At 34.4% G+C, this 138554-nt stretch overlaps 3 protein-coding genes across 5 annotated transcripts; 2 read left to right on the top strand and 1 right to left on the bottom strand.

Annotated features, from left to right (window-relative positions):
* Positions 1-20951: 20951 nt before the first annotated feature.
* Positions 20952-33165, bottom strand: LOC106135936 (gustatory and odorant receptor 22). The gene is made up of 9 exons (XM_013336353.2): positions 33063-33165; positions 31947-32096; positions 30929-31027; positions 30348-30520; positions 29796-29995; positions 28639-28784; positions 22834-23030; positions 22294-22455; positions 20952-21110 (listed from the first exon to the last, which is right to left on the bottom strand). Exons 1-9 carry the CDS (start codon positions 33163-33165, stop codon positions 20952-20954), a joined length of 1389 nt encoding a protein of 462 aa, XP_013191807.2.
* A 24976-nt stretch (positions 33166-58141) lies between these two features.
* On the top strand, positions 58142-60054 carry LOC106134513 (piggyBac transposable element-derived protein 4). The gene is made up of 2 exons (XM_060945629.1): positions 58142-58240; positions 58501-60054. Exons 1-2 carry the CDS (start codon positions 58142-58144, stop codon positions 60052-60054), a joined length of 1653 nt encoding a protein of 550 aa, XP_060801612.1.
* Positions 60055-65293: 5239 nt separating this feature from the next.
* Positions 65294-131169, top strand: LOC106135211 (uncharacterized). Of its 3 annotated transcripts, XM_060945484.1 has the most exons (7): positions 65294-65429; positions 84049-84091; positions 123964-124130; positions 124455-124547; positions 128827-128985; positions 129589-129762; positions 130120-131169. In XM_060945484.1, the coding sequence occupies exons 3-7, from the start codon at positions 124056-124058 to the stop codon at positions 130300-130302; spliced, it is 684 nt and encodes a 227-aa protein (XP_060801467.1). In that variant the 5' UTR covers positions 65294-65429; positions 84049-84091; positions 123964-124055; the 3' UTR covers positions 130303-131169. The 3 variants fall into 3 exon arrangements, with proteins under 3 accessions (XP_060801467.1, XP_060801465.1, XP_060801466.1); XM_060945482.1 differs by lacking the exons at positions 65294-65429; positions 84049-84091 and adding an exon at positions 85036-85118; XM_060945483.1 differs by lacking the exons at positions 65294-65429; positions 84049-84091 and adding an exon at positions 123406-123476.
* Positions 131170-138554: the final 7385 nt, after the last annotated feature.

Raw genomic sequence — 138554 nt, 5'->3', positions numbered from 1 at the left:
AAAAGTAATGGCTTTATATCTGGAAACAAGATACAATGTATATATGTATATACTAGCTGTCCCGGCAAACGTTGTTTTGCCATATAAATAATTTTTAACTAATTTGTAGTTTAAGGGTGGGACAACCCTTAACTTTTTTTTAACAGAAAAACAGATGTTGGCCTAAAAATCGACTCACCCAATCCTAAATCGTGATCATAAGTAGACCCCAGTCTTTACCAGAAAGAGTAAGAGTTTTGCTGATATGATAATAAAGTTATAAAATTCAGATTTATATGTGTGGAAATATGGATAGAAATTTGCAATAAAAAGGATATCAATATTTTGGTTTATAGAATATTAAAATTCTCATATTTATTATAATATAAAATCTTCAAATAAAAAAATATTTATTTTAACAGAACATTGTTCAACATGATATGATTTTGAACTGAACTCTGGATCTAACTTAGTGTTTCGCAGTTCGAAAGCCTTTGAAGTAGAATCCCAGACTGCATTAGGTAAAGTTACGCGTTTTCCCTTACACCAGATAAGAGCTACAAAGTCCGGCTTACCGACCACAATTATATGAGAGTTCTATCATTTTTGTGTGATTAGTTGCCGATTTCTCCGCAATGAAAGAATAAATACTCCTTTCTTTACTAAGATTATAGAAAAAAGAAAGTATTATTCTATACAATAGACGTATCGTAAACAATATCTTTAACCAACGGGATTAGGTGAAAATCGGAGAAAGAAAAAAGAAAAATATAGTCTGTTCCACCCCTCCCGTTAAGAGCTTTATTTTTTTATTATTTTATCTAAGTATAAAATTATTAAGATAACTACGTAGTAAGTATACGTACACGTGTTTATGTATGTATGTGTGTAACTAATTATAACCGTATTTGTACGTTGGCTATGGCATTTTATCTTAGTTTAGGAGGATTATGAAATTATTCTTATTACCAAATTTCAAGAGTGGAAACCGTCTGCCATCAGACCTCTACGGCCCTGTTTGCATTAGAACTCAAACCAATATATTGGCATACCTATTCTCAACTCATATGCAAAACGTTTCAAGTACTCGAGTGGAATGCAAGATGTCTGAAATACTCAACTCATGCATAAAAGCTTCAAAGTTTAATATGGCTCAAAGAGATTGCGGTTAAACTCCACTTTTCAAGTGTTGTAGATTTTCTCAAGTGAAAGTAAATTGAAATTACTACAGAATTTATAATAGAGTAGGTGCTACACGAAACATACTTGCAGAATTCAGCACGAATCAATGACAAAGATTATGATTTTTATTTGCTAAATTCACCTAATATCGCTCATTTGGTGGAACATTGACGGAATTGCACTTTTTTTCAAAATTGAGTTAAGTATGACAAACGGCTCGTAAGTGGTAAATACGTTTGCAGAAACAAAGACAGAAATCAGTTTCCGACTATTTTTCGCGAGATGGCGTGATCGTCAATGTTCTTTAGTGAACTTTCGTAAAGATTTCGCGGCAACATCGCCGTAACGGTCAGTTGCGCGGGGGGCTCCGTGAAGTGATGACGTGTTTTGGTGCTACATCGACGGAAAGGTAATTATGACATCTTTTTTTCTTTCCTCTGGGTCAACAATGACGGTATTGATGTAAGTACGTCGATGTTGTCCCAAATTTTGTGTGTGTTTGCGGAAATAAAGACGAAATTTTATAATTTTTGGCAGTAAAGTCGTTATTGCTCCAAAAAATATTTTAATCGAATTACGTAAGTACCTAATGAGTTATTTTAATTGAAAAACATTACTATCTATGTAACTGAGAAAGAAATATTATGATCAACTGAGATTGGATCCTGCGTGTACAAATTCTTACAAAATATATCCGAAAATTATCCTAATTCTGACGTTGTATTTTATACTGACAATTGTGGAGGACAACAAAAAAACAGGTTGGTTAAATACTTTCTACTATTTGTATTATTTATTACTACCTATTCAGAGGTTCAACAATTAAATACCTAATTTTAAACTGAATTTCACTTTTACTTTTCCAGATTCATTTTTTCGATGTATTTATATGCTGTCAAGAGTTTACGAATTAACACAATTACTCATAAATTCTTAATTCGAGGACATACCCAAAATGAGGGAGATACTGCTCACTCAATCATCGAAAAGGCTATTAAAAGGGCAAAGAAGTCTGGACCAATCTATGTGCCCGAACAATACCTTCAGATTATTAGGTCTGCAAAGAAAATAGGAAATCCGTTTAAAGTGAAAGAAATGAATTACGATGATTTCTACGATCTTCAAAACTTGACTGAAGAAATTGGACTGAATACTACAAAAGACATTCAAGGAAATACAATTAAAACGAATGATATAAAATTAATTCAATTTCAAAAGGATGGCGAAATTTACAAATACAAAAATGGATATGATGAAGACTGGATAGAAGTGGAAACAAAAATTGTGAGAGCGAGATCCAAGAGTCCAACAAAAAAAATTCAAAATATAAGTTTAAAACCCGCTTACCGTAGTAAGATACCTATTGCTATAAAAAAAAAAACGATTTACGAGAATTGATTCAAAAAAATATTATACCTGGATACTATTCTTCTTTTTATGAGAGTATTTTCAATGCATAAGTTACCTAGTAGGTATTATAAAAGTGATAAAAATGTTTAACATTACAAGTTATAATAAGCTACTGAGCTGTGATTTAACTACCATTTCTTATTGTTTAGTAAGTACATAAGATTTAATGATTCTCAAAGTTTAATTAGTAAGTAAGTAAAAGCTCAAGTTTAAACTACCTACTACAAAAAGACTGATTAGTGTTTTCTTCTTAAATAAATAAGTTTTCTTCAAGATTTTGATAAAGCGTTGTTTTATTTTGTCATAAATGCATAACAATATTCATGGCCACGCTGCAGAATTTACTAAGCCTTAGGGATACAATGACGGAATTGTAGGTATCTTATGTTATAGTTGACTATATAGACCCTAAAATTATGTTTTTTTGACGAAAAAAATACGGAATATATAAGTATATCAACCTAACTACAGTTTAAGAATAAAATACTTGGCTAAACTTGTATAATCAAGGTGATATGGCTCCACAAACTTTAAACTTGCTTTCCTGTAAAATTTAATAAAATGCAATTCCGTCAATGTTCTACCAAATGAGCGATATAATACATTAAGAGTCAGTTGATCGTTCTTATCCCATTTTACGTACGAATATTTCAACTGAAATAAACCCCAATATTTTTCTTTATAGATAATGGTAGATATGAAGCTGTCTTTATAAAGCTAAAGTATGAATTTGTAATATCTATTAAAATAGATATACGATACATAATCTTTATTATTTTAAAAATCACTAGTGAACTGGCGGAGCTTGAATAGCTACGATACTCAACGCTACGAAGTGCTACAAATAAGTAGCTACGGCGTAGCATATAATTCCTTCGATTCGATAAACGAATAAATAATTCTGGATAAATGATGAAAACGATAAATCAGAATATCCGAATGAATGCACCCCGCGGCAAATGGAATTAAACAATTATTCAAATGTTGAAATGAGAATGATATGCAAATTCCGTTAAAGTGTTCCCTTTTCATTGCGCACCGGTTACGCACTGGTAATTAATATACTGTGAAATATATATTTTTTAATATTGTTTTTGATAAGATATTATGGGTATCGACGATGAATTAATTGAAAGTGAAATTGCTTTTCAGATCAAACAAATTTTATGATGCTTTACAGAAAACACGGATATGAAAGGAGAATGGCAACATTAATAAAATTTTACAATAAATTGTCAGTAGACATAATAACATTTTGTTATTGAAGCATTAAACGATGTATGTCAAGGTCAGATATATAATTAAAATAATATTAATATTTTATGATGAAACACAAAACGATAATCGCTTTTGTTATAAAAATACTAGCTTTTGACAACAGCTCCGCCCCCGTCAAATATCCTATGTCCTTTTCCATACTCTACGCTAAGATTCCAAATTTCATGGATATTGGTTCAGTGGTTTTGACATAAAATACGGACAAACAAACACGGTTTCACCTTTATAATTTTAGTAATAATAGAAGTTTTTCATATAGATAACACAGACAACTATTTCTGAATGTAAAATACTCGAACTAGATTGCTCATTACAAAAACTAATTATATGAAGAAACATAATCAAGTAATGTTAATGAGAAGCCATACTAAGCAATTATTCGAGCTCTCAATATCTCATATTTGGGCGTGTTTGTATTAATTTCGACATCAGTTGACTTAGGACTATTTTCACTTCATTAAATTTGTATATGAGTTCATTACTAAAACTAGCTGTTTTATTTAATTACGATGAAATCCGTGATGGCTCTGTTTGTTAAATTTATATGAATGAAACATTTTGATGTTAATTTATTTGAAGTGTCCTAAACAGTGCTTATAAGTGATTAGAAAACTTATTAGAAAATTAGTGATGTCTTGTGCTGAAAATCATATATAAGCCTTATCGTGTTTGTCTTAGAACTGTGGGAAGAGAGGCCAAAGAGGCAAAATCACTGCCTTTAGTCACCACTTTAGATACCAACGGGATAGAGATAGAGAATTAGTAGTTGATTTATGTTTGTTCACACACTATGTTATTTTTTCAGCATTGGCTAAGCATATAATAAGCAAGCATAAGCTTACATATGGTCAGCGGGGTAGACAGAGCCAACAGTCTTGAAAAGACTGAATGGCCACATTCAGCTATTTGGCTTAATGATAGAATTGAGATTCAAATAGTGACAGGTTGCTAGCCTATCGCCTAAAAAAGAATACCAAGTTTGTAAGCCTATCCTTTAGTCGCCTTTTATGACATCCACGGTAAAGAGATGGAGTGGTCCTATTCTTTTTTATACTGGTGCCGGGAACCACACGGCACATAAGCTTATTAATGATGATTAAGCTTCCATGCTGGAGAAAAAACATAGTGTGTGTAAGCTGTTTCCCTCTCTCGTGCAGGTTGTGCGTACAATCTAGAAAGGCTATAAATTAGGAATTCTTCTTTTAGGTATTAGGCTAGCACCCTGCTCCTATTAAAATATCAATTTTATTATTATGCCATACAGCTTACGTGGCCTTCCAGTCTTTTCAAGATTTTGTCTTCCTCATTAAAGATAAAAACTTGATAAATGTAATGGTAATTGCAGATTTATCTCATGAAGAGAACTGTTCAAGAACGAGAGATTGAATAAGGATAAAAAAGAAACAATAAGATTACTAGCGGACTAACCCCATGAAGAAATCTCATCCAGTCGAAAGAGTGTATTCTATAAATCTGCTATATAGGTGTATTTTATCTTGTTAAACGTATGCAATAATTGCTAAGAATATACCCAGACACCGTGGCTCGGTAAGATGAGATCACGCACGTGAGAATGGTCTGAGAAGCAGTTTGCACGTAGACGCCTGTTGACGTACGAGCCTCTTTATACGGAATAAGGCCGCTATTTCTCGAGAGACTTATTGGAGAGAGGGTGATCTTATACCTCTCTAATGTATTAGAATAACGTATGGCTTAACTATAATAAGGCTACTTCATCTCTTTCAGTATATAATTTGAGTAACGATTAAAATATGAAGGCATTGCTGTGTAAAATTTACTTTTGTATAGTATGTCGCCACATGCATTTAAATATATCTTTGACTTTGGTGTTAGGCAAATTTCACCGATTCAACTTAAGCAAGCATATCGCACCTAAGATATCTTTGGAACATCGCAATTTACTATCTTATTACCTTATACTAGAATTTGATGGAATTTAGTACACAGGTAGAAAATATCAATTACACATAGGGTAATTTCTATCCCAAAATCATTAATTTAGCATAGTTATGTACGGGCATCATTTATTTGAAAAAAAATTTAACACAATGTTTTTCAGTAGGATTTTTGAAGATTCTTTGATATTTGTTCGTGTCGGTACAACGTGTACTGCTATGATGGATGAGACAACATGCCGCGAACCGTTCACAAATTGCTTTAGCCTTATCGGTATATTTAAGATCTAAACGTCTTTTCCCTGGATTACATTATACCTTAGCATAAATAAAACGGGATAATCACACAGATTGAGCTCGTAGTAAATGGCCGTCAAATAACTAAATATGAGTAAATCTAAATCTCAATTCCATTGTTAATCATAAGATTTTAATAAAGATTGGTACGCATATGTCTGATGTTTTATTTTTACAAATTTTTAATTATAAAAAAACATAATTTATTTACTTACAAGTTATAACAGATAGATACCGCGTTTTATCCCAAATGTCAATCTTACCTTTCCATTATGTGACCCTTTGACATTATTTAGTTTGCTAATTTTATTGCAAAACTTATTCCTGTCGGCGAAGACCCTTATTATGCTCTTTGAAGAGTAAGGAACAAACTACCTGAATAAATTGCCAGGAGCATTCGTTAGAATATTATATTCTCTTGACATATAATTGCGCGTCAATAGTGATGTTTTTTTATTAATTTTTCATTTAATTATTTAAGGCGAAGAGCTAGACCTGTCTCTATTTGAATATCAATTCTATCATCTTCAAGCCATACAGCTGAACGTGGCTTTTGAGTCTTATTGAGACTGTTGTCTCTCTTAATCCTAACCTAACACTGTTATGAATTATGAAAAAATTTTGACAAACTTGTAATGTGTTTTTGTCAGTTAGATCCACGACTTAGAGTTAGAGCCCAATGTTTCCAATTTTTTCATTTTATGCACATAAAATGATTAATTGTTAATGAGTGACTAAGCTCTATTAATGAGTATCATCCTTTTATGAATATATTTTTAAAGTTTTAACAATTCCATCTGGTTGTTGACATAATTATTACAAAGGTAAGTAATATTACGAGTACATTATGTTTAATTAAAAAGAAATGTTCATCCTGGGAGACAAAATAACTGGTATCACTAGGTTATATGATTAATTGATAAACTAAATAGTTTTCAGATTAAGAATTAGTAACATGGTTGCCAGGTCAATTCCTTATGAATTCAAAATATTAATAGTTTATTTGTTCAGTTTTGAAAGTATCGGTTGTCGAGTAATTAAAATATCTAACTCAAATAAGTATGCAAATTCAGGCGACTAATAAAATTCACATATAAAAATAAATAAAAAGTAAGCTAGGTATACCGAATATATCATACCAGAGGGAATATAATTAAGCAGATATGTTCCTCCACTAAACTTAACTAGTTCTCTCAATATTTTCTTATAAATACCAAAAATAATTTTAATTACATTTTATGAAAAACAATTCCAGAACGGCAACCAAGAATAAGTAAGCGCAATGTAAGAAAATCAGCTGCCTACTAGACGGGCCGAAGATCATAAGGTTATAAGAAGAGGCTGGCTTTAGACTGATTACAACCAACTAAGGTGAAAATCTTTACGAGGTCTCTGTTATGCAGTAGGACTTAATTTATTTATAAATTGACACTTCTTTCACGAAACAGTAAGCATGGACCACATATCTCTATTAGCTATGATCCCAGCATGCTTTTATCGCTTCATTCACATTCATGCCTATTGCCAGTATTTAATGGTATTTTTTTCTGTTCCAGATGATCGTCGTACTTAAATTCGAAGATACAAAATTCTACTTAAAAAGATAGCACATCAACCTTTTATAAACTGATGAACAGTGGAAAAATCCATTAAGATGGTAATCTACCACTCTTGACGTTTCAATGAAAGTAATTATGAAGAAAAATGTGTTTGCAGTTAACATTCTCCAACAAGCTATTAGGATTATGTCTAGTGATGACTTGATAAGAGTTTATATACATTTATAACCATAAATCTTCATTGTAACTGCGATACATGGCTGTAATCAACTGTTGAAAAGACGAAGGTCTTTTGGGTGTTTCTAAATTATCTTTAAAACTTTAGTTCAATAATAAATTTATAACCTTATGTAATATATAAATAATAAATAACTATTCCCATAAATACATGTTTTACACATTTATTTACACATGCGTATGTTATTCAAACTTACTGGAACTTATAGTTTTAACAAACTTTCATTCCATTATTTTACAGAATCACAATCAAACAATGATAATCCTGAAAGCGCTATGTCGTACAATCTATGTATCTTCAAGAAAATTTATTAAATACATACACAAAAATATACGTGGCCAAACACTTACCAATTACGCGTGGAACGCAATATCGCTTATCACTGACAATTTAATCCCAACTCCTCACCCGTGGCAAAGAGTTATTAGATACACCGTAAGCAAGATAAATAGCATGAACATTTTCGAATTTTGAAAACGGCACTTTCAGAATTACGTGTCGGGAAGTGTACGGCGCGGCGCGGGCGTCCGCCGGGGCCTAGGACTGTACACTGGCGAGCCTTAGGGATGCTGCCCGTTGCTACGATACGCGCCACCCCCTGTGATCGGGCGTTCAGGCCGCCGCCCTAGACGAGTGCGCAACCTAGTTTACGTATACGCTACTGTCTGCGTAATAGCGCTCTTCGGCAATTTCCTGATGAAATGCCGTTGATATGCCATTTGTGCGGGATTTTATTTTTGATTGGGAGCGATTGGGCACACCCTGAATAGAATGAGGCTTTGTTGCCATTGTGAAGTAATAACTTCGATTTATAAAATGAAATAATGATGGACAGTTTTTTGTTGGTACGTGAATTTGTTTACGTATCGCCGCTATCTTTTGCGTTTCCCTTTGCGATATTTATCCTTCTCGTACAACGCGTATACATTTTTCCTTTATCGTCATCGGTAGTATGTTTTTGATGTTTTATTGTTATACAATGAATTAAAAGGTGTCGAAATAATAGAACCACTCCACATCTTTTCTATGGATGTCGTAAAAGGTGACTAAGAGAACTGCTTATAAACTTGGGATTCCTCTTATACGCAAGGAATATAGTGTGACTTAATGTATAAAGTGAAAGTGCAGATTATAATTTATTATCCATTTCTAAGCTAAATTTCACCAATATCAAAACACAACCATGTTCAAAAAATAACCTAAAAATTCTATCAATTACCGAAAGGAAACTATAACAATACCATATAATTAAAAATACAACTAACAGCCAATCAATTAGCGTGAAAATGATTAAGACGCGAGGTCTGCCTCGAAGCAATTTCAAGATTCCCTCGAGGCTGCGGCGACGGTCAGCGGACGAGACAAGATCGATGGAAAAATGTATCAGCCGACCCGCTTACTTCTACGCATGAAGAAAATGTAGGGAACCAACGCGTATTTTCTATTTTTATTTCAGACAGTATGGTAAAAAATATTGATATGTCTTTTTCTTGAAAAATTAATTTCTTAAATAAAGTATGGACCTACAGAAATAGACTATTGCTCGTTTTATTTTTTATTAGATTTTACCTGGCGCTTTATTTTTGTGGGCATTTCCAGAAAAATAAAACATTAAATATTTTGCCTGGGAGTAATCATTTTTTTCGTATAAAATTGATTGTCGAATTAGTGTGTCCATCATAATACAAAATTTTGACATCGAATTTCATTTCCGAGATCATAATTTTTGCTATCGCTCGAATAGATTTATATTTCCGAAAAAAACCACAGAATTACGTTTAAAAATTTACTAGCTTTTGCTCAGGTGTTAATTATCTTGATTCCTCCCCCTTAATACTCTCAAAGATGTAAGCACAATATCTTGATGATCAATGGTTTTAACGTGAAAGACGGACAAACAAACATACTTTCACATATTATATTAGTATGGATTAACTTCTAAACGCTTGTAGGTCGGGTTAAGACAGCCTAAAAGCCAACTAGCAATAAAGTGGCTCGCGTTACAAACTTGAAACTTTAGCGCATTATTCAAATGGGTGACGTCACTAGTCTTGAACTTTGCTCTCGCAAAATTCAGTTTTCCCAACACACTTTAAGTGCCCAAGTTACAATTTTGCTGTAATGAAGAGCAATATTTATACTGTGTTTTTCAAGGCAAAGACTTTCTTGAAGAACTTAAATTGTATACCGCATAAATCCATACTAATTTCAAAAAGAGAAAATATTGGTATTTTTTAATTGTAACGAATAAAGTTAAAAACTACTGGGCCAATTTTTGTGACATTTTCTCTTAGATATATACACAACTTTTAGGAATATAGGCTTTTATTTGAAAATTCCTGTAAATAATGTGGCACTTAACTGAATCATTGCATTGCTATCAAACACAAAAAAAATTGCAATAAAAACTTAAATACTCTTCAGTGTGATTTATTGCAGAGATTAGAGCGTTTTACGCACCGAAGTCACGTCACACACGTTCGTCATGAAATGGCGATGAAAAACCATAATTCCCGGTCACATGTGAGCTGAAATTATTAAGTGCGGTGGATAATAAAAATCAGGAACTATAAAACACAAGACTTTGTGCTTTTTTAATTCCGTGTTGAGAAACAGTTATTTATTGGAAAATTGTTTATTTTTTTGTAAAACATATTAAATACACTTATATATACCTAGATTAAATAAACTTATATTTTATCTGTTTTACAAAAAAATCGATTTTAGAAAAAGTTTCTGTAATGAGTAAAATTTAGAAGCAAATATAGCTCTACCCGTGAGAGTGGTTTGATATTATTTAAGTATGTGTATATATATATATTTGTGCTCAGATTTATTTCACCAATAAAAATATATATTTATTTATTTTATTTTATTTATTTTATTTAACAAGGAAGACCAACAGCTAATTATATGACAATACATAAACACGATACATAACAAGGAAGCCAATTATAGGTCCTCACAAATAGAAATACAATGGTGATATAAAAGTTGAACAAAACTAAACACGCCACTCGCAATCGATTACAACAAGTAAAGTGGCTGACAAGTGCTTAAAGTCTAAGAATTAACAAAATATAAAATATTAATAAAAACTACTAATCCTGTAAGTGCTCATACAAAAGTCGTTTAGCTCTCGCTATGCTCGTAGTGAATAAGTCAATATCCAATTCACGAGAGATATTATTAAAATTATTGCCTGTACGCACAAGAAAAGCATTTCGCCTGTATTTAGTAGACACTATAGGTGTACGTATAAGAGGGTTGAATCTAAATAATCTAGAAGGAGCGTTTAAATTTATTTTTGCCAAGAGATCTGGTGAATTTACTAAACCGGAAGCTATTTTTAACAGGTAAGCTATATCAGCAACATCTCTACGAATTTTTAGTGGAACCAAATGATGTAACTTACAGAGGTTAAAGTAATCTTCAGAATTGTAGTTAATATTAAGACGATAACAAAGAAACTTAACAAACTTTTTTTGAATATTCTCAATTCGGTCAATATAAATATTACAACGAGGGTTCCACACCTGGGATGCGTATTCTAGGTGTGTACGTACGTAGGTACAGTATAGAATTTTGATAGTTTTAATATTCTTAAATGAGGACGAAGTTCTTAAGATAAAACCAAGAGCTTTGTACGCCCTTGATACTATCTTGTCAACATGTGTATCGAATATGTTTTTAGAATCATGATACACTCCCAGATCGCGCACCCTTGAAGAACGCTGCAGAGGCTGACCCTTAAGCGTGTACGTGGTAGGTACTATATTTCGCTTCCTGGTGTAAGTGACAACTTGACATTTAGATGGGTTAAGGTCGAGTTCATTGATATGGCAGTAATGTTCCAGGCGGCTAATATCAGCTTGCAGTGCAGATGCGTCTGCTTGGGATGATATTGTAGTAAATATTTTCATATCATCTGCGAAACATAGCAATCGGGAAGTCAGTAAACTGTTATCAATATCATTGATCATAATATTGAAAAGTAGGGGCCCCAGCAGAGATCCCTGGGGAACGCCGCTGGGAATATTTGTTTATTTAATTAATCTAACCGTGAGCAAAAGCAAGTAAGTAGATTAAATCTCAAGAAACTATGTCATCCTGTAGTTTAACTGGTCGACATCACGCCCTCTTGTCATATACGTCCGCAAACTTGTATATATGTATGTTTGTAAGGAGATGAGACATGCAACCAAGTTACCTGTTAATTGAATTTCTTGGCAACGGAGGGCCGGTGGCTACCTTGTTTACTTTGCCGGTTAAATTTCTACTTCACGATCTAATTTAGCGCCTCCAGGCTAATTTAATGTGAACGAGGTGCATGAGTTGTCGAAATTCGCGTAAGCTTTTAAAGTATCAAAATCGTGTTGTAGTTTTTAAAATATTATTTAACTTTATTTTAAGTGTCTCTAGTGTTATGATGGCGGCCTGCTAGCGCAGTGGGAATTCTTGCTTCTGAATCATAGTTCTTAGATTCAATCCTGGGTCAGGTCATGATAAAAATTACCTTTTCTGATTGGCCTTGGGCTTCATCGAATGTATTTTTAATAAGTATTCATTAACAATAAAGTGTGGATAAGTCAGTGGGTATGTTATTATACAAGAATTGAACTTACTTCGGGTTCTGTGTGTAATTTGTACTGCATATTCATTTGTTGAGGCTTAGCTTTTATGGGATTTTTTTAAATCAAATAAAGGATAAATATTTTTTCCTTTCACATTGTCATAACAATAACTAAGTATACTTAGATATTTTACATAAAAAAGTAATGACCGCGACAGTACTTGATAGTAAAATAGGTAGTAGTTTCTAAAATTTGTAAACATGTTAAAAATTTAAAGTAGGTCTTCGTCTTTTTACTACTTTACATTAAAAAAAGGAAACTTTCTAAGCTGGGGTCCGTTTGGTGATCAATCAAAATCTCATTTGGACGTCACCTCGGCGATCGCGTTATCCATCTTGCCTAATTTTGGCATACATCGCATCCCCGACAAGGTTTTTGATAGCATTCATTACTGGCTTGTAAGATTATACGCAGTAATCGTCTGTTATATTATGGAATAAATGTGCGTGGGAATATCTATATATGTATGCTGTCCTCGTGTCAGTATTGTATCACTTCAGCTACTGAACCCCTACTTATTTAATATAAAACAATTCTTGGCGTTTAGGTATGTTTCCAATTACTACCTTGTTAGTTTTAACCACTACAATATGATGAATTTTATAAGATTCTCCAGATTTATGCCAGATCTTCGGTTGAGAGTACTCCTGCCTTGACTATTCTCACCCCACGACAAGATTTGAAGTTAAATTATTTTACCGGTTGCGATTTACACTCGCCTTGTACATACATACAATCACGTCTGTATCCCTTGAGAGCTAGACAGAGCCAACAGTCACGAAAAGACCACGTTCAGCTGCTTGGCTTAATGATAGAATTGAGACTAAAATAGTGACAGGTCGCTAGCCAATCCTATCAATCCAAACCTTAAAGAAGAATCCCAAGTTTTTAAGCTTATCCTTAGTCGCCTTTTACGAAGTGGAGTGGTCCTATTCTTTTTTTCTATTGGTGCCGGGAACCACATGCCTTGTGCTCTTTCTTATTTTATCTACTTTTATTCATCCTACAAATACGACTAAACAATCTAAGTAGGTACGTTATGTCTTGTACATTCCTGTCAATAGCAAAACCGTTAATAAAACAACGACTACATCAATGATAAAGTAGGCAACTGAGATATAAACGTATAAACAAAAGTTAATCGTCTTGAAAGAACACCTGAGCAACTTTTATTGTTTCTTGCCATTTAATAGCTCTTTCGAATCGTAACAAATTATCAGGCGGCGATACAACGAAGGAAGTTTTAATATTAAGGCGGCTTCGGACTGTAATATTAAAGTAGATTAAAACTTTAGGAGATATCCTGTCTTAAACCTTACTTTTCATGATTGCGGAGGTTGAATGGGCGTTTTGTGTAAAAGCAAGACTCATTCAATCCAGAATCCATGGTCACACCCCGGCCGCCAAGTATCATTTATTTCTTTCGTATATTTCATACGTATATATAATAACGTCTATATGCCTTACGGGGTGGACAGAGCTAGTAGTCCCAAAAACGCCTGAAAGGCCACGTTCAGCTGTATGACTTGATGATGGAATTGAAATTTAAATAAAAAAAGGTTGCTAGCCCATCACTTACAAGATGAATCCCAAGTTAAATAGCCTTAGTCGCCTTTTACGCCATCCACGAGAAAGATATGGAGCAGTGAACAACTATTATCATTACACGTCAAATTTTTAAAAATAATATCTCTCTATACACAGCGTCGCACCTAAATTCACAAATTACTTTATGCACGAAATACTTGTAAAGTCATAAGAGTGAAACTTCAAGAATGAATAACATAATAAACGCGTTAGTTTCTGATGAAATATGAGTTCACTACCTATGTATTTAGAGCATACAAAGTACTTTGTCAACGACGGTACTGACGTAATTACGTCAGATAACCCAGGCAACATAATCATAGGACTTGCAGGAAATTGCTTGTTACACAAAGTTTCAGGCTTCTTGTAATGTCCGCTAACTGTTTGTGCCTAACAGAATCACACTGTTGGAAAAAGCTGAAAGAAAATTAGTAGGTAGGTACTTGCAGTGCCGTGTGGAATGAAGCATTGGTTGTAGAGTAAAAAAATATGTGATGACTCTTTTAAGAGTTACATTCATTAGATTGATTGCTAAACGGTAAGAGAAAACATCATGAGAAACTACGCAATTTGATGTGTAAACATACATATAATAATAAGGGATATGGACATATCCCTTGTGGGGTAGACAGAATCTTGACAAAACTGATAGGCCACGTTTGGCTGTTTGGCTGAATAATAGAATTGAAATTCAAATCGTGACAGGTTGCTAGCTTATCACCTAAAGGAAGAATCCCAAGTTTATAAGCATATCCCTTAGTCGCCTTTTACGAAATGTGACGAAATGTAGTGGTTCTATTCTTATTTTATTGGTGTTGGGCACCACACGGCACTGTGTAACCATGATACTTTTAATAAAGAAAATAATAAAAAAATCTTTTATTTATAGACTGGTACAAATTCCATTCATATAACAGATTTTGAGCGGTTTACGACAATCCTTACAGCTTTTATTTTAAGGAGCAATGCAATTTACTACCAAAAATGACAAAAGACGTATATTAATCAAAATCGGTACACCACACGACCCAAATAGAGTTATGGAGGTACCCGCAAAGTTCTAATTAACCCGGACTGGTTCTAAGAAACTAAAGGGAATGTTCGAGTGTGGAATACTGATTAAGGCACTCCTCAATCAGATGCCTTGAAATACAGCCTAAACCAATTTTCTCGAAACCAAGGCGTGTAATTGAGGACACGAATCACTACAAATTGCCAGCTAATGTTATTTTTAAATACTGCCAAAGAAAATAATGCCAGCAAATACGTGTATAATATATATATATATATATATTACTAGCTTAGCCTGCGCTTATTTGGCGCAAACAACACGCGCGAATTTAGAAGCACCTAAATAAGAATACAGGTTTTTTTCCTAATTCATACATACATACATACATATGGTCACGTCTATATCCCTTGCGGGGTAGACAGAGCCAACAGTCTTGAAAAGACTGAATGGCCACGTTCAGCTATTTGGCTTAATGATAGAATTAAGATTCGAATAGTGACAGGTTGCTAGCCCATCGCCTAAAAAAGAAACCCAAATTTGTAAGCCTATCCCTTAGTCGCCTTTTACGACATCCATGGGAAAGAAATGGAGTGGTCCTATTCTTTTTTGTACTGGTGCCGGGAACCACACGGCACTGCCGGGAACCACACGGCCTAATTCCATTGGAATTATTATTTTCACTAAGATTAAAAGAACCCTGTGTCCTTCTCCAAACTTTTATTTATATATACCTACGCTAAATGTCAAAAAGATTGGTTTAGTAACTTTGTCGAGTGAAGTGTTAACAAACATACTTTCGCATTTATGATATTATTTGGGATTGGAGTTGCTCTCTCAACATACACACATAGTATGTATGGAAACAGGTTTCCCATTGGGGTAGGCAGAGTCTATGGAATTCCACTTGCTACGATCCTTACAGACTTCTCCCGCTTCTACACTCATTACTCACTCAATTATATCATTAACATACAGCTGTACGTGATCTGTCAGTCTTTTCAAGACTAGGCTCTGTCTACCCCATAAGCTATTAAAGACATGATTATATGTATGTATGTATTTTGTTTCTTGTGTCCGTGGAAATCAAAGGATATTTTCTCTAAGTCTCTCATACAATGTTAAAAGTCAGTATTCTACCCCACGTAGGGACGACCACACTCTCACTCAATAAAGCACTTTTGAACATACATATCAATTTATTGATTTCATACATTATTATTGACCACAGTATTGATAAACAAGATACAACATTACTTGGTTCAAAAATTAGAAAATGTAGTGGTAATATGGTTGGCGCAACAAGTTGTACCCCCACTACGGAATTTCTCCGCGAACATTTAGCTTGAAATATTGCTTAGAACGTGAAACACGAGTGGTTATTTCAGTCAGAGGTTAGGGATGTACATTTATATTTCTGCCTGGTAGGATTTATTACATACTAGCTATTACCTGCGGCATCTTTCGAATAGATAACGGGTTATCGCAAAACCTACGAGAAAAGTACTTTTTTCAGATGAGGGATTCCTAGGCATATTGATCTAATACTAGCTTTCATGTTGATCTGGTCACGAAGAAGAAACTTGCACATAGCTTTAAGGAAAATCTAACATATTAGTTTTTCCCTTAATCGACTTTTACATGTATGTGCGGCAAGAAAACCAGCGAACTTCAGATACACTTCTTTGTATAAGCGTTAGTCATATACGACAAAAGTAGGTACAAATTGCTCTTTAGATTTGATTTTTTTTTATATTTAAAACTTTATCTTTATCTCTGCAGGTAGTGACGTCATAACACAGTGCCGAACTGCCGATGCTGATTATTTGTATACGTAACTCACCGCACTGCGGATGTAGCACTGGCCTTTTACATTGAAGGTAACTTTTAGAAATGGCATCAACCTGCATTGTTTTTTTTTGTCGTATTTTTTATGTTTGACAAATAACTTTTCTAAATAAATAATCACAAATAATGATTGATATCTGTTAATCTCACTTACTGGTTACTTTTCTGTTGTCTGAATGCACACTAGTTGCTTCACAATGTATTCGCTCACTGTAAAGTCAGCTTTTTGTAATTAGTTGCTGTGTAGCTATATGTAACTAAGAAAATTGTCATGTCCGAAGTAGGACTCAAATTTATCAGGCTTACGAGATCCCATCCTCGTCAATACTTTACTAAGCAATTGCATGGTTTTTGATCACAAGAAATTTCTAATAGCTTTGTCTAATCTATACTATATCATCTCAATAGAAAACTCTTGTGCAAACAGTATAGCAGTGACGTGACTGGAACACTTTATCGGTTCGTAAGCATGTATCTATTTCATTTAGAGCCACTTTCAGTTTGCTTTGATTGTGAGTAGGAAGTTCAGATTGCCAAACAAATTGAAAAAGAAAGTAAATATTTGAAGAGAAGAGAGTACAAAAGAAGTTTATGAAATTTGTGTCTGTTTAAAGTTGGTTTCTCTGTAACAAATGAAAAATAGATGAACTTAAGAAAAAATAGAGATTCATAGAAACATATGGTCTTTAAATTTACTATACTAAAGACCTAGTGTATCGCGGGCAGAATTTTGGAGGAAAATATTAGTTTTAGCATGATTTCTTAATCACATTTTATATTTCCTTGTTTTTTAAAGCTTTAGTGTCACATTTTTTTTAAATTTATTATACACTATTTTTTTTATCACTATTTAACATAACACTGACTTATACACTTGAGAGAAATGAAAATGGTCATTACATTATATTCTAAAGAGAATATACTTGCACGTCGAACTTGAAAAGCTATTAATTTTCAATATAATGGCACGTAGATCGTTACTGCAGCAAGTTTTAGGCGCAGTATATGAGAGATGGAATCGAATTGTTGACGCTCTACGACATTTTTTAATTATTTAATGTTTTTATGACATGACAAAGTAGGTATATTCATCTTTAAAATTGAGGTTGTAGTAGAAAATGTTACAGTATGTTCCGCTGTTTTTTCTCACTTTGAAAGGGCTGGCTTTAATTATAGGTACTTATTGTTGCACTTTGTTCAGAAAAAAAGAACATTATCCATAAATAAAGTTTAATGTGGTTTTTCATATTCACATAACACAGATAACCCGACTTTATTCAAAACCAACACTCATTTGGATAATTATATTATCATAATAACATTGGCTGAATGTTAAAAGTGAGTATCAAAGAAATAACAACTCATGACTTAAAATAAAAAAACAAAGTTTTCTAACATTTTATTTATGTTCGCTACTAGACCAGCCCGTGTCCGCGTAATAAACTAAACAGCTACTAGCTGTTCAGCCTTTTTTACATGTGAAGCGGGACAGCTGTAGTTTATCGCGCGATAAAAACGGCGTCGCGCGTGCCATGCTACGAGGACAGAACTGAAGCACAAAATACCTAAATAGGAAAGCGATTGAAATTTTACCCGTGTCGTAACTGCATTGAAAGTAGACGGGACCTAAGTATCACTAAGATTTTGATTCACTTTGGGGGTTTACCGCTCGAACAAGTAAATTCACTTTAAAATATTTTAGAATAAAGGAGGTTTCACATTCTAAATCATAAATCAGAATACGGAAATGTTAACTTTTTAACAAATTCTGAAACTTTATTCTTTATATTTAATTGTAAATTTTACTTACATAAATCAAAGTGGTTAGGTTAGGTTAAAATATTTGGGACTTTTTAGTAATTTATAGGTATATTAAAAAGGAAATTCGATTGATTGACTAACTGACATATCAACGCCCATCCCAAGCCGCTGGATGAATATTTGAAGTCTGACATGTATGTATGTTTATCGCAATTCCTGCGAGAACCGAAATTAGTGAGATTTTTCGTTTAACGTAACCAAAACGCGGCTATATATAAATAGTTTTGATATAAAATTTTAATTATAATTGAATCATTAAATTTTACTGCAGTATATCCTAGCCTTATTTGATCGGAGAAAACTCGTTAGCGTGAGCACCTACCTCTAACATGAATAATGTAATTAGAGCAACTAATTAATTCTGATAGATAAGTCGATATTCAATTTGTATGTCATTGTTATCGGTACTTTGTAATAGACTTTATAAATAGTTTGACTTTTACTTAATATTTAATTATATATGTAACTTTATATGCTGATATTCGTTATTTATTTGCTTCAGGGGGTGAAGATCATAATCATTTATATTACTACAAAAATCATGACAAATTAACAGACCTGTTACAATGTGAGAGACGCATATTTGAGATGATGTTAGCAGCATTTTGTGTTTTTAGATGTGATATTTTACTATATGATGATATTATCACATCTGCCTCTAGAAAACAAGATGTTATAAGCTATATATATTGATAAAGGAATACATTGATTAGAGTTGAGCGAGTTCAATCAACCAAGTCAACCTTGAAGGGCATTTGCCTTGTTAATGACATAACTAATGTAGTCTCAGGCCGATTGTTTAATGTTGGAGTTTCGCCAAAGCTACGCTCAAGGCTACGCATGTGAACTTGAACTTCAAGATGCCAAGTACTTGCTTAAGGTTCCCATGTTAACTTGTATAGGCTACAATATCATTTAGTAATTAGCGACAACTGCATCTTCACTTGCGTGTAAATTGTAGTTTTTGATTTTGTTCGATGTTCAAGAAATATGTACTGTTAAGTTTCATCCTAATACTTTGGTAGATTTTAATACAATACTTTATAAATGATCTTTATTGCCCATAATATAATTCATATGTAGTAGAAACATACATTAAGAATACGTTGAGTAAAAGCGGACATATCGCTTAGCAATCACTTCCAGCCAACCTTACGGAATATGGGACCCAAGACTTGGTTTTCTTTTAGGTAATGTTTCATTGTTTTGTGCCAAATTAGAAATTATTGTCAACAAAATTAACTAAATACAAAACTGAATAAAATATATGTTACTTTATACATACATATAATCAAGGTTTATATATACATACATATCCCTTGCAGGTAGACAGAGTCAGCAGTCTTGAAAGACTGACAGACCACATTCAGCCCATCGCCTATTAGAAGAATCCCAAGTTTATCCTATCCAGATATATACCCTTCCGTATCTATCCTATCCCTTAGTTTATCCCTTAGTTCCTTTATTGGTGCGAAATTTCAATGAAAAACGATATTCACACAAGCGGAGGTGCGATAGAATCCTTGTAAATCACATTCAGCAAAATATCAGCCACCAATCAAGAATTTTCGGTGAAAATGTTAAACATTTTCGTGTTCAAAACCAATTCTTAACTCTATCTTTACGACTTTAAAGGTATTCCGAGCGTGCAACACTGTAAACTTCATTCACAGAACTGCTACTGAATTGTTTCTGCAGCTGCCTAACCTGAAACCAACTACTGCGAAAGTTACAAAGTTTGTGCTTTGAGATGTTCCAGAATAGATTTTGAAGATATTTTTATTTACATTGTAAAAGATAGATGAAATTTTGTATACAAGAACGGTCTATTGCTAACCCCTTTGATGTTGCGAACATTTTTTTTATTCATTATTGGATTAGGCATTTGTCTTCAATATCACCTGATAGTAAGTGACGATAAAAACAGATTTTTTATGTCTATCTAAGAGAATCCCCTTTTTTGATTGTGATTCAATACATGTTAAGGTCATGAAAGATAATAATATTTGATTTTTTGGCTTTAACTTAAGTAATGAAACTTTTGGACTCTATATGATTTTTCTTCTATATTTACAATCGATCTAAACTAATTGATTTTAGTGGCTTATCACGCCTTCTTAAGAGGTACGTAGATTATAAATAATAAATTCTCTATTTAGATCAATGTACTATTTTAATGGCTTTATTATGTCATTATTCTTCGTCTTCATCATCATCGTCGTCCAGCATGGTAGTGGTGGTGTTGAACACTACTGACACGATTTTCCTCAAAGCCTTCCTTGCACTTTGTCTTAGGAGCGTCAATTTGAATTGCATAAGCACGATCAGATATGTGGACATGAAGGATATGTTCTGAAAAGTAAAATTGATACATAATTGTATTGTGATTACTACTGATACCGATAGTTGAGTCAGTCTACCGCCAAAATGCAAGAAAAAAACGTTTAATAATGAACGGAACTTTAATTTAGTTTCCCAAATTTTGCCTAGAATTTGGGCTCATATAATAACGACTCTTTTGTATTAAGTAGGTGTATCAGTTTAAAATGCTAACCAAAAGTTATTCAGACTCGGTTATTACCCTTCCAGAATCATAATTAGATATAGGTCATAGGACTCCTTTCCAGGGTGCGATCTAGACTAAACGCCAGGAGGAAATTGCAAAAAGTAAATAAAGGCATAAATTCCTAATTTTGAAATGACATCAATAATCGTAAAATAACCGACTATCGCAAATATTACGCTAATGCCTGAAACATTAACAATTCATTGCACTATGTTAACATGTCTAAATTAATCGTTGTTAGCAATCAGCTGATTCATATCACCATGTTCAATTGTACGTGAATTTCAGATGCGTTCAGATGAAAACATGGCGTTGCAAATTTTTGAGCTATTGTCGCAGTTATTATTTTATTTAAAATAGTGTTGAGCCTTAAACCTAGAATGAACTTAATGCTTATATCAAAATTTAAAATAGGAAAGAAATCAAGTATTAAAAATAAATGTGTAAAACTCTCACTCTTTTGGTTTGTCCCAAAAATTTTTTCACCAGTATATAAACTAAGCTTCGAATCTAACAGTTAAAAGTCTAATGAGACTATGCAAAGATGGCCACTTATGGGTCTAAAACTGAAAATGCCGATAATCAAACAAGAGAGAAAAAGTCGTAAAGCGGAATCGCAAATCCATAGGTGCGGGGGTTGTGACCGGAATCATGTAAGGATAAGAGAACGAGTTATAAACATTACATCATCAATCATTTAACAAGAAAAAGAAGAGGAGACCTGACCTGACCTGACTAGCAGTTTCTCTAAGATTATGTAAGCATATCATTCATTCACACTTAAACTCACGCCTCTTTCCCGGAAAGAGTAGACACGCACACCACTTTTCTCTAGCAAACCATCTCTGCAAACTTCTTTCTGAAAGCTCGTTGGTTTAAGGTTTTCTTTACCTGACCTTTTGCAATCTTAACTTAATAACAATATTGAGCATTACTAACTACATACTAACAGCATAATTATATACTTACAGCAGTAAACAACTCTCGGTTTATATTAGTGAAGCCATCAAGATTCATGATGGGTGGGTTTTTAGCAATGGCCACTAGGAACATCTCCACCTCTCGCTGGGTACTTCGGTCTATCGCTCCTAGGTTCACATTTAGAAGACGTACTTGGAATTCTAAACCAACCTGTAAATAAATTAATATTCATCAATCTAAGAAGTTATGAAGGCCATAAGTTTTTTTTAGCTTCTGAAAGAATTAATACGTGCATACATATAAATAGCACATAATGTATATGTAAAATAAATAATTTGAATCTCAATTCTATCTTAAAGCCAAAAAGCTGAACGTGGCCTATCAGTATTTTCAAGACTGTTGGCTCTGTCTACCCCGCAAGGGATATAGACATGATTATATGTATATATATGTAATGTATAATTAACATTTTCTTTTCGAGTCACGATTGGCTAATTAAGTTCATATAATTAGCTTTTATCCGTCACTTATCAACTGCTCCGTTGTATCCACTACTGATCAAGATGTGAAGTGAATAAAGTCACCAACCTTTCTAGACGCGTGGTAAGCCTCGTTACATATAATGAACAACAGGGTCATACAGTAACCCACAATGACGATCAGCCCCATCTCCTTATAGCTGAGACCGTGTTCCAATATTTCTGAGAGTACGCCGTACAGTGATATGGTGGTGGTGAAGAATATAACCATACAGTATATGCCATACATGTTGGAGTACGCTCGACCTGGTAATGAAGTATATACTGCGTTATGAAGTATATAAGACGTAACATATTTTTATATACATATAAAAATATGTTAGGTCTTTATTCTTTTAAAAGTCTCGCGGGCCACGTACAGCTGGAATTGAGATTAAAATAGTGGTGGTTGCTAGCTCATCGCCTCAAAGAAGAATCTATGGGAGTCATTAACCAGCTTGAGATTATACAGCTTGGGATTCTTCTTTTAGACGATGGTTTGCAAAACCAAAGTTCTAGTTGCTTTTCATTGTTTTTTCTTCGGGTGCAGCGTAAGATCAATATGCATTTAAAACTTCAGGCCAGGTAGTGATCGAAGTGTTGTTCTTAAACTTTGTTAACTTATCGTTACGGTCGTAAACTTGCAAGATTTTATTACAGGTAAACAAACATCAGAACATATGAATCTGGATAAGAGCTTATAATTATGATAAAACTCAAGGTATTAAAAATTATTTGTATTTGTTAGCAAAATAAGCTATTAATAAAAAAAAAGGTAATTATTTTTTTAATAGGTTACTCGTTACATTAAAACAAAACAAAAGAACCTTTCAAATAACCTCCCCATATATTTCAAGGCTTGAAAAACCCTTTGTTACATTTTATGCGTCATAAAAGTAGTTGACACCTTTAAAGAATTTATGGTCACATTGCAAGCAACGAGATTATCTAGCTGATGTAGTATTTATAGTTCAAATATTAAAATAGGGCATTATCTTTTACTGCTGTATTTTATAGCTGCTAACGCGTAATAGCTATAAATGACATTTTGTGAGTAGCTAGAGGAAAGCTAGTATAGATAGGTACCTCTAGAGTAGGATAGTACAGACATGATTTGATAAAAATATTCGTTAAAGAAACGGTATTTGTTATTTTCTAAGGTTAAAGCCCAGTTAGCACATTCTCTTAAATTTATTGTTATTTATTACCGATCTAAATAACATGTCTAGAAGACTTGTTTTTGGGTCGTTCTATGAATAAAATGTGCTTCTGCTTGAAAAAGTATGTAAAACATCAGCATAAAGATCTCAATACAATAAAAAAGAAATTGACAATATATTATAATGTTAATTCAAATGTATGTAAAATTAGGCCTTGAAAGCTTAAATTTATGCTAGGTCTTGAAGGTGATAGTGGCCTTCGAGTTTCCATATACTATTTGTACTGTCTATCCCGTAAGGGCAAAACACGTATATATGTCGTGGCCATATCATAGAATTGATCACTTCATGAAATACTTGGCCATTTCATGATTTGATCACATTTCATGAAATGGCCAACTATCTATTGACCACATCATGATGTGGCTTGACCAGATCATTGATAAGAAACAGTTTGAAGATTTGATCAACGAAACGCGCAACCATTTCATGAAATGGCCGAGCTTGTTTGATCATATCGTGAAATAGTTACCTTAATTACCGACAGAGGCGCTATGATCGCTTTGTTTACTCTTCAAAACGGCGGCCGCAAGTGTTTGTTTGGATGCAAATAATATTGAAATAAACTTATAAAGTGAAAAAAAAAAGGATGTTACGATGAAAAGGTAGTCGCATATTTTGCAAGCCACGTCACGCATAATAAAAATGTCAAGAAACCCTGGAGTTTGGAACGAATTTCGCAGGTTAGTTCTTCACTTTTGATTTTATACAAATTACATTATCTATATCTATATCTATATCTATACATATAATAAATCTGTAGAAAGGTCAATTCTGTACATTGAAAATATTGAAAAAATAAATAGCAGGGGGTGTTACTGGATCGATACCAAACACAAAAATGTGATTAAAAAAATTTTTGTCTGTCTGTCTGTATGTTCAGGCATCACGTGAAAACTAACGGTTCGATTTTGATGAAACTTGGTATAATTATACCTTATTATCCTGGGCGTAAAATAGGATACTTTTTATCCCGAAAAAATACGAAGAAAAAAAAATCTTAATTTTTCAGTTTATATTGTTGCGTTACCCGCAGTGGATTTAGCGCCGTAACCTGTAGCGCCTAAAGTCGGCTTTGGCTTGAACCGTTTGCTGCACAAGCGGGCCGCTACTAATTACTATGAAAAAAATACTACATAGCTACATTAATTCCCATCAAGCTGAAAATGAGTATAATTATTTAAAACACAATCAGAAGCATTATTTCAATATTCCCCATGATTCCGGTTTGAGGAAAAAAATTTACTCACGGTCAAAGGTAAAAAATGGGTGTATCGCAATTTTCTTTAAAACGGTAAGTTTTTCAAATCGGAAAATTACCTCAGACATAAATTGTAGATCATAAAGTTATCTATAAAAAAGGTATCAATAATTTTTTTCAACAAAGCTACCGTTTCTGTGATATATACGATCTGTGACTATAACGATGCAAAAAGTTGCAAGCGTCATAATATGCATCCGTTTCCTTGCCACCTCTGAGGTAGTGTACTATTAGCGCGTTTTTTTTTTACATTTTTATTATTAAACTTGAAAAAGTCTGAAATAGGTTAGAATAAACACGTGTTTTCACTACGCAGTGGCACTCAAGACTAACTTTCGTATTTATTATTTAAAAAAAAATAGAATAACCCTAAGTGAAGAAAATCATCTTAGGACAATAATAGAGGTTACAATTATCAAATTCAATGCAATAATCAAATTAAAACTAAAGCTACTTATAAAAAGAAAGAAAAAAGATGACTACAAACTAAAATTTAATTTATAAATTGTACAGTCCTTGCATAGCATCAACATGCGGGAATGTGCCCAGAAGGCTGGCAGCATTGCCAATTCGAATGGCAATGCTGATTCTCTGAGCCAGATAATTTCCAGCCCTCTGGTCAAGAGATACCTCAATTAGCTTTTTCGACAATTGTCGGAAAAGCTGATGGGCAGATAGGCCCCCCGGTCCCAGAGTTTCTACCCCAAAAGGTTCAAAAGTATAGATATTACTGATAACTACATACATACATACATACATAAAATCACGCCTCTTTCCCGGAGGGGTAGGCAGAGACTACCTCTTTCCACTTGCCACGATCCCTGCATACTTCCTTTGCTTCATCTACATTCATAACTCTCTTCATGCAAGCTCGGCGGTTTCGGGTACTTTTGACCTGACCCTTTACCAGGACGTCCTTAATTTGATCAAGATATGTTCGTCTAGGTCTTCCCACCCCGACCTTTCCCTCCACACTCTCCATGTATATCTGCTTAGTCAACCTGTTTTCATTCATCCTCTCCACATGACCGAACCATCTCAACATACCCTTTTCTATTCCTGTAACTACATCTTCTTTCACATCACAACATTTCCTTATCACACTGTTCCTTATCCGGTCACTCAATTTCACACCCAACATACTCCTTAACGCTCTCATTTCCACTGCATTTATTCTGCTTTCGTGCTTCTTTTGCCATACCCAACTTTCACTCCCATACATTAATGTCGGGACCAATACGCCCCTATGCACAGCCAGTCGAGCCTTTTTGGATAGTTTCTGACTGCTCATAAAGGCATGCAAAGCTCCATTCACCATGTTCCCCGCGTTCACTCTCCTTTCAATATCACTATCACACTTGCCATCTGATGTAAACTTTGATCCCGATAACTACATATTTGCGCCTTTTGAGGTTTTTTGCCTCATTTGAAGCAGAACGGCCTTAGATTTAGTAACCTGAAGATGAGACGGCGCAAGTGTGTCGACACAAGTAGCATCCCACACCAAAGGCCGCCCCAATCTCCAGGGTACCAAAGTCATACCATCCGGTCTCTTGGCATCATCCCGAGCCAGACCGTTTGGTTCTAGAACGGCTGGAACATGGATGGTGGCAAGAGCATGGAGGATTATATCACTTAGGGCGGCATGGCGCCCTAAACGGCCGGCACTCCTAGGGCATGAGAGGCCGTGGTGTCCATAGCCGACAACGGTATCCCCGCAAGGACAACTATTATTAAAGACTAACGGTATTTCATGTGTTGAGCATTCTGAGATAAAGCAGCTATACGACCCTAGCCACGTACACAATTAAACAGAGAGACAGATGTTGTCTCAAGGTTTCACTGCAGTATAAAAGAAGGGACTGGGTTTCATTATACTTATGTATATTTTATATTTTGAATTCAAGTTAAAATTACCGACAGAACAATATTTTTACTTATATTACTGCTACATAGAGTATATACGAGACGTGCTTATGCATATTATGACGCTTGCAACTTTTTGCATCGTAATGTCTCAGAAACGGTAGCTTTATTGAAAAAAAATATTGATTCCTTTTTATAGATATCTTTATGATCTACAATCTATGTCTGAGGTAAAACTTACCGTTTTGAAGAAAATCGTGAAAATCCCATTTTCTTACCTTTGACCTTGGGTAATTTTTTTCCTTAAACCGGAATCATGGGGAATTTTGAAATAATGCTTTTGATTGTGTTTTAAACAATTATACTCATTTTCCGCTTGATGGGAATTAATGTAGCTTCATTCCTATTTTTTGGTCTAAATTGACCGGACTGAAAATAAAATGGAGAAATAAACCATATATGCGAAGACCGACATCCGCGCGGACGGAGTCGCGGGGGAAAGCTAGTTATTGATAAAATTAAAATTTAATAATTAATTATAATTCTTAACTATAGTGTTTGTCTTTTAATTTGACATTGTTTTAAACTTGTCTCTCAGAATATTCAAATATTTTTTGTTTTTGTTTTTAGGAACCAAATAAAGGAGAGTAGGGTGACCACGTGAAAAAAGTCTATGGACTATTATTGACTCTCCAAATACGATATTTTGGAAACTGTGGAGGAAGAGTATCTTATATTCAAGAAAAAAAGTATTGACGATCCTACTGTTCGGATAATTACCAAGTTTCTTTTTCATTCTTGTTTATTTTTTAACATACAAAGTTAATGATAATTCGTGATACAATTTTTGATAAAATATAGTGTCATCTTAGTGTTAAGGGTCTTAATGTAAAAATTCTTGTCTTGCCAAAGTTTTCTAGGACAATAAACAATTTTTCATACTAAAATTTTTGTATATATTTTTATTCTTACAGTATCCACAAGTTCCCAGAATTTTCATAATATCTGTCCCTTGGTAAACATATAAACAAATAGTTTATTTTTTAATGTTAAAAAACCATAAGTTAAATAAATAGTTTTCATTCTAAAAATATTCTGAATATTTACTAAACATCGTATCAATCAATCGTGCATGACCAAATCATTAAACGTATAAGTTTTAACGATATGATCATCATTAGTTGGCCATTTCATGAAGTGTGAACAGATCATGAAATGCTCAAATATTTCATAAAATGATCAATTCTATGATATGGCCACGACATATATATGAAAATTGAAAAGTGGCGTGTGGTTTCCGACATTTTGGAATAGAACCACTATCTTCCAATGGATGTCGTAAAAGACGACTACAGGCTATCTTAAGCCTATGCTTATAAACTTCGGATTACTATTCTAGGCTAGCAATCTGTCACTATTTGAATCTCATTCCCATCATACCATACAGCTCAACGTGTCCTTTATATACGTATCTTGAAAATTTAGAAGAAAAGGCATAATCTGAAGTTATATTTAAAGTAATGCCTACCCAATTGCTGCATCATATGAGACAGATCAACCCACAGATGCCTGTACTGGGCTAACTTCAGCGCTGGGTGGTCAGCTTCCAAAGCCTTGTGGAGGTTCATCGCCAGACCTCGGGAGGCAGTACCGAAGGCGTTACAGTTTATGTACCTAAAAGTATAGTGTTGTAAGACATTACATACTCGTATTCTTAACATATTGAAAGTTACTCGTTTTTTATTGTAATATGATTATAGTTTATTTCAGGTCAGACTGTGCCGTGTGGCTCCCAGAACCAATAAAAAAAGGAATAGGACCACTCCTTCTCTTTCCCATGGATGTCGTAAAAGGCGATTAAGGGATAAGCTTATAAACTTGGGATTCTTCTTTTAGTCGATGGGCTGGCAACCTGTCCCTTTTTGAATCTCAATTCTATCATCAAGCCAAAAAGCTGAACATGGCCTATCAGTCTTTTCAAGACTATTGGCTATGTCTACCTCGCAAGGGATATAGACGTGATTATATGTATGTATGCAGACTGGAGATTTTTTGTGTAAAAACCTAAGAAATCTAATCCAAGATCGTCAAATCGAACAACTGAGACTAACGACAGGGAAATAGTGTACCTATTAGGTACTTCTGCTTATCAAATGTTGGCCTGGAATTCTGGAGCCTGCAAATACATTTCACGTATTGAAAAAAGCATTGCTAAAAAATTTTACTTGTCTTGCGAATATTAATGCACTTGTTAAAACTTCTAAAGTGCGCTTCTGCGCACAGTTGCCTACTAGGGTAGAATTGGGGTACATTTTTAAGTATTTTTAAAAACATTATTTACAATGCAGATTTTATAGAGTGCTGTGTGGTTCCCGGCACGAATCGAAAAAAGAATATGACCACTCCATCTCTTTCCTCGTGGATGTCGTAAAAGACGACTTAGGGATGTAGGCTTATAAATTTGGGATTCTTCTTTTAAGCGACAGGCTAGGAACGTATCACTATTATAATCTCAATTCTATCATTAAGCCAAACAGCTGAACCTGGCCTATAAGTTTTTCTAGATTGTGGCTCTGTCTACCCCACAAGGGATAAAGACGTGATTTATGTATGTATGTAGGTATATATGCAGATTTTACAGATTAAACACTAAATAGGGATAAAAATATGACCGAAAAAACATACCATAGTGAACAAAATCCGTCCAACATCGCAATGATGTGATAGTATGCGAATGAATGCCACAGTTCGAAGTCATCCTGCAGGTAATGCTGTGACAGGATCACGGCGATGCTGAGGCCCCACGAGAAGAAGCACAGGCCCCAAGTCAAGGAATATAAGTTGGGGAACACAATGGGAGTTCCGGTTATTTTTAAATATTTCAACTGAAAATTATAAAATTGGTCGAGTATGTAGGAGAGGTGAGTGCTTTTAATAGGATACTAATTGAAAGCCCGCTATAGTGATAAAGAGCTGACTGTAGGACAATAGAAATAGCGTAATTTAAAGTGTAGCCTGAATGGTAGAGACAATTGTCATCTTTGCTTTGCATAAAAGATAGAAGGTAAATTTAAAAACACCATGAAATTTTGTATTTTAAGAAAAGGTATGGTTCCATTGTCTACTACCTATACCACATTAATATTTTCTTTTATAGATGCAAACATTATATCTTGAATTTTCTATGGGCACACTGTTGTAATTACTAGTTAATTTTACACGAAAATAAAAATTTACCTGATAGTGCGTCCACATATTTTTAAATATAGCAACTTGCGGCCCGTGTCGCCATGATGCGATAGGCAGCAGAAAATGAGGGATGAGTATGCTCAAGAATATAATATTGTAGATTACCTCGTCGAACCGCTTGTTTGAGCTCTGCTGGAAATTTGTTAGGCGCTCTCTACCCACTGAAGATAAAAATCAATATATTAGACTCTTCTATGTTTATCAGTACTAAATACATACATACATATAGTCACGTTTATACCCCTTACGGGGTAGGCAGAGCCAATAGTCTTTAAAAGACTTGGTCACGTTCAGCTGTAAGTATCTATACTGAATTAAATTGAAGTAAAGCAGGAAATGGTCCTAAATATACTTAGCTAAACTGAGGTTATCAATGTAAAAGTAATATGCTACAATACGATAGAGTAGAGAGTAAAATAACATTTTTTAATAACAAAAATCTTGTGACAATTTGGTATCTCTGCCTGCTTTGTATAATGGGAGAATGATACCTATTTGTGTGTTTATTTATAAAAAAAATTTCTTAATTTTTGTCTTAACTTCCTATAGGATGTACAGATTTTTTATACCTTTTACAACTATGATACACTCGAGACCCCATACTATGTATGCCCACAATGTAGCCTTTGATATCCAATTAAATGTAGTTCGTTGAGTTGTTTTCGCCTCTGAAAAGTTTAAATACCAGTAAACATATTTGCTTTTACATATACATACATAAAATCACGCCTCTTTCCCGGAGGGGTAGGCAGAGACTACCTCTTTCCACTTGCCACGATCATTGCATACTTCCCTTGCCTCATCCACATTCATAACTCTCTTCATGCAAGCTCGGCGGTTTCGGGTACTACATTTGCTTTTATCATGATTAATCTATAAAAATAGAAATTAAAGAGTATTTTATATTGCTTCATTTATTTTAATTGCAAAATAAAAATGTTTTTATTCTAACTAAAGCAGAGTCTCGGGTCAGTGTAAGTATTTTACACAATTACATAATAAGCCATACATAATTGATAATTCATCAAGTTTACAAGTAATTCCTGCTACCCTAAGTCAGAATGTATACAAACATTTTATGTACGTGCGTATTTAACCCGCATTGCTTACATTATGTGTGTTTATAACATTTTATAGCGTAACTTCGGTGTTCGCTATATTGTACTTTAATGGCACCGCATTTCACGAGAAGTATGAAAGTTAAACTTGGACAATTTCGAGTTTGAGAACTTATCGAATCTCGAATTTTTTTTCTTTGTTGGCGAAGTATATTCAGTTCAAGGCCAAAATGTCTCTTTTTATTGGTCTTTAGAGAGTATAATAAGATGGAAAGTTTTTGTCTTGTGTCAATATGACTCTTTATTTAGGATAATAAGGGCAGGAAGAAGGGACTGGCCAAAGAAATACTAGGCATCCGTGGATGTGGAAGTCCCAAAAATTATATGCGAACCAATCAAGGGCCCAATAGGTCATTGAAACCGAAGAGATAAATGTCGGAAACGGGATCCCGTTCCTCTAAAATCACATAGTAACTAAATATTTTATTTACAACTACGCATGTAGGTAAGTATATAACATTTTTCATACCTCTTGGCACTCGCATTATAGGCATGACTCCCATTATTTGGAAAAGTACAAGTAAACTCTTAGTAGTCAAATAAAAACTGTCGTGTTCATCCAGAAGAGCTCCATCTTCGTCTGTTATTTTTGGTCCATACAAGTCCTTTATATCCGGTTCTAAAACAAGTTATAGTATAAATTCTGGATTTTTTGTAATGTTAAACGTTGGCTACCATAAAGTAGTGTTTCTTCCTTACTGTAGCTTTTATGAAATTTGCATAGATATATGTATATTTCTTTTATTTTTTCCAGAAAATTCCCACAGGAGTTAAACTCTGGAAAAAAGCTCGCAAATGATAAATAGCAGCATCTTTCCGAGACTATGAACCACGACTGTAACCGCAAGAACAAACTTTTACAATACAGCGTTATATTGTCTCAACCAAATCTAATACTTACTCATGCTGGATTACGACTCAGTTATTCTATGTAGTTTCACATGATAGCTTTGCATGCACTTTGCATGCTAAACGGCTTATACGTGAGCAATTGTTCGGTTTCTACGAAGACGTGTTATATATGGTTAGCATATAAAGCTTACTTGCTGAGCCCGCGACTTCATCCGCGTGGAAAAGTTATTTTGGGCATCATTGAAGCCCTCAAGGATGAATAATTTTCCCTGTTTTTTGACGTATTCCATTATTTCTTTGCTCCTTATAGTTGCAGCGTGATGTTATATAGTCTAAAGCCTTCCTCGATAAATGGTCTATTTAACGCAAAAAGGATTTTTCAATTCGAACCAGTAGTTCCTGATATTAGCGCGTTCAAACATACTAGTCATTTTACAAAAATTTTATAAGCGTACAGAATAACACTTTAGGCATTAAAAAAATATTATATTTAGCAAACTCATATCGAAAACTTAATTGAAACGTTGGGTTAAATATAGCTCCCATATGGGATGAAAAGACATGAGCAAAAGTCGCAAAGGCTCAACTCAAAGAATGCAAATTTCATTTCAGGACAAGAGATAAGACGAATTCGCCCCTTAATCTTGTCCCATAAGAGGCAGAATTTGGTCGCATTATTCAAAATTTTATTTCTCCGTCGTAAAACGCGAACAATAAAAAAATTGAGAATTACCTTTCGTATCTTTCGCGTCGGTTTTACCAAACATGTCACGCTTCCGTATTTCATCATTTTGGTTCGGGTTGAACATTCGAAACCTTTCATTGTCCCGGTTCATAGTTTTGTTTTCGATATTCCAGATTGGCGAGGCGATCCCCCGGCTCTGAATGAACTCTGAAAGCTGGTGTAACAAAATACGACATAATCAATCATAACCCACCCGTCTCAGCTTACTTGGTTATGCGCCTTTGCCGGTGGAAAACTATGGAGTTACTATAATTATTGTTTTATTTGACCTAGTTATTTTTTTTGTCTATTTATCAGTTGAAGAAACAATTAGTTGTACTCATTGTGTAAAATTAAACTTGAAATAATATTTTGTTGCTGATTGCCTGTGAAAACTCTTCAAGAAATCGTTGCTATTCTAGGTATATTGCTATACTAAAAAATTTTGAGTCTTCTCATGAGCACTTAGACGAAATGCAATAACCACGTACCAAGCTGAGTTGGGTTCCCTTGAACTCCCTTAAAGGAGTTACTTCGTGTTTAATTACCTTCTCACTGGACAAAACAAGTAATTCCACAATGCGACTAACTCCTAGAGTTAGTAAGAAATTCCTGGTTTCGTCCTCACAGAAGTACATATGTAACTGTTACGTTACGCTATAAGGATGACGATATACGAAAGTAAAAGAAGAAATGAGCGACTCCATAAGGAACTTTAGTCCTCAGACACCTCTTGTGACGCCGTATACCGATGACGCCGCAGCGTCGCTCGGCGGCCATTAATTCATATTTCACACTAATGGCGACTTTCAAAAACACTTAACCACCCCCTAAGTGAGATGTTAGCGGCCTTGTGGACCTAAGCATTAAGTATTCATAACCAAGCTAAGGGATTACAAAGGAAGTTGTACTTTTTTCTTGTACATATTTTACAGGGAGATGGAATCGAATAATTAATTAGTGCTCTTAAGTTTTTTAATTAAACGTTGATGGAAATGCTAATTTGTTCTTTATCTTGAGTCCCTTTGTGTCAATGGCCATAGTTTAATTAATGTATTTTTTTTATTATTTTAGAGGTCATTCACTGGAATTAACAATAAGTAAGGCCTATAGCATGATTACATTAATGATTATTTCGGCACTGGATTTTATTGGGATTGATTTTAATTTTGAGACTTTTTATTTAAAGCGAATACAAAATCCGTTTAGTAATTGTAAAATAACAGCAAAGGTACAACATAATTAGTTATATACAAAAATGCGCGTAGGCACGCTTTTGTAGCTAATTCGGCTGCCCGTAGATCAGCTACGATTCTCGTAGCTTCATATTCAAATCAAACATCGTATCAATGATGATGAATGAATTTGGCTGCTACGGTAGCAAAGCTACAGACTGAAAGATACACATATAAACACGGATATACTTCCTTTTGGCATTAGTCCCGGTTTCTTCCACCCACACATTTCAAAGAGCCCGAAGTGTACCTTAAGACCATGATGCTGAATGTAAATCGTTGTTTTGTTTTATTAGCAACTTCGCCTAACATCGACAAAATATAATACCTCAAAGGTGTATTACCAAAAATGTTCTATTCGCAAAATTTGTACAGAAATAACGCTTACACTTTAATGTCTAAACATTTAACCAAAACGGAAAATTCTATGGGCAAACAAAATACACGTGATGACGCAAGTGGAGAAAATGTAATAAATCTTCATTGGAGCGCGCTGCAATAAATAATAGCCGTGACGTCACACGGACATATTTACATAATTGAGAGTCACCCTTCATGTATGGGATCAGCGTTATTCTAATACGATGACATTAGCTTTATTCTAATCAAGCCTAATTTTTAGTACCTTTGTGTTGTATTTTAGGAATATTAGGAATAGGAATTTTGAAATCAAGGGTTTGTTTGCATTAAACGTTTATAGACAAAAGGGAAAAAAGTACATTTGGTTACCGGCACTTTAAACTAGGACCACTTCTTCTCTTCCCAATGGATTTGAAGGGTGAATAAGGGAATAAGCACATTTATTAAGTTCAGCCTTTGCCAAGTCCAATACCGGTTATGTTCACTCGAAAAGGTTGCGTAGGCAGGCGAGAGTCACTTCGTGTAAAAATCTGACATAAGTTGGGCCTTGGGCTCTTTTTTAAAGAAGTGTAGATGAAAAAAACAAAAGACAAACTATTGTGTTAAATCTAAATAAAAAATAAAGAGTGGGATAATAAAGACAGATCCAACTATTATGTCTTGATTGTTGCTCGAATTCTATAGTTCTTTTAATTAACTGTAGTTAATATATTTTATTTTTAACACATAAACCCAATTCATAGGCTGGAAATTCAAATGACCATTTCCTCCTATTTACGACAGCTTCAAATCTTAAACAAGAAGCAACAAGTTGTTAAGCTTAACTCAGAGATAGTTACTGTGATATTAATATTAACAGAACTAATTGTTCTAAACCAGTATCTTGGGAAATCTGTCTGTCTGAGGTAAGTTAAATTACGCAAATTAGATACGTTTAGTAGTCTCTATATAAATCTCAAGATTGATAATATTTATATCGTACTTAGTTTAATATCAGGTAGGTAAGTATAGATCGCAAAAAATGGTTTCCAAATACCTCCTCACCTCTCCGAAGAAGAGCGTGGTGCGCCTATCGCCACGATCCTAGATTGACTAAGTCAGGTCTTTACCGGGGAATCTAACTCCTATTGGACTATATACTACATATCCAATTGCTTGAATGTACATGTTTCTTGATATTTTCCCTCACAGTAAGAGTATGAGTTAGCAGTGAAACTAATATAAATGCCTTAAAAAAGAGTCAAAAGTACCCGAAACCCAGCTTGCATGAAGAGAGTTATGAATGTGGATGAAGCGAAGGAAGTATGCAGAGATCGTTGCAAGTGGAAAGAGGTTGTCTCTGCCTACCCCTCCGGGAAAGAGGCGTGATTTTATATATGTATGTATAAAAAGAGTCGTTGGCCCCGGTAGTAACCTGTCACTATTTAAATCTCAATTCCATAATTTAGCCTAACAGCCGAACGTGGTTTATCAGTCTTTCAAGTCTACTGGCTCTGTCGTCCCCACAAGGGATATAAACGTGATTATATGAATGAATGAATGGCCCGGATAAGTATTGCTATGTCATGAAAAATATCGTATCGTGCTCTGCCGCGAAGCCACTTATTTAAAAACATACTCGTATAAATTAGTCTTATGTAATTAGGCGTTTGTTTTCGTTTCTTCCTTAGTTGAAATAATCGTCGTAGTTAATGGCTGAGAAAGCTATTGGGACTGCGGCATGTGAGATGACCTGTCCGTTCTACAAAATCAGTGAATCTCGATCAAACTTATTCGATCGCGAATTCAAATTTTCGATTTCAAATCGAACTGTTCCCTGTTCTGATTGGATGGCACAAGAGTGTGAGCGGTCACGCGTCGGCCAATCAGATGTCAATCGAAAACTGCTACAAATAGTTTATTGGTATCAGATTTCACCATGCGCATCCAGAACCAATAGTCACTAACCTGATGGCCTCGTTTTGCTGAAGTGAATTCACAGACAGTGACATACCACTAGAACATCACTTAAAAGGAGAATCCCAAGACATTCCCTTGGTTGACATTTACAATTGATGCGTGAAGAGAAAGAAAAAGAAAAGAAAGTTCCCTATACTGATTCATAAATTGTAAATGTATAAATGATCCGCGACCTGGTCACAGGACAAAAATATAGATCAGTGGGCCAAGAAGGCGTTTCACTCATTTAATAATGTACATCTATTGGTCGCCGTGTCTTATCCCTTCGATCTTCCCCAATTCAGAATGTAAGATGAGAAAAACCTCTTTTCGTGAGGTGAAGCTTGACGTGACGCAGAGTCATTTAACTGCAAAATCAAATTTAAATGTAGTTTCATATGAATTTTGAAGTTAAATTCAATTCAATAAAAATTAACTCGAAACACATAATTAAAACGTAGTGAATAGAACCCTCTTTGCGCTTGTGTTAAGTGTAACAATTTAAAAAAATCTTGAAAAATACTCATATACAAGGAATTATTATATAAGAAAACTTATTTTTAACCCGCCCTTTCTTTTAAAATAACAACACGAAAATTCAATCATTGTATTAATAACTAACTGGTACAGTTCGCCACATTTTTGTCACATATTTTTGTTCGTATCAGCTGTTTGGTACCTAGCTGAGATTTCGAACAAATGTTCAGTCGTAAAGTATAAATATGACGGAGATAGCACCGAGGGTCGACGGAGACTAATGCAGGCTGTTAGCAATGCTGCGCGTGCCTCTGTTACTTATAGCTGTTTGTACCACTATAATATATTGTGTATAATGTCAACTATCATAAGTAAGTCAAGTAAACCAGCACTTTATAATAGGACTCTCATTCCATATTTTTCCCTTGGATGACGTAACAAATCGTAAATCTAAGGCTTATAAATTTAGGATTCTCCTTATGGGCGATGGGCTAGCAATCTGTCACTTTTTGAATCTCAATTCCAATATCAAGCCATACATCTGAACATGATTTCAGTCTTTTGAAACTGTTGCCTCTGTCTTCTCTGCAAGGAGTACGTGATTATATGTATGTATGTATCACAAATCGTTAACTTATCATACTATGTTACATTGATAGAGATATGACTGGGGGTGAAATTTAACATACATATTAAACACCTCTTAAAATATAACTTGATTATACTGACCACAGGACCGATATATGGCTATGATGTAGGAGCGACAAAGATAAATATAAATATATATATATATATATATAAGCAAATAAATTTGATAGCTACCATTCTTATAATTGTAAAATTTAAGTTTAGCTAGTATCGAGGCAATTGGAAAGATAGAGTCTCTTTCTACTCCTCCGGAAAAGAGCTATATGCAATAGCTTCAGTTCACTCCCACTTACTTATAACTAAATTCCCACGAGTTTTTGAGAAAATTATGTCAAGGTAATTCTTGTTCTCTCATCTGCATGTTATAATTACATTTTGAAAACATCAAGACAAGCAAGAATAATAAACTTATATAATTGAGAACATTCAAGTTTCGTTACGCGTTCAACTTGAAATTATGTTTCTCTGTTTTGTTAACTTCTAAAATTTCATGAGAAATCACCTTTCTCTGTTCCTACGTAAATTGGAACAATGATTTGTTGAAATAAATTTTTTATGAATTTCTATCAAAATATACGTTACATATAGCATTCCCAGTGGGATAGGCATTTTTATACTCGACATAATTACTTACTTCTTTGGCTTCATACTTCTTACTCGCTGTTGCCAGCGAGTTCGTTCGCGTAAATTTCGAGTATAATGTTATATATTATACTCGAAATTTACGCGTATTATATTGGGTATAGGGTTAATGATTGTATTTGCAGAGACCGATATTGGATCATGGTTAACCTGGACATTAAATGACTGTGCCTACTCACCTTTTACGAAATCCACGGGAAAGAAGAAATTCCTATTTTAAATTGCTGGGAACCACACAGCGAACCAACAAACATATCTCATCGTAATGAGAAAGAGGTCCAATATGAGTACACTGATATAAACAACCTAGATTTACAAATTGAATACCCAACTTCTGCAGCAGCTGGAACTAACAGAACTTATCCATTACTCGGTCGGTGTCGATCGCCCGGTCAGATGTCTGTTGTTATGTATGTTTATACAGGCACTACTTACCCCGTTTTTGTATAATTGTATATAGTGTATAATTGTGTACTTCTGAAATATTGTTGTTATTTCAGATATACACTCTCAGGATTGCTTCTGATGTAACATACTTCTGACAACATCGATCAAATAGTAAATTCTTATAATTTGACTGATTGACTAATAAAAAATATCATACTAACCTAGTACTAAATAGGACTGTAATCTAAATAGATTTAAGTAAGACCATCTATTATATACATACATATGTACATAAAATCACACCTCTTGCCCGGAGGGGTAGGCAGAGACTACCTCTTTCCACTTGCCACGATCTCTGCATACTTCCTTCGCTTCATCCACATTCATAACTCTCTTCATGCAAGTTCGGCGGTTTCGGGTACTTTTGCCCTGACCCTTTACCAGGACGTCCTTAATTTGATCAAGATACACTCGTCTAGGTCTTCCCACTCCGACCTTTCCCTCCACACTCTCCTTGTATATCTGCTTAGTCAAACTGTTTTCATTCATCCTCTCCACATCTATTCTAGGTCATCATTTTCATTGTTTTGTCCTCACCTCTCTAGAGAGTAGACCAAAGTGTGAGACCTGTAACCACGGTCCTATATTGAGTAAGTAAGGTTTTACACGAAATAACTCCCATCATACCACCGCCTACCTTAGTAGATTTTTTATCTATGTTCCCTGGATTTCAATCCATGGGAGAATTGTTTGCTAGACCTCCTTATGTGAGGGTGGATACTTTGTCTTACTTTGGTTATTTGTAATCTTTGTGGGTTCGAAGTGAAAATTTGGCTGAAGAACATTAAATTCTGTCAAACAGCGGACCTGGTGCCGTATCTTATATAACAAACGTTATGGTAACAAAATTGGGTGGTTTTTCAAAAAGTGTTGCATGACTATACTTATTTTAGAACTTAATCATTACTAGTTTGTACCATACATGATTCAAGTATAATAACAATTTTGCTTTTTAACAGTAAAATTATTATTATACTTGGTTCATAATATATAGACTCCGAAGCTTCGTAGCTGCATGTTCAGTGAACATACAAATAGATGTGAGATCTTATCTTACTTAAAACATCAAAGCTATCTAACCCAATAAGTATATAATAATTATATTTCAAAGTTTAGCTGTCCCCAGATATTCAATTAGCACACTCCTCAAAGCGTAGTGTAATTGCTAACGTTTCAATCGTAGTGTTAAATATTCAGCAGTCGCCATGATATCGGGTCTCGGTTTTAGGGCGAATTAAACTTTCACGCCTCCCTTTAGACGCCCAAATGGAGTGCCGTGCCAATAAGGCATTTACATCACGAATAGAAATTCAGGAATAGTTTGTTTGTTTTTAGTATTATTTTCGTTGCGCGGCGTGGTTTTTGAGTGGGTTTTGGTCAACGAATTCATATGGAAATTATAAAAAAATCAATAGTACCCGAAACCCCCGAGCTTGCATGAAAAGAGTTAGGAATGAGGTTGAAGCGCAAGAAGTATGCAGAGATCAGGGCATGTGGAAAGATGTAATCTCGGCCTCCAGGAAAGGCGTGATTACATGTATGTTTAATAACTGCTGTTTTTGTCTACCGCATATTTGATTTATGTGGCTAAGTGTTGTGATGACGAAAATGGTTACTTCTAATGTATCGAAGTTTTGTACAACATTGCTATTGTCTTAAATTATTCTGTCATAAATTATACCTATTCTTTTAATATTTACACTTGTTATAACGTAAAGCACGTATGATTATCTATATATATAAAAGCGAAAAACACTCACTTAGGAATCACGAAATCTCGAAATCTACTGAGCCAATAAAGATGAAATTTGGCAGGAAGGTAGATTTTAATTAGGAGGGATCCACTAAGAAAGGATTTTTGGAAATTCTATTCCTAAGGGGGTGAAATAGGGGTTGCAAGTTTGTATGAAACTTCGTCATTTTTAGTGTGAGATAATTACTTGAAATTTTAGATTTAATCTATATATATAAAAGCGAAAAACACTCACTTAGGAATCACGAAATCTCGAAATCTACTGAGCCAATAAAGATGAAATTTGGCAGGAAGGTAGATTTTAATTAGGAGGGATCCACTAAGAAAGGATTTTTGGAAATTCTATTCCTAAGGGGGTGAAATAGGGGTTGCAAGTTTGTATGAAACTTCGTCATTTTTAGTGTGAGATAATTACTTGAAATTTTAGATTTAAATTTACGGTTAGATTAAAATAATAATCCAATAATGGGATTTTGAAAATTGCATTCCTAAGGGGGTGAAATAGGGGCTGCAAGTTTATATGAAACTTCTGCATTTATATGTTGGACACATGAAATTTTAGATTTTTTACGATTAGATTAAAATAATAATTCATTCATTGGATTTTGGAAATTGTATTCCTAAGGGGGTGAAATAGGGGTTGCAAGTTTGTATGAAACTTCATCATTTTTAGTGTGGGATAATTACTTGAAATTTTAGATTTAAATTTACGGTTAGATTAAAATAATAATCCATTAATTTGATTTTCAAAATTGCATTCCTAAGGGGGTGAAATAGGGGTTGCAAGTTTATATGAAACTTCTGCATTTATATTGTTGGACACATGAAATTTTAGATTTTTTACGAATAGATTAAAATAATAATTCATTAATTGGATTTTGAAAATTGTATTCCTAAGGGGGTGAAATAGGGGTTGCAAGTTTGTATGAAACTTCGTCATTTTTAGTATTGGACACCAGAAAATTGTGATTTAAATTCACGGTTAGATTAAAATATAAATTCATTTGTTGGATTTTGAAAATTGCATTCCTACAGGGGTGAAATACGGGTGGTAAATTTGTATGAAACTGTGTCATTTTTAATGTTGGACACATGAAATGTTAGATTTGTTTAGTAAAAAATTCGAATACAGTAATAAGATTTTAAGAATTGCATTCTTATCGCGGTGAAATAGGGGTTGTAAATTTGTATGAAATTTCGTTTTAGTAAAAAATACGTATCAGTTGCGGAAAGCAGGATGGCACTAAATAGGATGGGATGGGACAGGATAGGACTGGACGGGGCAGGACGGGACACAACAGGTTGGGACGGGACGGAACAGAACGAAAAGGACGGGACAAGACGGGAGAAGCCATATGAATTTAAATCATCAATCATTTTTATGGCGTATCCTTATAATCTAAAATACATTTGCGCGGGCGAAGCCGCGGGCAAAAGCTAGTAATCTTATAAAGTTAGAATTTACTAATGTTCTTTTTTTAATTAATTCGTCTCAGCTAGTGCGAAGATCTATTTATATATTAATCTGATTCATGTAATAACTATTACAGTAGTAACTAAGACAGGCAACCTCTAGAGGTTTCAGATTATATTAGTGACCTGTTCAGTTTCGGGTGAATAATAAATCTACTAATAGTATTTATCAGTCTCTAATGCCTTTATCTGTTATATTACATATATTTTCGTATTTTACGTTCACATAAGAAGATCAAAAAAGAGATAATTTAAAAACAATAAATCTAGATCATTTATTGTACAGCTGTTTCATCTTTTTAAGAATACAAAATGTACGCTTTTTTATGGAAAGGGATATATTTTTTTGTGCAACGTGGAATAAAAGAAGGTGTGACAAGTGACAAGTTTTTCAGAGTCGTGTTGAAAAATTTTATTCTTCGACAAATATTTCTTTGGGAAGTAAATTATTTTTACGTTTAACAATAAATTTGATTATGAAATAATTATAAAGCAATATATTCTTTTTTTTTTATATTTTGCTTTTACCACACCCTTATGTGCTATTGAACTTCTTCTTCAAAAAGTGATGATATAAAATTTTCCTAATTATTGAGTGACGTATCAAGATCAATTCCCAAAGTCGTAAGCGCTTTGAACATTTTTAATATCGCATGAAAGATTTTGAATTTAAAATTCAAATGCCTCTCGAACTTCGTAAACCGATTTTGTAGATCAAGATCTGAGGCTCTTGACACAAATAATGATTAACTCAGCGGTTTTGAAGATACCTACCCTAACAATGGTGAACTTTCTTGACATTTTCCATTTTCCAATAGAATGTTGGGAGAGGACCTTTTGTGTAAAAAATTTAATGTAATGCTAAAAGAAATTGACGGTGTATGTAAATTGGTTTATTTATGCGTGAAAACTACGATACATATAATCTATATCTCTTGCGGGTTAGGCAAAGCCAACAGTCTTGAAAGACTGATAAGCCTCGTTCAGATATTTGACTTAATAATAGAATTGAGATTCAATAGTGACAGGTTGCTAGCCCATCGTCTAAATGAAGAATCCCAAGTCTATAAGCCTATCCCATTGTCGCCTATAACGACATCTATGAGAAAGAGATGGAGTGATCCTATTATTCTTTCTATTGGTGCCGGGAACCACACGGGAAAACTAAACGTTGGATAATTTCAGCCAATTATGAGCTAGATTACATTATAAGTGCTTACATTCTGCATATAAATTATGGCTCTGCTAATACAAACAGAGCAGTGTACAGTAATGACCTGTTAATGATGATTTGTTCGCTGATTTTAAGCGGCATAGAATAGAAATGAACGAAAACGCTGACGTTTGCATTAAAAGTTCCCAATACGACGTCATATTGTAACATCATCATCATCATCATTTCAGTCGTAGCAATACGACGTTCCCAATACGACGTCATATTGTAACATCATCATCATCATCATTTCAGTCGTAGGACGTCCACTGCTGAACATACGTTTAGGCCCCCCCAATTAAATCCGTCTCTCTCTGTAGGAGGTGACCTGCATGCATGGACCCTGAGTTTCAGTACCTTCTGTCTTGAACTGAAATCAAAGGTGACACGTGATTAAAGATGTAAAATAATAAATAATTAATGCTCACGATTCAATATACGGAATTCTAAAAAGATTTCTTAATTAACCGTATTTTTTTTCTATAGTATCATACCACAGTTTTCCGCTTCGTTTTCCCTATCAATTTGAACAACAAAGAGCTATTTCGGGAATCCAGCGGATGTAGTATAAATATATCAGGGTAGATATAAGTTTGCTTAGCGAAGTATCCAGGGAGCGGGTTGGTATTCTTTACTGCCAACGAGGAGATAACTTCTCGACAAATATATCCAGTGTGATACGGAGACTTTTATTTCAACGACTTAAAAGAAGGCAATGTTTTATTTAATACTTGAATCACATTTTCATTCAAACTGATTTAATGTAGATTATCCATACTTACGTCGTTTATTATTTCTTACTTTTTATAAATGTTTAGATAATTATTTAATATTTTTCAAATCTCACAATACATATCTAAAACAGCGTAAAATTATATCTTTTTAATTCTATAAATGTACGTAAAAATATTATATAAATAATACCAATCTTTTCTATAAATACTGCCAAGTTTAAATAGATAGTTATTAATCCACGCTAAGGATTAATAGAAGTTAAATTTACTTAAACTTCAAACAATCCGATAAGAACTAACACAAACTAACCCACTTTCAGACTATAACAAATGACTTTCAAATAATATTCAAAAGTTTTCAAACACATCCATTGCACCTGTTCAGATTATCTCCACATTTTGCTTTGAAAGTTCATGATGAATTACACAATATATAATACAAATATATATTATGTAATTCACACACAAATTTTGCTGGCTTGGCTTGTCTGCCATTTCTCCGAGTTAAGAAATCAAAAAGAATTTACAAACTAGGGTTTGTTTTATTGTTCGTTCTTAGAGGTTTTTAGATACAATCCTCAAAAATTCAATGCTCAAAATTATTTGTAAAGCGATCATTTTGTTGATTGCCTGAAAATCAAGACTGGTTCATATAGGTAAAATCATGTTGTCTCTTTCTCATTGGAAGATACATCATTTCACATGGCGGTCGCGAATATGCCTCTTTATTGGTAACAAAAGATATTGCTAATTGAAAAAAAAAATGTGATACCTCATACGTTATAACTATGTATTGAAATAACTGCATTCTCTAACACACTCTCTTTGTTAAGAGTTCAAAGAAAGTGTGTTTATGTTCAGTAGTGATTCAGTTGCAAAATTGTTTGAGTTGGAGCCATAATAACTTGGCAGATGATGTTTGATGCAATTATGTTCCTGCGGGAATTAGCTGCACGTGACTACGAATACGTTCTAGGAGCTGGGGCATACAATATTGAGTGTACAGATATATATATAGCATTTCATTTTATTAAAATCATCGTGGTCCCAGTGTTATTTCAAATGGTTGCACTATTGGTCTATACTGGTAAAAAGCGTAACATTTAATTTTAAATTCTACCGCGGTCATATATTCTCTTTTCAGTATCATATCTCTCGAGCTCTTACGGTGAGATAAATTATCGTGGGAAAACTTGCACATTCAGCCAAATGGATGTTTCCCCTCATTTCTACCTGGCGTCAATCCCGGTTACATACGAGTACATTTTTCTAATCTTCCTAAAGAATAGACAGGAGTGCGTTATTTGACTATGATTCTGGGGATTGGGTATAAGTAAATTACACGAAGCGACTCCCATCTGACGTCAGCAACCTTTGCAGGATGACCTAACCCATATTGGGTCATGGTAATAGCTGTACTAGTTATATGTTCGCTTTAACTGACATGGAAAAGAGATGGAGTGGTCGGACAAATTGTCATGAACTACTTGAAGAGAGAAGATCTTTCTGTCATCTCGTTAGCTTAGCTATGCAGGAGCTGTGAAGTGAATCATAAACATGCTTTTGGAACTGAGCACTATAATTTCTGTTTCTAGTGCAGCCATGTATATAATGTGTTTTCTCCAGAGTTCCTCTCGTCAGTTGATTTAATTATGGAACACAAAAAGTTGTAAGATTTAAGTGTCGATTATACTTTGATTATGCGGAAATTTAATTTACACTGGTGTTAGAAGATTTTTTAATATTTACATTAAAGTTAAAGCATAGATTATACTTAGCATATTATATAATTATTTAACTTGAATGTGAATATTTCTTTTTGTAGATATCGTATGAGGTGATAAAAGGATAAAATTACTTGCAACTAATGTGTGAAAAATTTTTCAGGAGGTTGCCAGCTGTAAAAAGCCTTACCTACTTTTTAAAAGGCAGGACACTAAATGTATTTATTGTTTGAAAAATTTAAAAATATACTTATAATGACAAGTATGAAAAAAATTTGCGAAATTTAACCAGGAAAAGAGACCTTTAAAATAACGTGCAAAATAATTCAAGAACCCGCAACTATTATTTCAACGAATTGAAATAGAGCCCGCAGAATTAAATTTCTCTCTTTCCGTTGTTATTTTTAACTTAACGGTTAAAGTCAGGATTGATACTTACGTTTGTGCTAGAATAGAATTTACTTCGTAGCATTTTTACAGTTTTAAGTCGGAAAACTATTAAGTAAAGCATAAAACTTTAAGGTTCAATATATTTTTATAAATTTTTGTTAAACTTTGTCAGTACACTAAATTAATAATATAACATTAAATAAGCTTAACAGATTCGGTTAAAAACTTTAGAATAATGTCGCTAATACATCTAATTAACTCATAATTTTTGTGAGTTGTTTGATACGAGTATTATTGCGTACGGTGTTTTATTTTAGTGATATCTAGCAATAGTAGTAACGAAATATTAACAAACAAGAATAAATTTCAAATCATTGTTCGCTTAGATTTACCCATTAACATTTCGAAAAACTTTGTTTTAAATAAAACCTCTTAATTCAACACGTCTTCCTTAGAATAACAGGACCAAACATTTTTATCAAAGACAGAATAAAATCTAAAATATCTCGAATAAATTCTTTTTCTCTGCTAGATAGTGTGGTTTACAATATAGCACTTTGGTACTTCAATAAAATTCTGCAGACAAAGCATGTTTGCGTCGTTTTTCTGTGAATTTTGATTCTTATTGTGTAAAAGATAAGGTATCTTGTTGTTGCTGGCGAAAGCTATCGGATATGTGCTTCCCTCAGTGCATTGTTGATACGAGTGAGTTCCACACTTGCAATAGCTCAAACTATTTCCTAACTGCTTTAGTTTGTCAAACAATACAGTTTATCTAGTATTTCTGTCTATTTTAACTTGAGTTCTTTGACATATTTTTATTATTTGCGTGTTACCGATAGCTTTGCGTTGACTTGTCGTAAATATTGGTTCTACCCAGAGATAAATATGCGACATGCGTATCATAACTAGCCCTTCTAAAATAAGGTTTCCAGTTTCCCCTTTCCCAGTCTCTTTGTTAACTTAGCTTTATTTTACGCACTCCATAAATACGAGAGAGCTGCTTGCCAGTTGTTGGCACATATTATGAAACAATTTATAGAAGAAAATTTGGTGTTATAATTTAATTCTCTTGATGATTTGAATCGATTTTGTCATAATCAAGATCATATTTTAGGTACCTATTTAAAGAAAATTACCAGTAGGTAGGTACTCACTCATTCAATTCGCCGGTTATTGTCATTTCGTAGATAAATATTACACGTTCAAATCTTAGCTAGAATCTACAAACATTTCATGTTAATTTAAAAAATACTGAACATTTCTTATCATTTTACTTGCATTCATGTCTCTCAAGACCCACTATATCGTCAGTGTTACCATAAAAAGGTCGAACGCTGTCGGTGTTTGAATAATTCATGGGCCCTTTATGTGGCGAAAATACGGTATATGACGCAAACGAACCGAAAATTTAGTGAAAGAATCCCCGATCACAAAGTGTCGAAGGTGCATATAATAAAGCTTTCTAAATTTAAACGAAATTTTTTTTTGGTACTTTTTTTTTGGTGAAATTGAGTGACAGGATAAGGAACAGCGTGATAAGGGAATGTTGTGATGTGAAAGAAGATGTAGTTACAGGAATAGAAAAGGGTATGTTAAGATGGTTCGGTCATGTGGAGAGGATGAATGAAAGCAGGTTGACTAAGCAGATATACAAGGAGAGTGTGGAGGGAAAGGTCGGAGTGGGAAGACCTAGACGAACGTATCTTGATCAAATTAAGGACGTCCTGGTAAAGGGTCAGGTCAAAAGTACCCGAAACCGCCGAGCTTGTATGAAGAGAGTTATGAATGTGGACGAAGCGAAAGAAGTATGCAGAGATCGTGGCAAGTGGAAAGAGGTAGTCTCTGCCTACCCCTCCGGGAAAGAGGCGTGATTTTATGTATGTATGTATGTATGTATGTACTTTTTTTTTCAACATACCTACATAAAATCACGCCTCTTTCCCGGAGGGGAAGGCTACTACTAGAAAAGGAAACTAGACTTTTTAGACAAAAAAATAACATTCAAAAAATTTCTATTTTGTTTATAATAAAAAAAATAAAAGAATAATTAATTATTTAAACCATGTTGAGGTTCTTATTCACGTTATTATTTCACAGACACCTCATACAAAATTTTTGTATCAAACGGTATGTATGAATGTATTGCATGTATGTATGTTATATATCATATATTTACCCGTAAGGGTAACTATTTAGTTACGCTTACTTTCGTACATCGTAAATTCCACAAGGACAGTTAGAAACAAATATGAGTTATGAATTGGGATTGTTTGTGTAAAAATAATGCTAGGTATTACTTAGGGAACGGCCAACTAACAGCCTTATTTCTGTATCATATCTGTTTTATGAAATTCAGTATGAAACCCCCAACCTTACACGCACTGCTTGCCACACAATTTTAGAAACAATAGGAACTTGTAAATCATGAGGGAATTGTGTAAATTTATGGCGAAATGTAATTTACAGACTTCGTAAAATAAATTGATTCGTCGAGACAAAGACATTGTTTCAGAACGTAGGTACTTACCTTCAAGACTAATTTTTGCAGAAGGTCATTATAAGTTAGTACTAGCTTATAATCTTATTATACATATGTAGGTAATCTAATGTAAGTATAATCTGTAGGCTTATCATATATACCTAGGTAGTATGAAAATAAGTCGTTTCCCTTGATTGACTTATACAATTTGGATGAGAAGGAATGAAATAAAATTAAAAATTAAGAAGAAACAGCTGGCATGCGATATATTCTCTTTACTGCCGGATCTGCCCCTTATTCACGAACGTTGTCAATACCTCTATAATACTTATGTTCGTACGGTCATACTCAAAGATAATGTAAAGCATGATGCCAAGTTAACGTTTGTGAATCGACTTCAAACGTGTAATCATATAAATACATATAATCACGTCCTTATTCCTTACGGAGTAGATAGAACCAACAGACTCGAAAAGACTGAAGGCCACTTTCAGCTGTATGGCCCAATGATGAAATTGAGATTTTTACAGTGACAGGTTGCTAGGCCATCGTCAAAAAGAAGAATCCCAAAAAGTTTTTAACCCTTTTCCTTGGTTAACTTTTTAAATCTGCATGGGAAGAGAAAGTTCTTTGTTTTTGCTATCAAACCAACTTGGAATAATAAATAAATATAATATTAATAAACTTAATATTCCAGCAATTGTGCACAGTTGGCATGTTCACAAAGCTCGACAATCCAGACAGATCATGCAGAAGAATACTGCACAAACCTGTGGCTATTGCAGCAAAGACTAATGGAAAGCCCATTTGAACAATATTCTGGCAAACGTTCAAACGGGAAATGCAAGTGAAATACTTTTTTTTTTGTAAAACAAATCACTTGTCCAATCCTAAAAAGGCTTGTGATTACCCACCGGTGGAACTGGTGTAAAATAATATAAATACAAAACAATTACATAAAAGAAAAAACCTACTTACATTTATTTAGGAAGTATTTTGTTAATTAAAAAAAGTTACAACATTTTTTCGAGCAGCAAAAATCAGCATACTTAAGTGTAGCCATTTAAATTGAATTGTCTTTTTTTTTAATTAGTACCTGCACAAGTTCCCCAACCTGACCTTGATGAAGGGTTCTCGTTACAATGACGTAAAAATGAAGAACTATTACTATATAGATAGATAGCTTTAGAAAAATATTACGAGCGGCATCTAGTATTACTTTTAGGAAACGATGATATCTGAAAATAAGAAAGTACTGAATATTACAACCCTTCAAAAAATCTTATGTAGTTATATTAGTTCTACACAGATGGCGTTTTATATAATATTAAGTATGAGATCAATAAAATTTTATTATTTCAATCTAATTATGTCAAGTATAACGTGAAATAAGTAATTATGAGTATGTGTCCGATTTATGCTTGTAAGTGAAATAAAATTAAAAAAATATTCTGTTATGTAGCTTAAGCTATTCTCTACTAGATGGCGCTATGAAATAAATCAACATGAAATGTTAATGTTGGTAAACGGAACCCCATTCTGCCAAGAATTGAGAGAAATAATTTTTCACTGACACCCATGCTAAAAATAATAAGTGTGAAGTAGGAAGGCAAATGTACAGAAACAATTACCACGGTCTTAGAACAATTACTTTCTCTCCTCAGAGTTACCTACACATTGATAGCTAACCGTTTCCCGTACGGTGAGGAAACTATCGTGAGTAAACCCGCACAGCGTATTCAGGCAACTATATGCGTAACCATGATCCTATGTGGTTCCTTGCAAGAGGGCAGACGGGTTCGACCTATAAGCGTTGTGTAATAACCTGACTAAAATAAAATAAATTTGGGACCAACGTCATTGGCGTACTCCTGAAGAAGAATTAGAAAGGTGAGGAAGCAATCGGTAATAATATATTTATTATATAAAATAAAGAGGAATAAATAACAAAGTTAATAAAAAATAAATACGATTTTTATCAAAATACTTAGGGTTCGAGTTTTAGGCGAAAGGCTAGCCTCCCATATCTATCTTTGATTAATCCATCCACCATCTATCTTCTGTGGCTCTGTCTTCACTACGTAATAAATGTTTATGTGCGTGAGAAACAGTTACTGTGTCGACTTTAACATCATTAGACCCCATTTGGCCGCCATGTCGACGCCTGCGCCGCCTACCCCGGCCGACCAATGCGCACGCGTTGCATCGTGCAATTTGTGACTGCAAAATTGCACCTCGCGGCTACTCTGTCAAATTATACCCTGCGCAGTACCTACTGACGCATTTCTCCTAGTTACTAGTACATAGTTAAGGTATATATCAACTGAGAATTGCTCATGCTATGTTAAATAGCTACTTATAGCATAGTACTATACTTATTTGGGTATATTTAGTTCTTCTTTTGTAAATGTTATTAATATGAAGAGAAAATATAAATATACGAGTATACCCAATGGGACTGTTACATAATGCTAAATATATAAAATAAAGGTTGCAGGACTTGTTTGGCATATGATTAGTGCTCCTGCCTCTGAGTCAAACAATCAGGCCATGATGAAAACTGAACCTTGTAATATCGTTAAGTCCCATTCAGTCCCAATACACATACATACTTTCAGGATAGTTTGTGTTATTTTTCCAATGTTTAAGCAATTTTTCTTGACTACCAAATCATATTACTGTGTATTTCCTTGTGATTTCTCGGAGACTTGAATGAAGAAGATAAACGAATATCTAATTATTTAATAATTAATTAAGTATGCAATTATTTATAAAAACTCCTTGTAATAAAATCAAGATTGCTTGTAAATTATTTAAACAGATGCTTTTGGTTAGTTTGTATAGTCAATTTAAATAATGTTGTTTGCGAATGAAGCCAACTGTCTCGGACAGTTTAAATTTATTATAAGTTCTTTAACTACGTAAAAAATACCTAATATAAGGAACATAATTAATTTGATAAACATTATTTTTTTAATTCAATGTCAATTTTTGATTAAAATGTTATTTATTTTAAGTGTATCATTATGGCACTCAATTAGGTATATGAATATACAATTTTGAGATATTTTATTAGCCGCCTGCTTGTAAACAAATATTTTTATAAATTTTCATTGCATTCGATTTTTTTTCCTTTTTAAAGATTTTGAAAAATATTATCTTTCATTAATTTTTGCTTTTTTTAATTATACAAATATGTTTGCTGTTTCTCTTTTAATATATATATTCTATTCTATATTCTGTGACTTTACTTCCAAGGTCCTTTCCTTGCAAATAGTATGATTGCTTATGACGTGATGGATCCCATCATATTTATCGTAGGATTAAAAATATACGTAGTACGATTCCCGGCACCAAAAAAATTAGACGATGGGCTAGCAACCTGTCACTATTTGGATTTCAATTCTACCACTTAGCCAAACAGCTGAACGTGGCCTATCAGTATTTTCAAGACTTTTAGCTCTGTCTACCACGCAAAGGATATAGACGTGATTATATGTAGGTATGTATGTTAAAAAATACTTCCTTTAGGGAAAGTCCTCCTATTTCATAAAAAATCATCCCCACACCATAATTAGATCCGCCAGCGGCGCATTACTTAGTAATAACATTAATGATATGTATCGAGACGGAATGTCATTTCGAAAATTGCGGTGGCTTATATTATATTATTATAACCCGACTAATTGAAGGAGGTCACGCATCCTTTGGAATGTCCACTCGTTATCTGTCACCGGCCATTAGACGCCAGATTGTGGGTATGGGCTCGGTGTGGGCTGTACTTTAGCACTAAGTTCTCCGACTTCGCGTACCTATAAAATTGCATCACAAACACTATATGTATATACTTTGAATAAATGCTGGCAGAACTAAATCCAATCTTTTAAAAACATGGACTTTCCCTGGCGTTGGACGCTTAATTCCTAATAACATTAACAATCAGATAAGTATACGTATGCATACAAACTGCAAATTAAATAGTGGCTTTACCTTTTAATTTAGCCATTGAAATGTAGACAGCAGAAGGCCGCTGATTTTCCTTTGTAAAAATATAAATGAGATATGAACAGCTAGGCTTCAAGAAACGCGCTAAGTAAGTAGTCGGTGTAAGAACTATCTCTTTTGTCTACTTGAAAACAGCCAACCCAAACCATTTTTTAATATTGGCAGATCCTAAGTTCCGTTTACTTAACTTTTCGAGGCACAGAGGAGACGCTTTAACTTCCGAATTAAAACTACTTGAAATCTTGTTCGTTTTCTATTATTGAGCAACTTAACTTTTCAACCCTCATACTTACTTTTTAGAATGACAATGAAATATGTTTCATGATTTAAGTTGGATTAGATAGATGGGGAGTCGCTCTGTGTAATAGTTTATTAATCAGGGACTTAGATTTTATAATATATACCTACTTACACACACACTTAAAAGTTTTAAAATATAGTAACTGATAGAACTTGCAAGTAATAAATTGATACAGTTTAATGACCTTAATTTAAAAAATGAAACAACACAAAAACTAACAATTCCCTTTAATTTTTTACCCTTAACGTGAAGACTTATAACAGGTGTTACTTTCGCTAGCACGTACGTTACTGAGTTAAAGGAATGAATACATCCCAAACCTGATATACGAAAGGTTCAATATCAGTTCAATTAATTACCCGGACTATTCGATATTTAATCGATAACGTGACCTTCATTCCTACCTTTATAAGTTTCACTATCACGCACTGACTCAAATCCTTATAGACTTCAAATCGTTCGGGAAAAGAAAGATAAATTTTTTTATTGTAAAATAAAAGAGAAAACTATAAACATTAAAACCTGATTACATAATTAATTACTTTTTTATGAAGAGTAACTCGTTTCTAATTTTGGAAAATATTCTGTGTCTAATAGGAAAAAAAACTCAACATTCTTAATATGTTTTGTATTTTTTTTTCTATTTCCATATATATTTTTTCTATGTAATATTTTATTCCATTCCTTACATATTAATCAATTCTTTTAAAAATAAAATGCTACATTATAGTATGTAATACATTTATATCAATGTAATGTATTTTATAGTATTTTTCATGTCTATGGTTATTGAAGGTCTATGTAATTGTGGTATAAAAACAACACCATCAGACTCTCCGACGCCTGTCTTTGAAAGTGAATTTGATTTCTTGGGAATTCGGGCCGCATTCATGTAGAATCTTTTAACATACGTTTACTTTTTAAGAGTGTTTAATACAATAATAAGATTTTATTGAAGATTTTATATATAAGTAATACATCGTCCTATTAAGAGTCATCTATTATGAGATTCTTTTCTAATAAAATTTTAATTAATATCGAACTAAAATAAATAATAATACTTAATTGGTAGTTCTCAAAAATCTTTGGTCACATATCTGAAATAAATTATAACGACTAATCGAAAAACTTATAAAAATCGACACTATCGATAAAGTTCAGCTGATTTAAACTTACACGAGTATGTTACACAAGGTGAAATGTACGATGTTAGCTAATATAACAAATTATTTTGTTTTACTGTATCATTTAACGATAAAGATATTAAGCAATAAAGGTAATAAAAATAACATTAATTCAAGAGAATCACAAGTGAAATATAATCTCCCACGCATCTACATAGCCACCAGTGCGATAACCTAGCAAGAACGATCAAAGTCTAATAATACCGGGCCTTCAACTATTCACAATGTTTCCCCAGACATATTGAAACTTGGCGTAAATAAAACGAGTGGAATCGCAACAAAAACCGAATTACGACACACCGGGAATAGTTCGGTGCTGGATCAATAGTTAATAAGTGTAAATAGGATATTTTTTCTGTTCATATATACCTTAATAGGGCTTTAATGGCATCACAGTGGCAATCAGATCATCACGAAACCGAAAGTGTGAGAAGCGGCTCGTTATAGCATTCCGACACATTCTATCTGATGGAGCTATGTTAATTGAACGCTCACCATTTTTGCATACTTTTTGCTGTATTCGAAGGAAAAATGGTTTATTTCCTTTTAAAAGGTGGCTCTGTTTGTTGTTGGGTGATTGATAAAGTGATATCGAAAAAATTTGATTGTTGGAAACTTTTCGTAAAAAGAAAAATATGCAAGGAAATGGTTAAAATTTGGTGCCGAGAAATGTGAAAACTGAAGGTAGATGTCAATAAGCAGGCTGACATGATGTAATGCTTTACGGCTTAAGTTGCAAGTAGTAGTAACACGCAAAAATGACGAAATTCTAAAGGTATGGTAGATAAAGATGTATTTGTCTAATCTTTCAGCATAATTGTATTTTGGACAATATTTTTATTTTCGTAGGTGAATCCAAGAAGAGCTAGAGATGTCCTATTCTATTCAGCTGCTAACTACAAAACAATTTCTTGTAAAAATAAAATACTAAACTTTAACTGCATACACACACAATGACCACTGCAGTACAAATTCGCAGAACCGTCGGTGTACACGATAATGATCTAACCTATTTGTGTTAACCCCATAACCCGACCTACGTGATCGCGTGACTGTTGCTGACCCTACTCTTTTTTTCGCCGTGTCAATAAAAGAGATGTGAATTAATGAAAAATGTGGTTTGAGATGAATCTTTTCCGAAAGTAGGTTATGTCGCCAGATTTTTCACCGGACTTCATGATAACTACATTATGTTTTCTTAGATAGCGTTATATATTATTAATGTAGACAATGTGCGTGCATTCGTCTATGATTTAGATTTATACATACCTACATACATAGATTTAAGAGATCTAATACATAGATTTAAGAGATCTATATTTGTAAATTGACGGCCGGTGAAAATGCTGCAGTGTAGTTTGTTCCGCCGTTTCTTCGATTGATATCTTGTATCCAATTTTAAAAATAAATCAATTGTATTCTATATAATAAAATATATGTTAGACTAGCTGTTGCCAGCGACTTTGTCTGCGTAAATTTTGAGTTGAATCTTAATCATACAGTCAGATACAGACAGACAAAAAATGTAAAAAAGAATTCTCTATCCGTTTCAGCCAAAATATTAAATGTACAGACGAAATACTTTTACCGTTTTATTATATGTAGTATTTTGATCTTCAGTTTTTTTTTTAATAAAATACTCAAATAACACAAAAAATAATACATTTAATAAAAAAAATGTCTTGTTTTTGTTGGGGCTCGAACTTGGACTGCCAACTTCACAGTCTTACGGGCTAACTACTGGAGCATCGAGGCCATTGCGACAGTGTCGAAATTAAAGCAGACTACATACATATGGTCACGTCTAAATCCCTTGCGGGGTAGACAGAGCCAACAGGCTTAAAAAGACTGAATGGCAACGTTAAGCTATTTGGCTTAATGTTAGAATTGAGATTCAAAAGTGATAGGTTGCTAACCCTCCATCATCTTCTAAAAAAGAATCCTAAGTTTGTTAGCCTATCCCTTAGTCGCCTTTCACTTATATTTATATGTTATAGGTATAATGCTGTCGTATAATGATAAATGACTTTGAATTATAAATTTTGTAACTTATTTGCAGGCAAACTCATGCCTTGATGCCATTTTTTCAAATGACGATTACTTTTTTTTCAGTGAACCGATTTAGATGAAACAAACTTTTAATGTTTTTCTGAGTTAAAACAAAGTAACTGGTGAAAGTTTTAAGTAAATGGGTTCAGTACTTTCGGAGTTAACGTGATCATACATACAGACAGACAGAAAAGAAATTAAAAAAAAATATTTTTGCTTTCTATTATTCATTCTAAGTGAGGGACACTTAGAATGAATAATAGAAAGCAATCCATTTCAGTCAAAAGTACTAAATGTACAGATAATATATTTTTACTGTTTTATTATATGTATATAGGTAGTTAAAAAAACTTTCAAATATTTTTTTATGTTTGTGAACTCTTTATTGCACAAAAAAATGGTTCTTGGAATTAAAAAAACATCTACAATGACGGACTTATCTCAATTGGGATTTCTTCCAGTCAACCTTCAAATTAAAATAGGAATGTCCCAAATAAAAAAGGGAGCCCAGATAAAAAGCATTTAGGATGCGATATGCGGTATGTTCTAAATACAATTAATATTTTTATGGGTTAAAACATTTTAAGTAATGTTAAATGATTAATTTAGCACACTTTTACAATAAACTATTCAAATATTATTAAAAATACCTATATATAAAAAATCCGTACTTATATTCTTCCTTCTGTTTATATTTTTCTTAACCCTTTGACCGCCGTGGACACCTTTAGGCGTCCAGCGGAAACTGTCTTGAGACGCCGACGACTTCTTAAGTAGCCGAGATTCGTATCACATTCAAACAAAAAAAAACTTTACTTTAATACTAATCTTATTGAAATAATATCGATAGGTAGCTTGATTATTCGTCAAACTTTGGTTTAACCGAGGCGGAATGAAGAAAAAATATAAAAACACCCATTTAAAGCTTAATTTACAATTACCTAAAATTTAATGAAAATACACTATCAAGTAGCGCCAACGACACCTTTAAGTGTCGCGTAGTGATGGGAAATTGTAGTTTTTTTACAAGTACCTACATTTAATGTTCCTTATGTTATTGTAGTGGGTATTCATTGAAGCATGTTTCTATTGCTCTCAGTTATAATTATGAGATCTGAACTAGTCGTAGTACTGTCATTGCCTAAATATGGAAGAAGAGAGGCCATCTTCGCCGTCGATATTATTCGGATTCTCAAGTCGTAAAAGAAAGTATAGAGAAACAGAAAATTCTAATAATAAGCAGACACAAACAGAATACACTATTACAGACACTATGGTGTACAGAAAAACTACAAAAGAAGGAAATATTTCTTATTCTACTCGTCATTTGCCCGATGTTAATTTCGACGATAGAAGACCGTCCGATAAAAGGAATGAAGACTTTGCAAGGTTGGTGGCTTTTGAATTAGAGCGTTTGCCGGAAAACAAACGTTCAAATGCATATCCGCAAATTTTAAATCTTATAAGATTGTTGAGAGGGGACCCTGATTTGGACCAAGTCATAGAATTTGTACCAATCCAAAGTGAAAGTGAAGGAGAAGAAACGGAAGAAGAACAATCAATACCACTCAATATAGCTCTGTAATAATTGTTAATCGTCGGTAATAAATAAATATTAATGTTGTTGAAGTTTCGTATACAAGAGTGTTTTATATTAATTAATATTATTATATATAATAATAAATAATAATATATTAATTTCCTAAACCTCTAAATATTTAGCATCATAAATAATTATTAAGTAACGAATTATTCATCTTTTTCGTAAAATCTCAATATTATAATTATATACCTTCATTTTATCGATAAAAATTACGGACGTTTCTAGATAATTTTACAATTAACGTCCCCTATACGCCACGGACACCTTTAGGCGCCCGCTTGTGACGTCAGAAGCGAAAGCAATTTATCGACTAGTGCTTGCAAGATGTGGGTAGAAAAATAAATAAAATATATCGAAATACCCGTGAATCATTTGTTGGTTTATATTCATATTGTATGTAGCATTTCCTGTGGATAAAATTAACTTTACGATGGAAAATGACGATCTTATTGCAATTCTGGAAGGAGTGGAGAATGTCGAACAATTTATTGCTATTTCTGATGAAGATTCAGATCTATCAGATTTTGAGGTAAGTTTCAGTAATTACTTACACTCGTATTCATAAAACTTGTCAAATGTTTAATAAGCCTTCTTTAGCTAAAGTATGTTTTGTCCTTACCTCACATTTAAAAATTTTACGTTGAAAGAAAGTGACAAAACGTACTTTAGTTAAAATAGGCTTATTAAACGTTTGATAATTTTATTGAATAAGGAGGTTATAAATTAATAGCTACATATATGACTATTACTTTTTTCATTATACCTACTTAATGTAGAAGTGTTTTTTAGGACCCGACTACTGAGGAAAGTCAAAACATTTCTGCTGGAGAATATAGTTTTCAATGGTCGTCCGAAGCCTTCGAAATTAAAAACGAGCCGTTTGATGATTTTTTTAGCGGTATTTCGCCGTCAATGATTTCGTCGGTCTCATCAGAATTGGATATTTTTTTACATTATTGCAATGAAGCTTATGTAGAAAAAATTGTTGAATTTACTAATAGTTACCAGCAATATGTTGTTAGACATATTGATATAAAACTTCATTCAAGATTAAAAAATTGGTATCCTGTAACAGTTCCTGAAATGTATACATTTTTCGCTGTGTGTATGCTAATGACAAGAAACAGCCGGAATACGATTGAAGAACACTGGTCTACTAACCCATACTTGCATTCCGGCATATATGGTAGTCTTATGTCGAGAAACCGGTTTTGTACAATTTTAGGCATGTTGCATTTCTGCCAACCAGGCCCTAGGACTGAGGAAGAAACTATATTGTCAAAAATTATTTACCCAGTAAATCATGCTCGTCAGACATTTAAGAATAGTTTTATACCATACGAAAAAATTTGCATTGACGAAAGTATTGTACCATTTAAAGGGCGACTTCTTATTAAACAGTATCTTCCCAAAAAAAGAAATCGTTTTGGTATCGAGCTCTTCGTTTTATGTGATGTGTTGTCGGGAATAATTTTGGATTTTATTGTATACTGCGGCAAAGACACGGAATTAACACATTTTGATAATTTAGGCGCAAGTGGCTCAGTAGTTGCAACACTTCTAGAAGAATATTACGGTGTTAATAGGAAATTATACATTGACAATTGGTATTCAAGTCCAAAATTGTCTATATTTTTAAAGCAACGAAGTATACATACATGTGGTACAGTAAAGCCGAATAGAAGCGAAATGCCAAAATTTAAGAATTTAAAGAAAGGAGATAGAGAAGCTTTGTATTCTGACCCTATAATGGCTATGAAATGGCGTGATAAAAAAAATATACATATGTTAACAACTATTCATAAAGACGAAATGGGGCCAACAGAAAAAATGGACCTAATGACTGGTTTGCCTAAACTGAAGCCTGAGTGTATCATTGACTATAATAAAAATATGGGTGCCGTGGATGCCTGTGATATGATGTTAAGCGGTCTACAATGCATAAGAAAAACCATTAAATGGTATAAGAAACTATTTTTTCACATCCTAGACTTACATTTGCTGAATTCGTATCATATCTTTAAAATAACTTGCAAAGACGATTTTAGCCCTAGTTTCAGGAAATACCAATTGGTATTAATAGAACAGCTTGTTCAGAAATATGGTGAGCAATCAGTTCATAAAACATTACCGTCTACATCTCGTGCCTTAGAACAACCTACGCGATTCTTGCCCGGAGACGGAGCTCGACATATGCCTTCATACGTTCCCAAACAAAAGAAACTTCGATGTAAACTTTGTGCTCGATCTAAAAAACGACGCACCACCAGATACATGTGTGCAGTGTGTACAGTGGCACTTTGCGTAATTCCATGTTTCCAGCTTTATCATAAAAAAAAATAATTATTCATAATTTTTATTTTTTGTTGGTGTTGTTAAGTAAGACAATACATATATAAATAAAAGTCAAAAACTTAATTTTTGACTTTTATTTATATATTTATTGATTTGGTTAGCAAAGGCCTACAAATCTATAATGGAACAAAATACTTTTTTTATGTAAGTGGGTACTTATATAGGTAAAATTGGTTTTGTCTTTATTCAAAAAAAGTGTTGCGATGTCAAAATTTGCTGTACCTACTGGTGTAATGTGATCAAATTTTCCGCTGGAACTAATTAGATAAAATTACACTACTAAGTAGGTAATCGAAATTTACCGCTATCATAATTTTATCGTGCTCGTGGACAACACTATCGATTTAATAAATTATCTCCGAAAAGATACACCACTGACGCCACGGACGACTAAAGGAGTCGCCTAGTGATGTGAAAAATCGATGTCATTGAAATCATTTAAAAGGTTTTTTTATGTGTTTATATATTTGAATTGCATTATTTTTGGTTAAAATCAAGTAATATGTATTGTTTGATGTTTATGTGTGGTAACGGGAAAAATTAAACAAGGTATAAATAAGGTTCGTTTTTTTTTTAATATTTTTTCGATAACTATTTACCCAACCCTATCCTCAAAGTGCCGCCGTTTACGCAAAAAGTACCCGTGGCGTCGGTGACACGTTTGTCGGTTTTGCTTATGGCGGTCAAAGGGTTAAATTATATGCCATGCCTTCATTGCATTTTACATTGTCTTTGTATTAGGTGATCGCTAGTCATCTAGTTTATACGCGGAGCTGTGCTTTCATATCCAAAAAAAGAGGTTATGTTACTCTTGAATGTTTTATCTTTGTCTAGGTATAGGTATATATACCAAATAGGTCTAGTAATTTTGAAGTTTATTCGTAGTATACAAAAATCCAATTTTTTTCGTGTTATTAGTAAAGATTTAGGGGAGAGCGGGGCTGGTACTAACAAATTTTGCATTATGGTTTATATTTTCAATAGTAATTAACATTTTTGTTTTATTTTTTGTTTATAACATGCTTTGATTATCTGGCTATGATATTAGTAACAAAAACTATCAGCTAGGTAAGTACTTTTAGAAACAGACTAATCAAAACCAAAAAAGTCGTTTGTTAAGATATACCCCGTATCTGGGGCAAATATTAACAGAGCTGGGGTAAGTATTAACGTAAGGGGCAATAATTAACACAGACTATAATTCTATTAAAATACATAAATAAAATGTCTTTTATATTAATAAAAATGTTTTATTGTACTTAAGATTAAATAAATCAGTACTTTTTATGATAGGAACTGAAAGAAGATAGTATTGTTTTAAATCTACACTAATTAACAATCATTCTCACAGTCAAATGATTTTTAAGCCTATATAATATTAACTTTAAACTTAATAGGTGCCGTGTGGTTCCCGGCACTATTACAAAAAAGAATAGGACCACTCCATCTCTTTCCCATGGATGTCGTAAAAGGCGACTAAGGGATAGGCTTATTAACTTAGGATTCCTCTTTTAGGCGATGGGCTAGCAACCTGTCACTATTTGAATCTCGGTTCTATCATTAAGCCAAATAGCTGAACGTGGCCATTCAGTCTTTTCAAGACTGTTGGCTCTGTCTACCCCGCAAGGGATATAGACGTGATCATATGTATGTATGTATGTTAAACTTAATGTATAAAAATTAAATAAACTCTTTAGTGTTAACAGTCTTATAGAGTCCTAATAAGGTAAATAAAATAATATCTTCTTCAACAGCAACAACATAATCTTTTCAATTAACTATAAGTTCTCAACAATCATTAGTCTATATACTATTTTTTTCCAGAACTTCTTTAGCTGCTAACTCAAATACTTCTTGAGATGTATACCCCCTTGTGCTCTTCCTTTTATAGTTTCTCATTCTACAAAAAAATACTATTGTAAAAAAAACACTTAGTTAATACTATATGTATACCTACATACGGGGTAAGTATTAACATGTTAATACTCAATACTTAACATGTTAATACTTACCCCACTCAATTTGTTAATTTTAGCCCCAAGGCTACTTTTTTTACTTAACCAATTACAGCAAATAATCTAGTCAAAATAATTACAAACAAATAATATAGTTTTACTGTCAATAAATTACAGTTTGATTTAGTATAAACTTTAAATCAATTTAGGGAATAAATAAGTCTTAAATCAATTTATTGCAACACAAGAAAAGTTCTCTTACCTGTCAATCCGAGGTCACTACACACAACTATTACATGCGATGGCCGGCCGGCAACTGACAAGTCAGGACACATTCGGCTATGTATATAGTATTTCTAAACCGAGTCTCATATTTTTAACACTTCACGTTTGGCAGGAATAAGCTTGTTAATTCTTACCCCTGTTAATACCAGCCCCGCTCTCCCCTAATATAGGCGTGAATGATATACATTCATTTATTCGTTCATATAATCACGATTATATCCCTTGCGGGGTAGACAGAGCCAGCAGTATTAAAAGACAGATAGGTAGGCCACGTTCACGTTATCAGTATATAAAAATGGTTAAGTTTACAATTATGTTGAACAAATACGTTGGTACTTACGTCTATGGACATAATACGAGATGCTAATTATCTTTTTCAATAACTATTATTCATTTGATATGTTCAGAGCAAAACAATCGGTTTTTTCCTCAATATTAAGTCATTCATTTACCTTCTATATTGGGCTTGTAGCATAGAAAAAACCTAGTCTGTGTTAGCTGCGTCTCTTCCTATGCATATATACTTACATATAATGACGTCTATATCCCTTGCGGGGTAGACAGAGCCAACAGTCTTGAAAAGACTGATAGGCCACGTTCAGCAGTTTGGCTTAATGATAGAATCGAGATTTAATAGTGACAGGTTGCTAGCCCATCGGCTTCTTTTTTTTTATTCGTGCCGGAAAACACATTTGACCAATTCTTGTTATGCATACATACATATGTACATATGGTCACGTCTATATCCCTTGCGGGGTAGACAGAGCCAACAGGCTTGAAAATACTGAATGGCGTTCAGTTATTTGGCTTAACGATAGAATTGTTATGCAGATTGTAAAAATCATTAAAGTAAACAAATAAAGTAAACTTGGAATTCGATGGCAATGGGCTAGAACCCATCACAATTTAATATTAAATATACCTATACGGGACAAATAACACAGATTGAGTTAGCCTCGGAGTAAGTAGAATCTCAGTTCCAAGTTAGCCTTTCAGTTTTTTTTAGACTAGTCTACCCCGTAAAATACATTTTAAATGTATTTATGTTCTGTCGGTTTTTCTATAAAATAAATAAATAAACATTAGTCATAGGTAAGTACGTAACACTTTTTTTTTACATTATACTATACAGCTCTGTCAAAGGTCAAAATAATTACATCTGTGAAATGCGGAGATGGATATTCCAAAGTAAAATACAAATATTGTAACTTAATATTTAATGCTGATGTCTGACATACAATATATCGCTTCATAAGTTAATATAATATATGCAGAATCGGTTATTTCTCTTTCTGCCAATCAGGATGAAATTATCTTTGAAGAGGTCAGTTTCAAGGTGCTCCTATGACCAAGGATTGGGTGAATAATATTTTTACCCGAACCGACTCCCGTCTGACCTTGCAAGGGAACCCAACCCATATTGGATCGTCTTCAAAGCGAAGCCTCTGGTCTACTTGAACAATTGCGTCAAATAGCAAAAGATGCCAAGATGTATAGCTACCGCATGCAAAAACAAAAAAAAATTATAAAAATTGCATACTAAATCTCAGTAACCCAGCGAAATTAATAAAACAAACTAAAAAAATATATTGCATGATATATTATAGAATTTATATGATGTTAACTATACTTACATTTGGTTGTTAAGAATAATTTCAAAACAATTGAAGTTGAAGCGTTATATTTTTTTACTCGTTTTTTTATTATTGATTGACAACCTTGCACGTAGCCTTGTAAGGCCTCTGCCACTCTGCTTTGTCTTATTATCAACTATTTGAAGAACTAGTCTTCTTGATACTTGACATCAATTGCAATGGCAATTTACATCTTGGGTTTTAATATCAATTAAATATGAATGATGAAGTTGTCCAAATCAAAAGACAGATTTTAAAGACATTGGTGACATAAAACAATGAAATAATGGTAAAAGTATTACTATGCCAGTGATTTATTCAATATTAATAAACTGATTAGATATTGAATAAAAAATGTTTTACTATTTTTTTTATATGATCCTTAGTTAATAAATAATCAATGTGTTATTAATTTTGTCGCTTTTCCTTACAAAGTCTGAGGAATATGTTTTAGTAAGTCATTTTATCCTTATCTAAAAACGGAACATTAATAAGATCATCCGTTACAATTTCGAATGACATTTACGGGCACGAGTTCAAAAGGTTATTTATCTACATGTGTTATATATTATATAACACATATATTAAATACATTATTTACTTTGTATTTCACTTACTGCTCATATTTTCATGTAAAAGTGTTTAAGAGAAGATTTTTCTAGAAACAGACAAATACTCAAGTTTAAAGTTTTTTGTTTTAAGTCAAACAGACAAATAGGTTTACCATGATACAGTGTGACAAAACGACGTTACTTTAATTTTGAGAATTATTTTTTAGACAAGAACTAACATATATATATAAATCACTGAGCAGTTTTGATATAACCTCAAGATACAATTGCGACTATAGTTCAGTAAAAAAATAACAAAAGGATCAACATTAGCTAGGCTTCAGCGGTTTTAACATAGACTGCGGTGGCTAGAATGAGTTTGACATGAGCATGTCAGACTGATTTATAATAATTATTTATTTTTCATCACAGTCAAAACTTGAATAAATTATGTATTAAGTAGTACGTTATGTTAAATAAAATAGTAAAAATTCCTATCATGATAATTAGCATTGTTTCATCTGCCATGTTTATAAAAAAGCGGTAAAATTATGCACATGACGTTCCGATACACCTACTTACTTCCAACAAATTCCTAATCATTCCACTGGCTGAAATAGACCAGGAAGATTATTCTCAGAATGCCAGATAGTTCAAGAGCGATACGAAAATAAACCAGCGTCTCGGTACCTACTTCAGCGAAAGTCTTGCGGCCTTACCAATATTACGCAACTACATCTGTTCTACCGTGGTACTACCGAATGTATATGTACCGGTTTTTGCGGCACTATGCTACGAACCATTGTCGAGTTATGAAGTTAATATAGGCGTGTGTAAAATTACATCGGTCGGGCGTGTTAGTGTTGTTTCGATAACAAACGCCGGCCGACGCGTGCTTACCGCCGCGAACGTTGTGAAGTGATTGTGTTTTCTTCGCCGTAAGTAAAATTAAAAAGTTATTTTGTTTTGTGATTATGACATGATATTTGTAGATAGAGAACGGAATGTTCCTTTTTTAAAAAAAATATTTAAATTGGCTGGCTTATTACTTCTTTTTTGCTTTTATTGCGTTTTTAATCGGTCATGTAGCAATTGGGATTACTAAGTAAGCGACCTTGACGATTTTTCTAAGTAATTAAGTGTTATTTGTTACATTGTAATTTATGATACAAACAATGTATATTTTATCTTTATGATACATTTAATACATTTATATGTTATAATTAACTATGTATTTAAATTAAAAAGAACTTTTAAAAAGACCAATTTATTGAAATATTTAAAACATACCTACATATAACAACTTCTACATCCCTTGCGGTGTAGACAGAGTCAAAAGTCTTGAAAAGACTGATAACCCGCATTCAACTATTTGACTTAATGATAGAATTGAGATAACAATTGTGACAGGTTGCTAGCCTGTCGCCTAAAAGAAAAATCCCAAGTTTATAAGCATAACTATTTGTCGCCTTTTACGACATCCATGAGAAGAAGAAATTAAAACAATAAGTACATAAAATAACAAATATTGTAAGATAAAAATGTCGCGAATGCAAACAAACAGTTTGTTTAACTAAATCATATTATCTGATGAATAACCAACGATATTTACAGTAGTGCCATGCCGCCAACCGATGAGTTATCAGTGCCATACGAACCTTATAAACGCGCCTTAAATGAGAGGCTATGACGTCACGAATTCTCTGGCGTATGAGTTGTCATCAACGATCCTTTATTTTTATGAGCTACATATTGAAGGCCATCGGCTTATCTTCCCACGAATTTAATATATTATACTTACTGATATAAAACTTTTCCGATACTGACAGCCCTGATCTTTGGGTATGAAAGTTAGCATGTAGGTTCTTTATATTGAAACGAAAATTAGCGGAATTTTACGTTTCACGCGCGTGGATCCACCAGCGTATTCTAAATGGAAAATTAAATATTTACCTATACTTATATCTATCGAGGGCGTGCATAATTGATATTTGGAAGAAGAAAGCAAAATTAATGAAAAATAATATCAATTATATTTCCAAGACTGTCCTGTATATGCATTAATTTAAATCACCGCGAATTCCATTCCAACTTTGCAGCAAAAATGCTATTCAACTGATATTGATATTGACAGGTTGACTAGCTTTACCCGCATGTTTGCCCGCGCGAATTTGACGCCATATACAAAAAGTAATGAATCAACCACCACCTACCTACAAAAGCAACTAATTTAGCGCCACGTAAACATGCGAATTTAACGCCACTTACAAAAGAATACAATCTGATCTGTTGTTTTTACTGGGATAAAAAGTTCCCTTCTCCAAACTCTTGTTTATATAAGTTCTAGCAGTGCCCGCGACTTCATCCGCGTGGAATAGTTAATTTGGGCATCATTGAAGCCCTCAAGGATTAATAATATTCCCTGTTTATTTTTCACATTTTACATTTCTTCGCTCCTAATAGTTGCAGCGTGATGTTATATAGCCTAAAGCCTTCCTCTATAAATGGTCTATTCAACGCAAAAATAATTTTTCAATTCGAACTAGTAGTAGTTCTTGAATTAGCGCGTTCAAACAAACAAACAAACTCTTCAGCTTTATAATATTAGTTTATATTGATATGCAAAATTTCAAGAAGATTGGTTCCGTCGATAACGCGTAAAGAGAAAACAAATAAACTTTATTTCACATTTACAATTAGTCTGGATGGATATGGATAGTTAAAAGGCAATTGATAATATTTTAATATGAAAATAATGATTAACTTTTATTTTAATTAATTTTATAACTTTTTCATACATACATATATACATAAAATCACGCCTCTTTCCCGGAGGGGTAGGCAGAGACTACCTCTTTCCACTTGCCACGATCTCTGCATATTTCCTTCGCTTCATCCACATTCATAACTCTCTTCATGCAAGCTCGGTGGTTACGGGTACTTTTGACCTGACCCTTCACCAGGACGTCCTTAATTTTAATTAACTTTTTCAAACATAGATTATTACGAAACGTTTGTTACTGATGTTTTGTTTTTGACTCGGGTTCGTTGACACGGTTCCTAGAGATGTAATGTGTAAAAAAAATACTTTTGTTCATGTTATAACATGTTTTTGGATAAGATACTGAAAAACCCAGACTGTAGCTCGAGCAGTGTAAGTAGTATGATGTTAATTGAAGTTACTCGTAGTACTTATTTATTCAAAGATGACGTAGTTTTATGAATGGTTCTGTTTCATGATTAGGCATGTGTCTACTTTATACATACATACATACATACATATGATCACGTCTATATCCCTTGCGGGGTAGACAGAGCCAACAGTCTTGAAAAGACTGAATGGCCACGTTCAGCTATTTGGCTTAATGATAGAACCGAGATTCAAATAGTGACAGGTTGCTAGCCCATCGCCTAAAAGAGGAATCCTAAGTTTATAAGCCTATCCCTTAGTCGCCTTTTACGACATCCATGGGAAAGAGATGGAGTGGTCCTATTCTTTTTTGTAATAGTGCCGGGAACCACACGGCACTGCCGGGAACCACACGGCACTTTATATTGTTATTTAATTAGACTAAGAAACAAACTCTCATTTTTACTACGCTTTTATATTAGCTTGGGTTGTATGTATGTATGTATGTATGTATGTATGTATGTATGTAACGGAATCTTTGAGCTTAATTTTCACTGATTTCTAAACGTCTGATCAACTTGAAACTTTGCACACGTATCAAGGACCGATGACAATGCAATATTTTGATAAGAGTTTCTCATTATCCTTATTAAAACTGCCAGGATTAATAAATTCATTTTTAGATCCTTCGTATGAGAGTAAGAGAGACAGAGATAGCACCAGTGCCAGTAATCTCCATACAAGAAACCAAGAAGTTCTGACGTATAAGGAGTCCAAAAAGAGATGTAATATATTTCCATATAATGTTACTATTAACCTGAGGCTTTTTTATTTCATCGCATCGCTCCATTTAGAATTACCATTAGAAACAATAGTAGAATTAGTAGAATATTTTAAAACAATAAAAAATATATAAGTAATAAAACAAAAGTAATAAATGAAAATTGAACAACTAAATTTACAACAATACAAGAATAAAGTTACTACCTACAGAACTTTGCGATATTTAATACGTATTTAACATATTAATGCGATTCTTGAATTAACATTATGTAACTTTTGCATATTTATAATAGCAACACTGTAATACTCGCTTGGAAAATGAGTGACAGTTTGTTTATTTATGTAAAATAAGTTTTGCAGTAAGTTTTGAATTCGATTCTAACACCTGTAAACTTTCTTTCTGTTTTTTTACCGGTGCCTGTGTATTTACCTATTTGCACTTTGTTTTGTGCTGATAACTTGTCGTTATTTGGAGTTTGGAATCTTCCGTTGAGTCGAGCTTTGTTCTTCCGGATATTCGTGTGATTTTATCATCTGAGATTGGACTCTGACTGTGTTCACTGTGTTGTGCAGATATTTTGAGATAGGACTCCTGTAAAAAGTACCTGATTATTTGAGATAGGAGTCCCAAGTTTGTGTTTGTTTTTGTGAAAGACAGATTTTACTACAAAAGTGCCACGATGTCTTCAGATAAACATTGTTGCGTTCCTGGTTGTAAAGGCAGTGGAGGTATGTTTGAAATATTTTTGTTCCTGTATCAATCTGCCTCTTAATCTTGTGGTTTGATTCCTGGCAAGGCCACAATCGAAAATTGTTATGTTTGCTGGATAGTCAAAAATATTATTAACAGTGATTTATCACTATAAAATTCTTTTCAACTGGGTTTAACAATCATCATACATACATGCATACATATAATCACGTCTATATCCCTTGCGGGGTAGACAGAGCCAACAGTCTTGTAAAGACTGATAGGCCACCTTCAGCTATTGGGCTTTAAGATAGAATTGAGATTCAAATAGTGACAGGTTGCTAGCCCATCGCCTAAAAAAGAATCATGATGATGAGAATATTATGAGATTTAATCCAATCAGGCCACATATAACTTTAAGAAAGTTAGTTGTGAAAACCTCCGGCGATGGGCGCATGGTTGCGAAAGTCATTTCTAGTAAGATAGTTATACAGCGTAGTAGAAGTAGTAGGAAGTTAACACTTCTACCAAAAAATAATTGTATAAAAAAACTAAAAAACTAGGCGTTTTATTGCTAATCAAACTAAAAAATAGAAAATAAATAATAGTTTAAAAAAAACTAAAAAACTACGCTTTATTGCTAATCAAACTAAAAAATAGAAAATAAAATTTAAAGACAAAGGAATTATAAAACAGTAGTAGCAAGTCGAACAATCGGTTATAGTCAATTACCTCGGATTAAAATTATAACAAAATTAAATTTATAAACAAAACAATTTAAATCAGAGTAAAAAGCGTGGGGTGCATTTTACTTCATTTTCATAACTCTCTTGTCATAAATATATGCTAATAGAATGATTTTAATATTTACTACATCAGGCACCCCACGCTTTTTACTCAGATTTCAATTGTTTTGTTTATAAATTTAATTTTGTTATAATTTTAATCGGAGGTAATTGACTATAACCGATTGTTTGACTTGCTACTACTGTTTTATAATTCCTTTGTCTTTAAATTTTATTTTCTATTTTTTAGTTTGATTAGCAATAAAGCGTAGTTTTTTAGTTTTTTTTAAACTATTATTTATTATATTATGCCGTGTGATTCCCGGCAATTTGGGATTCTTCTTTTAGGCGATGGGCTAGCAACCTGTCACTATTTGTATCTCAAATCTATCAATATATAAGCCTAAGAGCTGAACGTGACCTGTCAGTCTTTCAAGGTTGTTGGCTCTGATTTTTATTACCAGAAAAAAAAACTAACTATTTGTTACTTACTTATTTAATAAGTTATAATAAGTTTACTTATTTCTCTGGAAGGGAAACTAAATTGGAGAAAAATAATGTAGGTATGTATAGACTACGCCTGCGGCTCCGCCCCCGATTAATCTCGTTATTTTACCTGCGAAAGCTCCGATAAATTCCCTCCCCGTGAAAATTGCCGGGAATCCCCTATTAGAACTTATTCCTCATTTGAAATATTCTTTGAGCTGTTCCATACTTCCATAAAATCACATCTTTATCCCTTACGGGTTAGACAGAGCTAGTTTCGAAAAGACTGAAAGGTTCAGCTACTTATATGGCTTAATGTTGTCTTTTATATTTTTATGTTTTCAAAACACCTACTTAGCTGGCTTGCTGTTTAGTTCATTTGAGATCACTACGAGGTGATTTAAATTAGTAAGAATCAATGAAATTCTGGGTGCGCAGTAGTATAGTCATAGTATGTATAGTAGGTACTGACATACATACATACATATAATAACGTCTATATCCCTTGCGGGTTAGACAGAGCCACGTTCAGCTATTTGGCTTTAAGATAGAATTGAGATTCAAATAGTGACAGGTTGCTAGCCCATCGCCTAAAAGCAGAATACCAAGTTTAAAAGCCTATCCCTTAGTCGCCTTTTACGACATCCATGGGAGAGAGATGGAGTGGTCCTATTGTTTTTTCTATTGGTGCCGGGAACCACACGGCACCGAATACTATAGTACTGACCACGGATAAAGAAACAGAATGCTATAATTATGCGAGATCTGGGTAACGGCTATTGGTATAATCCAAATCTATTTTCATTAACGCCAGGTGCAGATCGTTTGAATATTTCTGATACTTTGATATAGGCCAATGATTCTATTTGTGACTTAAAAGTTATCTGTAGGTAATATAAGATGATACGTAAGTACTTATCGATGCCGTGCGGTTCTCGGCAATTAAGGTATCATTCCATCACGTTACTATATATAGATGTCGTAAAAGGCTACTAAGAAAATAGGCACATTTAGTTATTGCAGTTCTTGTACCATAATTCAGTCTGGGCTGGAAGTTATAACATGAGATGAATTACTTATCGCTGCCGTATGTACTTAGGCTTTACTATAAGGGACTATTGCATCACTTTATTAATATAGATGTCGTAAAAGGCGACTCAGAAAATAAGCACATTCAATTAGTGCATCTTTTACCATGATCCAATACTGGTATGTTTGCCCTGCAAAGGTTATGGAGATCAGACGGGAGTCACTTCGTTAAAAAATCTGACTTACCCAAACCGGGATAGTGTTTAAAGGGCGCACTTCGGACTCCTCTTCAAAGAGGTGAGGATGTAATCGGAACTTAGGTACGCCAGCAGGAAGAAAAATATACCTAACGAATTTGGATAAGTTATTTTTGGTTAGCCATGTGGTTCCCGGCACCAATACAAAAAAGAATAGGACCACTCCATCTCTTTCCCATGGATGTCGTAAAAGGCGACTAAAGGATAGGCTTACAAACTTGTGATTCTTTTTTAGGCGATGTGTTAGCAACCTGTCACTATTTGAACCTCAATTCTATCATTAAGCCAAATAGCTGAACGTGGCCATTCAGTCTTTTCAAGACTGTTGGCTCTGTCTACCCCGCAAGGGATATAGACGTGACCATATGTATCTATGTATTTTTGGATATCAGTATGTACGTACATAGTATAAAGCCAAGTCACTTTTCGCGTCAGTCTCTATGTCTGTATGTATGTGTAGGTATGCTTAGATCTTTAAAACTACACGACGATTTTTTAAATATACATAGGCGTGAATTTAATCTATTATACAAGAGTTCTTTACCGTTGAACTGTTTTTTTAAATGATTCGAATGCGATGCAAAAATAATTCAACTACAACAGAACCATCTGAACCATCTTCCTTTTCAACAAGCATTCTTAATTTAGTTCCGCTATTCGACAATAGATGTCTACTGGCAAAATATTTGCGGAATATAATTTTTAAATTTAAAATACAATAACTTCTTTAAATGAATATGGATTTTGTTTTAAGTATTCAATTATTGCTTTTGAAAAACTAAGATAAAAAATTGTTCAATGCAGATTCCACTGTTGCTATATTTTTTCTTTTCCACAACAGATGTCGCTAGTAGTAATGAAACTATTTAAACCATTTTATGAACTGAATATTTTCTATTTTCTCATAATATTCTACCCCTTCTTTTCCCAAAAGAAAATTATGTGCTATAAAGAGCTAATAAAAAATATTCATACAAGAACTGTATTTTCTTCTTTGTTTTCTCATTTAGATTTTATTTTAATTTATTAATTGAATAAAAAGAACGAACGAACAATAATACCTACGTGCTTTAAGAAAATCACTAACCAAATTTTTTTAATTATCTGTAAAGTTTTTGTGTAATTATAAATAAAAAGAATTTCATTTAATTAATTAGTCAAATAAGATTCGATTCGATTTAGATGGAAATATACAACTGTTGCATCTTTGCTGGATTTTCCATCTTCCCTCATTATTTTCTTCGTGTATTAGTCATAACTCATTACCGTAATAGGAAAATTAGCACATGGAAACGACTGAGTCAAAACGGAACCATTTCATAATAATCTAAACACTTATACTTATGTACCTAACCTACCTACATGACTTCTAAACTTTCTTAGAAGATAACATTAATTACTTACTTACTTCATTCTTTACACTTAGACTTTATTTGTGGTCAGTAATTCCTAAGAATCTAGAATGACCTATTATAAAAAAGGAAAGATTGTCTATCCGTCTTTGACGTTGTCGTGACTAGGCCGCTTTATAGATTTTAGTGAAATTTAGTATGATAATGGTTAATTACCAAGTCAAAATACGTTAAAATTTTCGGGAGATTTCCACGCGAGAGATCAAGGGCAAAAAGCTAGTTTTCATAGTATATCTATGTATACGATAAATAAAAATATATGAACGACAAAACTTTTTGCAACAGCCTAGATCTAAACTATTCAAATATTTATAACGTAGTTGGGACTTGGGACTTATATACATTTTATGCCGATGACGATTTTGCCCCTCTGTATAACTTGCTTGAACTTTGTACGACATCTTCAAATGACTCAGTCAATTAATCGCCGTTCAAGTGATGGGGAAAAATACAGAACCGACACTTTATTAGCTCCAATTCCATTGAAGAATATTTAGTGACAACGCCAATAGTATAAGGGAAACACCAAAATTCTTTATCAGAAAACCTCGTCATTATTCGATTGAATTCTGTCATTTTAATCTATTCAATCATAATGGAAACTCGTCTGATTCAAAGCGGAACCAACTCCACAGATTCCCGCCGATTTCATTCACAATTTCTCAGTAAAGCCATGACGTGCTATGGGAATGACCAAAATCCCATAATCGTGATCGGAACTCTCCATGTGACGTTGTAATGTGGACTGTTGAACGCTCGCAATTGCCGCTTCTGTGAATAATGACGTAGTGCGGTGACGCGGCGGCCGTGACGCGGCGACACGCCCGACGCACCAAGGTCAGCGGCGTCATTTTATAGGCTGATTATACACCGTTACGTAATTGCGTTTTATTTATACAGCGGTTATCTAGTTTGGTTATCGTGCGGTTTGCTTTTATAATGTTTTAAAAAATTTTGATTTGATGAGATTTATTACTTAGTAGTATCATGCGTGCTATCTAGTAGGTATTTGCACATTGCTACAAGTCTTAGATAAGCAAATGCTATTCGAATTTTTCAAATAAATATGTAAGTACCGAGTTAGTTCATTCTAAAAGTATTAAGAACTTCCATTATAATTGTTGCATTTTCTTAAAGATTTCCAAATGAACCTCTTCAATACATGTACTATAACCACTTCTTGTCCTTATTTCGTTTAAGTATGCAAAAATAATTCAAAATCATAATCGAAGTATAAACAGTTACAGTAGGTATACATTAACTATTATATAATAAAAAGAGGCCATTGTCCTACATAAACATGTAAACAAGGAAAATAAAAATAACCGAGTGATTTACATAAATAACTCAATGTTTTCCGCCGAGCATAGGTACGGTATGTTAGCAAATAGACTATACATTCTCAGGCGGAACATACAATTTCTATGAAGAATTTAATTGTAGACTTTTATTTGGTGCATCTTTCATTGGAATATCCTATATTAAAAGCCTTGTTTTCAAGGCCTTCTTTATGGATCTAGTAGTTTTTGAGTTTTACACGAAGAAATATTGACATGAGTATTTACACGAAGAAATAAACTTATAAAAATGGAAATATATACACTATACAGAATAATGCCTCTTTCCCAGAGGGCTTTCTAGCATTCTTAATTCTTCGGGCTTAAAAAAATTACTCTTTTTTATATTACCTAGTGCGGTTCAAGTTGCCAACTTTAGTAAAGTATGGAAAACTGCATAGTGAGTCAAAAATGACTTACAGAAATTCTTTCTGATTTAATTATTTTCCATTTGCATGGAAATCTTTCGGATGGAAGTGACTCAGGTCGGAATATGCTGACGTAAACGGATCGATCTTTATGACAGATCTTTCAAATTAAAAGTAATTAATTTTAACATAGTTTGGCGTGAGCTATGAATGCGTAGTTCCCCAAATATAGATAATCTAACATGGTACTCGTACTCATACAGAATACATACATACGTCTATATTCTATAGTCACGTCTATATTCCTTGTGGGCTATGCAGAGCCAAAAGTCTTGAAAAGAAAATTAAAATTGGTCGTACTATTACAATTTAAGATTAGAATAGATTTATATATATAGATTTTACCTTTCACTACCCAAAATTTGGCTGGAAGAGATTACTTAGCGATAAGTCCGCCTTTGCTCAACATATTCATAATGTATGTTTCTGCAACATATGTAGGTATTTATTTTTATGAGCAGTACCTAAAGATAATTTGTATTGTATTGTACTATATTCAAAATTGGAAAGAAGGTACTAATTATTGGCGTCACATAACTTAAATCGAATTATATCTACTACCGCTTCCAAAGCGCATGTGTAGAAGAAGCGGCGGAACAAACTACACTGCAGCATTTTCATCGGACTAAATCCAGGACTAATGCACATTGTTTACATTAAAAGATGTGAATGAGTATAAAATAAATGATTTCAATAAGAATTAATACGTCAAATAGATACAGATAAAATAAAATATTACTTACTGTCCTACTACATACTGAACAAATTCTTGGTTTTCAATTTCAAAGTTAATTTATTGGGTTAAACCCCACAATGACTACTGTAAACCGAGGTATTTAAGCGCATTATTATGTGTTAGTACTTATTTACTTTTTATTTGCATTATTCACAGAGGAATCGTAAAATAGCAGTACATTGAGCATTTGTCATGGTTTTGTGCACGTATTGCTCAAAGGAAGTGGAAAATTTAACGGCTGTAGGAACGAAAAATTCCATAGAGGGTAATGCTATGAGTGTAAGGTTACAACTACACATGTAGGTACTGGAAAATTGCAAAATCATTTACTATTATTTATTAAAGTAGGTACCAAGCATAGATAAAAAAGTTTATAAATTTAATAAATTATGATATAGTATCATTACAATATAATTATAAAAAAAAAAGTTTCAATACAAAAAGAAAAAATGTGGTGACCTTGTGCCAAGAACTCCGGCTGCATTCCTACGCTGGATGGCAACCGATATGCTTTGCGCGAGATAAGAGCTTCCCCTCTTGTCACCAGAAACTTTATTAAATACTATAAATTACTTAGTAGACAATACCAACATGAATATATTTTTTGTAAAAGAAAAGTAAATGCAATAAGTATTCATATAAATAAAAAAGGAGAAAAAAGAAACTGAAATAAAGTTTTTATTAGCTAAAGTAACAAGTTTTTCAAAAGTTATTCCAAATAGATTCGATATCGGGAAGGCAGTATGTAAAATTTCACAAAATTGCCTACTATTTTACTAGAAAAGAACTTAAAACTATGGAAAGATAGGATACAAAGGCTTAAAAAGAAAATTTTTGTGTTGTTTCAAAGAACCAACATAACCCTATAAAGCCTCTTTAAATCGCTTATCAATTTTAAGCTCTATTGTCTTTTCTAGAACATTAAATCTCTATTTGTAAGTAAACTTTGAAAAGTATGGTAAAAATCTCCAACAATGATCTCATTTTTTCCATAGACATGAACTGAATCATAGAGTAAATAATGCGTGTCCGATCTTTAGATCTCCCGCGTTCCGGAACCAAGGTTAGGTTTTCCCGGCTATGCCAATGGTCCAGTACTCGCATCCGTATTGAATCACTCATTAGGCTATGTAGGCGTAAAATTGTAGACCTTGCAGTCACCAAAAGTCCTCTCTAAGAAATGTTATCTGATCGAAACATACTACATTTTGACGTTATCCATTCATAAAATAAAATATTAACTAGCCGAATAGAACTTCTGAACGTCTTTATATATGTTTGTACTAGCAAAACTCTAAAACTATTTCTTGTTACTTGATAAAAATTTAATCAATTTTATATCTAAATTTATTTCTTAGATAGATAAAAACTTTACTTGCATCAATTAGAATTGATAGCTAACACAAATAAGTAGGGAGTATAATAAAATAAAATTAAAATAAATTTATCAATTTAATATAAAATGGGAGCTTTTACATTATTTTACAATTAATTTTATCTCTTATGTGTAATTAAAAGGACATTAAAATCAACACGAAAACGCACATTATTGTGGCGTGTAAATTGATGTTTGTCTCATCTTTAACATTAGTCATTTTAATAGCAAAATTTCTTCGGTCTTGACTCACAGTCTTGCAATTCGGACCTTTCTGACCGCAACGAACTTCAAAATCTGGGAAAAATGCACTTTTTGGCAACTGGAAATACCATGCAGCCTCCCTCAAATGAACAATCTTTCAGTTATTCGGCTTTAGTCATCAGAGAAATGTGAGTGCTTACATCTAGCATTCCGGGTCATGGCAAAAGGTATTGCTTTCTTTTTGTTGGAATTCGCTTTGAGCAAGAAATAGTTGCATATTAATTGTATAGAGGAATGTATCGTTCTAAAAACATACATACCAAGTAAAAGACAATTCGTAACATGTAGCCTTTATTCCAGTTTAAAGTCGATTGAAAAAAAGAATCCATTGTAAGTGGGTAAAATAGAAATCTAATTCAAGAGCCAGATAATATGGAGTTCGCATATCTTAGTTTTACAATAATTTGTCATGTTTGAAGGAAATTTTAATTTGTTGGAGTTTCTTTAATAGAGAAAAAGATCCGCTTTTTATCTTTTGATCTTCATACATACATATTATAATCATGTTTTTATTCCTTACGGGGTAGACAAATCTTACAGTCTCGAATGCACTAAAGGGCCTCTCTCAGCCGTATGGCTTTGATCTTCTGAATCTTTTTCCCTATAACTTTAAGTAGTTTGAATTTACTGTATTAATTAAATGGTATCGCTTACTTAAGTAAAAGTTTATTATAATTTTATCAAATTGTAAATAGGCAAAACACGTAACATTGCCTACAACCTGTAGCCTGCGCACGCGTTCGTCGTGTGGCGATGACTCATTGATATGTGGTGAATACATATAGTAGAGAAAGCGACCTTCGGTTGAGTCGGACATACAACAAAACAAATATTGCATGGCTATGTGTGACTCAGTGTTAACTCATTCACAACTAACCTTCACTCCTGGTTGCACTTGCACTGAAATTAATTCAATTACATCATTTTAAAATTAAAACAAAATTTATGAAATCAATTTTCGATGTCCGATATGATTTTTAGATTTATGTAAAGTTGGTTGTTTTGTTTTAATAACAATACTTGTATATTCGTATAAGTTATCAACTACAAAAATTAAATAAAAAAAATGCACAGCTAGTAAGATATTACTTACATGCTGTTTTGGTGAAACTAAAGCTTCGAAGCTTATCGGAAAATTGTATCGGTCGAGTGAAAAGTATTTAAACTTGTAGTAAAAACATTTCATTCGACTTCGATATTTAAGTGTCTCTTAACGTTTGTATGTAGGTCATTTTGGCACGGTATCTGTTTTCTGTCACGACCGGAAATTTGGAAGTGAATCATCTCATCTTTCTGATCTTATAATTTCTCTTCGCCAATGAACTATGTTTTGAAATCATTACGAAAATTTTCACCATGAGTCGGTCAAATATTTCAGATGTTTCAAAACATTACGCATTGGATAGGTTGTTTTTGCCAAAGTTATTAAAATTGATATGAATGAGTAAGCGATAAAATTCATTATTATATTTTATGTCACGTTTTATGACCAAATACCTATGTGATATGTTTGTATATGAACATTTGACGCAACGCTATGAAATTACGGGGCGTTTTCTTTATACCTACTGGCTTCGATTCCCGGTCAGGTTATGATGAAAAATTAACAATTTCTGAACGGTCTAAGTCTTGGGAGTTTATTTACAAAAATCTTATAATCAATTATATTTTTTTTAATACCTAATGATAATTTGCAATCTTGTCTTAGCGAACTTGTATGACTTGAAATGTTCCAAAGTTAAACAGGTAATCGCGTATGGTGCAAATTCAAAGTAAATATTAAATATCTATAATAAGAATGCCAATCCAAATCTTAAGTTAAATTTCCATATACAACAATTCTAGATCGTGTCAAACACTGACATCACATCAGTGTTGGTAAATAGAGGCATGCGTAGACGCTTGTTTGAATAACTTTATATGGAAATAAGTCGCAAAGAACTGTTAGCTCAGTTACGTGTTAGCAAACAGTACGGGCCAGGCCACACCGCGCCGGATCCGGTCTGCGGAACCGATCCGGACTAGACTATTTGCGTCAATCAATCACATACATTACTATCTCGCTGATTTCGTAAGGGGGTGAGAAGTAGAGACTATGGATTTCCACTCGTTATGATACTCACTGATCTCTGCTGTGTTCGCTTCTGAGGTATATATAAGTAAGCAGATTTCTTATTGCAAAAATTGCATCCTGTAGATACTACTTATGATATCCTGGTTGGCGAATTTTTTAACAATTATTCTAAATGTGATGTTACATAATAATTTAATAAAATTCATAGCATTTATTTCACTTGCAATATTTTTATTTTATTTATGCATATATACCCTAAAAAACATAAAGAAGCATTATATACGAAAGAATGTACTTATTACAATAGAAAATCATGTTACAAATACACTAGGTTAAATATAAATTATTTATTTAATGAAATAAATAAATTAAAAACCTACTAATTTGCTTGGTTACGTGTTAACTAACACACAGTCCGGCTAAACGGATCTAGATTGCGGAATCGATGCGGAATTATTAGCGTTACATAAAAATTAAGAAATCCGCCGGACGGTTTTGAGCATCTAGCTACATAGCTATACTACATACTTTAATACTTTATTGTATGTTTATCATGTAAATCGAAAAGAACATCTTGCACCCATTTTTAAATCTTTTGGTGCTTACCTTAAAATTGTGACTTTCCTTTCTTTGCTTTGAAACTCCTATTTAAAAGAACCTATATTAAAGACCCTACTTAGACTTTGATGTAACACCAAAATCCCCGCTTTCTACTTATAAACAAATAACATATTACCTTTTGATTCTGGCAATGTGATATAAAGCAAGCGTGCATTTTTGTCTCTTGCTCGCACCATAGAGTCCGTATAGATAACGGAAGTCTGAAAGATGCTTATCACAAACACACAACAAACATTAAGGTAACTTGACGTCTCAATTAATAGTGGCGTTTTACAAAAATCACTGCCGCGAAAAAGTCTGTAAAATAGTCATTTTACAGACTTTTTCGCGGCAGTGGCTAAAAAGTCTTTTAGCGGAGATAGAAACATCATATGTACTTACCTTAAAATACTTTCTAATCTATTCTTATGTACTTTAAATCGAATGTATATCGCTAATTCAGTATTTAAAAAAGGAATTAGCTGTCTATCCAGCTCATAATGCGAATGCACCAATCTACGCATAGTAATAGATAACCGTGATAGAAGTTCATTGCCTGCCATCGACTCGCGCGTTCAAGGTCTTTCATTGAGCAGTACATACGTAACTTCATTGATGATTTGCGCTAGTGTGGGACTATGTTACGTCGATAACGTGCCGCTGTGTGCTAACGTTACGCTATTGCATTTGTAGTAAATGAGCTCAACGCGCCCATAGTTATAACGAGGATCTGTCTACTCCGAAAGGGATAAAGACGTGATATTTGTATGTTTGAATGGGTAAGTGGTACCACTTACGGGTATATTTTGCAGGTGGATTGGAAAACTCCGCTGTAGTTTCTCAAGCGATTTGCAAGGTACTGAAAAAAAACCAAAATTGGTGTTATTCACAACATTTATTATATTGATATCTATTCTTGAGTTTCTTTGAATAAGTCAAGGTTCAGTATAGTTTTTTAACCAATTTAACCAATTTTCTGCTCTTCATAATATTAGATGAAGTGTTGTATGCACAACTTCTATATTATTTTTTAACCAGTACAAAGCTAAGACAAAATCTTCCAGTTTTACTGCTAGCTGATTTTGTTTGCTAAGCCTACAAATAAAAAAGATCAACTTTCAACGGATTCATGCTCGATCGCCATGAACCATGAGAAAATTTTAATCAATCAATAGGTGCCAAAAATGTGTGAGTGCACGCAGTTGCGCACGGGCAACAATCGCCGGAATAGGAAGCGGCTACGCAAAATGGCCGCGTTCGCAGATTAAAATTGTAGCAGATGTTACGCATCTAATATCGCTCTGATTTCACATAAATACTTTGTAAGCCCAAATTAATTTATTGCGCTACTTTTTGTAAAACAATTATTTCTTGAATTATTGGATTTCTTGAATAAAGTTTAAAGTTATCATTAGGGACGTTCATAATTAATTCATTGATGAGTTGTAATGAGTTCGTATTGAAATAAAATAAAATTGTGGAGCAAGTGGAATACGTGTTGTTAACGAATTAACGTTCGGGTAGATATAAATGCACTGGTGAATTGGTAATTTTTGTTGTTAATAGTATATTGTAGATAGTTTAGTAAAATGAATAATATAATATTAATTTTATTTTATTTAATGCGGACTAAAACAAGATGGGTGATCATCTACACTTTAGATTTTTGTACCGCGTCTGTCGCAGCTAGTTCCGTATAAAGGTTCTTGCTCTTTATTGGCGATTTATTTAGCTCTATGGAAGAACAATGGCGACAGCGGCTCTACGCGTGAATCGTACACATTTTAGGAAATCCTGGTTCACGTGAAGAAAGTAGATCAATATTTCTTTTTGCCACAGTCTGTATCCCACAGCTGGGCAAAGGTATCTCCTTTCTCATTCCAAAGAGAAGTTCTATCCGAACCAGAATTTTGTCTTTCTTTCTTGTATCAAATATTAGCAAATAATTTTTTTCGTCAAGTCACATAAACTGCTCGCAAGAGGTTTGCTCGTATCAAAGGATAAACTCAACGTTTTTATATTTTTAACTTTCTTGCACTTAATAATATTAAAGATATTCTAGGCGTTTAGACCAAGACTAAGACGTGTGTAAGGAGGTACTTATATAAAAAATAAGTAGTAATAACTTTGGCCCCAACCAGTGACCAGTCCCTTTTGGGGATTGGTCCCTTGCTCGGAGTTGCGATCTAAATAAAAATAAAAAAGTAACAATAAATGTAGTTAACAAGTGAAAGATATTCTTCATTTAATTTAAACTGAGACTTTGTCCATGTCTGCTTCATATGTCAATATAAAATTGTAATACAAAAATATAAAATAGCAATATGTGTTTAGTACCTATATGTATGGCCACAAACTGCTCATCACATAACCATCACCAAAATCACTAGAAAAAACTAAACCTAAACTAAGAAAAAATGTTAATAACCAGTTATCATAATAACCAGTTTTGCTACGGAGGTCATGATTATCAAAGTAAAACAATACTTCTTTATCAGACGCTTATCATATCCTTTATTGCAATCACGACCAAGGACAGACCGCGCCCGCTCAACATGCGTGTGAGGAGAATTGGAGCACTTCGAGGCCGTCACAATTATGAATACAGATATTGCAGATTCGTAATGTCAGAGTCAAGATCATTTTGAAATCAATTTGAACAATTTTATGTCAGAATAAACATGGTTATAATAATAAATTTTGACCAATGAACATTGTGCCGTGTGGTTTCCGGTACCAAGAAAAAAGAGTAAGACCACTTCATCTCGTTTCCATGCATGTCGTAAAAAGCGACTAAAGGATAGGCTTATAAACTTGGAATTCTCCTTTTAGGCGAAAAAAGAAGTTAAAATCGACGTTTCTTTCGTCCTTTTAGGCGCCGGGAACCACACGGCACAGAAATAATAATTTAATTTATTTAAAAATCCTAACCAATTTTCATTTATATAGCGGATGTCAGTGCCGTCACTATAATATAATAGTCAAACTATGTATTAAGAAGTATACGAGTAAGTACTGCAAATTTGTGAGGCCAATTTTGTGGCTTTATGATGTTGCACAAAAAATGGGAGACAAGCAATAAAAAGTGCTCCCGGATTTCGTTTGGAACTGCGTCATCTTTATTTTAAACCATACTTGATATAATATATACTTGAATGTATAACAGAACGCTCTTCTTAACCTCATCGATAGCAGCTAATTCGATAATATAAGTAGAGATTCATTAATAGATAATCGCATAAAATTATAGGTATATGCATAAAATTGACATTCACCGTCACCTGTAGGACAAAGAGCTTTGAATAGTAATTTTTCATCAGTCTAGCATTTATCTCTTGAACCTATGACCGCGAGCTTTGCGACAAGGCTCTCTAGTATTTTTTATTCATTCATATGATTACGTGTATATCCCTTGCGGGGTAGACAGAGCAATCAGTCTTAAAAGACTGATAGGCAACGTTCAGCTGAGAGGCTTAATGATAGAATTGAGGTTCAAATAGTGACAGGTTGCTAGCCCATCGCCTTAAAGGAGAATCCCATGTTTTAAGCCTTTCCGTTAGTCGCCTTTAACGACATCCGTGGGAAAAAGACGGAGTGGGCCTATTATATTGGTGCCGCGAACCACACGACACTCGCATATTTCAGAAAAACATCGACAGTCATTGCTTATAATATGCCTGAAATTCACACAGAGATGATTTGCTCTAAAACAAAGAAATATATCCTTTGCAATTTTTCACTTTTATGCATCTACCTATTCCATTTTGGCTCTCATACACTGCATTAGAATAATTATTGTTACAATGTTCTTTGCTCGTCAGATATGACAGGTTGCAATTTCGCTAATATTGGCTGTAAAATTGAAGCCTTAGTAATGATTATGGGTTCACGCCATTTCAACCCTTATTTATTGGTTATCACAACGAAATATGATTCAATATCGCTTATGATTGATATTTTTGGGGGTCTTGCTATATTGGTTTAGTATTCAAAATATCTAGGTCACGAAGACCATTGCTACGAGCCTCAGGCTTAACCATCGAACCTAAATGCTAAATTATCATCAAACACAGACTGGTCGTTAGTTGTGGTAACAAAAAACGTCTTATTTCTTGAACGGTGCAATTTTCATCATTTTTTTTTTGTTTAATTTATTTTATTTATTTACAGGTCTCTCAGCCGTCTACTCATCGAAGCTACCCAAGCCGCTAAGGTGAGAATTTCTTATTTTATCTTTTAAACTAGGTATCCACGACTACATTTAAAATTAAAATTTTCACCATAAACGTTTGCCGCTTTGTAAGTACTATCTTTCTAGAAGATACTTCATATTGTCACGTTTATATCCCATGCAAGGTAGACAAATCTTGAAAATACTTAAAAGTCACTTCTAGTGGATATTAATAAATATCGAAATCTTATAAATTATACTTAAACACTTTCCGATACTTACGCGTAATGATTATATAACAAAGTCTAAAATTACCTAAAAAAAATTTTTTTTGAAATTAGATCTGTGGAGTATGCTAATTTCATTCAAAAACCACCTAAATTTATTAAACTAATTATTTTCATTATAAATGATCATATAAATAATCATAATTAAATAAATATTGAATATTAAAAATAATATTAAGAAATTAATATATTGGAAAAAATTACGTGTACCTACGTGGCTAAGACCACATCATGTCAAGTAGAAAAATATCTCGGTAAGCACATATTGCTTACCATCAGATATTTTTACTTGAATATTTTCGCTTTATACTTTTATAATACACCTTACAACCCTTTTTAAATTATTTGATAATAGCGTGATATCAGTACCTACTAAAGACTCCAAATCGCCATCATAATTTTTCACCTTACCATATAAAATGTTGATGGAACTGCGCGGTTCCTAAGAAACAACTTTTTAATCTATTTGACCAACTAGTTTGTCTATGGCGAAATTTTTATCTTGACATAAAACATTTCACGCTGACTCCAATGCGTTCACATCACGTCGTGTAAATGTGAAATTTCTAATTGGTTTTTTAATATTTTTCGTGTATCTATTTTTGAAGAAATTATTTATTTTTCGCACGGTCATGGTGGTATATCATGTGTTGTAAATTGCTATTGGGAATATCGGACATTACTTCGGTCAGGTGTGTAGGGAAGAAAATCATTGCGCTGACATCATGTTGAACGGATGGTCTCATCGGCAGGTAGAAGAAGTTTACATAGGGAATTTTCAGGTATGAAATTAAGTAGTGTTATACATAATTAGAAACTATACGGAGCTATCTAGGTATCTACTTAGTTTCACCTGCACCAATGGCGGTGCAGGCTAATTGTAAATAAAAGAAATATGAAATGAGTAAATTAAATAATGTAATTGACAATAATCCCTTCTTACGCTCGGTGAGGCGGATCATATTAGGTGCGCTGTATGCATTGTATACACGTCTTAAGAGAAAACAAAAACATAAGCTTACAAGCTTAGAAAAAAAAATATAATAAACCTTTGGGCGCCAGCAGTGCGAAGTTACACCTTCGAAAATTACCCAAAAAATGGCGACATTTTTTTAGTGTAAGTATGAGAGGGTTAAGCTTCTAAAAATATACTAAGAATTATTTCTATAAAAACATACTAAACTAAAATACCTTTTGTTCCATAATTGCCTATTTAGTGACATTACTTTCCTATTCACACTGCCTTTAAAACTTATTCGCTTAAACTGTACTAAGTACCTACTTTCTTAGTCAACCGCTATTCATATACCGCAGTTTTACTTTGAATTTATTTGAGCGGAATAAATAAACTTCGAAGTCCACCCACCCATTATTTTACACTAGCTACGGTTATTGCCATTTCGTTAATACTGGTAGTTATAAAAAACAAAACAAAAAGAAATTTATCAAAATTCGTCCAAGTTTTAGATAAAAACAAGTACGAGTATATGATTGATTCATCGCTCCCAATTTTTCGTACTAACATATTCTATAAATGCAAGCCTCTCCACTGTTTCATTATATGTATTGATCTCTTAGATATCTAAGCGCACATTCGCACATACAGATTGCAGTTTAACTCGTGATCTACTTGCGATACAAAAACTGCATCATTATTGCCTCGTTACTTCGTAGTTTAATGTATTTTCCTGTATTTAATACCGTTACAGTAATCGTCCCACACATGTCGACAAGCGCCGTCTCTTGATGGGTATTTTCACACAGCCCTTTTCTTGGACCACAGACTTGAGTTAGAAATAGATAGTTCACTTTTTTCCATTTATGTATTTAAACTTACTTTTGACATAAAATCAATGCTGATAAGAGAAGATAAGAGTATTTTAAAGCGATGAAAGTAGGTAGTATATAGGATCCTGGCAATTGAAAAAATGTGAATCAGAGAACTTATGAGAAAGACTGAATAGAATAACGTCAGATGTGGTCTTCCCCGACATCATTCAGATTTCATCATTTAACATTTGTTATTATGAATCAGATTAATTTTCAGACTTTCGATTGACGCCGTCTGTTGCTTTCGAAGTTGTATTAGTCATTGTAAAATTCTTATGTCTGGTGACGTTGTCTTATTATAAAATTGTGTGGGCCAATGAAAAATATTCATTTCTAAACATTAATGTACCTATGCGAGAAGCAAAAAGAGGATCACTTCCCACTCCAGTTTTTACCACTGTAATGACCTTCGATTTTAATTGTCGGGCTAATTACGACATAATTTGACGACGGCCGAGTAATGTTTTAATTGTACACCCTTCTCTTTATATTCTCCTGGCAATAAATGAACGATCATTAATTTATTATGTGTTTAAAAATGGAGAAAATTATTTAATTGAAGAAATTTTGGATATCGCGTGATTCTGTCATAATGGCGACGGTGAATCGCGTGTGACGTGAAGATACAAAGGGGTTTTTGGACGGCGATATTTTAGCACAGTTCAAAATTTGAAATTCGAAAATGGGCCAAAAAAACAGTGGGGCCAACCGCCGCGCCGCCGCGGTCTGCCCACCCAGTCGGACGACTGTGCGCGCGCGCAATGCTGCTCTACCACAGTCGTTGGCAAATACCGCCAATTCCTGCGCCATACTTCCCTTTATTCCACAAGACTTATAATCCTTTTTTCAAGCAAGTAATTCTCCACTCTAAAATGTAGCATCCAAGATTCATATCCCATTAGTGCTTTCCCGACTAATTTTCCGACAGAGATAATGATTAAATTGTTTCGGCATGTCAAATCAAACGAAATTATGCTGTTATATCTTATTTAATAGCGGTACGAGTCTGTTTGTCTTGTATGTCAGTACATGACGGCGACGAGACCTCAAGTGAGATTTCTCCTTAAACGGATGCCATACATACATTCTGAAATAATTTTTCCGCTCATGAAGAGGTCGTACTTCATATTTGGTAAAATAACTTGATGCCTATTTACGAACAGGACTAAAAAGTTAATAACGAAAATTCCGTACTGAAGAACGGAATTTTTGTTAATAGATCCTATGGCATAATTTTTGAATGCGTTTACTTTTTTTATTAAACGACATAGCTGCGTCAATCTGAAGTGGTTAAGACATAACTTCTTATAATTTGCAACATTGTGGCAAATATGGATTGAAGTAAATCGCTCTGCCAGCAACTGTACTTTTAAATATCCATACATTTTCAAGAAAATGTTTTCTTTTTGGTGATTAAAATATTTTTGTATCACAGACGTAAGATCGACTGTCCAGTCGAAACTGCACTTTGTTATTTTAGGAATTTTATTTCTTAGGTATTTTGATTTTTTACAACACTAGCTACTAGCCCGCAACTTCGTTCGCCGTTACAGTTTACTGTAAAAGCTGGTTTGTCCTCCTTGTTTGTCCCCTGTTTTGTCCCTAAGAGGGGTGAAGGGGAATTTTTTTAGTCTACCTGTTTCTAAGTAACTTATTTCGATCAAGCCAAATACATCTGACAAAATCGCATTCAAATCGGTGCAATACCTAGGTTTCGCGTTTTGCGGATACAAACATACATATAGAAAGAGACAGACAGACAGACAAAATGACAGATGGATAGGAATTCGGAAAATCACATTCATGGCTTCTGATGGTCTTATATAGATCCTTCATATCGACAATAATATCTTTCAAGTACAGAAATTGGTCTGCTACTATTTTATTACATATATGTATTGATATGGATATAAAGAGCGACAGGATTTTCAAACGGTCTCCTTAATAATACTTCGGTTGAAGCCAAAGTCCCTTTAAACTTCACTCAGCTAAGTTTGATATTATAATAATTTATATTTCACATAAAAATGATCCCCTTTTTTTCTTTTTTATACTTATCGGAGTCGAGACAGATGTCAAGTATACCATTACTGATGTCCGATGACCGACGTCGAAGATGTAGAAAATTGAAACGATATGAGCTGATAGGCTACGGTGTGTATAAATATGAATATACATTTATATATGAGAAATATCAATCATTACATTTTCATTAAATTAAGAATTATAAATAATACAAAGACATGAAGAGGGAAACAAGGTTATCATAAAGCTGTTGTAAATTAAAATAACAAAACATTAAAAAAACGCTCATATAATTGTTGCAAAAACTATCAACAACACGAATAAAAGTAATTCTTAAATCTTTATTATTCGAAATTTTGTAACTTCAAAATAACAATTTTATACTGCTCCGTCCAAATACTTAGACCATGAGTCTTACGAAGGATTTTCTATTTAAAAAATTATTGCCTCAAAAAATCTTTCGAGAATTCGGTGATCAAGAAACCTTTACGCCAATGGAGCAGTCGCTTATAATCCACCTGTGCAAACCTCGTTCAAATCTGTGGAGAAGTTTCGCAGTCACAACGCAGACAGACAGACAGAAAAAAAATTCAATTATTTTTTGTTTTCCGTTGCTCTCCTATTATTACCCTCTACCAGCTTTTTGGAAACATATTTAATCTACAGACGCTTTATTTTTACTGTCTTATTGTATGTACTTATAAGTAAATATAAAAGATGGTTTAGGCTGGGCATTTATGAGTCAATTACCCTTGTTCCTTTATTTATTTTTTTAATTTATTTATTAACATAAGGCATATACAACAGGTAACAATGGTAAAAACTTGTTCTCAAATACATTTATCATTTTGAACTTAAACAAAAACTCATATATGTATGTAGGTACACATATCAACTTATATAATAGAAATTATATTTATGAGATTTTAGCTCAATTGTTAGAACGTGGTTGCTTATAAAAGACTAGCTGTGCCCGCGACTCCGTCCGCGTGGAATAGTTATTTTGGGCATCATTGAAGCCCTCAAGGGTGAATTATTTTCCCCGTTTTTTCACATTTTCCATTATTTCTACGCTCCTAATAGTTGAACCGTGATGTTATATAGCCTAAAGCTTTCCTCGATAAATGGTCTATTCAACACAAAAACAATTTTTCAATTTGAACCCGTAGTTCCAGAGATTAGCGCGTTCAAACAAACAAACAAACTCTTCAGCTTTATAATATGAGTATAGATAGGTTGATTTGATGTTATTTGCATTTAAATATTTTATTACAATTTATTATTTTTTTATACCTTAAACCTTGCACCTTAAAGAATGTAATAGGTGGACTTGATGCCATAAAGCATTCTCTACCAGTCGAACATTTAGACCAAACTGATATTGTAATTTGGGTGGTTAAAAATATGGATAGTGATGATACGAGTACCTATAATATGGTGGTTTTTTTATTGATGACGTGTGGTTCCCGGCACCAATAAAAAAAAAAGAAAAGGACCAGTCCATCTCATTTCCATGGATGTCGTGAAAGGCGACTAAGGGCCTTTAAACTTCGGATTCTTCTTTTGGGCGAGGGGCTAGCAACCTGTCACTATTTGAATCTCAATTCTATCATTAAACCAAGCAGCTGCAGCAGTAGCTGCAAGCAGCAGCAGCAGCTTTCAGTCTTATCAGAACTGTTGGCTCTGTCTACCTCGCAAGAGATTTAGACTTGATTATACGCATGTTTGTATGTTTGTTTGTGCGACATTTACATAGTAACATATGTTAAAAGCGACAACACAGACTGAAGGAAGACCTAAGATCAATAACATCTAGATAGAAGAATAGACTAGTGTTAAAGACTTTTTGTAGCTGACATGATGATACATATCTGCAAGATGTTTTTTTGTGTTGATACTGGCCTAGCGATTTGGACAAAAAGTGTTCTCACTTACTCATGGTCAAATCGCGTGCAAAATGTATTCAGTAGTTTATTATTTACCGTGCGTAAAAATAGCCACGAACGTTCTTACCTTACAATAGGATGTGTACGTAAGTACTTACATGACATTGACAATTTATGAATGGATGAAGTGTGTCACATATTTCCGCGCAGTCATTATGAAATGCATTTTCAGTACATTACGTTGCGATATGGGAAACACCATTTACTTCACTACTAGATGTGACTAACCACGATGTTGTAACAATAAATTTCGTGGAATGTTATTTATAAAATTTGACCTCTAAATTGAGCAATGGCCCGCACAGCCTCCGATTGACGTCACGAGAAATCGAACTCTGTAGTTCCGAATATATTTGCGATTCATTGCTGGGTTAGAATGAGCTGCGTTTTTTTATTTCACTGTGTGAAGGTAATGTATGTTTGTGTATGCGAAATATTTTGAATTTGTGTGTGGATGTGACATAGCGAACGTAGAATTAGTGTCGTAACCGTTCATTGAGAATACGAGTCCGCTCTGTCAGTATGTTCGCTGAATCATACAGGGTGGGCCAAGAATTAGTTAACATTTTAAAAAATCATTAAAAAAAAACTATTATATTTACATCAAAAATTATTTATTTAAGAGATAGCTTATAAAATGAAAATACTTTTTAAAATAATATCATTTAAATAGCCACCATCACGGCGTTGGCATTCCTATAAACGAGCACGAAAATTTTCGAATACTCGCCGTAATAAAGATCGTGGGATCGCTGACATTTCGTCTCTTATTTTCGCCTTTAATTGAAGCAATGTCTTTGGTTTGTGGGTATAGACACGATGTTTTAGATATCCCCAAAGAAAAAAATCGGCTGGCGTTAGGTCAGGGCTCCTAGGTAGCCACGGAATGTCACCTCTTCGGGAAATGAGCTTTTCTGGGAACATTTCTTTGACGACCGACAGAGATTCATTAGACGTGTGGCAAGTCGCTCTATCTTGCTGAAACCATGTCTGCCGATTGTAGCCGGCAAATTCTTGCAGTTGTGGTGTCAAAAATTCTCTCAGCAGCTTCACATACTCGGAGGAGTTTACTGTGATCGTACGGCCACGAAAATCCTCAAAAAAATAAGGTCCAATGATTCCTGTAGCTGAAATGGCTGCCCATGCAGTGGACCTTAGGGGAATGAAGAGGCCTTTGATGTTTAGCCCTGGGATTTTCGCTGCTCCAATATCTGTAATTTTGCTTATTGACGTGCCCATTGAGATGGAAGTGGGCTTCGTCAGAGAACAAGATGTTGTCAAAGTTACGGAAGCGATCCGACATTGTTTCAGCATATGTTTTGCGTAAAATAAAATCATTAGGCTTTAGTTCTTGCACTAATTGAATCTTATATGGATGTAATTTTAAATCACATTTCAAAATGTGGCGTAAAGACGTGCAAGATATGCTTAATTCAGTCGAGCGTTTGCGCGTCGACAATTTTGGATCGCGCCGAACTGAAGCTGAAACTCTCTGCACGTTCTCAGCACTCGGTGAAGTCCGTGGGCCGCCGGTTTGCTTCACATTTAGCGTCGATCCGGTCTCTTCAAATTGGTTTACCCATTTCTTTATTAAAACTGAGCTTGGGCACTCATTAAGGGTCGTGTAAATGGAATTCTACGCGAAATAGACGCCGCACAGTGATGAGCGAACTATTGTTTAAATAAAATTGCTTTCCGCAAAAGGCACGCTGCGGTCCCGTGAAGCAATCCATGTCAACTTTTCCAAGAACTGAGCTAGCTGTTAGACAGTGGTCAGTCAAATTCAAATGTAAACAAAATCATGGCCCACCTCAAACTCTTCTTTGGACGACATCGACTTGCTTTGCAAATATTCTGTTTGTAAAGCTGTAATAAATTTTTATTGCAGTTGTAATGCGACTATTCAGACAATTCATAACTACTTACATATTTTGCTATTTCACATAATTTACAATATTATTTATTAATTCTGGATATTGATTTATTTACAAAATAAGTACTTTCATAATAATATTATTATTGTATAAAATTAAGAAATTATTTCATTCCTTGTTCGGTAACGTAGTAATTAAATATATAAAATTATGTATACTTTTGAGTTTTTTTGATAAAAAGGTAAGGTTTTTAAAATTAAGACATTGCATTAAATTGCTGAAAATAATATTTTATAATTATGCCACTATTCCATTTCTCACGTTCAGTCTTAAACGTTTTAATATCATATATTTTGTAATAAACAAAAATATTGCATGTTACTTAATGTAAATTTTACAATAGTACTTTGATGATTCAAATGCTGGCTCATTATCATTGCCGTATCGTCGATACGTCAGCCCTGTGGAAATTACATGCGTATGATCCAACCAATCTTATATACATACATATACATACATACATACATACATACAATACATACATACATACATAACATACATAAAATCACGACTCTTTCCCGGATGGGTAGGCAGAGACTACCTCTTTCCACTTGTCACGATTTCTGCATATTTCCTTCGCTTCATCCACATTCATAACTCTCTTCATGCAAGCTCGGCGGTTTCGGGTACTATTGACCTGACCCTTTACCAGGACGTCCTTAATTTGATCAAGATACGTTCGTCTTCCCACTCCGACCTTTCCCTCCACACCCTCCATGTATATCTGCTTAGTCAACCTGTCTTCATTCATCCTCTCCACATGACCGAACCATCTCAACATACCCTTTTCTATTCCTGTAACTACATCTTCTTTCACATCACAACATTCCCTTATCACGCTGTTCCTTATCCGGTCACTCAATTTCACACCCAACATACTCCTTAACGCTCTCATTTCCACTGCATTTATTCTGCTTTCGTGCTTCTTTTGCCATACCCAACTTTCACTCCCATACATTAATGTCGGGACCAACACGCCCCTATGCACAGCCAGTCGAGCCTTTTTGGATAGTTTCTGACTGCTCATAAAGGCATGCAAAGCTCCATTCACCATGTTCCCCGCGTTCACTCTCCTTTCAATATCACTATCATACTTGCCATCTGATGTAAAATGTAAACTTTGATACTAGATATACAAATTCTTTCACTTGCTTAACTTTTTCTCCTCCAATCAAAATATTACATGCTGTCATTTCTTTCTCCATTTCAAAAACCAATGTTTTAGTTTTACTTAGATACGTTCACTTTCATTCCTTTCTCTTTTAAAGCTTCATGCATATAGTTTACCATCTCCTGTAACTCCTCCGCTGATGACGCCAGTATAACCCGATCGTCGGCATAGAGCAGACATTTGACGAGTAACTCATTCATCCTTAATCCACTTTCAGACTCTTTCAAATCTGTCAAACAACTATCCATAAATAGGTTGAACAGCCACGGTGACGCAACACATCCTTGCCTAACGCCTTTCTTAATCTTAAACCACTCAGTGTGCGCTCCGTTTATCCTGACACAAGTACTCGAATCCTCATATTAGGATTTCAGTGCTCGTATTAAGAGACTGCTCACCCCATGCATAGAAAGTGCTGACCACAATTCATTCTCTCAACTCTGTCATAGGCCTTTTCCAAATCCACGAATGTGCAATAGACTTTTTGACTCTTGGCTAAAAACTTTTCGGCTATGCACCGCATGGAAAAGACCTGATCAGTACATCCCATTCCCTTTCGAAATCCTGCTTGAGCATCCCATATTGTGTCATCAGTTTCATTCCTGACTCTATTAATCAATACCTTAGCATACAATTTGCCGACGACGCTAAGCAGGCTTATACCACGATAATTTTTGCAGTCCAGCTGTGACCCTTTTCTTTTGTAAAGTGGCACGATAACAGCCTTACACCAATCTTTTGGTACTCGGCCGCTTCTCCAACACAAATTGAAAAGGCAGTACAACTGACTACAGTGCTATTACGCCTTTTCCTGCTTTTAGCATCTCGACCGACACTCTATCATACCCAGCAGCCTTTCCCGCTTTCATACTCTTAAGTGCTTCCACAATTTCGAACATTTCAATTTCGCCTTCCATCTCATTCTCTTTTTCTTCGCTATAGCAGAAATCTTTCTTATTTCCTTTCTTTTTTTCAAATAAACTTTCAAAATAGTCCTTCCATATCTTTAGCAAACATTCTTCTCCTTTCACAACGCTACCATCCTGGCATCTGATCCTTGTCAGCTCTCTAGTTATAGTTTTTCCTCGGGCTGACTTTACGGATTTCCAGAATACTTTCAGATTTGACTGAAAGTCTTCTGATAGCCTTTTATCAAAATCCTCTTTATACTCTTCTTTATTTCTAATCACAGCTTTCTTAACCAAATCTTTCATTTTTTATATTCCTTACGTGCTTCATTCACATCTTCATCTATAACTTAACTAATTAGCTTTTGCTGCTAACAAATCCAGCCATGCTTTCTTCTTTAATCGCACAAGTTCTTGCACATCTTTACTCATCCACGCATTTTTGTGATTTTTTCCTTTCCTTCTTCTACTTACACCACACACTTCAACAGCTACTTTCACAATTCATTCTTTAAATTCCTTCCATCCATCTTCAATATCGCTCATCTCATCTAAATCTTCAAATTCATCCTTCAGTCTATTAATATACCTACTTCTTACCTACATCCATATCTTACAAATTTCCTGTGCCGCCAGCAATTGAAGATATCCCTTATCCGGGATATCACCAGTAAATGGTCCGAGTCAATGCCAGCACCGAGATATGCACGGGTATCCAGCACTTTGTTTTTCAATCTTTCATCTACAATCACAAAGTCTATCATACTTTTTAAAATACCTTCCACTCTTGTGTAGGTGAGGATCTTTTTATGTTGAAACATTGAGTTCGACACACAAAGATCCCACTCTAGACAAATTTCTAATACACTTCTTCCATTATCATTCACCTTTTCGTCACCAAACGCACCAAGCACCTTCTCATATCCATCACGCTTTACCCATCCATTAAAATCACCTAGCATAATAATCTTCGCATTTGGCTTGGTAACTTTCAATACTTCTCTTACACTATTCCAGAACTCCTCGTTTTCGCTTTTTGCTGTTGTTGTACCCCCCGAACCCACATCCCACGGTGCATAAACACCTAGAACGAAGATCCGAGTGATTCCAACTTTCAGCCTAATCCATAGAAGACGAAGGCTGACACACTCATACTCATTCACACACTCAGCCATTCGTACAGAAAGAATTAGACCGACTCCTTGACAGCCTCGGCTGGTACTGGAAATTCCAGACCAATAAGCCGTGTAAGGGCCGTGCTGCGCCGCGTCGCATCCTTTCCGCTTCATTTCATTCACGCACAACACATCCAACCGTCTTTCATCCATCATCTGACATAATTCCTCAATTTTATCCTTCATCCCTCCTCTTACATTCATCGTCGCAAAGCGGCTTTCAGCAGACCGCATACCGCTCCCGCCGGGAACGAGACGTTATGGAGTGCGGACACCATCGCCGCCATTTAGGTGCTCTTTCAAAAAATTTGCATCCATACGATTCCCACGAGGCGCAAGGGAAAAATAATGTCCCAGCAGAGCCCCGCATGCCAGGGTAAGGCTAGCCATTACCTGGGGGTCGCCCAACCCCATGGCGGAGGTGGCACGCTCGAGACTAGGCTCGCCCCTAGCCATGCATCCATCGGCGCGGCAGACCTTAGATTGGCAGGAATTTGCATTAAAGAGGAATCCCAAGTCTATCCCTTACGACATCCGTGGAAAAGAGATGGAGTGGTCCTATTCTTTTTTGTATTGGTGCCGGGAACCACACGGCACCATACATACATGTAAAGGTATATAAGTGAACATTTAAGGTGAGGGAGAACCCCAAGGTCGCCTATATTTTGAGGGTGAGTTTCGCGGAGGTATTAGACCAGGTGTAGAGTTTCCAATTAATTGTTGCTGCTGTTAACTTAGTTATTTTTGCGCAAGTTATCTATGGGACAATTAAAATGTCCACACTATTGCGTTGCCTTTCAATGTAGCCAGGTAGAGCACACTGGAACCGGAAAAAGGCGTATTGTTGATATGCAATTTATCAAACAAATATCCAATGATGCACCTATTCATTCACTTTGTAAGCGAAATTTCACAGCTCACGTTCAGACTCAATTGTTCGCAAGTCCGCTCTTTATAAAGCCGCCTTCCACAATACGACAAAGGCTGTAATTTCGGACACATTTTGTAAGACCTCCAGAGAGCACTACCGTTAAAGTAAAAACAATAGACGAACGTAGTTATTTTAAAAACTTTAACTACGGTCCTACAATGAATTTTTTTATGTCGTATACAAATAACGTTGGTCATAGGGAAAGTTAAGAAGTATTGTAAGTACTTACCTTTTCGTATCAAATGTTCGTTAACGGTAAACAAAACGAAAACAATCAGAGATCAGATCATAAAGGAGCCGATATTTTACAGAAGTTGACTTTACACAACCCCATAAAAACAGTTTGCAAATTTTTTATAATTATTCATGGTATTTTATTTGTTAGATATGCCGGTTACACTTTTGTATTTTTGCCTTTGTCCAGATAGATAAAGCGGCAACTCTGATAAAGAAATACTTAATATTTTTTTTTTATCACCCTCACAAAGGTCCTCTGCTTAACCCAATGAGTGACATAAATTAGTTGACAAAAACTCATAAGACTTAATTTACGACCACTAATACATAGTACAGACGTTCATTATTCGGACGATAATTTTTAGATAATATTTTTATTGGTAGACCGTGTGTTTGTGGTATTATAGAAGTGCGTAGGGTAAAGGCATTGTGATTTCATCTATACATATAATAAAACAGTAAAAACATTTTGTCTGTAAATTTAGTATTGTTGACTGAAATGGATAGAGGGACACTTAAAATGAATACATACAAACATACATACATAAAATCACGCCTCTTTCCCGGAGGGGTAGGCAGAGACTACCTCTTTCCACTTGCCACGATCTTTGCATATTTCCTTCGCTTCATCCACATTCATAACTCTCTTCATGCAAGCTCGGCGGTTTCGGGTACTATTGACCTGACCCTTTACCAGGACGTCCTTAATTTGATCAAGATACGTTCGTCTAGGTCTTCCCACTCCGACCTTTCCCTCCACACCCTCCATGTATATCTGCTTAGTCAACCTGTTTTCATTCATCCTCTCCACATATCCTTTTCTATTCCTGTAACTAAATCTTCTTTCACGTCACAACATTCCCTTATCACGCTGTTCCTTATCCGGTCACTCAATTTCACATTCAACATACTCCTTAACGCTCTCATTTCCACTGCATTTATTCTGCTTTCGTGCTTCTTTTGCCATACCCAACTTTCACTCCCATACATTAATGTCGGGACCAACACGCCCCTATGCACAGCCAGTCGAGCCTTTTTGGATAGTTTCTGTCTGCTCATAAAGGCATGCACAGCTCCATTCACCATGTTCCCCGCGTTCACTCTCCTTTCAATATCACTATCACACTTGCTATCTGATGTAAACTTTGATCCTAGATATACAAACTCTTTCACTTGCTCAACTTTTTCTCCTCCAATCAAAATATTACATGCTGTCATTTCTTTCTCCATTTCAAAAACCAGTGTTTTAGTGTTACTAACGTTCACTTTCATTCCTTTCTCTTTTAAAGCTTCATGCATACAGTTTACCATCTCCTGTAACTCCTCCGCTGATGACGCCAGTATAACCTGATCGTCGGAATAGAGCAGACATTTGACGAGTAACTCATTCATCCTTAATCCACTTTCAGACTCTTTCAAATCTGTCAAACAACTATCCATAAATAGGTTGAACAGCCATGGTGACGCAACATATCGTTGCCTAACGCCTTTCTCAATCTGAAACCACTTAGTGTGCGCTCCGTTTATCCTGACACAAGAACTCGAATCCTCATATTAGGATTTCAGTGCTCGTATTAAGAGACTGCTCACCCCATGCATAGAAAGTGCTGACCACAATTCATTCCTCTCAACTCTGTCATAGGCCTTTTCCAAATCCACGAATGTGCAATAGACTTTTTGACTCTTGGCCAAAAACTTTTCGGCTATGCACCGCAAGGAAAAGACCTGATCAGTACATCCCATTCCCTTTTTTCGAAATCCCGCTTGAGCATCCCATATTTTGTCATCAGTTTCATTCCTGACTCTATTAATCAATACCTTAGCATACAATTTGCCTACGATGCTAAGCAGGCTTATACCACGATAATTTTTGCAGTCCAGCTGTGACCCTTTTCTTTTGTAAAGTGGCACGATAACAGCCTTACACCAATCTTTTGGTACTCGGCCGCTTCTCCAACACAAATTGAAAAGGCAGTACAACTGACTACAGTGCTATTACGCCTTTTCCTGCTTTTAGCATCTCGACCGACACTCTATCATACCCAGCAGCCTTTCCCGCTTTCATACTCTTAAGTGCTTCCACAATTTTTTAACATTTCAATTTCGCCTTCCATCTCATTCTTTTTTCTTCGCTATAGCAGAACTCTTTCTTATTTTCTTCATTTTTTCAAATAAACTCTCAAAATAGTCCTTCCATATCTTTAGCACACATTCTTCTCCTTTCACAACGCTACCATCCTGGCATCTGATCCTAGTCAGCTCTCTGGTTATAGTTTTTCCTCGGGCTGACCTTACGGATTTCCAGAATACTATCAGATTTGACTGAAAGTCTTCTGATAGCCTTTTATCAAAATCCTCTTTATACTCTTCTTTCTTTCTAATCACAGCTTTCTTAACCAAATCTTTCATTTTTTTATATTCCTTACGTGCTTCATTCACATCTTCACTTATAACTTAACTAATTAGCTTTTGCTGCTAACAAATCCAGCCATGCTTTCTTCTTTAATCGCACAAGTTCTTGCACATCTTTACTCATCCACGCTGTCCGATTAGTTTTCCTATTTTTCACAACAGATGGCGTGCTGCCGTATTAGAACGCGCTTTAGTTATTTTCATGGTTGTTTGTATAGTGTTTGACAATTTATATATGTACAGTCTTTAATACAGATTTCTTCGTATTCCGAGTTTCATTTTTGGACCCAGTACGACATTGTCTAGGTAGCCATTGGTCCTTCGAGCCGGATGTGTAAGGTAGACTTTCGCGTGCAGTGCAGTGTAGTGAAGTGTTAAGTGAATGAACTCAGGACTTAACGGATTACAGTGTGGAATGGACTTGGTAACCGTGAGTAGACTCTGAAAAAATACAAGTGTTTTAGGACTTAGAATATTTTCGTAGTGATTGAACTTAATAAATTTTACAAGTGTTAAAAAAAAAGACTTAGAAAATTTTCATAGTGATCTTATTATTAACTTTAAAATTTTGCAAGTGCTAAAGACTTAGAAAAATTCCATACTGAACTCTGATTAACTTTGAAATTTTACTAGTGCAAAAGACTTTGAAAAATTCATTGGTGATTTATAATAAGAACTTTGAAAAATTTACATATGTTTTAACAGTTGTGTATGAACTAATTAACTTTGTCGAGAACTTCAACTTGTGTTAATTTCTATAGAAATTTCTTGTTTATCTGCAACATAAATACAATTAACAATGGAGAAAATTAACCAATTACTCAGTCTTCAAGATGAACGAATGGAGTCTATTAAAAAAGCTCAGGTTAATTATGGTAAAACTCCAAAGGCAAGAATTACACCGAGCTATTTAGACACTCGCTTGGAAAACTTAGAGGCGACATGGAATTCATTCAAATCATCTCATGAGTACCCAATTTCAAACATTTCTAAGGAAACTAGAAAGACATTGAGTTACTTCTTAAGCGATACTTACGACACTTGTGAAGAATTATACATTATGTACAAAAGCGATTTAAAAACAAAACTAAGTGACTTGACCGCTACTACACACACATCTGCCTTACAAGAACCCAAGAAAGTAACTACCGAAATCAAGCTGCCACATATCAAACTTCTACAATTCTCTGGCAAATATACTGAGTGGACATCGTTTCATGACCTCTTCAATTCCATCATACATACAAATCAATCCTTAGACAACGTACAGAAGTTACATTACCTTAAATCTAGTCTGACCGGTGAAGCTGAACAGCTGTTGAGATCTATACCAATAACAAACCAAAATTACAGTCAAGCATGGGAAATTCTGAAAAACCGATACAATAATAAAAGATTCATATCCAACTGCATTTTCAAGAGATTATTTAATATTAGAAACATAACGTCAGAATCAGCTTTTCATATCAAACAACTACTTGATACTACTGTCGAATGCTTAACCTCGTTGAAGAACTTGGGCTTGCCTGCAGACCAGTGGGATGCTATCATAATTTATTTGACAGTTTCAAAATTAGACCCTGAAAGTCATCGCTTGTGGGAGCAAGGAATCTCGGCTGAAAGAGAGGATTTTCCTTCATTTGATACACTAAAACAATTTATGGAAAGCAGATTTAGATCTCTTGAAATGATAGAACCTGCAACTAAGACAAATAAGAGTAAAACATTTCATGCTACTGTAGAATCTGGTTCGTGCGCATTCTGTAAAGAAGATCATTACATTTACCAATGTAAACAATTTGTAAAGCTACAATACAAAGAGAAACATGATTTTGTACAAAACAATAATTTATGCTTCAATTGTCTAATACCCAATCATTCTGCAAACAAATGTATGAGAAGAACGTCATGTCGGATATGCTATAAAAACACCACTCTTTGTTGCACCCGGAGAAGAAAGAAGAATCTGTAAGGGAAGAAAAACATAAAGACTCAAGCACAAACATAGTATCACATTTTGTAAATCAACCTGGTCAAATACTTCTAGCCACAGCGCTGGTAGACGTGACGTCACGTCATGGTCAGAAACACGTTTACCGCGCGCTCATTGACCAGGGCTCACAGGCCTCGTTCGTCACAGAAGATCTAGTTCAAACGATGGGTTTGAAGAAAACAAAAATCAGCGGCGTGGTCTCAGGATTGAGTGAGGGAAAACAACTTCATACTAAATACATGGTTGAAGTACAACTACAGTCAAGATACAACCCGAACAACACTATCCTGGTTAAAGCATACATTCTGAAAACAATTACAAATTACTTACCTACACAATCAATCACAGTTTCTAACTGGCCTGAGCTGGAGGAAATAACACTAGCAGATCCCACATTCCATGTTCCGAATAAAATACACCTTCTGCTAGGAGCTGAAGTGTATAGTGAAATCATAGAAGCTGGATTGATGAAGAATCCATCCGGGATTATAGCGCAAAAAACACAACTGGGTTGGATTCTTTCGGGCGATACTAACAACACAAAACCTGTAAAACAAAAACAAATTATTAGTTTACATCTATGTGTATGTGAAAATGAAATACTAAGAAAGTTCTGGGAAGTAGAGAATGAAATACTTACCTGTGAAAGAAAATTAACTAAAGATGAGAAAAGATGTGAAGAGATTTACAAAGAAACTACAACTAGAACAGAATCTGGAAGATACAAAGTACAATTACCGTTTAAAGAAGGGATAAAGACACCGGTAGACAAATGTGGGATGACAAAAGACATAGCTACTTCAAGATTCTTACAACTAGAGCGAAAGTTAGAACAAAACAGTAAACTAAAAGAAGAATATACAAAGGTCATCAAAGAGTATGAAGATTTAGGTCATATGACTTTAGCTAAAACAGAAGAAAGGGATGTGATATACTTACCTCATCATGCAGTGATCCGTAACGATAAAGATACAAGTAAATTAAGAGTCGTTTTTGACGCATCTTCAAAGGGTTCTAAAGGACAGTCACTGAATGATACACTGCTTACTGGACCTGTATTACAAAAAGATTTACGTTCATTAATAATACTTTGGAGACAACACAAAATAGCTCTAGTAAGTGACATAATAAAAATGTACCGTCAAGTCTTGATTTCCGAAAATCACTCAAATTATCAGCGTATCATATGGAGAGACAATCCTCACGAAGACTGTAGATCCTACAACTTACTTACCGTCACATTCGGTACTGCATGCGCCCCATTTCTTGCTGTTCGCACCTTATTTCAAGTAGCTGAAGACGAAAAACACAAATATCCATTAGGAGCTGAAATTGTAAAGTCCTGTTTCTATATGGATGATTTAATGACCGGTGCACATGATGATATTCTAGATACAGAAATATACAAACAAGTAAATGAACTACTTCAAAGTGCAGGATTTATATTGCAAAAATGGTCTAGTAACTCTGACAATTTACTTAATACGATACAACAAACAAAAGATCAACTACAACCATATGAAATCAAATTTGACAAAATCATAAACATTCTAGGGATATCATGGGACCTAAACGATGATAAGTTTAAAATTTCCGTTAACTTACCTGAACCAACTTTACCAATCACTAAAAGAAGTATACTATCAGATGTAGCACGCCTTTTCGACCCGTTCGGATGGCTTGCTCCAGTTATAATACGCGCAAAGGTGTTAATTCAAAAACTATGGCTTTCCAATGCTGACTGGGATGCCCAGATACCAGACAATCTTCGAGAAGAATGGTTAGAGTTTCGAAAACAACTACTCACCCTACAAAATATACAACTAGACAGGTGGATTCATACTCACCCTGACAATGATAAAGTTGAGCTTGTCGGATTCGCAGATGCATCAACTTTAGCATATGCCGCAGTTTTATACGTGCGAGTAATTCAAGGAGATGAAGTCCATGTTACAATATTGGAAAGTAAAACAAAGGTGGCACCTCTGAAACAAATCTCTGTTGCTCGTTTAGAGTTGTGCGCGGCAGTACTTCTGGCGAAACTTCTGGCTGAAGCAACAAATATATTGAATATTCCAAAACACAACGTCTATGCATACACTGATTCGACTGTTGCTTTAGCCTGGATACAATCACAACCTATACGTTGGCAAACATTTGTAGCCAACCGAATCACAGAAATTCAAACTCGACTAGATAATGATAGATGGAACCATGTAGCATCTGAAGAAAATCCTGCTGACATTGCATCCCGTGGTATTGAACCCTCAGAGTTAAAAGACAATCAGCTGTGGTGGAAGGGACCTCAGTGGATGAAAAGAAAGACAATTAACACAAATAAGAAACACATACCAGAAACAAAATTAGAAGAAAGAAAACAAACTACAAAGGCATTTTTTAACAAAAAAGAAAAACACACAATTTTAGAAAGATTTTCTACGCTAAAAAGAATGCTTAGAGTACTTACCTTTTGCAGAAGATTTCTCAATCTGAAAACAAAAAAAGAACTACGGGAAAAATATCCTACTTACCTTACCGCTAATGAAATGAAGACAACTCTTGACTCTTGCATAAGAATGATTCAGGAAACAGAATTTGCTGAAGAACTTGTAGATCTGAAGGAAAAAGGAAAGATTAAAAGTAAATTAATATCACTCACCCCATACATAGACGAAAATGGATTGTTACGCGTAGGTGGCAGGTTGCAAGCAGCTAAAATAACACATGATAAAAAACATCAAATAATAATACCAAAGAATACTCACCTCGGAGAGCTGTTGATCCAGGACGCTCACGAACGTTTGATGCACAGCGGAACAGCCTCTACCATGAATTTGCTTTGATCCCGGTATTGGATAATAGGCTTGAAACCTTCAGTGAAAAGACACATCAGTAATTGCATACGATGTATAAGGTACAATTCAAAACCAAAACAGCCACTTATGGGCGAACTCCCAAGTGTACGAGTCAACCCAGGGAGAGTATTTGAAGCTTGTGGTGTTGACTTTGCAGGTCCTATTCAAATGAGAGTCTCAAAGGGTAGAGGACAAAGGTCTTCTAAGGGATATATTTCATTATTTGTCTGCATGAAAACAAAGGCGATTCACTTGGAAGCAGTGAGCGACCTTACTACATCAGGATTTATCGCGGCATTTCGCCGATTTGTGTCACGTCGAGGACACTGTTTAGATATGTGGAGCGACAATGGCTTGAACTTCGTTGGTGCGGCCAACGAACTGACACAAATGTTTGGTCAAAGTATGTCTGGTGTAGTCAAAGAGATAGCGGAATTGTTAGAAAACGATGGCACAAGATGGCATTTTATACCACCAAAAAGTCCCAATTTCGGGGGGTTATGGGAATCAGGTGTGAAGTCGGTGAAGACGCACTTGTTAAAAACAATCGGCGACTCAACACTAACATATGAAGAGATGTCGACCGTTCTTTGTCAGATAGAGGCGTGCCTCAATTCCAGACCCATTTGCCCGCTCAGTGATCATCCTGATGACTTGACACCATTAACCCCAGCACACTTTTTAGTAGGAGAACCGTTGATCCTATTACCTGAAAAATTAATTAATGTCAATGAAATAATTAGTCCTTTGCAACGCTGGAAGCTTACCCAAAAGATGACAAGTAGCTTCTGGAACAGATGGTCGAAGGATTATCTTCACAATTTGCAACAACGAAGCAAATGGCAAACTAAGTCAGAAGCACCCAGATTAGGTGACTTAGTAATAATTAGAGAAGACGACATGCCGCCAGCAAAATGGTTGTTGGGTAGAATAACTGCAGTACATCCAGGACCAGACGGAGGAGTTAGAGTGGTAACATTAAAGACTAAAACTTCAGTTCTGAAACGCCCTACATCAAAATTAATAATGTTACCTCAAGTATAGAATACACAACAAGATGGTGAACCTAACCAAAAGGAAAGGTAGAAGAGAAGAACAGAGTTCTTGGCGGGCGGGATGTCCGATTAGTTTTCCTATTTTTCACAACAGATGGCGTGCTGCCGTATTAGAACTCGCTTTAGTTATTTTCATGGTTGTTTGTATAGTGTTTGACAATTTATATATGTACAGTCTTTAATACAGATTTCTTCGTATTCCGAGTTTCATTTTTGGACCCAGTACGGCATTGTCTAGGTAGCCACACGCATTTTTGTGATTTTTTCCTTTCCTTCTTCTACTTACACCACACACTTCAACAGCTACTGTCACAATTCATTCTTTAAATTCCTCCCATCCATCTTCAATATCGCTCATCTCATCTAAATCTTCAAATTCATCCTTCAGTCTATTAATATACCTACTTCTTACCTACATCCATATCTTGCAAATTTCCTGTGCCGCCAGCAATTGAAGATATCCCTTATCCGGGATATCACCAGTAAATGGTCCGAGTCAATGCCTAAATGGTCCGAGTCAATGCCAGCACCGAGATATGCACGGGTATCCAGCACTTTGTTTTTCAATCTTTCATCTACAATCACAAAGTCTATCATACTTTTTAAAATACCTTCCACTCTTGTATAGGTGAGGATCTTTTTATGTTGAAACATTGAGTTCGACACAAAAAGATCCCACTCTAGACAAATTTCTAATACACTTCTTCCATTATCATTCACCTTTTCGTCACCAAACGCACCAAGCACCTTTTCATATCCATCACGCTTTACACCCACCCATCCATTAAAATCACCTAGCATAATAATCTTCGCATTTGGCTTGGTAACTTTCAATACTTCTCTTACACTATTCCAGAACTCCTCGTTTTCGCTTTTTGCTGTTCAACCCACATCCCACGGTGCATAAACACCTAGAACGAAGATCCGAGTGATTCCAACTTTCAGCCTAATCCATAGAAGACGAAGGCTGACACACTCATACTCATTCACACACTCAGCCATTCGTACAGAAAGAATTAGACCGACTCCTTGACAGCCTCGGCTGGTACTGGAAATTCCAGACCAATAAGCCGTGTAAGGGCCGTGCTGCGGCGCGTCGCGTAGAATGAATAATAGAAAGCAAAAATATTTTTTTTTAATATCTTGTCTGTCTGTCTGTCTGTATGTATGTTCACGATTATTCACCAGTTCCTTTGTTTTAACTCAGAATAACATTTAAAGCTTGTTTCATCAAAATCGGTTCACTAAAAAAAAAGTTATCGACATTTGAATGAGCTCAAGGCATCAGTTTGCCTGCAAATAAGCTACGAAATTAAAAATTTAAAGTCATTTATCATTGAACGACAGCATTATGCCTATAACATATAAATATAAGTGAAAGGCGACTAAGGGATGGGCTTTCAAACTTGGGATTCTTTTTTAGGCGATGGGCTGGCAACCTGTCACTATTTGAATCTCAATTCTATCATTAATCCAAATAGCTGAGCGTGGCCTATCAGTCTTTTCCAGACTGTTGGCTCTGTCTACCCCGCAAGGGATATAGAAGTGACCATATGTATGTAGTCTACTTTAATTTCGACAACACCGCAACGGCCTCGATGGTCCAGTGGTTAGCCCGTGAGACTGTGAAGTTGGCGGTCCAAGTTCGAATCCCAACAATAACAAGATAATTTTTTTTATTAAAAATATTTTTTTTGTTGTTTAAGTATTTTATTTAAAAAAACTGAAAATCAAAATACTACATAATATAATAAAACAGTAAAAATAAAACGGTAAAAACATTTAATATTTTGACTGAAACGGATAGAGAATTATTTTTTTACATTTTTTGTCTGTCTGTCTGTATCTGACTGTATGATTAAGATTAAATTTACGCGGACGAAGTCGCGGGCAACAGCTAGTCATAAATAATTAACATGCAGATAGGTATTTGAATTAAAAAACAGGTATAGATTAAAGGTGGGCTATTACAACTCATGCATGGATTAAAAATTGTTATTTAATATATATTTTATACTTTTAAAAGCCTATCCCTTAGTCGCCTTTTACGACATCCATGGGAACGAGATGGAGTGGTCCTATTCTTTTTTTTATTTGTGCCTGTGATTACTCCATTTCAAGTGGTATTTATTCCGTATAATTGATAAAGGAAAGTTTCAAAGACACCTCACAGCCATCCAAAACTTCTATTGACTACTTCTTAAACTACAAAGAGTCCCGCGGGAACGTGACTCTTACAAGACACGTCACCGTATCGCTTGCTTCATAAAGCAATAAGTAAGAAAAAAATGCTCAGTGTCAACTACAAAAATTAAAAAAAAAAAGACAACGTGTTCAAACAGCAGGTAGCGAAGACGTACCAAACCATTCATACGAAAGATATTGTCCTATTTTATGACCATGTCTTGTTTACAAGAATTCTTCGTCAGCATTTAATTTAATTAACCGATTCGTTGCGGATGACTTGGCAGTCGTGTCATATTAAAATTGATTGTATGGAAAGAGAGAAGTAGAAAAGCGGACCCGAAGTCCCGAAGCTCAATGGCAGAGGGTGAAATGGGAACACGCCATGTTGAGAGGGAGAGAGAGAGAGAGAGAGAGAGGGGATTAAAGCTATACACGTTCCCCTTATCTCCCTAATTATGTCAGTCTTTTGTTTTGGCGATAAGCATTCATTGCAGTAGATAACATTTTGCCAAATTTTTTGTGCAATAATTGTAACTTTTACTTTAGTAACACTTCAATGGTACCTAAATGAAATAAACTAATTTTTATTATTATTATTACTTTTGGTGAAAATGAACTTTGGGAAACTTGTGATCCAAACTTGTGATCGAAAGTAATGAATGTTATAGTATTAACAATATTTCAATTCAGATCAAAAATATGTTAACTGTCTGTTTATAAAATATCAATGACGAAAGGCAGATTCAGGGCTCGAAGTACAGATACTGATAATGCAGAAATAACCAATAGGCAAGGATGTGTTGCGTCACCGTGGCTGTTCAACCTATTTATGGATAGTTGTTTGACAGATTTGAAAGAGTCTGAAAGTGGATTAAGGATAAATGAGTTACTCGTCAAATGTCTGCTCTATGCCGACGATCAGGTTATACTGGCGTCATCAGCGAAGGAGTTACAGGAGATGGTAAACTGTATGCATGAAGCTTTAAAAGAGAAAGGAATGAAAGTGAACGTAAGTAAAACTAAAACACTGGTTTTTGAAATGGAGAAAGAAATGACAGAATGTAATATTTTGATTGGAGGAGAAAAAGATGAGCAAGTGAAAGAGTGATAAGGTAATGTTGTGACGTGAAAGAAGATGTAGTTACAGGAATAGAAAAGGGTATGTTGAGATGGTTCGGTCATGTGGAGAGGATGAATGAAAACAGGTTGACTAAGCAGATATACATGGAGGGTGTGGAGGGAAAGGTCGGAGTGGGAAGACCTAGACGAACGTATCTTGATCAAATTAAGGACGTCCTGGTAAAGGGTCAGGTCAAAAGTACCCGAAACCGCCGAGCTTGCATGAAGTGAGATATGAATGTGGATGAAGCGAAGGAAATATGCAGAGATCGTGGCAAGTGGAAAGAGGTAGTCTCTGCCTACCCCTCCGGGAAAGAGGCGTGATTTTATGTTTTGTTATGTTATGTCAGAAATAACCACGCATAGATGACAAAACTATTATGACGCGTGAATGATAAAAAACAAGGTTAAATTTTTGGTAGTGACGCCATATCATATAAAAGGTTCTATAAATAAGAATTTTTATAACTCTTTATTTCAATTGATCGTCATTGAGTAAATAGAGGCAAAGTGTAAGATGATTTAGCATAATCCCATAACGTATAAACTGTAATGCTATTGTCATTGATACCTACTCGCTCAAATCCTTTTAAGTCAATGTCAATATTTTAGCCACAAGAATGCGAATGCCCAAAGCAAATTCCCTTATATAGATACAAGAATGACGTAGACATGACGCCGGAATGATGAAAAATTAGGCAAAGGTGTGAACAGTGACGCTATGACATGAAGTCACGAGAAAAGGCTTCAAATAAGAATGATGTTTATTTCCTTTAAGTTCGAATTGTTAAGTCATCGTCGTAGTGGTACAGTATTTGATTAAAATACTCGTAAATATCTTTCTTAATTTGCTATGGCATGATACGTAAGAATTTTGCACTTTCAGCGTACTTATTTTTCGCTCCCGGCCAAAACTCCATATTATTTCTGTTCCCACCGGAAATTTTAAAATATCATCACTCAGTGTGCACCCTTAGATAATATAAGAGACCCTTATCTACATGCCATTTTACAGAGTTTCATAGGTAAAAGGTAAAAACGGGACCCTATTACTAAGGCTCCCCTGACTGTCCGTCTGTCTGCCACCAGGCAGTATCTCAGAAACCGTGATAGCTCCTTCTTCTTAGTCGAACACTCTTTTCAGAGTGATCGTGGTTATGGTTGCAGACAAGGTACACGGAGAGGCGTTCGGCGGGTCGTATTCTTTCCCAAGGATTGTTCTCTCAGTGATATTCTTCCATTTCTGCCGGTTACAGACGTTGCGAGTACATTTACATACTGGACCATGGTAGACTCAGTAGCTATTATGATCAAGTCAGTGAGTTGGTGATTGTTTATGTGTTCTTGCCGCGTGTTCTCTTGTCTTCCATCTGGCCCTGAATAACCAGTCTCTCCTCTTAATGTGACCAAAGAACTTTAGTATTCGTAATTGCACAGTTGACGAAAGTCGGTCCTTAATATGAAGCTCTTTGAGGATGGATACATTGCTGCGAAACGCTGTCCACGGAATCTTTAGGAGGCGTCTCCAGCACATCTCTAATGCGTCGGTCGTCGGTTTCGTCGTCGATCAACTTTCGGCACCATAGAGGAAAATTGAAAAGACAAGGCATTTTATTAGCCGTACCACTGCCGACCTGGTGATGGCGCACCGTCGTCTGATCTCGTCGCCACATCCCCCAGTGCTGGAGATAGTAGAGCCGAGGTAGATATAGCTGTACATCTTCGCAGTTAGCTATGCTCTGTACGATAATTCCACCTTGTTCAGCCCGGTCTACTCTCTCTTCATCTATCTTCGTCTTGTCTCGGTTGATGGCAAGTCCAAATTTGAGGATGGTAGTTTCGAGGTATTTACTTGGGATTCTGCTTAAAGTATAGTTATCTCAATGTCATTGACATCGATAACTTTAGGCTACTGTTATTGTTCACCACCAGTAATTCTTTTATCCCAGCTTTTTTAATGAAACCCAAGTAAACAATTACGAGAATTCATGTGCAATTTTCCATGTAAAAGATGCATACGCAAAACTGTATTGACAAGGAAATAATACGGTTATTTTTATCAAAACAAGTGATACAATTTCCTTTTATTATTATGATTCAATATGCTAGACAGTATGGCGTCGGAATGTGTTATCATGCAGTTTAGTGGCTATATACCAAATCAGCAGGAAAGCTTAGGTCGCAGGTGGCGTGTTGTTCATAGAATTATGGGCTGATGCAACGGCGTATCCGGCCCGAAGGATTTTGAGATTTTTCACACTGGCTTATTAGGTAACTAACATTCAGGGTCCGCCCGCGTAAAACGAAAAATCTCAGTAATTTCAATTTCCTTGGGAATTTCGGTAAATCCTCTCTTGGTGCACCCAAATTCAAATTACTAGACGTAGCTGCTTGGGCTATGCATTGTCTGGCAGTCATTCAGTAACTAAAGAGTTTTATAAATGTAGAATATCTAGTACTCTGATAAGTTCATTAATGTGGACAGGATGAATGAAAACAGGTTGACTATGCAAATATACAAGAGTCTAAATGATAGCATTGGAGGAAGGCCTAGACGAACGTACTATCGAACTGACATACATTCATATAGTCATATCTATATTCCTTGCGGGGTAGACAGAGCGAACAGTCAATAAGACTGATGGATGTTCAACTGTTTGGCTTAATGATAGATTTGAGATTCAAATAGTAACATGTTGCTAGCCCATTGCCTAAAAGAAGAATCCCATGTTAATACCCCAAAACTACCAGTTTCAAATTTGGACTTAGACAGAGTAGACCGGGCTGAACAAAGTGGAATTAACGTACAGAGCAAAGCTAACTGCGAAGTTATACAGAGTTGTAACCCTATTCCTTAGTCGCCTTTTACGAGATCCATGGAAAAGTGAAGGATCGGTCCTATTCTTTTTCCTATAAAAATTGAGCAATATGATATAAATCGCTGATTGTCAACGTTTGTTTACATACTGAGTCAACTGAAATCTTTCATGAGTAAGTAACTGTTAAAATATTACGTGTTTTGTAAATGAGTCAAACTGGACATACCTAGTTAAGTCTGCCAAAAAATGGAGCAGAAAACATTTTATGACATAGTGAATGGGAATTCTTCGTGTGTTGTTTTTGAATTTTTGTTTTATAATTAATTTCAGAATGAATCAAGACAACAAACGCGCTTCCATTTTCTTTTTTGTTAAATAACTTTTTTTTTGAGACTTTCTATGCCACCTTAGTCTGTGTGATTGGTCCGTTATTCACTTAATATTTATTTACTTAGGTATTTAAAGTTTATTGCCTTCCACAACTTCCATTATTTAAACATAAGTTGATTTAAGCCGGAAGAGATGATGCCTCTGTGGCGCAGCGGTAGTGCGCATGTCTGTGACACCGGAGGACCCGGGTTCGAATCCCGGCCAGGGCATGATGAGAAAAGAACTTTTTCTGATTGGCTTGGGTCTTGGATGTTTATCTTTATATAAGTATATAAGTATTTAATTTAATTTAATATAAAATATAGTATCGTTGGGTTAGTATCGCGTAACACAAGTTTTGAACTTACTTCGAGGCTAGCTAAATCTGTGTAATTTGTCCAAAAAAAAAAACATAATTTAATTGTAGTCCATACATATCGTTTGAGACATATCGTGTAAAAAATATCATTAATCATTCATTTATCATTATTTGTAATATAAGTGTCCAATATCAAATTATCATTTAGGTATCAGCACTTACAGATAAAGGGGCAACCTCCCTTTTCTGTTCATTTTTAAACGATAAATTATGTACTCGTATTATTTAAGTTATTGCTTCCGGTGTTAATATCTTGGATCTGCTCAAATTTCTACATTATCATCATTACCCTACCCGCATTCAACGTAGCCCCGCGGACTTCACCAGATCATCGCTCCATCTTGCGGGGGGCCGACCTACACTTTAATTTTTCCGATAGGAATCTTAAGAAAGCCAAAAAATGATGAGATGAGTATTTTAGAAAGAGTAAGGATGATTTAAATAAGCACACTGGTGCTTTATGAACGATTCTGGATCTTATCTTTTGTTTTCATATTTTGAACAGTAAAATTTTTGAACAAACTTGGTTAACTTCTGCACTAATCCAGTATTGGGACACCAAGTTATAATTTCCTTCACAAATATAGAAAAGTGTACCTATTATTTTGGATGCTTGAACATTATCGCCACTGTTACATGCAATTAAAATCATTTCACCCCACTGTTAAGTATATTTTGATGGATGTAATGGAGAACCTTTATTTTCACAAAAATTTACCGATATATGCTGCAAATTTTAAAGTTACTTCATGGAAACATAACCCACAACATACACAAATAATAGTATCTTTTCTATTATATTTCGTTCTTGGAACGAAAGAAAAGTTATTAGATATTTTTTTTGATTCTGTAGGTAAAGGTAAAAACGGAACCGTGTTACTAAGCCTTTGCCGGCCGGTTTACGACCGGCAGCCGGACAGACGTCCGGCTGCCGGTCATAAACCGTAGTTGCTAGAAAGGTATTAAAAAAAAATACATATTTTCGTTGCCGCTATAACAACAAATGTTTAAAAAAAACATTAATAGTCCCGTACACTAATTGTGTATTTAATTTTTTCGTATATTTGACTCAATATTAAAAGCGGTGAAATAATTTTTTCCCAGAATATTTAATTGTATATAACTTTTCCCATGAAACAAAAAGTTTTTTGGTTGACTTATATAAATAGGTAGAACTTGAATACAAAAAATAAACATCAAAGTGACAAACGTGATGATGATACGGAACCCTTTGTGCGCGAACACAACTACGTTTGTACAGTTTTACTAGAAAAATAAAAAGAACAATAGTCTCAGTAATAAAATATTATCACCACTCCAACAGCCAAGCATATTCACATAGCAATTCACTTGCCCAAAATATATTCTAATTTTTGTTTAAGGCTATATATAAGAATGAATATAAGACTTTGTACTTACTTACCTTTTTTCAATATAATAAAATAACTGACTAAAATTAACAAAGATAGTACTTAATTACCTATATTTTTGTAATAGAAAGAAATTGCAAATTACCTAATTAATAAAAAAAAATTTGCTTCAAAGATTTTGATAACTTCTATGAATAATGTTGCACTTACCTAGCAGATATAACGTTAAACGTTTACGATAACACGTACGCACATGTGTAATACGATGCTTAATTAATTTATATTGAAACTTGAGTACACTCGCGGCTTCGCCCGCGTTATACGAAAAACTGTTTAAATCCGTCCCTGTGAGAATTTCTTAACTCACACCACTTATGGATTCTACTTGTCAAATTTTAATTATATTGATACAAAAAAGAATACATCTCTATATGTTTCCCATGAATGTCGTAAAAGTCGACTAAGAGATGAGCTTATAAACTTAGGATTCTTTTTTTAGGCGATGGGCTGGCAATCTGTCACAATTTGAATCTCAATTCTATAATTAAGCTGAACGTCTACCCCGCAAGGGATGAAGACGTGACTATATGTTTGTATAGATTCTGGAATTTAGGTCTGTGCAGTTGTCAGTTAGTCAGTGTCCTCTTTATATTTAGGTAGATATTAGGTATTTAGATAATGAAGACTACAATCGTGTTATTTTTTACCGATCTGTTTTTTGCTGACGTATATTACCCGATATCAACATATGCCTGTTTTAATTTGAATTGATAATTGAAATATAACAAACATTTAACGGTAATTTTATGACGATTATTTATGTATTTTCACACATTTACTATACCTAACAAAATAGAAAGTGTACACACGTTTTTTTTAAATTTATGTTATTTTGACGATTTTTGATTAGAAATTAGATGTTGAAGGAGCTAAAGAAAATTTGATATATTTTTTTGGTAAAATCTTCCCTGAATGGTGTGGAAATACGAATAATTATTAATAACCACTTTCTTTATCGGTTAGGTTTGGTAAACCTTAAAGCCAAAGTGTGTTATGAAAAGCTAGGGTGAATTAATAGGTGTCAAAAAAGCCTTATATAAGGGAATAGGCATACATATCAAGTGCAGCTTATACCATGATCCGATATGGGTTATGATTCCCTACAAAGGTTGCGGAGGTCAAACGGGAGTCACTTGTAAAAATCTTACTTCTTAATCTAGAATCATGGTCAAAAGTTGCACCGCCTGGTCTTCTATCTTCTCGAGAAAAATGCATGTTTGTTTGTAATATCTTTATTGAACAGAAATTTACACAGTTACAAAAAATACTCCATAAATAAGAAATAAATCATTTACAATGGTGGACTTATCCCATGAAGGAATCTCATCCAGTCAACCGAAATGAAAGTGGCCTTTCAGTTTTTTCAAGACTGGTGACTCTTGTTGCCAAGAGGTATAGATGTGATTAAGTATTTGTATGTACCTATGTATGTATGTATATAAGTACAGCATAACCGTGGATGTAACCGGGTAATACTCAGAAAATGGTATAAACTGAAGTTTAGTTCGGATACCAACCGGACACGTAATCAGGAATTAAATATGTATTAACTATATTTCCGAGGATACTGCATAGGAGTGCCCCATATGTGATAACATATGTAGGTAATACAATGATTACGATTAACGTAGCGATAAAACCGGTATTACACTGCATTGACCGTAGGAGTACATCTCGCATTCATTAAAATCTTGTTTTACTTCATCGCCATAATCATAGTTCACACAATCAACGATTAGTAATCACAATTAAAAAGAAATCGGCAAGTGAAAACAAAATGTAGGAAGGAAAACTAAGGCGGTTTTCCTATTTTTTTATTGTAAACAATACTGAAAACTTTAACAAGTTTTTGATTCTACTATTAAAATGCAAAGCTGCGTTATCGTTTTATTGTCCGGTTATATAAAAGCTTTTATTTACATTTTTTGATATTTTTATATTTATTACATTTGCTTATTTTGTGGACAAAAATTCGTTCTAACATATCAAAATTTCTTTAACATAATAATAAGAAAATTCCGAGCTTTATTGAAGAAAAGCGAATTAAATGAGTAATATTAAATTAAATGAATTAAAACGAATCTCGTTTCAGGATGATATTGGAAAAATTCAAAACTACTAAAACATTTATTTTCACATCACTATGTAGGTAGGTACTACTTACCTATCTCAAATTTTGTTTAGCCACTGCTTTATTTAATTTTTATTTGGGTTCTATAGTTTTGGCCGGATCAGCTTATTTTATTATATTAGCGAATGCCTGCGACTCCGCCCGCATAAATCTTAAAACCTATTTATTTTCCTTCCCGGGGAACTTTCGAGAAATCCTCTCGTAATTTAAACTAGACCACATAAATCCTAAAAATATAAAATTTTGCATAAAACCTAACCTAGGTTACATGCAAAATTTTATGCAAAATCTCTGGACCCAGTGGCTGAGATTGTGCGTTGTCTGTCAGTCAGTCACTCAGTAAAGGAAGACTTTTATATATACTTACTTACCTATAAATTATAGTTATAGGCGGTTTATAGGAATATTTATGAATTAGTCACTATCTGTATGTGTGTTTGTTCAGATATCTTGCTCTGCGTCTGAAGTCTTTGGCGGCTCGTCATTGGTTTTCCCCACTGTAAAGCGGGAGCAGATATTTCACTAAAATATAAAGATAAAAGATTTGGGTTTATATTTTGGGTATTAAAGATAATGATTAAAGATTTAAATAAATAAATACAAGAATAATATTTATTTTTTCTTAAAATAACATTTCGGATTTGATAAAGTTTAATTTTACTCTACTTAGGATTTACATTTTATTACTTGAGTAATTAGATGAAACGTAATCTGTATTGTTTTCATGATTAATAAATATAACATGATATTTTTTTAAAAAGTTATATAAATTATAATTAAAAATAAATACGCTAAATAAAACGCGAAAATTTAACCCTCAACTGGCGGACGTAAATAAAAAAAAACATGTGAACCAGGGATCCCTACTGTACTTGCGAATAGGAGGGCCGGGCGCCGCCCTCGGCAGCCATTGGCCGCTCAGCTGTCTCCGCTATAGGCAGCACCACTCATTCGCTCCCCACTGCTGATCCACCACGTGCTCAGTCTACATCCACCTTTATCTTCCGCGCCTCCAACGAACACAGTTAGTCGCTCCGTTGACACGGCGCGTACCACACTGTTCACGATTTGGGAATGCCATACACCATCGACTATGGATCATTGTAGTTTACCTAAGTGCGCGGTCGAGAGGCAAGTCACAACTGTGATAATCATAAACAAAATGAAAATCATCAAAAGACTCTGTCCATCCCAGGAGCGCCCGGGCTACCCCGACGTACTCAGGCCGTCCGATTGTGAAAATTGTAATAGAACTAGAATAATTTTAAACAAATTTAGTGACTGTGATAGTGGTCTAGTGAGTAATACTCGAATTTACAAGTCAAGAGCAGCGAGGAGTAGTAAGCATATTTTCTTTTATTATGGTATTAACAGCTTTTGTCCAGAACTTTGTTACTATGGACGTCTTCGTAAATATAACATTCCGTATGCTGAATTTCAGCCAAATCTGTATTGCTAAGTACTTATATGTTTGTTATGTGTCTTAGTATTTTTTTATTTATTTAAGTACTAATTTTCATTTGAATTATTAGATAAAAATAAGCTTCATAATTTATTATGATATTCATTAAATATTGTAGACAAGTGACATTTCTATGCTAAGTTCAATTCAATTAATGAGAGAGAGAGCCTAATTATTATACTTAAAAATAAATAATTCGGATAATTGCATATCTTTAACAATAATGTATAACTGTTTTAATTATAACAAATTTAATAAAAAAAAATAATTGTGCAATCACTACCAACGCAGAGGTGGCCTGAGTTAGATAAGTCTGTGTAAACACATTTGAATGAGCAATATTTGATGTCTTTAAGATGATGCATGAAATATATTTATTTCATGAGAATTATTAGAATGACGAGGTCTTTACCACAAAATTCAATAAATAAATAAATAAAATTTAATAAGTTCATATCTACCTTTGGAATAAACTTTTAATTTTCACAAATAATGACCAAAGCACTTGTAACAAGGGATTTACTCTGTTAAATTAAAACATTGTTAAATTTATTTAATTTTAATATAAAAGCTTTGCTTCGCTTGAATTTTTTTTCAATCGACTTTTCTTAGATACCTAGGTATGCCAAAATTAAAGACATCAACGAGTTCATTCTAATATTTTTTTAACATAAATTTTATAGAACTATTTATGGCTTTATCATTTATTTATTTTTCAATATATGTAATAAAAATTTATAAATGGGTTTTTAAAAAACTAATTCATAAATATAATATAAAGTTAAAATACTGGCATAAAACAAAACAGATACACTATCGCAATACTTAATATTTCAAATATCGAACACATCTAAATACAGGTGAAGTCCCTGAGATCACAATGTTATCAGAAACGTAAACATCCCGAGAAGTAAGCCTCACAGCTAAGCAGTATTTATTTTTATACCATGCATGTGTCCGGTGCCCGCCTCTCACATCCTATGCGGGATCCGCAACTCTGCCTACATAGATATGTCAAGATTAATTATTTTGTTTGCATAATGTAAATATAACGTAATAAAACATTTCTATTTGTTCTTTCTTCTTTGTTGTAACTTTTTTCCACTCTTTACGGTGGGCTCGGCACAATATGTAAGCTTTATCACTGGTCACACCTTTTCTATTCATACTTTACTTTAAGCTCCATTCATCTTTTTCGGTCTTTCACTACTTGCCATTTCTCTAGGCCCTGTTAGTTTATCTATTGTAGATATGTAAAAAGTTCGGTGTTAGGTATATAATTGAATATTAATAACAGTTGTTTTGATCTTCTAACAGATATAAAATGTGTATTAATAAGGAAATCACTGTCGATATTTAGTATACAAAAAAAAAGTTAATGGGTATTTTTATGTTTCATCTCCACCTCTTTCTATTTTTAAGTTAACTTACAGAGGTTGCTTTTAATAAACTTTCTTAGTAATTCTAACTTATGGTAAAGCCTTTACAGAACCTTAACTGAATACAATATAAGTACAAACGAATATTTAATGACTATACTCACGTTAATTAATATTGATCGTCTACTAGTTCACTACTCCACTCAGTTACACCTCAATTATGTCAAAACAAAAAGAAATCTTAGTTGGGTTTACATTTTCATTAGCAAAAACGTTCTCGCTGCTACCTACAATGTTAAACGCGATGATAGTTACTGGCGTAATTAAGTCGACTTACTGTTACCGGTCGCATATCTCACTAAATGATTCTATCCTTTAACAGACGTACGGTTACATGCGCATGAGCACGGCCTATTTCGTAACACGCTTTGGTTGATTTATATTTATTTACTGTATGCTTCCCGCCATTCTAGAATAGGACAACTCCATATATCTTCTTACGGATGTCGTAAATGGCGACTAAGGGAAAGGTTAATAAACTTCGGATTCTTCTTGTAGGCGATGGGAAAGCAACCTGTCACTATTTGAATCTCAATTCCATCGGTAAACCATACAGCTGTATTAGCCTGACAGTCTTTTCAAAACTGTTGGCTCTGTCTGACTCGCAAGGAATATAGACGTGACTATATGTATGTAAGTACCTATAGTTATTTACATTACATTGAAATCATTTGAGCATTTTACTCAAGATTAACCCTGAACCGATAAGCTTGCATGAAAAGAGTTATGAAGGTGGTAAGTAAAAAAGGACTCAAGGAAAGATGTAAGTAGTCCCTGCCTAAGCCTCTAGATAAGAAACGTGTTAATGTAATAACATAGATTTGTTTTTGAAACAATCTAACAAGATCAAAAGGAGCTTCTAAGTCTACTCTTCACCGGATTGATTGGTTCTGAATTTCAATAAATCGCCTATATTCATACAAATCACAAAATCACAGTTTTATGTATCATTTATAAGTCGTCATTATCACTAATTGATAACAATAGTATTTTCCGGTCCGAATTTTAATCCCAACGCCACTCAGCGAATATACACACGTCATTCATATATCTCATTATCTACGATACGTTTTACCCATTTTTTTGACGTCAGATATAATTTTCCCAACATAGTAATGTTTCCCACGTGGCCACGGGCCTGAACCTAACGGAACCGGATATTAATATAACAACGAGACTTGCAATTAAAAATACATTTATTGACAATCTAAGTGGCAAATTAAAAGACAGATTAACAAGTGAACGATTAAGATTTGTTTATACAGTAAGTATGTGTTTAAATAAATTATGAAATATTGCTCCGTCTACCCCGCAAGAAATATAGACGTGACTATATGTGTGTATGAAATATTTTCATGTAGGTAGCGCTTTTGTCCCTTTTGTAGGTGGCGCTAAATTCGATGCTTTTTGTAGTTGGTGCTAATTTCGTCGATTTTTTATTACATGGCGTTAAATTTCTATTCGTCGCCTTTCGTAGGTGGAGTTAAATTCACGCGGGCAAAGCTGCAGGTAAAACAGCTAGTAACATTATAATGCTCTCCATAAAATCATTTTCAGGACTCTAGTAACATGTAAAGACCAAGTAAAAAAAAATAGTTCATTAAAACTGAACTTCACTTATGTAGCGTAGCAATAGTTAAATCCTTTCATACAACAAATAATGCCCATCATTCTTTAACCACAGATGTTATCTAAACCATTAAGAACCAATTAATTCGTGTGCGCATGCTCGCCATATAGTCATACATTGGGGACTGTATTTTGTTAAAAATTTTCCCGGAAGTTGGGTTTTCACGATAAATTTTCAATGTCAAAAATTAAAATGTAAATAAATTTACCTATATTTTTGTAATTTTAAAAATAATGTTATCATAAAATTATTTCATAGCACGTAGTCTAGTCCACTAAAGTTTCCCGAAGAAAAATGAGAATGTTCTGAGAAAGCTATGCAGTGGCGTCCCATTATATCAAAGTGCGGCGTCGCGGCTCGATTTCATGAACTATGTCCGCGTCATTAGGCCCGCGATCCACTCTCTCATTAGCAACATTTTCACATAAAACCTTGTTCATTTACGCCGAGTAAGCCGCCGCGTCAATTATAAACAGTTATTTCAGTGAGCTCGGCTCACTCATAATTGCAGTGTTTAGCTGTCACCCATTTAGTGAGAGATGTCGAACCGACCTTATTTTTTATATCACCTTCAAAGGAAACGCTTACGAAAGCATGTAAAAATCACACTCGTAATATAATATCAAATTACCCACCGTCAAATAACCGCAGATTCCATTCAATTTCATCCAGAAAAGTAATTGAGATAACATCAGTTGTTACCTTATTAAATTTAATTCGAAAAAAATTCGCTCTTGTTTCGATAATTTGAGTGCGACGCTATCACCATTTAGAGCAATTTTCAGTTAATGAAGAGTGTATCACCTCGGACCGTGTGATAGGGGCCGCCACGCGCGTCTCCGCGCGATAATCGCTCTTATTATGCGCAGTCAAATTTTACGAGCGCATCGGTTGTTAGCCGCTACTAACAAAATGAACCGACACAAATTAAACTTCTATTATGGGTAAACAAGACGCTTTTCTATGCGCCGTCACGTGGGCGGATATCACTTGTCCTATAAAAATGCAACTAAGTTGCTTTCGCGAAAACAGATAATGAAACAGCGATTTTAGGACACGAAAAAATTATCCGCGCTCCATTTTGCGAAACGCCCGTAAAGATAATGCGCGCATCCAAATTTGACGCATTGATGAACGGAATTTACATAATGATTGCGCTGGCGCCTGAGCCGACGACCAGCGAACGTCCGGTCGACGCCGCACGGCTTTTCTCGGTTTTCGAACCAAAATTCTAGTTAGCGGGCGCGCGATTTCATTTTAAAAAGGTTAACAAGATCTCGTTTGGGTCGTTTTTCGTGCTGCGATGCCTCCTTTTGTGAACGGCGAGCTGTTAAAAAATAAACGAACTCTTTGTTTCTCGGGTAGCCGGGGCGACCTCCGACGCGGTCCCAACTTTTTTATGCCCCCTTATAACCTGTGTATTACCTACGTGTAGGTATCTTCACTTTTTATGTTCGCTCGGTCAGTTCTTCAATGGGCTAAAGAATCCAATCGAGTCACATATTGTTGATCTTAATAGGGTCAGTAAACATTCTCGGAAATAATCTATTTTCTTAATACAATACGAAGTACAAATTATCAAACTGAATAAATAAACGCCTTTCTGATCTTAGTAAGTAAACTGAGTAGGTATAAAGAAAATAAAGCAAGTGTTATTTACAATGCTCGCTTTCGTCGCCATAGCGATCTTAATTGTCAAGTGTTATCTCTATGAAATAGTTTCCCGGCGTGTCGCGTCTCGCCCAGTTTCCCAAGGAAATATTTGTCTCACAATGACTCTACGTCTTTTACGATCTGACCTGTTATTTTTTTCGTTGAACTTTTGACGGCGGTCGCGCGGTTGCTTTTGACCGACGCACTAATAAAATGTTATGATCGTGTGTTTAACGCGAGTCGGGCCTTCCTTTTGACATGATCGTTATTGCCGGTACACCTTTGCGGTCGCCTTTTGTAATCCGACTTACAACATTATTATTGTGTCAATTACGTGGCCATATAAAGTCTATAACTAAATCACGGCTAGTTATCGTTTAACGATCCCGATTTGTTTACGCGAAACGATGCGTTTTGTATGTTGGAAACGAGATGTTTGGTTTGTCTCTTTCTGGCTAAACGATGGGCGTGTAGTGATCGGGCTTGGTTCACAGGCACTAGTTAAATAATGAGCGGCGAGATGCCCTATAACTATAATGTGTTTTTTTTTTTATTTTCTTTTGACCGGTGTGGCCGCTGGCGAGGCGAAACGCCACGAAATATAACTAACGAGTCGCAAAAGGAATAAAAAAGTCACGCATATATTTGTGCTAATTGTGTGAATGTATTGATGAATTTGACTTTGGGCCATTTTTGTTCTCACAGTTAGGTGCACTCTCATTTAAATTATTTAGTTTTTTAAGAATTTTACCATCGATTAGGTATATTTTTTAGAAATGGGTATACGTTCTGTTGACCAGCTAAGATTGAATTTAGCAATATTTGATGTGTACTTCCAATATTCAATAGAGACCATCCAAAAACTCTATTTTTTTAATTTCTCTATTAGTAAAAAATACCTATTAACCTATATTGGCTACTGGATCTCGTGTTTTTTCGCATGAGTGATCTAGTACATAATCTCATTATATTGCACGAAGTTGTAAAACAGATGTCCCCTATTTGTAGAGTGCTAAATAGCGCAAAAGATTACCTCGCCTTAGTCACCTCGCATATAGACATAAGAGTAATGATTCACGCATTGAGTCAAAACACTAAAAAACTGAACACCAGTGAGTAACGCATCATAACTGAACAAGTAGCACCAAATTATTTTTCAAACATGGCAATTATTCCGATGATTTGAATAGTTTACGTTTGAAGAATAACTGGTTTATGACTAATTCACAAAATTTAATCATAAAAAATAATATTGGTGTCTTGTGAAATTTCAGAAACATTTTCTATTTATTTCACAGAGCTACTTAAATCTATCAACATTAGAAATTTCACAATTTAATAATTTAGGTATAAAGATGAAGTGACCTTTCAGTCTTTTCAAAACTGTTGGCTCTGCCTATTCCACATGGGATATAGACATGATTATATTTATGTGTATTTATCTTAATAATATATAATTGAAACAAGTTATTTATGTACAACATGCATACATTTGATTGATAGGATTAAGATCCTACTATTAAATTTTAAAAGTCAAAGTATAATGAATTCAGTAGGTTATGAATTCTGGAAGTAAATATTTGGCAATGAAAACGATCTTTACCTATGTGCGTGCGCGCAAATAGGGAAGGGCCGCTCGTTCATAATTCACGGAACGTGCATCAGAGTAGCATCGGCATCGTAATTATTTTACAACAATAACTTTTTTTGCCGCAATAAAATATCAATCTGTATTTTGATACGATGAATTGTGAACGTTCACGTGTAATTTCGATTAGTGAAGTGACATATCGTGTTGGATCGATTCGATCGGATCGATTTGGTGTTTAATATCGGAAGAATGTCCGTTTTGTGACCGTTAAATCATGCCGCATTAGTGATTCACATAGGTTCACTGGACAATTAGCAAAGGCTGTCCACCTCTGGGCCGCGATGTATTTATTCATCGGATGTTCATCGATTACCATAATCGATAGCATCGCGCGTGCCGCATATATAACAAGTGGCTCTTGGGCGTTTTCATTGATGAGATGCATCGAAAAGTACGATGGTAATTTATTTCGTTAACACGTTTGTAAGAAAGTCAAACATTGTTTGATACTTAATCTGAGAATGTAGGTGAATTGACATAGTGCATTATTACCGACTGAATTTTCTGTTATATCTTTCGGTTTAGTTAAAAAAATGTAGAGTAGGTACTTATATATTGTCATAGAATACAAAATATAATAAAAAAAATATTAGAAAATATGTAAAATTATTTCATCAATATTAGCTTCAAATAATTTTTAAATATCATTTCTATAAAGAAGTGATTATTGAATCAATAATTAATGAAGTGAAGTATTCATCGAAAATGTATAAAAACTATTCCGCTTTTTTCTGAATTCTATAAGTTTCTAAATTAAAAAATGTTTGTGTTTTTTTTGGTATTTTCCATTTCTCAATTTCCTTAACGTTTAAAAAACTTTTCCGCCAGTAACATTGTATATTCAATTAGTTCAAAAATTTAAAGGTGTTTTGTATTTTTCTTCCAGGATACGTCAACGTCTGCGCGGTCGTCTGCTTGCTACTACTATTCGGGGGGCTCTCACCCCGGTCGTCGGCGGCGCCCTACAGGAGTCGCGCCATGGATCGTCAGAAACGGTCGCCGGACGAAGAAAACAGTCTATGGGGCAACCCTTGTAATTATAACCAGACAAATGTAAGTAATGCATTATTTTTATCTTAATATTACGAGGTTTTTTTTTTGTATATTTTGAACTGAACTGAGTTTTAATAAGCTACAGTCTGGGAACCTAATGCTGAAACATTTTCTAATAGGCACAGCAAAGAATAAAGAACAAAATTTAAGGAGGTATAGAGCTACAATCAAGCTACTAGTTAATTAACTAAGTGAGAAATTAAATCCACTACATCGTCGATGTATCCGTATTAGAACTAGAAATAGCAATACTTTCACAACTAAGTGAAATGTTGGCGTAATTGCTTCTGACTTAAACCTAATCATACTATTTTTTATTTACAGTCCAATGCGGAGTACACGCCAAAAAACGCGCAGTACGTTCTACGCCAAGCCAAATTCACATACACAGAGGCGCTGAAGTACAAAGATGAGTTCGTAAGTATTTTGATGTTTTTTGAATTTGGAATTTTTCGCTTTCATTGATACTGGCTGACGAGACATCGAGTGTATTCGCAATCGCATCGATATGCTTGTCGCGTCTCACTAAATGAACGGACGGAGATCGCGCCCGGTCATACCAATAAAACTTAACTGATTGTCTTTGGATTGCTTATAATGATATTAGTAGTATTAATTTCTAATAAAGAAAATACCTACTTGGTAAAAGTTATATGACCAATTTGATCTTAAAGCATCTAAAACCACGCATTATACTAGATTCAGTGATAAAATGCACCAAAACCCGTACGTACACTCTTGAGCCAAAACTACCCAAAATTTGACGTCTCGAGGTTTCATATTTTTTGTTGGAGAACACTTTAGCAGAATTTTCTCACCAGCTTGGAAAACAGATTGCATCGGCGCGGGCGCCGGCTCCGCGCGTCCGGTCACCGCTTCCTCCCTTTTAATTATTATTTTGCACTGCATTTGTGTGACGTCACACACCATATTAATCAACTTCATCGTTCAAACGTAGAATAACGCTACATCAACTCACATAAATTATAAAAAATGTGCGCAGAATAGGCGAATAACAGACACGTCTACCTTACACTTGGGAATTTATAAATCATTCACGAATGGACAGAAACAGACGTCAGGCATTTTAATACAACAATTCATATGACGACTCTACGATCCCAATCCTAGGAATATAATATTTCCGAATCGGAAGTAAGGTGGGCTGATCAACCAGCAATAATGCGATGTCGACGTCGCGACTCGAATCATTTATGGCTGAGCTCGTACCAATGTACTCGTATGTCACATCTCGTATCGACACGGGACGTGAGTATTTCGGTTGCATTTCGAAGAGCATACAAATTGTTGACCGTCTCGTAGTCAATGGAAGCGGAACAACTGATGAGTTTATTCTCAAAGCGTCCAACTATCGAACATGGTGTTCGCGTATGAGGTATGGTGGCATTGTAATAGTCGACGGTCGTAACGACGGCGACGTCCTGTCCGCTTACCACCGCCTCGTAAAACGACATTATCGACGCACAGTAGCCGGAACGAGGTACAGGACGATGCGCATACGCATCGAATACTGATTGCGCATTAGTATTGCACGACACACCTGCTCGACGATTTTTTTCTGTCTCTCCCCTTAATGTCGGTCATTCGTTACTAATATATCATATTTATTGCGATTTAGACGTAGCTGTGAGTCGATGAACTACCATTGTTACTGATAATCAAGGACGTTATTCTTTGTTTCCCGCACCGCCTCGTAATTGTATAATCTAGCGTCACGCCTAACTCGCTAAAGTATTTCTTTATCAGAGAGTTAGATCAAAGTAAACATATAACAGGAATGTAACTGCCATAGTGTACCATAAATATATGAGACAATATCCAAATTACTCGGGCGGTCGCATAATGTCGACAAGCCGTTTGTATAATAACTGGCCGTGTTACTAAGAACGCAATAATAAATTCAACGAACTCTACCGGTATGCGAGTCGCCACCGGGCACCGTGTGAATGTCTTGGCACTCGTACTTTTGAGTGCGTCGTTGTCACGTTATCTCATCGTCATTTTGATATCCGAAAATCTTATAACACCATTTGAGCGGCATACGTGAACAATTTGTAACGCAAACTGATAAATCGTTACGAGAGTCGACGAGGAACGCGCTCGGCCTTGTTGCGCGATGCGTCCACGACACGAAGTTTTATCTCGCATATAGTGACGCTAATAAACATTGAATTACACATAATGTAATGTGTGTGAGTACATACATGCATTACGATATTGTTGTTCACGGGCGACAGGCTGTCTGCGCCGTTGGTGCGTACGTGTGCCGTAAATATATCATTTGCCGCGCTTGTGTGGGTGTATATTTGATAAGCTTCCGATGCGCTAGGCATTCGGATACGTGGTCGAATTTCTTGCGACCACCCGCATTCGATGCAACTGCCGACGTAATCGATTCAGCCACTGCTTATTGGAATTCTGCATCTGCTCTAAAAATACGATTTATCATCGAGTGGTATAACTTTATGACACATAGCGGCATTTCATATTTTAGATTATGGCGCATAAACTTGAGGTTCATGTTCATTTTATATTTGAGATATTTTTTTCTATTTTGCATTATTCTGTGTACTCTTACTTAAGTTCATATATCTATAATAATCTTAAATGTTTTATAATGTGAAAACCAGTTGCATTGTCTCAACTCAAAGTCTACAATAAGTCTGAGGTCAACGTGCGATCATCACACACAAAGACATTAAAACAGATAAAACAATAAGTAGAATGCTTCTAGGAATAAAGTTGTTTATACTAAGTAGTTGGTCTACTACTATTTGGTGTAGGTTTCGGATATGGCGTGATAGACCGGACGCGCACCTGTGCAAGACCAACCACACTGCGCTTGCGCATTCCAAACCTCAATTATTATGATTAACGCATTACTAAACTTAGTAATCAATTTTGTAACATCTCTGTTTTTATGGATGACAATTTATTTCATTAATCATTTCATATGAATAGTCATTGCCACTTATTACATTAATTTTTCGAGAAAATTACCAAAAATATTAACTGACAAAAGATAATAAAAGAAACACCACTTATCACCGATATTTATGCACGGCCAGTTAGTATCCAAACAATTGATTTACGAAATCGCTCTTTTGTAATCGACCACCGAATAACGACTTTGATAATCTTTGCACAATATTCGATAGTTTATCACTCCTAAAAATGAGTTTTAATTAGTACTATTGTCGCTTAACAATTTACAATGGGTCTCCAAATTTCTATTGCTCGGACAACACATCTGCCGATTTAGGATTTTTTTTTTACTTTTGGACTCTCCGATGTTAGTGATAAGATTTCATTTCAACTGGATGTGGCCAGAGTGTCGACTTTTAATGTGGAAACCAAAAGGTTTTGTTACGCGACGGCTAGCTGGCAGTACTTACATACCACTGATTTCAGTGTCATCTTTCTCGCAACCTTGACTTTGCCATGTAATTGTTCGATGGTCATGCAGGTGTTGATATTGATAACTTTGAAACGAAAGGACACAATTACATTAGATAAATAAAAATAAATAAACTAAAATAACTTTAAAAAATTTAAAACTTTTTTTATTTTTGATATGTTCTTCTTTAATAAAAATTAGGAGATTTGTTATTCAATAATACACTTTGCAATTTTCTCTTGGTAGAAATAGATAAAAGCCAAGGTGTTCAATACTAGCGATCATCCAGTTAAGACACTACTTTAATTGACTGATTGCTATGACCAGAACCAGTACAAAATGATCTTGTTTCTGCAACTTTGTATAGGCAATTCGAAGATCAAATTAATTTGGTTTTCTTGAATCAACGCATTCAATGCAATGCACGATCTTTCGTAGAACAACTTGTATTTGTCATGCAATTGTGAGTTTTTATTCAATTGTTCTTATTTTTAATCTGCCGCAATACTTTGATATTTAAACACAAGAGCCAAATTTTAAGAAAATAGTAAAATTATTGATTTAATGAAGATTAAAAATATATAAGAAATGGTGAAAATACGATCAGATCATTTTTTACAAATTTTATTAGTAGACATATTATAGCGCCTATAACTCTTACAAGATAGAAAGGAAAAAAAATATATTTGTAATATCGCTCAAATAACTGAAAGACCCCGATCAGCTAGATTGCTTAATGGTAGCTATGGCTTAAAAGACAATAAGTTACTTACCATAAATAATGTTAGTTTATAACACAAAATAAACTGAGAAAAGCCATGATTGCCACTGAGGATGGTCTAGACCAGGCTCCTTTTATATACGGTGTCCGCAGGAAACTGCACTGGACCACTATCCGCTCGATGTTTTTCCATGAAAGTCAATCTGCACAATATACGCGCTCTATTTCCATCGTTCGAAGAAACCAACTGTAGGGTCAGGAATGATTCACGCGATAGATAATCACTTTTTTGTGAGTAGTTGACTCCAGACAAATTAGACAAACGACATCGGAAAACAAGCAATGAGATTGTTCGTTCCATAGCAAAATTCTACGGAATAGTGCTTACAATATGCGCTATTTTACTTATGAAATTGCTATGTTTATCGATGCGATTGAGAACTTCTAGTTGTATATAAGCAAAGTAAGAGTATGTGACTCCATTCTTTATTTATATCCAAGTTTGTTTTTTTTTTACTTTGCAAGCGAATTAATATAAATTTTTGTCTTTGTTACAGACCAATAAACTATTCACAGTTTCAAGCTTTGATGAACTGTCTAGTACATTTAGTGAAATCCACTGGCTCCGTAATGAGAAGTGGTTCCGTGAGGAGGTCCTGCCAAAAGAGAAGGTGCTTTACCAAGCAATGTCAGAGGATGCTATGAGTCAATTGATGGTAAGAACATTTGATTATATATTGTTGTTTCGTAATGTAGTATGGTAAAGTAGTTTAGACATAGGTTGCAAAATTGTAGATATATTGAAATTAAAAATTATATTTTACATTGTTAAAGTATTTAAGTAAAAAATATATAAAGAGAACATTAACAACAAAGTAACGAACGAGACGACAGTAAATCAGAGTGTAGCAACTCGAAAATCCCAATGTATTAATTAGTAGGGATGCCACTTTATTTAATTATATCGCGGGAATGTCGAATTGATCGTCGTTTCCTAAACGAGAACAATAAGCGAGGAGCGGTGAATTCGCTGATTGTCAAAAACGTGCATCCGTATGAGTTTTTCAATCGATTTCAAGGAATCGCTCTTCGTCGGTGGCTTTCATTGTTGTTGGCCGACTATCGCTTACGTGAGAACACAATTGTTTTGCAATGTGCACGCTTTACATGGTGTAATCAACGAATTTCGGATAAGAAATTGCAATCTAGATAGATTTTGTATTAAAATTTCATATATAAAAGAGGTGTCCCCCAAAGGAAGCATACTTAGCCCTGTGTAAAATTTCCATTAATAACAAATTATTATTCTTTGTCTCCAGGAAAAAATAGACGAGGTGCTACCGTCTATGTATAAAGGGCTGAAGCTGGTGCTTGCCGGACTACATGTGTTCACAGGAAGTTTAAGGAACACCAATATCAGCACTGACGCCAACCTCACGGAGAAACTTGACAAAACCATGATAGACGTGCGAAGTGTCCTCTGTTACTTTTATGTGAGTATTATGATCAAGTTAGATATATTTATCAACCAATAATTTATGTGAGCATAATTTTTGCATTTTATATTTTTTCATACAAATTTAAAAAGTGTATAGCCGAATTCTAAAGTTAATTATATTGATATTAATACTCAAAATATATATATTTCATTCCATATATATTCAAACGTCGATCAAAAAATCAAGTATTTGACGAAAGAACAATTAAGAGCATACAATTTTCATACTGCTATATCTTCTCCTTTTCTCTCCCGGGTACATCCAACCACTCTAAAAAAGCAATCATCAAAGCCCCATTATTTGTTTTTATACTGCCTTGTCATATTAAAACATTTTATTTCATCTTTGCAGGATTTAATGGTATCTCGCAATTTGCAAATCGAGCCTCTACGTGACTCGGAAATACCAGAGATGACCAAGGGAAACCAGCTGTCAATGGGCTTTCTCATTTACCGCGATACGCTTAACTATCTGGAGTACATATCACAGGTCTTTCAAACAATGGCCGAGACTGAGCTGACCAAAGCTGTTTGAATAATCTCCTCGGTTGTGTCAATTATGATCATAAAGGCCGCTATCAATTTTGAGGAACTAAGTATCTTAACAAACAAAGAGTACCTACATAAATCCTAGAATGAACACTTCATTTTCTTCAATATGTGAATGCTCTTCTCAGAGTGACTGTTTGAATTGAATGTAACCATGTCGGTGCTCGTATTAGTACTAAATTTTGTTTCACGTTCCTCGTTGAAAGCTCCAAATAACTTCTTAGTCAAATTGTCTTCACCTTTGGCTGTTAATGTAGTAGAAAAAACGACATTTGCCATTACATTGCCATTTTGGTCTAGAACGGATTAGTTCCTTTTTAGTTTAGTAATGAATTTGAAATGTATTAATTTATTGTCGCTGATTATTCACATTCTAAATTTTCCGTTGTAACTAGTCAAGGTGTTAACTTATTTATTCCTCGCTTTTCTCCACTTAATTTTCTTTAATTATTAATATTTTTAGTGTAGATCTTAGTATTAAACACCATTCCACCTGATTGTGACTTTGTATGTTAGAAAATTTGTGTGTATGTGGACGCGTGCGGTGCTGAATCATGTTGACTTTACACCGGTAAGTTAAATGCGCAGAAACGATCAGTTCTCGAGAATTATTTTACTTGTATTTTGTACATTTTAATTCCTTGTCAATAGTGTTGATGGACACTTCTTAACTATTTATATGTATGTATATCCATCGAATAATAGCTTTAGTAGAGCTGTTAATGATTGTAAAATACAGAGCCAGTGTATGTGTAATTTAATCATTATTTGTATATTTCAAATAATAGTATTCATAAAGTAACAAACATATGGTCATACATATGTTTATGAAAATTAAACCTTCAAATGTTTCTTTTTATTATTTTATTATCCAATAGTTTTACTCTACCCTATTTATGACTACTTACGATTTAAATAAATATCTGAAAATAATACAGCTGAATCAGTGAATTAGTTGGTCGGAGTGGAAAGACAAACCGTTCCATATTTGGATGATGAAATTTGACACAGTGATAGACAGGACCATTAAAAGTAATACAGGCTACCTTATAACTTTTTTATTCCTTACAGCTAAATTCCCAAAACAAAATTCAATTCAGAAATTTCAACTACTCTTACACATTAATCTGCAAATAACATTTCCAAACTAGTAATTAAAATATCACGTGGTAGATTACAAGACATGAGTAATACAATATATGTATATGCATTATTTGAACACATAGGAACCACCTGCTTTGGAGATTTGCTAGAAACTTATCAGTTTGACAAAATGTTAATACTATTTTATGTTTTATATCATCTTCTTTACTCTCCTCATTGTCTCCTCTGCCTTGAAACGCTATTATCAAATGGCATGACGGTCTCCGTGGCGTAGTGTGTGGTCTGCGACACAGTAGGTTTTAGTTTTGAATCCCACACAGAGTTGGGCTAGAAACTTATCACAATCTGAATCTCAATTTATTGGAATTCCATGGCCATCACGAAGCCGAACATAGACTTTCAGTTTACGTGACTACTGCCTCTGTCTACACCATAAAAGATTAAGAGTATGCTAGATTGATTTATTTATGTATACATACCTACTCGTATTAAGGACGTCCTGGTAAAGGATCAGGTCAAGAGTACCTGAAACCACCGAGCTTGCATGAAGAGAGTTATGTATGTATGTATGTATGTATACCTATGTGGCGATATCTCTATGCCACACGTCATAAACAGCCAATCACACAACAAATGTCAATCATCGCGAAGAAATTGACGCGCTCAGCCAATAGCAGCGAAGAAGAATCTATTGCCGTGTGGTTCCCGGCACCATTACAAAAAAGAATAGGACCACTCCATCTCTTTCCCATGGATGTCGTAAAAGGCGACTAAGGGATAGGTTTATAAACTTAGGATTTCTCTTTTAGGCGATGGACTAGCAACCTGTCACTATTTGAATCTCAGTTCTATCATTAAGCCAAATAGCTGAACGTGGCCATTCAGTCTTTTCTAGACTGTTGGCTCTGTCTACCCCGCAAGGGATATAGACGTGACAATATGTATGTATGTATGTATGAAGCGAAGGAAGTATGCAGAGAGGGAAAGAGGCGTGATTTTATGTATGTATGTATACCTATGTGGCGACATCTCTATGCCACACGTCATAAACAGCCAATCACACAACAAATGTCAATCATCGCGAAGAAATTGACGCGCTCAGCCAATAGCAGTGAAGAAGAATCTATCATATCGCTTCATTCACATTCGGCAGCAGCTCGCCAGTTTAGGGAACCTTTCATCGGACCTTTTTTACCGATTTAATAATAACTGTTTCAAAAAAACAAAAACAAACTGTCCACATACCATCATCATTATATTCCCATGCGCTCGGAACAATTTCATGTCTTGACACAAAATATTCACGACGGTTTTGTTTGCGTTAGTAACTCACACTACAAATTAATGGAGTACAGAAATTGCAGAGGTTTCGTCCAAAGGAAACAGAATAAATGAGTCTGAAATGCGAAGACATTCCGATGTGTTTTTTATAGAAGTGTCATTGAAATATTGTTTAACTAGTTTTGATAACGTTATGCTTATTAAATGTGGCTTTAAAATTATTCTAGGTGATAAAGTGACAGATGTCAAAAAAAATCACAATTTATGTGTATTTTTTTGGCCCATGGCCTACAAGAAGAATTCAAATTTTTAAGCCCTTTCCTTTTCGCCTTTTACGATAACCATGGCAATATATGTAGTGGTCCTATTCTTAAATGCCGAGAACCATACGGCACAAAAAATTTGCTTCGATTTTTTTGAAACAATTTTGGGTTCGAATCCAGGGCCGGAATTCCGAGAGCGGAAAAAGTTTGCCACTGTCTTTAGTATTTTAGTATGAAGCCGACATTTTTGTTTCTTGACGTTATTCGTTCAGATTGAACAGTAAATAAGTAACAAACTTTTTTCTTATTTCATGCAAGGTAGTAACTTAGCTACTTAGTTACTAAGTAACTAATTTACGAACATGGTAACTAAGGTGCTTGAAAAAAGAAAAATAAAAGTTGTCACAGAAGCTTATAAGCTACCGCTCGATGATGCGAGAGACCGACTTGTCAATAAATACTCGCCGGAGGTCACTCTAGGTGGCAACATCAAAGTCTTACACCGATATTTATTTAATATGTTAGAAGTCACATGATTTTGTCGTCACCCTACTTTTCTGGACGAGGCGGGCGAAGAAAAAGAATTCCAGAACATGTGTGTAACTTTTATATTATCTTGCATATTTTAATAAATTTTACTAATATTAGGGATATATTGAACTTGGCTTTCGTACTATGTAGTTCAGTTTGGATAGTAAAAATTCAGTGAAAATAAATAATTTGTTATTTAGCTACTTAAGCTATTACAATATTGTTTTTACATACATACATGTAGTTACGTCTAAATCCCTTGCGGGGTAGACAGAGCCAACAGTCTTAAAAAGACTGATAGGCCGCGTTCAGCTGTGTGGCTTAATAATAGAATTGAGATTCAAATAGTGAGTGGTTTCTAGCCCAACGCCTAAAAAAAGAATGATTATTACTACATAGTGTAAAGCAAAGTCGCTTACCGCCGCGTCTGTCTCTATATAGACGTAGGTATGTAAGTATGCTTAGATCTTTAAAACTACACAACGGATTTTAAAGCAATTATTTTTTAAAGATAAATTGACTAAAGCGGAAGGCTTATATGTGTAATAACATTAAACGAACAGACAAAAGTCTATTATTTACACCGGGTGTATAATTTGAAAATAATTTCTAAATCATAATTAAATATTGACAATATATTTTTTTTTTAACTAAATTGGAGGTGTTAGAATCGACACATCTTCGACAATCTTTGTAACATCAAATAAAAATATAAATGTCGCACTAATTGATGGCGATCTGCGTAAATTGATAAAAAAGTCATGAATATCAATAGAATGAATCAATTTGCTTAGTTTCCTAAATAGAAGTGTAATGTGATCGACTGCAAACAGTCCGAGTCAATTAGTAACATTTGTGTGATTAAAACCAAATGAAACTTGATAGGTATAGTTCCTATTTTTTTGTGTTTTGCGACATCTTGTCAAATATATAGATATTTGTAAATATCTATATATTTGACAATTTATACTTATATATTTTATTTGATAATTTTACAATTTAAGTATCTCTATTAATTATAGAATTAATAGAGATACTTAAAATTTACAATTCTTCCGCGAATTCACTCTATTAAAACTTTTAAAATCATGCTTTAGGATAATTAACTACAGATTCTTATAGGCGGTAGTACTACCTAGCTATTACTACTAACTACAGGACGCCCGCGGCTACGCCCGCGTAAAAAGAAAAATCACTGTTATTCCCGTTTCCGCCCGAGATTTGGGAAATCCTAGACCCTGCGCGCTAAATTTCAAGTCTCTAGACTCCGCGGTTTGAGCTATGTGTTGATATGTCAATCAGTTTGCACTATTTCTTTTGTACACTTAGATTCTACCTTTACGTAAAGATGACTTCACCCATCAAAATGTGGCCTTCAAATCTTCTCATCTTCTCAGTTCTTTTACGCAGCTTACTTATTACCCAAAACCGACGAGTTTGAAAGAAGAGACATAAATGTGGATGACATGAAAAAAGTATGTAGGGATCGTGGCAAGTGGAAAGATGTAGACTCTATCTACTCCTCCGAAAAAGAAACAAGATTTTATGTAAATAAGTTAAATAATTCCTTATTACTTTACGCTTTATACGCGAAGCAAGTGTCGCGACGTGTAAATATGAAAAACAATATTTACATATTAACAGCTAAAGCTCATTGAGAATGACCTACCACATTGTGTATTGGGTTGGCACATTTTTTTATTGAAAAAATTTAAATATGTTATCGTGATATGGTTCTGTATTTATATGTAAGTATGAATTTGTTACTATACACACGATTTACAATATGAGTACAACATATTTATATATGTATGATGTTCTTCAAATATTCTACATTGCATTTTTAGCTGTTGACATCTCAATTTGGACTTCATCTATTTATTTTATTGGTACACCAACAGATTTATATACATACATCACATGAAATCACACGCCACTTTCCCGGAGGAGTATACAGAAACCACGTCTTTCAATTTCCGCTCTAGAATTCATATTATCCTTTAATAGCTATCACAACACGAACATACCTATCTATAAACATTGTAGTATCATATTTAATAGGCCACTTGGTTTGATGCCCAAGCTAATTTTTCCTTTGTTATCCTATTTAACAGGGCGAGGTTTAGCTATAAAATGCCATACAATAGTGTTGTGATCACCCCACTGACCCCTAAAAGGGCACAAAATATTTTCACATTCGTTTAACGACCGCGCGGTCACAAAGCGTTTAGGCTCACCGAACATTTGCCCTTTATCTCACTCACGTTCCTTGTTTTATTCCGTGGTTTTATTTATTAGAAAGATTTATTATTTACTCTCGTCGGCTCGCACACGATGTGTCACGAATCTGAGACGAAAAAACCAGGTTATGTTAATGTGAGAGGTTCGCACGTGACGACACCTTTTTTTCGATCCGATGTACCGAATTGACTGAGTTTATCGTTTCCTTGCTCACTGGAAGGCGCTTCTTATTTTTATTTTTTATTAAATTAAGACACATAATAGTTTATTTCTATTGACTTATGTACTTTATGTCTAATGGATTATAAAAAGCCCGAGGCAGAAAAACGACGGTTAGCAAACCTTTCAGCCTCTTCAGTGTTGCATCAGTTGATTCAAAGACACAATAACTTTCCAAAGTGAATAATACTCATAATACTTATTTAAAAATAAACAATAAATAAATATATACGCGACAGGTTACAAATATTGAGTTAGCCTCGAAGTAAGTTCCAGACTTGTGTTTCAAGACACTAGCTCAAGGATTCTACATTTTATAAAAATGATACTTACATACATACATACATACATACATAAACTCACGCCTCTTTCCCGGAGGGGTAGGCAGAGACTACCTCTTTCCACTTGCCACGATCCCTGCATACTTCCTTTGCTTCATCCACATTCATAACTCTCTTCATGCAAGCTCGGCGGTTTCGGGCACTTTTGACCTGACCCTTCACCAGGACGTCCTTAATTTGATCAAGATATGTTCGTCTAGGTCTTCCCACCCCGACCTTTCCCTCCACACTCTCCTTGTATATCTGCTTAGTCAACCTGTTTTCATTCATCCTCTCCACATGACCGAACCATCTCCACATACCCTTTTCTATTCCTGTAACTACATCTTCTTTCACATCACATCATTCCCTTATCACGCTGTGAAATGATACTTACATACATATATATACTTTTCAAGGCTGTTGGCTCTTTCTACCCCGCAAGGGATATAGACGTGATTATATGTATGTATGTATGATACTTATATAATAGGTACTTACATAGAATTATTTTAATAATAATGATACATGTAAGAGATTATGCATTTATTGCCCCAACTAAAATCATCAAACTATTAAAATACATTTTTGCCGGAAGGAGCATAAGGAATGCCATATGCTATTTACAGAAGCCTTGCGTAAAAAAGAGATATATATCAGCTGCAACATTGGGCTTTCCCTAGTCTATAAAATTGCACTTGACCCGAAGAAAACCACACGTCTGCCGTGACCAAGTACACAAACAGAGCAAAGATGGCCATGTTTGAAGTTAGCTATTTGCGTAAGACTTAAGACAAATTGACGCAGTCTCTGCTCATTGCTGTTATGGTGATAGGAATTATTTACGTAATTGAAATAACTAATAATATCGAAATGAACATCTACTATTAATATCAAAGGTAATAACACTTCATCATCATCGTCACCTATTTCCAGCAAATGTTTCCGTTGCTCAAAAACTGGAGTTCTTAAATCGTAGTAACTTGGTAGTTACAGTATAAATTATGTCAATTATGATAATTAGCAGACGCAGATTGGGTAATCTTTAGCTGAGAAATGAAATTTAAATATACAAATATATTTAAACTAATTGTAACAAAAACATGTAGTATTAATTTTCTCAAAAGCCTTAACACGATTAATTTTATTCAAATATCTGAAGTATACTAAATTAAAATTACAAAAAAAGACCTACGTTTTGAATAAATTACTGAAATAGGAATGATATTATTAATGATACTGTTTTAAGAGGAAGATTGAAATACTCAAACTTTAAAGTGTGTTAAAATCATATCAAATTAACCAGATCAAACCTAAAAAAATACCGTCGCGACTATAGTCGCATTAAATCGAATCCCCAGACAGGATTTAAGACAAGTGATTGCAAGCAATTATCTTTTCGTCTTTTAAGGTCATATACTCAGTACTGTGTCAAGACCTCGCTAAGCCAAGCCAATATTCTAAAAGAGACTAAGTGCCATTCCTCGTCATATATACTTAAGGCTTTTAGAAGACAATGATGTCGCGACATTACGTTCGAAACTACGACAGACCGGAAGTGCGGCGCGTGCCTTTCTTCAGTTGTGACCAACTGTTGGTAGAAATTCACACTATATTTTAAATCTTAATGCTACATAGCTCAATTAATGTGAATGTTTACTTCTCCGGAAAAAAGGCGTATGTTATTATATATAATTTCTAAATGCTCATCAACCCATAATAACAACCAACAAAATAAAAACTCTTTCGTTACTATAACTATTATAACTGACAGTCAATACCCAGCCGAAGGTACTAAGGGCGGAAAACTTGAATAGGGATTGTATTGTCCTAAAGTAACAAATTAGTTTTCGGAAATTCTTACGGAAGCAAAAAATAAACAAATAATTTTGTAACTTCATCGCTTACTCTTATCTTTATTCTTTGTCTACCAATTAGTTGTATTGACAGTCTCTCTCCATAATTTTGTTGCATAAAAAATTGAAGTTCATACAAGGGTATTAAACTTTTTATTTGAATCTGGACAAAGCGAAAGAAATATACAAAAAAGATGTAGTTCACACCAGTAAAATATTTTACTAAACGAACCTACACTACACGCCGCTTTTCCATTCAAAATTTAATTTTCATTTCTGTAATTATTTAGGTATAAAGAATTTATTCTCATAAAAAGATTTCAATAAATCAACTTACATAAGAAAATAATTTATCAGACAAAATACTTTTACCGTTTTATTATATGTAGTATTTCGATTTTCAGTTTTTTTAAATAAAATACT

Source organism: Amyelois transitella, chromosome 8, assembly GCF_032362555.1.
Source record: "Amyelois transitella isolate CPQ chromosome 8, ilAmyTran1.1, whole genome shotgun sequence".
Classification (NCBI taxonomy): domain Eukaryota; kingdom Metazoa; phylum Arthropoda; class Insecta; order Lepidoptera; family Pyralidae; genus Amyelois; species Amyelois transitella.
Note: the sequence above shows the minus strand (reverse complement) of the source record. Positions and strands in the feature narration are given on the sequence as shown.

Excerpts from the sequence above, each read along its gene's own strand:
- LOC106135936 (XM_013336353.2), bottom strand. The coding sequence starts at position 33,165 with ATGAACCGGGACAATGAAAGGTTTCGAATGTTCAACCCGAACCAAAAT. Across the intron at positions 31,028-31,946 it reads TATAATGCGAGTGCCAAGAG|AGGCGAAAACAACTCAACGA; the intron begins GTATGAAAAATG and ends TAAACTTTTCAG. Across the intron at positions 23,031-28,638 it reads TCATATGATGCAGCAATTGG|GTCGAGCGTACTCCAACATG; the intron begins GTAGGCATTACT and ends CTTCATTACCAG.
- LOC106134513 (XM_060945629.1), top strand. The coding sequence starts at position 58,142 with ATGGAAAATGACGATCTTATTGCAATTCTGGAAGGAGTGGAGAATGTC. Across the intron at positions 58,241-58,500 it reads CAGATCTATCAGATTTTGAG|GACCCGACTACTGAGGAAAG; the intron begins GTAAGTTTCAGT and ends AGTGTTTTTTAG.
- LOC106135211 (XM_060945482.1), top strand. The coding sequence starts at position 85,073 with ATGGTCTCATCGGCAGGTAGAAGAAGTTTACATAGGGAATTTTCAG. Across the intron at positions 85,119-123,963 it reads TTTACATAGGGAATTTTCAG|GATACGTCAACGTCTGCGCG; the intron begins GTATGAAATTAA and ends TTTTTCTTCCAG. Across the intron at positions 128,986-129,588 it reads ATGCTATGAGTCAATTGATG|GAAAAAATAGACGAGGTGCT; the intron begins GTAAGAACATTT and ends CTTTGTCTCCAG.